Source organism: Cheilinus undulatus, linkage group 9, assembly GCF_018320785.1.
Source record: "Cheilinus undulatus linkage group 9, ASM1832078v1, whole genome shotgun sequence".
In the NCBI taxonomy this organism is placed as follows: domain Eukaryota; kingdom Metazoa; phylum Chordata; class Actinopteri; order Labriformes; family Labridae; genus Cheilinus; species Cheilinus undulatus.
In genome coordinates this window covers 12,142,710-12,286,888 of record NC_054873.1, presented here as the reverse complement: position 1 = coordinate 12,286,888, position 144,179 = coordinate 12,142,710, and the positions used below count along the sequence as shown (strand labels likewise).

Sequence of the window (144,179 nt, the reverse complement as noted above, 5' to 3'; positions counted from 1 at the left end):
CTCTCCTGAGCTTGTGTTCACCACAGACCTTATTTCAGGCAATTATCCGAAAATGCATTCAAAATTCCCATAGACTTTCAGACGAGGGAACCGGAAGTGCTAAAATGCTAACTTACTTCTGAGTTTTAGTTAATACCTGCACCACTCTATAAATCACAGTGCAGTTCATCTCAGTAGTCTGTTGTTAGCTGATGTCACAGCCTTTTTTAAAAGTGAAAAGTCCGTTAAAGGCTGTTTTTTTGTTCATTGAGGTAAATTTGCCAAATCTATCAGCCATAGTGGTCTATAGATCATCAAAGTGTAAGTGAACCCTCCGCTCAGAGCTAACTCCGCCCACCTCCATAATTCAAAAAAATGCACAGAGAGTCAGCAGTTTGGTACTAAGTGGAAGGAGGGGAAAAGGACGGGGGTTAGGTAAATAAATAGGTAAATAATAAATATAAAAAATTAAAGGGGGTTAGTACGTTTGGTTTAATTTCAAACCTTATGCTAATTAAATTACGACATAATTATGATTTATGGAAATAAGTAACGAATTTACTGCTGCCATACATTGATCTTCCTTTTCAGTCATGCTGAATTTTAAAAATTAACTCTCTCACCTGTAAATGTAAAAAAAAATCTTTTGTTCTGTCTGTTTTTCGCGCCAAAGCTCACTTTGTTGTCTCGTACCTGAATTGTTTTAAAGAAAACAGCTACATCATTTTCAAATACTTATCTGACATAACTCGATTTCATTTAAACTAAACAGCGTTCTTTGATCAGAAAAAATGCCAAACCCATCCATCCAAATCTTCCGCTTATCCGACATAGTCTCTCCAGCGTGTCCTGGGTCTTCCCCTGGGCATCCTCCCAGTGAGACTTGCCCGGAACACCTCACCAGGGAGGCGTTCAGGAGACATCCGGACCAGATGCCCGTGCCACCTCATCTGGCTCCTCTCAAATGCCAAACCAACTCAACCTATTCGTTTTCATCCTGACAGTTATTCAGATCATGTTAATAAGATGAATTAGACTGGCCAGGGAAAGACAAAAGAGGCTAAGACGGGTCATTATTGCTTAGCAAGCAAGTTGTTCTCAAACTGTAAGTGAATAATGATAAAGCTAGGCTTTTTGTGTCCATGTATGTCACATAAATATATTAGCCATAGACAGCACTTCTAAATGGTCAGTGTTAATTAACCTAGTATTGTCAGCCTAAACCCCCCTTTGGGTAAACTCTTACATGGCATAGTTTCCTTACATCATATAACCAATGAATGAATAATGAGACAATTCCATATTGCTAATTAGGTCACATTTTATTTGAGAACAACACTATCTTTTTACATCTTTATTTGCAGTTGAACCCAGCTTACTACTGCCAACTTAACTGGCATGTGCCAGTTTTGGCCATGTATTTTGATGGCCACAGTGACCTTCGCCTTGACTATCGTCTCTCCCGACCAACCATCCTCCAGCTTCTGCAGTCTCCAGCTGACCACGTATGGGGGCTTCATCTGGAGGTCTTGGTTTTTTGTTTTGGTTGGCTGGGGCAGTCTCCCACAGGGTGGGATTAAGACCCTTCGGAATCCCTCGTTCAACAGTGGCTGACATTGTCCACAGGATGGCTGGAAAAATCCTTGGCCTGAAGAACAGGGTTATTGTCAGAATTCAGGGAAAATCCAAAAACAAAAGGTGAAAGACCCAAAATGCAGATGAAACTCAAAAAAAGATTTAATGAAACAAACAAACAAAAGAAGTTACTAAAACTAATCCACAAAACTCAAAGTCCATCAACCAGGAAAATCACGGGAGGCAGGAGGTAACAATCACGAGCAGCATGGGGAGAAACAAGGAGGAATGACATTCAACGAACCGACAAAGGACAGGGAGAAACACAGAACTTAAATACACAGGGAGTGATTGAACAATGGGAGACAGGTGTGGATAATGAGACTCAGGTGAAACTAGTGAGGGTAATCACAGAGGAGGGAAACTAGGGCAGGAAGCAAAACTGGATGACACACACAAAGGAAGGCAACTACAAAATAAAACAGGAAGCTTCACAAGAACAAGAACACTGGGCAAGGAGGAAAATCAAACATGACACACAGGAAATAACTAAACAAGAAACACAGGGAATAAACTAAACATGGAACACAAGAAGTAAAACTAAACATGAGACAGGAAAATAACTAACATGAAACACAGGGATAAACTAAACACTGGAAACATGAAAATATACCAAATAAACACAGGAAACACACTAGAAAACAAAAAAAAAAACATAAATCAGAACCCTGGATCATGCAAAAAATTTGTGATGACAAATGCCAATTTTTAGATGAATATATTGGTCGCCCTGGCTCTGTTCATAACCCCTGAGTTTTAAAAAACAGCCCCTTCTGTGTAAATGCCCTGTACCCACCTGAAGGCTTTGTCATTTTGGGTGAAGGTCCATGTGTGTCACATTCCATCGCCCTCCTTACACCTTACAGGAAGCCAGTGGTGTCCTGTGGCAGCCCGATTTAACCGGCACCATGTAAAACCCATTCTGTCATTGAGAGGGCCACTGGGATCATGAAGACCAGACCGCGCTCTGTATTTTTCAAGGCCCTGGAGGTGAAGGCTGTCTTTGCGACCAAGGTGGTCACTTGCTGTGCCATCCTCCACAATTTTTGTCTGCGGAATGACAACATCTTGGAGCCTTTGGAGGTTATTCCAGGGCCAGATAATGGAGATGGGGATGGTCCACCCCAGCCTGACTTCCAGTGTGGGGAGCAGCTTCGGGGTCACGTTGCTGCTGCAGTCTCGGCACCCAGTGACACTACTGATGCTCTGAATGATCATGACTATTACTAAATTAAAAAAAAAAAGAAATGCCATCAACACAATAATTCATTATATCAATTTCAGTCACTATCAGTGTAAATAGTTCCCTATTATTATTGCAAGGACTTTAAATAGTTAAGAATCTGTAGTTTTTGATGTTTATTATTGTTATTTAATATGGAGTTAGTTATGTTAGGGTGTTTAAAATTGCTCTTCAGATATTGTGGTAATTAGTCAGCACAGTGATTTTTCACAAACATTTTTTTACACAAAATATTTAATTTTACATTTTTTCAACAATCTTTTCTAATAAACTCAGTAGTGTCTTCTCTCTGGCCTTCTCTCCTCTGCCCTCTCCAGTAGCTCCAGGATAGCCTCCCTGCTCCGCCTCTGCCTCTTTGGAGCTGGCCCCGTCTCCCTTGACGCCGCTGGTTCTGTTGCCTCACCATCCGATGGCACTGAATCAGGGGATGCTGGCTGGGACATGGAAGTGGCCTCCCCCCAGGCTGAGGTAATAAGGCAGGGTGGCCTTATACAGTAGATGGCCTGCCACCTATTGCCTCATCCATGAGGTTAAACCACTTCCATGTACCAGCAGTGGCCTCCCCTGTTTCAGTGCCACTGCCTGACCAGGGGTTTCTTAAGCTCCTGCACACAACCCAATTCATAGGAAATCTTAGGTGTGTAATTTATTTTTCTATTTGCAGCATAGTATTAAAACTGAAATACATTTCAAACTGGGAGTATTACATATTTATTACTTAAATATGGCTACAAAATACAAACCTTGTAAGTCTTTTTCAGGTTCTCCCATTTTTTTTGGCCACACGAGCAGGAGTCACCTTTCTCTCCAGTCCCATTTCCTTTAATAGTGTTCTAGAAAATGAAATTATTTTGCAGAAAAAATTCATTCAAGAATCAAAGCATGGTCCATGGCTAGGTGCACCAAAGACCCCCACTGCTGGCTTACCTTTACACAGTTGAGAAATAAATGCACTGCTGCTGTCAGAAAAGCAACGTCAGATTATTATCTTAGATCCTTCACCAGCTCCTCATATAATCCCTGTAAATTCTGGAAAATAGTAAAATCCACCTCAAAGAAAAGCAACAGCTGCCCACCTACTGTTGTCCTAAGTGGTGAACATCGGACCACAGATATCTAGGAGATCTGCTCTGCTTTAATCATCATTTTGTGTCAGCTGGTCATTTGTTTAATAGCCTTAGCTCAGATGCTCCTACTCATCCAGATAAACGAAGGTCATGTTCCACTGAGACAAGTGCTGAAATACACAAGTCTTTTAGTTTAACTACAGTATCCACAAGGACAGTGAATGAGGCCTTATGCAATATTGCCATAAGAAATGCCACTGGTATAGACAAACTGGAAACTTTTGCCCTTAAACTCTCAACACACTGTTAGTTTCCTCCCAAAGAAGACACACATTTTATAACAAAGATCACTAATGGGGAAACTAACAAAAACTGCATGGACAAAACAAAATGGGCCTTGGGTTTCTAAAAGGTGGCAGGGGATTATTTCTCCACACTGCCACCCACTAAGTCTATCAAAATGATAGAAGAACTAAAAAGCTGACACAAAATAAAGATAGGTGGGAGTCATTTCAATTAAGGGGTAAGTGAAATAAAAATATTTTTGATTTTCCCCCTCACACACAAACAGAAGGCCCTGAAACCAAATTTTCTCTTTCTTTAAATTCACACACACAGAGAGTCAAGTGATGGTGTTGCAGCCTGCTCCCTATATAGCCTCCCAGCCCTGCTGATTACCAACAGCTCTCAGCTGGGAGCAGACACCTCAGGTGCACCAAGTTTCCCTAAACGAGCAGGGTAAATGTTCACTGTTTATGCGGGGAAAAAAGTCATCCAGTTTTTTAAAAATCTAAGAATTCATAACAACACTGAGTCCTTCAGGCATTTTTTGAGAACTCCAAGCAGGGTTTTATGTGTTTTCAGTGAAGAGAGACTTCCGTATTGCCACTCTGCCATAACGCTTAGATCAGTGGAGGGCTGCTGTGATGGCTGTCCTTGTAAAACTTTGTCCCATCTTCACACAGGATCTCTGGAGCTCAGTCAGAGTGACAATCCGGTTCACAGGTGGACTCCAACCAAAGTGCAGGAACATCTCAGAACATCAGAGAAACAGAAGGATCCTGAGCTGAATTTCAAGAGATTCTGTAAAGGGTCTGAATACTTTTTGTTAATGTGATATTTCAGTTTTCATTATGCATTAGGAGGAACTGAGTGTAGTTTTATGATCAAGGTGGTAATGTTGCAAGTTTAGCATGATGAAACAAAATAAGGCAAAGTTCATGAAATGTGTTTTTCTTGCCTCAGAAAGGGACAGAAACATCAGTGTGTCATGCAGTGTTACATAAACTACTAATGCACGATTATGTTTTTTTGATGGGTTTAAAGGTCTCTTAAAGCCTCTCTTCACTGCCTTCTTGTAAGTCTATCCTTTCTATACACTACTCTTGAGCAGTTTTCTAGTTCCTGCAGAAAAGTTTCATCCAGTATTGAACCTGTATGTGCATGAATGGCAATAAAAGTTGCCTGGAGTTGACAAACCAACTATACTTTTATAATGCAACAGCTCCCTCTTGTGGAAGATACAGAGGCATTTCATTTACTGACATGCCAAAAGTATCTGGATGGAAACTTACTCTGATCAGGTATTTTGGGGCATATTTCAAAACCATATACATGGTTAATCAGGAAGGTTAACAACAGTTTTAGGACCCTGACTGCTGGGATTTCTCTCATTCAACCTCATCAGCAGTAGTTAAGAGTCAATCTGGATGTCAGGTGATAAAAGCCTGGCTCATCACAAAGCTGAAGAGGTGTCTCCTTGGATTACTGTCTTTCCAGTTTGAACGTTTTTTAAAAGTACATTTAGTTTAACCAAGTTCTGCAATCTCTCTTTCTGTTTTTATGAGAACCAGGAAATGTCCCTAATATATTCACCACATCCTGTTTACTTATTATAATCGTGATTGAACAAACATAACCTTTACAAAGACTTCAGATCAAACAAAATGCCGCCCAGTTATCCTATGTAATTCTCTACAATTAACTGAACTATTATCAGGTGCAGTTTCAGAATCATAATTGCTTTAATTTTGCCTTGTTCTGTCATGCAATACCAGTTTTGCAAGTGTGAAACAAGAAACACCAGCGGCAGTGTTTATCCAACCCACTCTATTTATATAGCTTTTTTTTTTTTTTTTTGAAAGAGTCATGCCTGAAAGTCCTGCACAGTAAAAACATAGCAATAGAGCATAAACATAGCAGGATTAAAACCAGTAAGAGGATGAAACACCATAAAATAAATACCAGGAATAAAAAACACAATAAAAACAAATATATAAGTCATAAAAACAAAGGATCAAGAAAACAAAACATATAAGGACAGAAATCACAAAACTATCACAGTGAATTAAAAGCCAATATAGAAAAAAAATAGTTTTAAGATAAGATTTAAAGTCAATAGTTCATGGGATGTTTTGATTTCAAGAGGTAGTTAGTGCCACAATTTAGGAGCCACTGTAGAAAAGGCTCAGTCAGCTCTCACCTTTTTGGGACAATGAGGTAAGGAGAGAATAAGCAAAAAAAAAAAAAAACAGAGCAGAGCAGGCATCAATGGCAACAACATGACACTGATTAGGTCAGGTTGAATAAAGGAGGAGCTGGGGTGGAGGAGGGTTGCAAAAAGTATCTTGCAGAGAGCAGCAAAGCGTAGCCAAGCTAGAACAGTTTAGATATGGTAGAATGACTGCGATTAGCCAATAGCGTGCTCAGAGTGAATCAGCTGACCATCAGGGGATGATCAGCTGATCTTAAGTAGTGCTTGACTCTGTTGCCTGCCTGAACCAATGTTATACGCTTGATTTGTGTCACAAACACAAGAACAACAAAATCATTAATGGAAGGAGAATCATACACGTTTGGATTTTAAAAGCATCTGAGCTACTGCTTGGGCTTTTTCACATCCCTATATAGAAAGCATCAGGCAGGAACAGTACACGCTCCTGCCTTCATGTGCCTACAAGGAAAGCCTGATGCAGCAAGAGAAGCAGCAAAAAAACCAGAGCAGAGCAGGCATCTGACGACAGAATGATGTTGTTAAAGTCAGAAGCAGAATGAGGGAGGAGCTGGGGTGGAGGAGGGTTGCAAAAGGTGGCTTGCAGAGAGAGAGACGCAAAGCGTAGCCAAGCTAGAACAGTTTAGCAGCATGACTGATTAGCCAATAGTGTGCTTAGAGTGAATCAGCTTTCTATCTTGTCTCTGCAGTTTCTTTCTCTGTCAGTTAACATTACATTTTCACAGTAATGAATGTCCGTATGGATATGAGTTTGGAACTGGAGTGTCCCAGTATGGATCAAATATCACTTCATGAGCAGGGCTAAAGTGCCCTTTTGTGGGGCATCATACCCTTAAAAGCCTGGGTTTTGTTTTGTTTTTGTCTAAAGCCTGTCTACAGGGTCGTCTGTGTATTTTGGCTTGTGTTTTTGCAGCACATTTAAAAAACAGACAAGTAAAACATATAATTTTCCATTCAGAAAAAATATTATGAAATAAATGAGGATAAGAAAAATCGTGAAAGAAAATAATGAAAAGAGATGAAAAATAACAAAAAAATGACAAAAAGTAAAGAAAAAGTGACGAAAAGAAGACAAAATTTTGAAAAAAAACCCGACTAAATAAATGAGGGGAACAGATGAAAAAAACAAGAAAAAAAAAGACAAAAGAAAAAAATTACTAAAAAAGGCAAATGAAATTGTGAAAAAAAAATTACAAATAAATGAGGGAAAAAGATGAAAAAAAAATTGTAAAAAAAAAAAAAGACGAAAAAATAAAAAATTACAAAAAGTAAAGAGAAAATGACTAAAATAGGCAAATAATATTATGAAAAAAATGACAAAATAAATGAGGGAAAAAGATGAAAATATGATGAAAAAGGATTTTTTTCTGGCTACTTCTGGGTACTTCTTCACAATCTAAATAAAAGTGATGTGCCTTGATGCTCAGCCTCCTTGCAGGTGATGAATTAACCTTTGATCATTATATTTCCATTTGTTCTTAGCTTTTACAGTGATGACTAAAATTACTCAGAGTCATGGCCTTTCCAGACTTGTGCTAGTTAAAGTGTTAGCATAAATCAACACTGGTGTTTTTCACAGTACAGTAATAGTGTTGACTGTTTTACCTGCCCTCTCTGATGATTTATTACTGGTTAATTTGCCTGTAACAGCAGATCAAATTTTAATTCCTTGGCAGTCATCCTGCAGTTAATTGCATGAGACAGCAGCCCCATAACAAAAGTATCAAACGAAAACGAGACATGATGTTCGGTCTACTCTCTCTGTGACTCAGTGTGTTTGTCAGTGGAAAGTCAGAGACCAGGTGACATAAACACGGAGGCTTTTAACCACCCGGAGGGCGGCAGGATCAGCAGCTGTCTCCTCTCACAGACACCTCAGCGATTACAGAAAGTTCTCAGTGATTCTGTTTGATTTGTTGCTGTCAAAATGCATCAAAGAGAGACACTCAGCTTCTCTGAGGACGATGGTTAAAAGGAGATATTCACAGCTACATCACCTCAGCTCTGTAAACTTTGTTTAGCTGAAATCTTTTAAGGCCTGACCTTTGAGCTCACTGATCTACAGCAGGGCCTCTACTTTTTAAGAGCTTACTGAATCAGAATCAGGGATCACTGACAAATAAGTTTACTGTCCCATGTTTGACCTTCAGAGGAGTACTGCAGAACGGCACCTTAGAGGGCACATATTGCCCACTAGAAAGGGACTCCTTTCTAGGGGCACCTTTTTAGATTTTTACCACTAGATAGGCAACCTGGAAGGGCACTTCATTTCTCATTAACGAGGGAAAATTCACTGTGTTTATGAGATTATAGAAAGAAAGATTTGTTATGTTTCTTGTGATAATCTTACTGGCTGCTCCAGCAGCGCTAACCCAATAGTCTGTGATTTCTAAGACCAATGTGTGATACAACCCCTGCACTTTAAAGAGATCTCCTTTAATCAAGGATCGTGAAGCAGGAATATCATCACATCCAGGTGTGCCAAACATGTTTTCCCGTGGGCCTGTTTCAACAAAGTCCAGGGGTCTTATTTGTAAATGTTGCATTCGTACAAAACAAGCCTTAAGTTGGCATGCACTACTTCCAGTGCAAAGTATGCAATATAGCCTATAGTGCCGTGAAAAATATTTAGTCCCTTTCTGATTCCTGAGTTTTTTTGTTTTGTTTTTTTTTTTGCATATTTATCACCCTTAAATGTTTTGGATCATCAAACCAACTTTTATATTTCACAAAGACAATCCAAGTAATTAGAAAATGCAGTTTCTGAATGATTTTAAATTTTTTAAGGGGAAAAAAATCCCAACCTATCTGGCCCTGTGTGAAAAAGTAATTACCCCCCTACACCTCTTAACTGGTTGTGCCATCCTTGGCAGCAATAACTAAAATCAAGCGTTTGTGATAACTGGTGATGAGTCTTTCGCTTTTAAAAAAATTTAAATGATCATTCAGACACTGCATTTTCTATTTACTTGGGTTGTCTTTGTGAAATATAACAATTGGTTTGATTGTCATAAACATTTAAGTGAGATAAATATGCAAAACAATCAGGAATCAGAAAGGGGGGAAATACTTTTTCACACCACTGTATAAAAATCAGACCTAGTGCTAAACTGTGCACACCTGTAAGCAAACGCTGACCCATACGTATAAATGTTTTGGAGGTAGAGGGAAATTGATGACATACAGTGAAGTGGTGAATTGAAGCCAGATTGAATATGAATGCACATAACAATATATTGCGCTATATACAAAACTTTATTCCAGATTTATTTTAACATGCAACAGTATTGGATTTTATTGAAAACATATTTAGCATTTTGTAATGGCACCATTTCAAACAGGTACACCCAGGAAGTCTTCTGAGAGGGATCAAGGACAGTTGGAGCATTGGTGTGTCGTGCAAATCGAGACAGACAGACGCCACCAGTCATAGTAGTAAGATATATTATGATTGTGTGAGAGCTGTCAAGGCTTCATTTACAAACTTAGCTCAATTATATGATGAAATAACAATAATAATGCGATATAGATGTGCTCAGTGACAAGAGCAAAGATGATCTGTTTCATCTGTGTGCCTTGCAGCAAAGTGATATTTTTTTAACTAAAAAATATAGATATATAGATATTGCTCATTTGTATCAATCCATGTAGATGCTATGGTCTGCGGTAAGACATGAACACATTTTTATATGAGAAGTAAAATATAGCTCATTAGGAATGCATAACTGTCTGCTTAGGCTGTGGATAGACAAATTCAGTGTTGTATTTAGTAAAAAAAAATACATGCATTAATAAAAAACAGCATTAGTTTTTTTACTCAGCATGTGTGTCCCCATTTTTTTCCTGCAAATAATAAGCAAAGAATAAATTTATCAACTTATCAGAAAGCAAGCCCAGGTCTCCTCATTCATAGCCAACTATTCTACCAGTGAACTACTGGATAAGCTGATAACAAATAAGACAGCTGGTACAGCACAGACAGTTAAGCAATCTTACATCAACTGCATAGATGCAAATTCATACTTCCCTCCAAAGTAGAGCACAATGATCAGGTAGTATTGGCAAAAATAAAAATGTGCCAGATAGTGTTCCTATCTGGTACCTACATGTTTGCATGTCATCTCGCACGTTCACAGACGAGCATTTTTGCACGTGTCCAACGAGTACTGGAGTTGTTTGTCCTGGCTCTGATTCCCCTGATGTGTTAACAGACATCTGCACCTGAAACACATTTTTTAGCCTTTTTTTCCCAAAGCTAATTTCTGGGGTCAGATCATTACACACTGCCCTCTCTGTTCTGCAGTGTGTTCGTTTTATTTGGTTTCAACAAACAAACCCTCTGGGAGGCTGCTGCTGTCCTGGTTTGCCCTGACCCAACACACAACAATCACAAGCCTCTCTGCCTGTTTGCCTGCAGGGCGTCAGCTGTAAACACACACAGAAAACCAGCCTTATTTATCATTGTCTCATCTTGCAAATTTAACTGTGGACTGGAATTGTTTCTTTTGGATATATTTTTAATATACTACATGCAAATTCTCTTACATTTCTCAATAGAAGCTTTCAAGATACGACTTTTCAAAAACGGCACTAATAATACTTTCTTGAAGAATTGTGAGGCGTCCTAGTGAATGGAGAGCACAGCTGTCCCTCATTTGAGATGCACTTGTAACACTGAGTGCATTATTTTACTCTCACTTAATCCCTATTTGGCAGTGGAGATTTTTCAGAAGCTCCTTTGTAACCACACTTGTAATACAAACAAGATGTATAGAAAAAGAAACTCTGTCTTCTTCAGTGGAACAATCTGAATCATTTTTGGCCACCTGCTCTGTCAGCTGTTGAGAAGTGATTACAGACAATGATGAACCACGAGATGACATCAAGCAAGAAAAAGGCTGGCACAGATCCACACCCGCTGTATGACGGCTGCCCACAAGCCTTTATACAGATGTTCTTCCTTCTCTCCTGGGCACACCTGGACCTCTGATCTTTGGAAGTGTACGTCATGTTCACCACATTGCTTTGAGACAATGTAACACTTCTCATCTCACAGGGGAAACTGTGACATCTTCCTTTTATTGAACTTGTCTCATGTGTTGTTGCTTTTTTCTGCACTTTTTCCCAAAAATCCCCAGACACTTAACCTTTGTGACGACATCTTTTCCTTGAAGTTTGACTTTCTGCACGTGCTATTAACAGAGTAGAGAACTGAATCGTCTGTACTGTCCAACAAATCAAAAAGCAGAATCTTCTCAAAGTCATGACATCAGGTTGGTATCTACATTCTCGCAGCAGATTTCTTACAACATGTGGAAATGCATGCAGAGCATGAAGCCTGGATGCCATGCTGTAATTTTTTTTCTGGTACTTGAGTTGGTTTATTTTAGTCAAAACTTCCAAAGATAAACAATTAGGGCGGGAGAGTTTAAGAGCTCTTGAAGTGTTCACAAAAACACTTTGAGACAGAAATGACGCAGCAGTGGGAGAGGACAATACAGCCATCTTGGTAAGATATGTTTATGTAGTGCATTCAATAATTGACCTTGCAAAGCAGATGGATTTGCCTAGACACCATGTCTGTCATCAGGCAAATCCATTTTGAAAAGCTAGGATCCACATTTGTGCTGAACAGAAAACTGTTTGGACCAATAAGCCGTAAAAGCCGTTTGCAAGGGCTGCCTACAGTGCAGAGATTTGCTTGGATATAGCTCATGTATAGCGACAGTTTTACCAGAACTTGACCATGTTTCTGTGTAAGATAAAGAGTAAAAGTAACACTGAAAGCTTTCATGGTGGAAAGACATTTTCTCAGTCGGCTCAGTTGTTGTGTGAGGCGTTGAATACCTAGGCTGCTAGTGGAGTGATGAGCTCTGACTTAGCTACAGTGGTGCTTTTGTCCATCATTACGGGTGGGGTGGTTTGCCAGTGAAGCTGCTGCTGCAGTAGCTCTTAGCTCTGATGTAGCTGTAGGAAAGTGGCAGTTTAATCGGAACCAGGCCAAATTTCTTTTTCAAAAAAGAGCAAAGAGCCACATCAGAAGCTTGTGTCGGCAGAGAGGATGTTTTTGCACGTCTCCCCCTGCCTTTACAATCTATGGCAGCAGTAACCTGTCAGCTCAAGAGAAGCGCATGCTTACAAAGGGATTTTGTCTTGTCTCTCTGATTGGCCTGTCATGTATATGACGGACAGAATGTTCCTCCAACCACACAGAATTTTTTTAAAAAATCCTTCTCTTCCCAAACACTTTCAATGGGAGCTTTCCCAGATGAATAAAATATATTCATGGATGTTTGAAACTCTCATTCTGACATTTCAAGTTATTTGTTAATTGTAGTACAATGAAACACAACAACAATAGGACATAAAGCAAATGCAGTATCCGGGTAAGCAATCAAAATGCTTTTGACTGGTAGCATAGATCCTATCAGACTGATTGTGTGCAAGAGGAAACAATAGGAACCATAAATATACACAAGAAAAATGGTCAAACGATGTGCACATGATAAAGGCAACACTGATGCAAGGTATCCTGAGAGGCTTCTCTAAACCTCACATAAACACAGAAAGTGTTTCCTTTGGATCAAGCTATGTGGTAGACCACACAGTCCGTTCAGTGTGATGAAGATTAACAAGGTTGTCTACATTTGTTCTAAGGTAAGGCGGCAAAGTGTTGCAACAAAGTTTGCTGTGAAGTATAAGCTCAGAGATTGTGTTGGTTACATCATGTAGCATATCCCCTTGCAGAAAAATCTTCTACATGTTAGCTCAAGTTAGCTAATCAGCTTTGTAATGTTGGCTCATCATACCATCTTGTCAAATTAGATTTTTGTTTTTGACAGTCTGACATTAGTGTTAACTGTAGCATAAGGGGTAGTTCATTCAGGAACACTCTAGTCAGACATTTAACAATTTATCGCAAATGGAGATTCGGTTTTACCTGGTGGAGAAGAGCTCCCTAGGTTAGTCAAACAGCATGCACCGACTTTCCAGGGAACGCATGGCAAGAAACCCCCATATGGATAGACACATTCATGACAATCTGTATTGACTACTATAAAATTAGTTCAAAAGCAATTAATCCATTGTAGCATGGATCTGAATGAGGATGCAACAAGCTTTATGCTATAAAGGAGGATGCTGGGGTGGAGGAGGTTAAGCTTTGTTAGCCTGAGGCACGAGGCAAATTATGGAGAAGCCATACTTAAAACTTAACTTAAATTTTTAATGCACTTTTACCAAATTCATCCATATCGGCCTCTTTTGTTTGCGGTTCTCATTGCACAAAGTGGCAGTACATGACTGTTGATGCCAACTTCATTTTCCTTCCTAAAATGGTCCATTATCAGCCTCTAAGCCTTAAACACAGGCTACATAAAGTCAATTTAAATTTGTTTCTGTAGAACACTTTATAAGACAAGGATTCAATGTGCTTTAAGAAAATCTTAAAAATCTTTGTAGCCTCAGTGATGTCCCCTTTTGATTTCCATAGAGGCATTTTGAACCCCAATCATGGCAATAATTGTATTGGAAATGCTGATTTAAGACCTGTTTCCCAGATTACTTTTATCTGGGGATTTCTGATAATTTTTTAATCATCATGGAGGATGTGTGTAATCAATACCATGTGGATCAATCATTTGTAATTTGTCAAGTAAAACTACAGAGGAAATTACCAACTGTGTTTCATCACGGAGAGATCCAGAAAATCATTACAACAGTCTGAATCCATTAGACAGAGTATCATATGCCTATGTTGTCCATTTAATAGCACTGCTGGAGCATCATAATCTGAATTCCATATATAGATTCATGTAGCTACTATGAGGATTTATTTCAGCTAATTAAACTAATTTACCCATGTAAATATTTACCATGTCTAAACAGCTGATTCACCTCATCAAATCCTGTGAACTGTGTATCTTCTGAAGCATCTCTGGGATATGTGTGCCATGTGTGTCCTTTCCAGAGATGATACAGATTCTTCTTTATTACAACCACAGCTCCACTGATGGCCTCTGAGGCGTTGATATACGCTGTGCTGTTTTGTTACGATCAGACTGATAGAAACTGGTGACTGACAGCTCTCTGTCCTGTCTGCTGCAGAAACCATTTCCTGTAAGGTATGAGGTATTTTTGTTTTGATTTCCTCTTTCATTATGAGTGTTTTTATCTAACAGACAGGTAATATAAAGATGGGTGAACTGATCAGAAGGCAGACATGAAAATACGACGTCTATCTGACCCTTCCTGCAGGGTCGTCTGATGACTGACAAGCTGTGACCAGAAGGTGGTGAAAGGTTCAGTCTTGTAGGAAACAGAGTGGCTATCTGTGTGCTGAACATGCATAGAAAAATACTTTGTTGAAAAGTACAAAATCTTAGTAGACACTGAGAAGAGCCCAGAAAGTCAAACAAAGTGAGATAAATGAAACAAATTTCACTCCCTGGTGAATGTTATCAGCTCAGTTTTAACATTTATTGTTAATCATAAAGGAGACACCTGGCTGAAAGTTATTAACTCTTCACTAGACAAGAGTTAATGTGTTTCTTTTTTAAAGAATACATTCAAACTTTAAGAAGCTCCTTGAAAAACAGTGTCATTTCTGTCATCAGGACCCTGTTCTTCCATGCGTCATGATGACTTTATAGCAAGTTTGCTAAATCAGCAAATACAGATGCAGACTTTATTCCTCCCAAATGCCAAATTCACTTTTCAGTGGGTGTAAAGGCCTTAAACAGGCTGGGTGATTGCAAAAAAAGATTTGAGGAAGAGTTTATTATATTTTGCATTACCAACACAATGTTATGAAATGTTGCCATGAAGTACATAAAACTCTGAGTGTTTGTATTAGTTCATTTATTAATTTATTTTCGTTGCATTTTGGTATTCACCTATGTATTCTTTTCCCTCTATTCTATGGTTGGTTGGTGCATTTGTTTGTCTGTATGTATGTTTGATAATTTGTTCTTTGGTTGGTTGGTTTATTCTGTTGGTTCAATTGTTTTCCCATTAATTGCCTCAGTTGGATGGTTGGCTCATTGGTTTGTTTGTTCACTGGTTCCCTCATTGGTTGGTTGGTTGGTCGGTTGGTTGGTTGGTTTTTTGGTTGGTTTTTTTTTTTTTTTTTTGGTTGTTTTTTGGGTTTTGGTTGTTGGTCTGTCAGTTGGTTATTTATTGGTTCATTAATAAATAACCAACGACCTCACTGGTTGGTTGGTTGGTTGGTTGGTTGGTTACTTTGTTCATTCATCTGTGTGTTTCATTGGTTGGTGTGTTTGTTCGTTGATTAGTTGATTCCTTTTGTTGGTTTGATCATTGGTTCCCTTGTTAGTTTGTTCATTGGTTCCATTGTTGCTTTGTTTATCGGTTCCCTGGTCATTTAGTTTTGTTGTTTTTTTCATTGGTTTGTTTATTGGTTCTGTCAATGGTTGGTTGGTTAGCTGGTTGGTTCGTTCATTTATTGGTTTGGTCGGTTGGTGTTTTTGTTGGTTGGTGGATTCGTTTGTTGGTTTGTTTGTTGGTTGGTAGGTTTGTTGATTTGTGTTACTTTTTCAATTATTTGTTCATTTGTTGGTTTGTTCTTTCATTGGTCGTTGGTTCATTTGTTGGCTGGTTGTTCAGTGGTTTGTTCGTTTGTTCCTATGTTGACTGGTTGGTTGATTTGATGGGTGGTTTGTTTGTTCATTTGTGTTACCTTTTCAGTTATTGAATAATTTGTTGTTTGGTCATTCATTGGTTTGTTCCTTTATTGGTTGGTTGATACATTTATTTGTTCATTTAGGTTGTCTGTCATTCATTTTACATATTCATGTTCATTAAATTATTCATTAATTATTGACATTTTTGTTTCTTTAATCATTCATCCATAAGTTCTTTCTCCCCATATCCACATATTTTATTCATTCAGTCATTCAGTCAGTCAGTTGGTCAGACATTCTGGCATTTATCCATTCATGTTATATATCCTTTCAATTAAACACTTGGGTGTTTACTCTTGATTCATTATATCTATTTACAGAGCTGTCAGACTTCTGGCTTTATTTTGATTAATTAATCACAAAGGGAAAATATTGGAAATTTATGCAGATTGATCACAGTATGCAATTACACAAACATTCAAGTTTCTTTGTTAATTAGATGGAAAAACATATGCTAAAAATCCCTTGTGTTCCAACAGCATTTGAGATCTGTTAGTAATGGACAATCTGAACTTGGTCTCTCCTTCTTTTGTACATGTCTGCCTCAGAGACAAACACAGACAGACAAAGATGCTGATGGTCATCCAGATTACATCTGTACATTTGATATAAAACCTTTTACATCTACAAATTTATGTCTATTGTTCTGATTTATGTAGTTTTTTCCCACACATCCACATACTTTAATTTATTCATTCATTCTTTTGTATATATTTATTCATCACTCTCATATTCAGAGTATGAGAGCACAGATAACAGCATCCACAAAAAGCCTCTGCTGACCTCCTGTTTACCCATCACCTCTAATGAACCGTCGTTATCTGTCACGTAACTTAAAGCTCCTGCTGAAGAAAAAGAAGATGGTCTCTGCAGCTGAGTGATGAAGACATCACACACTTTATCACCGCTTAAAGAAGCTGCAGCTGAGAGGTATATAAAGAGTCCATCCACTGTATGAAGCAGGCATCTGGGGGGCTCTGATAGGTCAGGAGCATCAATCAGAGTTTACTGTCCTGGTCAGCAGTTAACCAAGGTTTGCATTGACCCTGCAGGTGATAAATAACCTCCACTGGACCCAGTTTAGGAGCACAGGATAGACCAACAGAGATTGTAAAATCAAGACAGAGTGCAGCCTGCTCCTCTCTGATAATTACTCTCTTTTGTCTCTTTGATTAGTGTCTTCACTTTCTGTTTCAGTGGAGAGGAAATCAGCCTGACCTTAAGCTCCCTTTATGTGTATGAGGAGCACAAATGTTCAGTGAAAGCACCAGTAGATGGCGCCAAAGAAGTCAGAAGCAATGGGTGCAGGATCTGGAGGGTCAGGTAAATGACCACAAAGCAAGAATAAGTGATCACTCAGGCACACTTAACATGGCTAAAATAATGTGAGGACTGTCTATAGTTAGTTATGCATTGCTTCCTCCCCTTGTATTCCTCTAACAGGTGATCAGACCTGGCTTCTATTTAGTTATTTTACAATTTAACAGAAAATAATCAAATTAAAAGTGCCTATTTCTAATACCATTGATTTTTGACCTCTTCATTACTTCCAATTTTATCTTATTGTATTACATACACCCTTTTACTGAAATGAGAAATGGATGTTTTTATGCTGTAAATGATAAATGATGAGTTTAATAAGAGGACATAAGTAAAAAATGGCCGTATTCTTGGGAAAGTACAAATGTTTTCATCAAACTGACCTCAAACTTATTACAATACGTATCTTAATCTGTCAGTATGTATACATTTTTATCATTTCTGCCTCTGTAATAGTTGGTTATTGAGGAGTCTCTCAGTTTGAAAGAGCGTCAGATAGTTGCAAACAAAAAAATCAAGGTGTTTTATAAAGTAAAGCAAAAGTACAATTTCAAGTTAAATGAATATGAAATGGAAAGAGCTTTCTTTGTCTAGCTACTTCCTGTCCAAAGAGGATGTTGAAATAGAGAACTCCTAGTTAAAAGGCACCCAGTAACCACTGCACTCATCACTTGATTTCACATTAACATGTTTATCTTTGTGTCAAATCTATTGCAAGGTGTATCCTTCAGCCTAAAAAGTCACTCAGATAAGACACAAAAGTACACTCTCTGGCCACTTTATTGGGTACACCTTGCTAGTTCTGGGTTGGACCCCTTTTGACTTCAGAATTGCCTTAGGTTTTCATGGCATAGTTTCAATGCCTAATGCGTGGCCACTTTATTAGGTACACCTGTTCAGTTGCTTGTTAACACCAATAGCTAATCAGCCAATCAAATGGCAGCAGCTCAATGCATGTAGGCTTGTAGACATGGTCAAGACGACTTGCTGAAATTCAAACTGAGCAACAGACTGAATAAGAAAGGGGTTATAAGTTACTCTGAACTTGATGTGATTGTTGGTGCCAGAACTTCAGAAACTGCAGATCTACTGGGATTTTCACACACAACCATCTCTCAGGTTTATAGAGAATGGTTCGAAAAAGGGTAAATATTCAGTATGCGGCAGTTGTGTGGACAAAATGCCTTGTTGATGTCAGAGGAGAATGGGCAGACTGGTTCAAGATGATAGAGAGGCAACAGAAACTCAAATAACCACTTGTTACAATCAAGATAAGCAGTATACCATCTTTGAATGCACACCAGGTCAAACCTTGAAGCAGATGGGCTACAGCAGCAGAAGACCACAGCAGGTGCCGCTCCTGTCAGCTAAGAACAGAAAAATGAGGATACAGTTCACATGTGCTGATCAAAACTGGATAATAGAAGATCAGAAAAATGTTGCCTGGTCCTGAGTCTTAATTCAGATGGTAGGATCAGAATTTGGCATAAACAACATGAAAGTATGATTCCATCTTGCCTTGTATCAATGGTTCAGGCTGCTGGTGGTGTAATGGAGTCAGGGATATTTTCTTGGCACACTTTGGGCCCCTTAGTACCGACTGAGCATCATTTGAATGCCACAGTCTACCTGAGTATCGCTGCTGACCATGTCTATTCCTTTATGACCACACTGTACCTGTCGTCAGATGGCTACTTCTACTACAGCAGGATAATGAACTATGTCACAAAGCTCAGATCATCTCAAACTGGTTTCTTGAACATGCCAATGAGTTCACTCACCAATGGCCTCCACAGTCACCAGATCTCAGTCCAGTGGAGCGCCTTTGGGATGTGGTGAAACGGGAGATTTGCATTATGGATTAGCAGCCAACGAATCTGCAGCAACTGAACCAAAATCTCTGAGGAATGTTTCCAAGACCTTGACCTTTAAACTATGCCATGAAGAATTAAGGCAGTTCTGAAGGCAAAAGGGGGTCAACAAGAACACCTAGTTTCTTTATTTCACCATGTATAAGAGCATTAAAAGACCGGGCATGGAGTACAAATAAAATATGAATATATAGAATTGACTTTAGGATGATCTGACCAGATTTTGGAGGTCAAAAGTCAAGGGTCATCAGTCCTCATGTGCGTCCCTGACTTGTAAACAAGAAATCTCAAGGACTCTTTAATGGATTTCCTCGAACTTTGCATGAATATCTACTCTAATTCACAGATGAATGGGGTGGATTTTGGAGATATGTCACTAAACCTCATGTCCATCCCTTGCTTGTGAATGCAAATCTCAAAAATTCTTCAAGGTACTTCCTTCAAACTTTGCACAAATATCCACTCTGACCCAAGAATGAGCAAGTCAAACTTTGGAGGTCAAAAGGTCAAGGTCTTTCAGCCTTACATCCACAAATCACAGAAATAACCCTACTTTTAGTGTATGACTTCATTTTATAGTTTAAACGTTTGAAGTTTTAATTGTTGGTTTATTTTTATGCAATTTTGCTCTTGTAAGTAATTGGCTCTCCTGGTTATCTGTTCATTGCCAACTGTATGTCTTCACTTACAAACTGCTATAAACAGGCTGCATCTAGAGGGAAAAGATTGCTTTGTTGTCATATATTTGTTTTACGATGATTTTATGGCTTATCGACTTTGTTTATTTCCCTTACATTATACATTGCTTTCCTCCCTGTTTCTGCTCCTACAGCACTTGGTTTTAGTGTTGTTTTTGTCAGATAGCATGTGGACATTGTTATTTCTTTTTGTCTTTTTCATATTTTTCCTCAGCTCCTGCCAAGCCTGGACAAAAACACGAGGAAAAGTTAAAAAGCTTGAATCTCGATGTAGTGTTGCAGGTGTTGTGGCTGAAGGATTCAGATCATTCCTGCTCTGAGTGTCATACTTCAGTATTTCCACATTCTGCTGCGCGCCAGCAGTGTGAGGTTCACCACCCAACCAACCTTCTTCCTCCCCTTCTTTTTCTTCTTCTGCGTCCCACCAGACTCAAAGTGGCCCGAGCCATAATGGAGTTAACTACCACAGGAGCCACACAGACACACCCCTGGGGCCATACAATCACACACACAAACACACACACTCCCTGCTGTGTCTGACACACCCCTTGGCACAAATGCCTGGAGGTGAGGTAAAACAGAGTTCCTCTGACAAACACAGATTACAAAGACTGACGGAGTGCGTTAGGAAACCTCTGAATCATCAGCAGAAGTCAGAAGAAGATTCAGCCTCAGACCATAAGCTTCAATATGAAAAACATGTTTAACATACTTAATTTATGTTGGGTTTTCTTTAGTTTGTGGTGTGTTATATTTTATTTAATTTCTGTGTACCTTTTAAAAACCTGGCTGCAGCATTCTGCACATACTGCAGCCTTTCACCACTGAGTTAACGTGTTTGTAAAATTTAAAAGCAGTTATAATTGTATGAGCCTTTATTATAATCTTATCATTAAAGACAGTTGAACTTTGTCCAGCAATGAAGTAAGGTCAGCATAAAAGAAAAGGTGCAGGTTTGGGGTATTTGACTCAACTAATAATTCTATTAAACTCCACAAGCTGATTAAAGATAGGCCAAAAAAGCAGATGTCAGCCAGGGGGAGGCAATAGTGCTACTGATCCAGTGTACATGGGTTTCTATTACTAAATTACCTCTAGAGAGGGTTAACAAAAGGCATTTCAGGGGCACTGCAATTTCCGTGGATGGGTCTGCTCAAGGTCAGTTCAAACCACTTTGTCAAATGTCGCCAACTTATTTGTGCAATTTAAACAACGCTCTCTCTCTTTCTCAGTCAAAAATGTGACATAAGAACATTGATTTTCTTGACTTTTAATACCAATGATCAGTCTTAATTGGGATTTGTAACCGATTATTTCTGGGCTTTTTTGCCCCCATCCAGACATGACAGCTGAAGAGAGGCAGGAAATATGGGGTGGGGTGCAAATTGATCCCACAACCAATGAATGGGAAAAAAAGGGGAGAGAAAGAGAGAGTAAAATAGAATTGTCCTTTTTAAAGTAATGATAACAATATTGATGGACATTTTAAACTACACCAATTGGAAAGTAATGCCAGACATCAGGGTGCCATAAAATAAAGTAGAAGTCATAGACAGAGTGGTTCAAAGTGGTTAAAAAAAAAAAGTGTCAAAAACTTGGTTTAAAGTGGCAGAAATGGGTAACCAGTTACAAAAACAAAATAGCGAGATTGTGTTAAAAGTGGCTGAAAAGATGAAAGCAGCAACAAGTGATAAAAACGGATTAAAGTGGAAAACAAAAGGTTTCAAAAGTGGTGGCAATGTATAGCATAAAGTGTCAAAAATGGTTTAAAAGTGGCAGTAAGCATCAATAGTGGGTTAAATAATGGTTAAACATGGCAAAAAAGGTTATAAAAGCAGCAGGAAAAAGTAGTGTAAATGGGTTGAAAGTTGCAAAAGTGGCAGAATTAGATTAGTGGTGGCAGAAAGTGGCGAAAAGCTGTTAAGTGTCAAGTAGTGTCAAATTTTTTCAATAGCACGGCGAAGAAGTTTCAAAAAGAGATATAAAGTGGCAAAAATGGAAAAATAGTAGTAAAATGGTTTTAAAGTGGCAAAAAATGAATTAAAAGTTGCAAAACATGATCAAAATGGCAAAATGAGAGGAAAAAAGGATTGAAAAGGTGTTAAAAAGTAGCAACAATTTTGACATCAAACCAATAACGTTTTTAACAAAGGAGACCACAGTTAGCAAGACACTAGCACAGATCCTAGTGGTGCAACACACATGCACTTATATTATAAATACATCACAACTGGGGGGCCCATTCACTGGATTTTCAGGGGTCCAGCTCATTGTGTAGGCTGGCCTGCCCATAACCAGTGCACCAAGGACTTCAGCTTCTGAGTATGGGTACCTGCTCTACCCACTTAGCTAAACCGGCACACTTAATGGAAATTTTTTATCATTTTATAGCACATGGTATTCATGAATACAAAAAATGTTGAAACCTCAATATATAGACATGTTGCCAATGCTTTTTTACAGTTTATAAACAATTATTTACAATTAAAAATAAAAAAATACCCCATGTTGGGTCCAGAGGACTTCCATTTTTATTATCAATTATCAAAGGTACCAGTATGGTGTTCTTTTTTACCATAATCATATCAAATTATATAATTCTGGTACTGTAACAACTAACCAGAGATTTCAGATATATGTCATCTATCACCATTCAGCTAAAAATGTTAAGATGTCAATTTTGGATAATAATAATTTATTACCCAGCCCTACATGCTGGGTGTAATTTGCTTTGTATTTCTAATGAAACTTATTGGTATGGCAACATAACAACACAAGATTCAACAAAACCGAAGTAAAAGTTGAGACAGAAGAGAAGCCTTTCTTCTCCAGCTTCCACCTGACTCTCCTCCTGCACCCCTGTGAGTCACACTACTTCTTGTCATGTTAAAACGGCTCAGTCAGCCATGAATAATGAGCCAAGTTATAAAGGCTAAACCAACTGTGTGTGTATGTGTGTGGGTCCCAGCTATGAATCACAGTAGCCAGCATAAAAAAAAGCCTTTGTCCCACATCCTGAATGGAGGGCAGTAGGAATGAAGACTGGAAGCCCTGATAACATGGTGTGGATGGAGAGTTAATAGGTAGAGAGCGGCACAGCGGCTGTTTGCGCTCACTTTCTGACCAACGCGCTGACGTGTGAGGCTTTCACCAGACAGACGGGAGGCGGGAGTTCAAGTGTGGTGGAATCTGTGACATCCTCATAAAACTAGGCATAGGTAGTATTTTAGAAGTCTGTGCAGAGTAAAGGTTTCTTCCTTTCTCCTCTTTTTTTACAGTCACAACAGAAAGGCTATATTCTGTCCAGAGACCTGAGACCTATTCAAAGTCATCAGCCTTTCTACTCTTAACACCTTGATTTCCCAGAGGACACCACTGTTACCTCTGACATCACTCCAGAGAGCCCTTAAACTGTCAATATACATTATAAACCTTTATTTAATCTCAAAGTGTTACCACTGGGGAGGGATCTTCCTTCACACTGGATGGGTTTGCAAAAACATACAATCATAATGTAAGGTAAAGGTACAAAAGCCAGGTCTCACCCTTCAGATTTACAGGTATACCATGCTGGTTTAGAGTCATATTACATCTAATTACTCCTATCCTGTTATCCATGAACTATTCAGATCAAAATCACTTTTTCAACCAGGCTGTAAACATGTCTATTTCTATTGTAAATATTCTAACATGGTGTGCACATGTGACATACTCTGCTTCTGCAGGGAACTGCAGGGTTTTTTTGGCATTTCTGCATGGCTTCATTTTTCAACACCAAAGATTGCAGCTTGATAAAAAATGTGTACAGAATACAACAGTTTGATTCCAAAAAGAAACACCAGCAAAAACGTTAATTTCTGAGCTCAAATAAATACCTGAAACAGCCAGTGGGTAAAACTGACCTGTTATGAGAGTGCATTGATTTTTCATTTACATCACTGATAAAGACCTATTATATAACACAGACAATGAACAGCTCATTAACTAAAAGAGGACTAGATCGCTGATGATGATCTATCACATCCAAATTCTTCTTCACTCAAAGCACTCAGCATAGCTATTGAAATTTTACACTCATGAATCTCTATTTTTGCCTGTGAGATCCACGTTGATGTTGATATATGATTTGTGATTAAGCAGAGCAGCTAAATAGATGGCAGTTCTTGGTATGAGTGGCCAATTCACGAAATTTGGAGTCTTGCAGACAATCTTTTATGACATCCAGTGTTACAAAATAAACTTTTAGGAAAAATCAGGACTGACAGGACTGTAAAATTGCATAAATATGAAGTTAAACACAACTGAATAACAGCCTGGTGTAAATTTGACCAAATGGGTGCTGTAGTGTTAGATTTGACTTTATGAAGTCAGTGTGTAAATATCAGTTCTCTAGTGATTAACAAGGCATAAGTTTTCACTTTTGACACCAGCGCACCATTAATCCTGATAATAAAAGAAGCATATTAGGTCTTTACAGCCACTCTTGATGTAATTTGCTCCAGAAATGCACAGGGAATAACGCGAAACATGGCGACTACAGACATGTAAGTACTCGACTTTTGTCGTTTTTGAAAAGAAAACAACTCACTGCTGTTCTTTGTTCTTCTTTTAATGAAGAAATGCCGTTAAGTTCTGATAAAACTGGCGCTTTAGCAGCATCCACACTAAGCTCTTCCGCCATAATTGCACGGACTCTTGCTGCTGCTGGTTTACGTCACGAATCTGCCGTACCTGAAAGTACTGCCCCTCGTCACTTATTGGTCCTGTCATTTTTTAACCGGGCCCAAATGGTTCAGATGGGAGCTTTGCAAGATGGATTCACCAGTAAAAAACAAGGAAATGGCCATATCCATCTGCTTTGCAAAGTTAACATTTTTGGTAGTGTTTCTTTTTTTTACTAAGCTCAAAAAATGTGGAGCTATAATTTTAGCATAACAGCAAAAAAAGCATAAATTACTTAATACGTGACTTGTATCTCAATTACATACCTGCATGATGTGGATAAGTAATTATTTTACCAAGAAAAACAACCACGTATTAAGATGGTTTATCTAATTTTATGACAAATCAGCTTACCAAGGGGGCAGATAGTGCAGAGTGATAATGATACAAGGGCTCAAAATGCATTCCTATGTGAGTAGAAACACATGGAAGACATAGTAAGCAGTAATTACGCTAAAAAAAATAGTAACATGAAGGTTAATAGTGGCAAGTGATGCATGTGGAACCTGTAACGTTGCTGCACTTATTCCAGTAAGTTCTCTAGCCTCCATGGGCCCTCATATAAATGGGGCTTCAGGAAGCTTTCCCCTTTGCCCCCTTTTATGGGTGGCCTTGGTTAAGAAAAGGGAAACCCTCGCTACCTCCCATTTCCGCTTACTACCGTAACAATGTTGTTTAATTTTTACCATTAATAAAAATGTTACTCAATAAGATCAAAAATAATAAAAAAGTGATAACTCCCCAATTTAATCATTAAGTATAATAATGTTAGTCATTGTAAATATAAACAATATTTTACTGAGCATTATCTTTTCTATCCTTTGAATCATTTTCAACAGAAACTATATAGCCATAAATGACCCTGAAATTCATTTTAAAATATACCAATATAAGTCAATATAGTTCGATATATTACCCATTAGCATACACCAGTTTCGTTTAAGGTGATTTCAAGCTAATTAAGAGATATCACCCAAGTTATTCAAGTTAACTAGGCCATTAAGTACGATATAAAAACATTAAAACAATAAAACTAAAGCATTTTGACTGTGATTCATCCTCTGTGTCTGCATGTCACGTGATAAAAATAGGGACTATGACTTACTGCTTATTGTTTGCTCAGCTTACTCCTCTGCTTTACTAGGCTACCTGTATGTGTGTTACTCTAACTGTTTTTAATTACTCATCTCAAGTCCACAGCAGCACCTGGATACGTCACGGAGTGTTTTTTGGGGAGAAAGGGGCGGGGCTTTGACGCGCCACGAGAGGAGCTGGGATGTGAGAGCGGCAGTGGCAGCGTGTGTCTGCTGGATGCACTCAGTCAGTGAAGTGTTGTGCCTCACAAAGACCTACGGACTTGTGTGAAACTCCTGGGAAACAGGAAAGTCCGATTCAGAACAATAAGATCTGACGTTTTCCTTGTGGAAGTTTTTTTTTTTTTTGTCTCAGCGGAGGAGTGCAGAAAGATTCTCCAGCGATCAGTTTGGACTTAAAGTCAAGAAGTCCCGCTCAAGGATAGAGAAGCGGAATATGATTTGAATCAAGAGGACGTCTGACTCTGTTGCTTGCTAACAGGTGAGTCAGTAATCTTAGACTGTGCTTCCACTTTCTTGCTTTTACTCTTTATTTCGTTGTCAAAGCGAGTTTTCGTGCGTAAAAGCGCAGAGAAAAGTGGCCATCCCTGGCTTGAACTTCTCATTCTCTCTTCTCTCTCAACATCACAGCCAGTTTTTTTCTAACACCACTTTACCACCTTCCTATGTGTGTTTTCTTTAACTTTAAACTCTGAGTCATTTTCCTCCTAAATGAAAACATTTTCACTGTTTTCCATCGCCTTTTGTGCTTAAGAAAACACAGTGACGACGCTCCAAGTTACGTGTATTGTGTTCGGTGCAGGTGCGCAGTAATGTGCTCACTATTACTCATAATTTAGGGCAAAAACAACACAGTATTCATGCAAGTATTTCCCTAATGAAACCTAACTGTCTATATGATGGGCTTTTAACTTGTTTTGGTTACATCAACTCACCTTTTAACCTTTATACCCTTTTACAAAAGTTGCATTAGACCAATTCTAATTTTTGGCACTTTCACTAGACTTTGTGTCTGCCATTCTTTCTGAATTGTAGTGGAAAGGTTGGCTTTGCTATTTCGTCTCTTTTCTGATATTTCATGCAGCATTTAGTCTTTCTAAATAGATGTGGTGAATATTTTGTAGGTTTAAATGAGGACATGAGTGCATTTATGCCCATATGCATGAAATCATGTTTTTTTTTTCTTTTTTTTTTTTGCTTATAGTCTATATTTGTCTAAGGCTAAAATGAACAAGACTAGTTTTCAACTTTTTATGTGTAGCACACAAACTAAGAGACAAAGGTCCATTACAACTTAAACTGTAGCTGTCTGCAACATTTATCCAAATAAAACCAAAATATATCTCACATTTTTCAACCCCTAAGTTTGCAACAACATTACTTAGGGTTGCTGATAGCAAGCTTTCTCTTCATCTGACTGGATACTTTTACAGTATCTAACCTTTATTTAACCAGGAGTATTCCCACGGAGAAACAAAAACCTCCTTTATAAGCCAAGACAGCAGCACGAGAAGTTCCACATAGATTGCACACGACAGATCAGAACAAACAAAGGTTGCATCAACTGACAAATCTGCAGCATTCAGCATTCAAATGTGTGCATACTTTGATAAAAAAAAATCCTTTATTCTGGCTTTAAGATCCACAAAACTATTACAATATGCAAGTTATAGGTGACTCTGTAACATGGTTGCACCTAAAGCTCTTTTCCAAAGCTGGAGCAAGTTTGAGTAGTTCATACATGATTGGAATGAAAGTTTTGGAGTCAGTAGAGGGCATAGATGAATGCTCATGTAACATGGCTTTGGCAAAGAAAGATATACCAATGTTTAAGTGGATTCAGAGTGTACAATGAGCACATGTCAAGTAAAAAAAGGCTTTTAATTTTTGTTATAAATTCATTTGTTTGTGATATGTTCATTGTGAAAGCTCATATTGTAATAACAGTAAAATTATGCAGCCCTTCCTTTAACAACAAAATACAGAAATCCATTTTCTCCCTGATATCCCATTTAAAATGAGATATGTACATATAAGTCAAACTGTGCACATACACAGTTTATGCATCACTGTGGTTAGTTTAAAAAAAAACCCTGCATTACTGGATGTTATTGCCTTGTTTTGGTTTACATGTGTAATCGTGTTAAAACCACATCCAGATAGGGAGCATGCAAATGTTCATTTTGCAAATTCTCTGGTGTCGCTCCCCTTCCCTCCCTCCTTCCCTCTGCTAAAAGCATCTCCCTGTGGATTACCATTTAGCCGCTTGGGTTATTTATCATTTTGCAGCATGGTCCCCCTTGCCTTCTCCCTCCAGCCTCTTTTGTTTTAATTGAGTTTGTCTCCCCTCCCTTGGGGCGCTTGCTGTCTAAACTTAACCCGTGGTTGAGTCGCCCAGCAGAGCGTGGCTTCTCTCTAGGTGATTCACTGTTGTGCCTCTCGCTGTGGTCACTGGTGAGCACCACACAAGTGCTCACCCAGGTTCCGCTGTACTGGTCTGTCAAGGGTCAGTGGAGTTAGAAGATGAAACTGTGATGATTAAGAGGCTGATATTGAAGCTTTGTGTCATCATAAAGCCTCCTTTCACTTCAGTGTGAATGGTTTCACTGCTTGTGGTGAAGTGAGTAAACCCACTTTTTGCTCTGACATAGTTCTACTTATGAGTCTAAAAAGGGAATTTGATGTCCTCTCCTCAGTGGCCCTTTTTCAGCACAGCAAATCACCCTTTCCACATGATTTAAACCATCAATTCAAAGACATCTATGACAAATATTTTTAGGTCTTGATTTTCCTGCGAGATGTTTTACTAACTCTTTTTCATGTCTCTTCTTTCTGGCGCAGGATGAATCTCTGCTTGCTCCATGCTGTCCTGCTGCTGTGGGTCTTGTGCCCCAGTTCGCAGAGCCAGTGTGATAAATCATCTGAAACCAGCAAACTCAACCTCTCCGTCAGCTACGAGCTCCCAATATTCACCGCTGACTTCCCCATAGAGAACATGGTGATGCTTGACGGGATCATCTACGTCGGTGCTGTGAACAGAATCTACGCTTTGGCTCCAAACCTCACCAAGCTATCAGAGTACCACACGGGGCCTGCGCTTGCAAACGAGACCTGTGGACGGAAACTGATGCAAACAGATGGTGAAAGAGTGGACAACCACAACATTGCTTTGGTGGTGGAGAACATCTACGATAAGGGATTGTACAGCTGTGGCTCGGCGGATAATGGTGTATGCCGTCGTCATGTCCTGGACGATGATGAAACCCCGAAAACTGTAGACGAAGAGGTCTACTGCTTCGCTGACAAGGTCAAGCTTGGCAAGGGTCAACCTAGTGACTCAGATGTTGTGGTCAGTCCTTCTGGATCGCAGGTTCTCAACGTGGAGAGCAATGTCATCAAGTTCTTTGTCGGGAACTCTGAGATCATAACAGGAAACATATCCAATAGTGGAACACATCCTCACACTATCTCTTTACGGAAGATGAAGACGAGCCAAAATGGCTTCACCTTCTTCTCCAACCACTCCTACATGGACTTGATTCCTTCTCTACGTGGAAACTACTACCTGAAATACGTTTACTCCTTCCACAGTGGACCGTTCACTTACTTCCTCACAGTGCAGAAGGTGAGCAAAGACTCCCAGGCCTACCACACCCGCATAGTCCGCATGTGCTCCTCGGATCTCATCATACGCCGCTACGTGGAGATGCCCCTTGAATGCATCAGCACTGACAAGAGGCGCCGACGCTTCACGGAAGACGTAAAGGTGTTCAACATCCTCCAGGCAGCACATGTCACCAAGGTGGGCAATGACGTCGAGCTGCAGAGGCAGCTGAATGTGGAGGAAGATGATGATGTCCTGTTTGCTGCCTTCGCCAGAGGGCAGCCGAACTCACCGGAGCCGACGCCAAACTCAGCCGTGTGCATCATGTCGCTGAAACACATCAACAACATGTTCAAGATGTACATGCAGCGGTGCAGCACGGTAGATCCGTATCACTTCACAGGATCAGACAAGAAGTCCTGCTACAATGTGGTGAGTCTTCAGAGGGGGAGGGGGTTCCATGTAAAGGCAGCTATTGTATTCCTCTGCTCTGCTTTGCATTTGTGTTTTCTGGAGGTGAATGCAAATATTACTCTTTCCTCAACGGTCAGAAAAACACCTTGGAAATTTACTGCCAGATCTTGTCTAAGAGTAATGAATGTCCTTTTCATAGAAAAATGTAAAGGATTTAGGTTGAAACTTCTCTTTGTACTTCTACAAAGTTCTAGCTTTTCTATGTATACTTTTTAAAAAGATCATTCAAAAAGGTGTATCTTTCAGGTCCAGTTTTGTCTGTTTGAGACTGAATTGATCCAGTTGAGTGTTTGCAGTTGGCAACCTCTACAGCAGGGCCATTCAATTACAGATTTAACTGGGCCAAATTTTAAAATCAAGAAATGTTGCTGGGCTCGACATGTTCTGCGCCCAGTAAGCAGCTGGTAATGTCAAATTTCGAAACCAATACAGACCAATTTGATGAAAAATATACACTTTTTTATCCATAGTTTCCCTTTTAAATATGGCAACATGACCAAAGCACATCAAAAAGTGTATAAAAACACAACATAACCGAGGTAGTAGAATTGTTTTTTTACTTGAATTAACATATAAGAAAATAATGTAAAAATAAATGAAATTCTGAAAATCATAATTTTGGTCACATTTTACCCAGGCATATCTTAAAGTGCATACATACTAAATTTGCACAGTTGTAGCTATGGCCAAAAAGGACATGTTTTATTCTATTATCTATTATCTTGAAGCTACTTCTGTCGGCATCGCTAGCCACGCTTCAAGACATCGCAATACATTGTAGGTAGACTGTTGCTAGGCTACGCAAAGTGTTGCATTCACAGTCTGAAATACAGTGGGAATTTATGTAAACTTGCGAAAATGTTTACCCTCTGCTTACCCTCTGTTTTGGGCCGCTAATTGAGTATCCCCTACAAGTATCTAAGAAAAGCTGAGCCCATCCATGACCCTCAGACTTAAAAGAAACATTGCCTCAAAATCAATCAGTATGAATTATTTCAGAAAAACTAGGACATATTCCTACAAATGCATTCCTTACCAAAATACTGTTGCATAACCCAGTGATCTCCAACCTTTTCTCTGTGGAACCCCTACCTATGTGGATCTAGGTTCCTAATGAAGAAGCAGTACTATGTTCCAAAATATTACTATTAATTTTAAGAAGGGATGCCCCACATTGTTAGCATGATATTGGTACAGGCAGATGTTCAAACCTAATGTTAGTCTTTAAAAACCCAAAGATAACCAACCAACCAACCACTTGGAAAGTGTTTCTTCATCATGCATTTGATCTGTCTGGGTGTCCTAGATAGAAATGTGATGTTTATTGTGCAAACTGACACTAACATCAGCAATAAATTGCTGAAGTATCTGCTCAACAGTCTATGTACCTGTTTATCTAGATAGATCTTGATTGCATCCAACTAAAGACAGATTTACACTCTTTGTAGACCAGCAATCAAGTTTAAGCATCATCCTGACGTTTTACAATGTCTCTGAGCCTCATAAAATCCGCCTCTATCTCTTGTCTGTTGCATGGCTCAGTTTTTATCTATTAAAGTTATAGGACTTGGCTGTTGCCTCACTGCCGGCAGGTGGGCTTGTTGGCTGGAAACACAGTCTCAGTGGGTGGGTGGTCTCAGGTTCAAGCAGCCTGTAAGTCTGCTGTCTCTGTGCCCTTGTTTCTTTGTGTTCAAGTGTCCTTGAGCCAGACATTGAAGCATGACCAGTTTGTGACTTGTGTCCTTGACCGCTGACCTGTCTGGTGAAGAGCATGCTGGAAAATGTGGAGGAAAAAGCAGAACTTAGCTGGCGTTTTTTTCAGTGTTTTGGCTCAGTACTGTAGCAAACAGGATTAGAGATGAAACAATGACGTGAGATTTAAGAGCTGCCTCTCTGTTTACTGTTGTATTTAACAAACTTATTAAGACACTTAACCAAATATCAGAACAGTACTCCTAAACATACAGACAAGATCAGCTGAAATAACTTGACAGGCTGAGCCGGTTACCTGACTTTAATCCGGCCAATCATAAAGTGTCTCTCCTGTTTAACCACTGAGTCGTCCAATATTGCTTTTAAGTGGATGGCAAACCTCCACAAAGGATTCCTGCAGAGATAGACCCTTTTGTTTTGTTGAAGCCAGCCGTTATATAGCTGTCAAAACAACCACACTCCATTCAAATAGGCGTCGTTTATGATGCACAACACTGCTCCATTGTTTCCTTTATGTGTTTTTTTCTTTTTAACATTTGTATTACTGATTGTTTGAAAGATATTTTGTTGTAGGGTTGTCACAATTAGAGCCCGACCGATTGATCAGCGGGCCAATTAATTGAGCTGATCATAGCGTATCATAGATTAATCAACATCGACCAATATGCAGCCATATTTGTTTGACATGCAAAGCTTTGTGGGAGTTGTAGTTGACCAGTTGCGTCTCTACTGCTTAGAGGAGTAGAGACGCAGGAGTAAAGAATAAACAATGATAAATGCAACTGTTAATTCCCATGTCCACCATTATCTAATAAAAAACTATTATACAGCATTTTAACATCGTCTAAGTTGCATCTTTGTGAAATAAACAAAGATAATGTAAATATAAGAATTTGTGTTCATGTATAGTGTTTGTAAAAATGATAAGTACTTAGTTAAATGGACTCATAAATCATGTGCCAGCTAATTTAATATACAAATTTAACCGTTTAACAGTGCACATTCCTAATACAGACATATCAGCTAGCATGCATGGTGCATTATTTTGGCATTTCTGCTTGTTTAAACAGGGACATTGTGTGTTATAGATGTTTGTACGGTCTGAGACCGGGGTTGTATCCTTTTAAAACATGCATTATTCAGATCAGTAAGTAGAAACTACCCATTTAGACAGCAAGAGTCAACTTACTGATCAAGGCCATGGTAGACCAAAAATTCCCATAACCTTTATATGAACTTACTAACTTTATTGTTAAGGTCTGGTGGCATTGAAAAGAAAGGTTCTAGTAGAATTTTGTGGTTTAAAACAGTGACTCTCAACTGGTCCAGCCATAGGACCCACCACAACCTCCATAAATTAAATTTGTTACACAAATTTCCAAAATTTTTCGACTACTAAAATGTATTTGATAAACAAGTTGCATTTGGACTTAAGATGGAATAAAGCATGGCTGAACAAAGAGAAAGCCATTTCACATTACTCTGTTGGCCATTAAAACATAAATGTCAGTTGTTTTCCGAGGGTCTCAAGAAATTGGTATGTTGCGAGCCTGATAAACTGTGTAGTGTGGCTAAAATTAGCAGCCAGCATTATCATAGAAAAAAAAACTTTCTTCAAAATTCTTCTTTCCATGATAACAAGATAAATAAGTTGAGAAAATGACCAGAATTTATTCCTTTCGTGCAAAACAGGGAATGATTAAAATGGATGGATCCACGCCTGCCAAAGGCTTCACTACATCCTAGATATTTTGTCATAATGTTTGAGTCCAAGCACAAATTCATGACCAACTGAAATTACCCCTGCAACCCACTTGTAAGTCTGTCCACAGACAAGATAATGACTTTTAGTGGGCAGACTTTGATAGGCCCTATTTGCCCCAAGTTGTTAAATTAACAAACTAAACAGCTGTAGTAGTCGTTTTCCTGCTGCTCTAGGGATTCATAAAGTTTTGTAGATGTTGTCTTTATCAATTCCAGGATTACCGCTTAAAGATAGCATGACCATTGCTTCATTTCATCTTGCACTGAACTGAAGTGATGCCACCCCATTCTGCTGCAAGACAGCTGTTACCTTTCCTGCACCAATCCATCAGCATGGACTCAATCATCAATCAGGTGAATCACCTGATCAATAATGACACGAAGTTAACTGCCGACCTCCATGCAAGAGGTCTGTCAATAAGTGTAATAGCTCTGCCCGCTCTGTGACTTCGTCTTTATTTACCCTCAGCATCTATCATGACTGTATATCAGCAGACAGGCGGTAGATTAACCATGCCTCCTAGACGTAGTTTAAAGTCAATAATTTGTCAAAGAGAAGTAGAGCCAGAGGGAAACTTGTCAAAACATCATCTGTGAGTGTTTTACTATGAAGGCTTAATATAGCTTTATGAACTAGTTTGAACACTTCTGTACATTTTAGAAATACTTCTGAAGTGTTGTTGATTGAAAGCAAACCACCACCACTTTAAAAAAGAATATGAGTAAAAATGTTCCAGTTTTATTGTGTCAAAAAATGTCCTATTTAATGATAACTTTGGTTAACACGTAGGTAATCATTGGGTGCATCTGGCCATTCTTCTGTCTGTCCATCCATGCTATTATTGTGAACACAACATCTCTAGAATTTTAGAAGTATTTTCTACTTTGCACAGATGTCCACTCTGACCCAAAGACAGTCAGATTTGTGGGTCATAGGTCAAAGTTCAAGGTGGTTGGCGACATGTTCATCCCTTGCTTCTCAACGCACTATCTCAAGAATGCTTTGAGGGATTTTCTTCAAATATTGCACAAATGTCCTCTCTAACTTAAGGATGAACTGCTTGGATTTTGGAAGTCATAGTTAAACATAATTTGCCCCCATGTTCACCCCTTGCTTGCAAATGCAATATTTCAAGAAGTTCTCATGGATTTTCTTTAAACTTGTTTGGTTTGGGAGATTTATGTTCACTCTGACATCAAATCATTTGTACACAATATTTTAAGAATGCATGAAGGGAGTTTTGTCAAATTAAGCACAACCCTAGGCTTGGACTTGAAGGTTAACAGATTAGATTTTGATGGTCAGAGGTCATATAATTTATCTACCAATTTGACTGTGATACATTAACTAGCTCTAATTTAAAGTCTGTTAGAAAGCATACACCTAAATGTGCATCTCATAAAGTAAAAGTATAAAATCCACTGTCTCAATATATTAGAATATCTTGGTAAAGTCCAATTTGCAAGGTTTCCTGGGCCTTCATTCTCTCACTCAGGCTCTGGTCAGTATACATAACCACAATCATGGGGAAGACTGCTGACTTAGTTATCCAGAGGACAATCATTGCCATCCTCTGCAATGAGGGTAAGCCACAGAAAGTCACTGCTGGAAGGGCAGGCTGTTCTCAGAGGCTGTATCAAAGCATATTCTTGGAAAGTGGACTGGAATGGAAAAGTATGGTAAGAAAATGTGCACAGACAACAGGGATGAGCCCAGCCTTCAGAGGACTGTCAAACAAAGTAGATTTAAGAACTTTGGGGAGATTCACAAGGAGTGATTTGAGGCTGGAGTCAGTGGATCAAGAGTCACCACACACAGACAGGTCCAGGAAATGGACTATGAGTGTTTTTTGTCTAGTGTTGAGCCACCCCTGAACCACATACATCATCATCAGCTTCTCACCTCGGCTAAAGAGAAAAAACTGGACCGCTGCTCAGTGGTCCAAAGTCTTGTTTTCAAATGAAAGTAAAGTTTGAATTTCAGTTGGAAATTATGGTCCGGGAGTCAGGAGGAAGATCAGCATAGGATCTAAGTCCAGTGCTTTCAGTTTCCACAGTGATAGTTTGGGGTGCCATGTCATCTGTTGCTGTTGGTCCACTGTGCTATAATAAGTCCACAGTCAACGCTGTCAGCCATCAACCAGGACATTTTAGAGCACTTCATGCTTTATGGAGATACTGATTTCCCTTTTCAGCAGGACTTGGCACCTGCCCACAGAGAAGCCAAAGCTCACAGAAACAGGTTTGCTGACTGTGGTATTACTGTGCTTGATTGGTCAGCCATCTGGTCTGCCCTGAACTCTGAAATCAGATTTATATTACTGTAAATATACATTTAAACTAAACTGTAATGTAACAATGATGTTTAAACAATTACATCAATGAAAAATTGAAGCTCAAAATAATGGATGACACAACTTCAACAATCTGAATTTACACTGTACTGAACATAATGGAAACCTGTGGCTGCAGGCAAAGATAGTAATCTGCAGTGAAGAGCTCAAACACACATGCGGTTAAGTTCAGATTCAAAGCAGCTTTGCAAATACATGCAAATACACGGTGGGTGGGTGGGTGTTGTGGGCACATCAGTGCGGTCCTGACAGCTATCCACAGGGGAAAGTGAGGAATGCTGGGAGCAAGGGGGGTTTCAGGGGCAGCACATATCTGACTCTCAGCGAGCCGTGATGAATGGCTCGGGGATAACAGGGCATCAGCAGCTGGGCGGAAGATGATCCCTCGACCCACTGTGGCAGCCAGCCACGCTGCTGGCGAGGCCTCTTCCCGCTCGGCTCGACCCCCACCTGTTCGCAGCACCTGTGGGAAAGTGGAAGTCCCATCAGTTACACCAAAGAGGCATTTTATTTGCCATAATCTTTAAGTATTATCTTTTATCAACATTCTGAGGATCACATCTTGAATTTATAAATATTCTGTTGCCCATGGAGAAAACCTGAAACATTCAAGGCCCTCCAGATCAACCTCTTTGCTTCTTCTGTGGACAGATGTGAAAAGTTTTGAAGCATGGAGCAAATATTGTACAAAAGTCATGCAATCATCTGATAACTCACAGAGCCTGTTCAGCCACTGTGCACAGCATCAAAGCAAAAAATCATCCTGTTACAAATCAAACAGCTTGCACCTCGTGCTTCTTCAGCTTCTGACTGTTAAACAACAATTGCACTGTGCTGAGTGATGAACGCTGAGAAAGTCTTTATTTCCTGCATTTCCAAACAGTACTTGTCTGTTTCTACCTCTTCACTGAGACTGAAAGTATGAAAACTATTGTTTTGATCACTTAGAGTGAGAGTGCCATTACTACACATTCTTTCCTCTTGACTCAGTTGATTATTGGGTCGAATAGCAGCATGACATCAGTTTAGCAGGAGGTACAGGAGCATCTTCATGCTGTATAATTATCTCCTTCCGCTCCTAAGTCTGCAAACTACTGGGTTTATCTCTGAAGTCTCTGCAAACAGAAAATGAAACTGTGTCAACTTCATTTCAGGTAGTAGTGTCCTCACCTAATGAGCCCTATTTAGTATCCTCAACCTGTCATGATGCCAGATTCTAAATTTAGATATGCCAATTACAAGTATCAACATCTTTTTTTGATATAATAGCATCAAAAATATAAGTCCTAACTTTCAAATATTTGGAAATTTCTCGGTTTTTATCACAAGAATTTACTCCAACAGGTTGGCAACCAGAACTTGTTTGCAGTTTAAAGTGTTCATAATGAAGAAACTACCCAATATTTGATAAGAAGGATTTCTGTTGCCCAATATTGGGTCATCTCAGTCTGAGCTAGGTTAGCAACGAGGGGTTTGTGTGCAGTTTTGGTCATTTGGATCAAGAAATTGCCCAATATTTTGTATCAAGAACCACTTGTACTCAGTATTGTGTAATTTCTGTGTAAGTCACAGAAAAATGTTGGCAACCAGAAGTTAGATTGCTAGTTTTGGTATTTTAAATCAAGAAGTTTGACACTTAGTAATATCTAGGGCTTCTTGAACTAAATATTGGGTAATTTCCGTCAAAGTTGCACAAACATGTTTGGTGTTTTAATGAAGAACTTGCTGATATTTGGCACAGAGTAGTTGTCATACCCAATACTTGGTCGTTCTGTCAAAGATACACAGATATGTTGGCAAACTGGAGTTTGCTTGCATTTATGTAGTGCTTAAAATTAAGCAATTGCCAAATATTTGGTTCCCAGGACTTCTTCTATTCAGTGTCTGAATAATTCAGCTTACATTTCACAAGTATATCGGCAACCAGAAGTTTGCAAGCTGTATTTGGCGTTTAGATTAAGAAATTACACAAAAAAATGTTTATTTTTTGAACTTCTGATGCAGAATAGTCCTGTCTTGATTGCTCATATACACTGGCAACATTTCAGTAGCAGCAACTTTGGTCAAAAAATGAATAAAGGGGTCACTAAAGGCCTAGTGGCTGATACTTTTACCAACATTATCACTGAAATAACATTTATTTTCTTCTTTGCATGACTCAGCAGAGACAAATGGCACAAACACATCCTTTTAAAAGTTTAGTCTGAGTTTGAACTTCCTCACATGCAAACACAGCAGATCAAATGCTGACTCACTGTAGCCAAAAGAGCTTTTACCTCTCTGCAATTGGAAGGTCATTTTTCAATTGCTCTTTTATTGCTGACAGTCCTGATTCCTCCTGTTCTCGGCTGCCAGGTTAGGAAAGTCGTAACAACAACAACTGCCTCTGATGCTCGTGCTGCTGGAGAGCTAATCATAGCTCTGTTTAATAGATTTATAACTTTTATTCAGTGGCATATGGTGGATAGACACTGCTATCGTGAGGTTTTGGGAGAGATAAGTGGCCATAAATCCATAAAAGTTGTAAACACTCAGAGAAGGCATACGTACACACACAGGGGTTATTTTTGCTGCCTTGGATGTGTATTTCTGGTTGAAACCTCCCAAAAGGGATCTGGATGAGGCTGAAAGCTCAATGTAAGAGCATGTTTGAAGTTCTTAAGTGCTGGTTGTCAGCTCTGAGGTTCTTCTTAACTTCAGTTTAGGCTGCAGGATGTGATAAATGTAATGATGAGTGGCTCTCTTTACAGCTGTCTGTTTGATGGATCAGATCTGTTATTGTTTCTGTCTTGAGGCGGTTCTTTATAAGAAGGTGGAACCAAAGAAACAATGACTGGTCTTTACACTGTAATACTACCATGGAAAATGGTTCTTTTATGCATTCTTGAATCAGCCTTTTTATAGTGTTATTATGCATAAACCAACTAACTTTTTAAATAATGATTCAAAAAATTGATAGATTAAATCGCGGTACTCCACTATGCTGCACCCTTTGGAGCAAATTTCTGGTTTTTTATATTTCCAGAGCATGCATTTTTCCACCCTCACTTGGGTAATCCAACCAAAGCTGATCAGACCACGGCTTGTGTCCTGGTAGCCTCTCCTGATCCATATCCACCACAAAGCTTTCTCTCTGGCTTTCTGGTGGCTCTTCTCTTCTCTCTGGCTTGTACTATGCTATGCTTCCAACTTTGTGGCAGCAGTTTGGGGACGGTCCTTGTCACAAAGTAAGGACTATAAAGACATGGTTTAATGAGTTCAGTGTGGAAGATCTTGAGTGGTATGCAGAGATTGTGAGCTCGGCCTTCTCATCCAACATCTCTACAGAATGAATGGCCTCAAATTCCCACTGAAACACTCCAAAATGTTGTGGAAAGTCTTTTAAGAAGAGTTATAGCTGTAAAAGTACATGTTTTAGAAAATAATGTCATTGCATTCTAGGGCTGTGCAATTAATTGCCAATTAGATTAAATTGCAATATGGCCTGATGCTATTTTAAATTGCATATGTTGCAATATTTCTTTCATTTGAAATGTATCAAAATACCAGTTTAATATATAATTTTTTGCAGCGGCAGAGATTTTATGCACATTATGCAAACATTTAAGTGAATTTTTTTTTACAGTGGTTTACAAAAATCCTCCTTTTTGTGTTTTATGTATGTTTTTCTTCATCAAAAGAGTGGCATAAAAATGATAATGCCCTTAAACAAATTAAATGACATCACATTTGTAATACAAGCAAAAATAGTAATCTCATTCCATCTAAAACTGATGAAGTCTAGCGTTACTTTACATAATTCATGCCCCAGCTGCAATCAGCTGGTAGCCAGCCTCACCTCCCTCACCCCAGCCGCCTCCTTTAGAGCTTAAAGCTTGTTGCAACCCCATATTCAGATTCTTGCTACTATGGAGTAATTGTTTTGGAAATAATATCATTGTTTTCAATACACATGGTCTTATTAATGGAATTATTTATTGCTTGAATTTGTCGAAAAATGCATGATTAACCCAAGAATAATTGCATATTAAATCAAAATTGTAATATTTGGGGGGAAAAAATCGCAATTAGACGATTTTTTCCACGTTCAGTCCTGCTATAGTCCCTATTGGAGGAATGGTTAGATGGCCAAAAGAAAAAGTTGGCACAGTGGGAGTCTTACACCAAAAGAAATGATGGTATCAGTATTGGTATTGCTAATTTGCATGTGTAGTTTTAGGCCAAAAGGGTCAGATGTTTTCTACATACAGTTCTGATACAAAGTATTTGGAAGAAATATGTTGCCTTGTTTCCAGAAGCAGAGGAGCTCTGCTGTATATTAGAGGCTAATAACAACTACATACATGGTTGCAAAGGTCAGAGTACCTGTTGGAACCGACTGCTAATTCACTATCAGATTTTTATGCTGAATTTGATTATATATCCCTTTTATAAAAGCCTACATTTAATCAACTTTGTATTAGAGCCAAAACAAACTTCTATAAAACCATTAAACTGATAATGAGTCTATTCTGTTATTCACACTCTCTAAACTACAGGAGTTAATGAGCTTTTTGGATACTTTTATTCAACTTTTCCAAGAATTTATGTCAGAATTTACCTGCTTAAATACGGATTAAATGAGATTATCTGGCTCTGTCTGATGCAGAGTTGTTCAGCTGCACTCCACCTTTCATATTAAAAGCACTCTTTCAGCTTAAATTGACCTCATGAATGTGCTGCTGTCTGAACGTATTGGTCTACAAAAAGACATGTAAGGCCATTTTGCAGGCTAATGTGTGCAGAGCCATGGCAGGGATTTGTAGCATCCCCAACATGCCTGGTACTTATTCCCACAAGTCTATAGAAGGAGCTCAAACATTTGAGACTAAAAATAAGGAAGAGACGAGGGTCAAAATTATCATCAGATTACTATTGATTGGAGAAAACCCACCGAACGCTGATTGTTTTTAAATTGAATCTTCAGCCTGATTGATTATAGCGTGTAATATAATTCCGGCATGGAGACGCTTTTGACCGACAGTCGTTTTAATTAGCCCGCCTGTTTTAATGAACACGCTTTAAACGCTGCAAGATAAAATACCACATGCAGCCACAGAGGCTCATTGATCTTTGTTATTCTTTTCAGGAATTCTCATTAATTCATGAAAATGAAATGCAAAGATACTCTTTTATGACTTCCAAGATACACCACAGAGCACAAAGTCAGACGTGAAGGGAAGAGCACATAGGGGGATGTAGTCTAGTTTAGTCTAGTTTTTTACATAAGAAGTCCTCACATTTTGGTCTTGACTTTTAATCCAAGTATTTCTTCTTTTTCGTAAATCTGGTACCAAGTCATAATAATGTGTTCTATACACCTTGCCTAACCTGGAGACCCTGCTTTCTACGGCTGGCAGGCAGAAGAGATACAGCTACACTGTATTTAAACAGATTTACCCACAGTGGAGAAAAATCATGGATGTTTAATGTCAGACGAATACGAAATTACATTTTGGTCTTCTTTTAGTCATCTTGGTGAAATTTAAATGTACTTTTAGTGAGTTTAATTCATCAAAGATCTATTTTTGACTAGTCTTAGTCTAGTCTTCCTCATGAAAAAAAGGCCATCGCCAAACATTTTTAGTCAAAATTTTAGTCGACAAAATTAACACTGCAACACAGGACTTCCTACACAAGATTTAAAAAAACTTCTCTGAATCAACATTTGGATATACTTATTTGCCAGCATCAAACTGATATGGTACAACTATACTTGGGATTCTACGATCTTTTTTTTTTTTTTTTTTTTTTTTTTTTAAGCCCATGCTGATCACCACTCGCCTGTAAGCGAGATTTGCTGCTATCAATACAGTCATATTTTATGTTTTGATATGGCAGCTGGTTAGTCTACTCAGCTTTGAAAGGTTCTTAATCACCATCATGCAGACAGCGCTGCATAATGAGCGCACTTTTGTAATAAATGCCTCAAGAGTATGTGTCCATTTCCACCAGCAGCACTACTACCAGAATGTGAAGATGTTTTAAATGTGATAAAAGAACTAGTTAATGATGTTGGGCTAAGTTGGTGAATGACAGAGGTACATACACTGTATATCTCAGTGCATAAATCCTTGCACGGCATGACTGGCACAGGGCTAGCACTGTGGTCTTCTCTGATCAAACTGTTAAACATACACCAGTGGCTGTAATGTGATTCAAGACAATGTTAGTTTAAAATCATTTATTTCCTCTTTCTTAGTTTGGATCAGCGATGAGAAATGATGAAGTTTGTTACTAATTCTGTGTGGTGCACCCTGCAGCAGCAACGCCAGCCACAGTTTCACCTTTGAAGGTTTTGTTAAACATTTAAAATTAACTTTATCCCTTTTATGTGAAATGTAGATATATTTTTGGCGCTGCTTTCGTCTAACTTTTTTTTAAACACTTCCTGTGAAGTGAAACCACAGCTGGATGGAGCTTGCCATTGAAGCACAACGTGGAAACAAATAACATAAGACCTATCTTTATATGTTCAAAAGCAGACGGAGCATTACTTTGTATTCCCAGATTCTTTATCATAATAGCTGATTATAAATTCTCACATTAAGTCAGGGAGTAGGAGAGTAAGAGAGAGGAAAAGAGCGCATGTATGAGCCATAGCCGCAGAGGAAAAATAGAGGAATATGTTTGCTCCTCTGTCCAGATGTAGTTAAGTTTATTTATTAAGTGTAAGAACAGTTCTACTACTATAAATCACTTCTAGCACTCCTGGAAATCTTGCCTTATAAAAACTGTTATATAATGAAATGTCGGTGGAGGCATGCGCTCTGCTCACCGTGCTTGTGCACGCACGCTGACAAACTTATTCATAGATATGCCTAGTAGTTACAGCTCATATATTTGTTGTAAATATAGGCAGAAATGGTCTTTTCTGCTGATACTGACCACTACCTTTATAAACTAATATCTGCTATATCTTCAGCAGTTTTGATTACGCATTTTTAATAAGTATCAGTCGACCTTTACAATAGTCCATCTTTGTCTATCCCTGAAGATACACATTAACTATTGGCAGTGGTTCTGGCACATTGTTTGCTGACAAGCCTATGCCAAAGCATCCGTGCATTTCTGATTGAGGATGTTGCGAAGTATGGAATGTAAACAGGCTGATCACAACAATGAGGTCCTAAGAACCAAGATCGGACCAGGTGAAAAACCCTAAAAGACAAGAGAAGGAGAGAACTTTTGCATGGTCACACAGGATTCAGTGAAACGACCATGTCGCAGCTAAAAACCTTAAAATGCTGTGTCCTTAAAAAGGCTTGTTCTCAGTTGCATGTAAAGCTTCTTCTGCACGCTGACTTTATTAGAGGCCTTGAATCCCAGCGTGAACCTGCTCCAAAAGCCTAAAAAGCATGCCCTGAAATAGACGCATTTGTGTCTATGTTCAGATTCACAGTGACACATAAATGAGTATTTTTGTGCAGAACTTTACCACACAACAGTGCAAATAACTTTACAGGAAGCAGAGAAAGAGATAATAAAAAATCTTGATCATGCAAACATTATGTCGAAAGCTTAGTGCATAGAAAATATAAAGTGGCCATTAAGCATAAAGCAAGCCCCAGCCAGCTGTCTCCAGTGTATATTTCATGAGCTTTAACATAAAAGTGTTGTGTGTATTGAATTATTTAATCACATACACACATTATGCATCAGTCTCCTTACATTTATACACCTTTAAACTGCAAGTGTCAAAGCTTTTACATCCACCTCTCCTCCTTTAATAGAAGCCGTGCCGTTAAAACAGCAATAATCAGTCAATCACTCCGTACTATTAAGAGTTTGATATTTCACTCACACATGCATTATAGTTTTCCTGTGTCAGATGATATGCCCTGCAGCAGCCCGACAGTAGAAGGACTAGATACTGTAAATCTGTCAGTAACGCTGCTGCTGATTCACCGGGTTCTGCTGTTGATGTCGCTGTGTGCAGCCCACACATGCCCCAGCCTGCTCATGCCATCACAGAGCTGGTATTTGTTCGCCTGAACGCTCCCTCTGCATGAAGCAGATGCACATTACTGGGACTGGTACACATGATCACATGGAAAACATTGCAGGAAAGATGCTTGAGATGACAAATGACCTCATATCAGAGTCTACTTAGGCCCCCACTTCGGCCAGGGCCGGCCCTGTATCTATCCATTTTCTTCCACTTGTATGAAGTCAAGCAGCAGGCTAAGCAAGTCAACCTGGACATCTGTCTCCTCAGCAACAATTTCAGCCTTTTCTCCTCATCCCTCTAGTGAGTTCTTGGTGTGTCATGGGGTCTACTCTCAATTGGATGTGCTTGGAAGAACTCTATAGGAAACTTCTAGGAGGCATCCTTTCAGATGTCCGAACCTCCTCAACCGGCGGCTTTTAATGTGAAGGAGCAGCGGCTCTCTCACCCTCTGGGTGTCTGGGCTCCTCATCCTATGACAACAGCAGAACTCAGGCTTTAGAAAATTAACTTGGTTTGTATTTAGCTTTATACTTTGACCCATGTCCCATCTGGAAGAGGCAGGGCTTGATACCTAAACTGCTGCCAGTCAGCAGGGAAAGCTCTAAGTATTTGGGCTTCACTGCAAGACAGCTGGCGCTCTGTCCATCTCAATATATGAGGCAGACAAACATGCAACAGTATGAAGAAATATAACAAAAAGAATATATAGCAATACCAAGGAAACAAAGTTAGGTTTTCTGATAAGGAAAAAACAATATTACATAAGTAAATTAAAAAATGAGCTCCCATTTAAGAAAAAAAAACACCTACTGTAAATAATACAAAATGAATTATTTTGTAATAAAGGAGAAGGAATCATTCCTTATTTGCGATGTACCTGGAAAGCTTTACATCAGATAAGATGATAAGTGGAAACGATCTGTCAGATATTATCTCAATGTCTCACCACACAAGAAGACAATCCTTGCTAATGTGGGATTAACAGAACATAAAATTATGAACATTTAGCCTGGGGGCGACCCCTGCCTTTTTCAAACGTTTTATTATTATAATATGTCAAAGATTGTGTCCTGCATGCCCCAGCCTGTACGCGCCATCATCGAGCCGGGCGCAGGACCCAGTGGGTGCTTCTTCAGTCAAATACTGGAATCAACAAAAGAATGAAAATACAAAAGTGCCTGTCCCATCCTGTCCTCCTCATTTTTTCCGTCTAATCCTCTGTTTTGATAAAGAAGACTGTGTGCTTTGCAGAGGCTGAGATTAAATCTGGTGTGTTTCTGCATCCTGCATCTGTCTAACATCACACATCCACATGGGTGCACGGGGAAAACAGGGAAGATTCTGACAAGGAGTTGATGGATCATGTTAGTTTCTGGCCGTCAAATCAAAGGTTGAGCTAAAATGATAAAAAATGGTGACTATTCAAAGAAGAAAGACAAAATTCTATTAGTTCAACCTTCTTTCATGAGAAAATATTATTATTTTTGGGATTTGTAATAATATTTAACCATATATCTTTGTTACCTTACATTTTAATGTCTGGAAATTCTAATCAAGAAACTTCAGTATTAATTTTACCCAAAAGAACATGGAAAAGTGTGAAAATATCTGTGTGTTAACAGCAGGGTTTCAGAATCCAGCTGTCACAAAGCAGAACTAAAGACATTTAAATAAAATTGGAAAAAATCCAAAGTACTTTAGCTTTAGTGCAACAGTCAGGCAAATCCCCAAGTCCACACAGTGCTGGGATGTTTGCAGGTTAGTTTTCATCAGCGATGCCCAGACTATTTCACTGAGGGACACATACAGAAAAAAATAAGGATGATGGTTCCACTTTGATACACCTCCTTTTATTAGCCATACAGTTACTAAAGTATAATTTACATAAAGATATGATAAGTAATTAGACATGCTGTAAAAACAGCCCTCATCCCAGCTTTCCATTTATGGCCGGTGAAGCAAACCACCAATCATGATTTAGGAATTTGGAGTGACCAATCAGATATCAGGGGTGCAGTCAGCACTGTTTATCACTGGATCCCTGGTCAGGATGAGAGCGATGCCTTGTGCAGTAAATCAGAACGTGAGAGAGTGACGAGTGCAGAGCAAATGAGCAAGATCCATGCTGCTATTTTCTGCTGCAGTCCTCATGTCTTTATTCATCAGGGTATTATGGACTTGGATATCATTAATATTTTTGATGTCAAATCTGCCCTCTACCTTTGCAAGCCATCCAGGACTAGCTGCCAAGAAGCATCCCCACAGCATAATGCTGCCACCACCATGCTTCACAATGGAGATAGTGTGTTTGTGGTGATGTGCAGTGTCTGGTGTCTCCCAAACACAGTGTCTTCTCTTCAAAATCTTGGTCTCTTCAGACCGAAAAACTTTCTTCCACATGACCATGGAGTCTCCAGCATGCCTTTTAGCAATCCAGTGGAGATTTAATGAGTTTTGTTCAACTTTGCCGTTCTTCCATAAAGCTTTGACTTGTGAAGAATCCAGGCAACAGTTGTATGCAGAGTCTCTCCCATCTCAGCTGCTGAAGCTTGTTACTCCTTCAAAATCAAAAGAGTCTAGGCAGCCTCTATAACTAGTCTCCTTCTAGGCAGATTTATACATGTGCCATATTCCTTCCGTTTCTTGATGATGGATTTAACTGAGCTCTAGGGGATGTTCAGTGCTTTGGAAATTTTTTGTATCCATCCCCTGACTTATACTTTTAAATAACCTTTTCTCTAAATTGCTTGGAGTGTTCTTTTATCTTTATGGTGTAATGGTAGCCATGAATACTGGTTAACCAGTGACTGGACCTTCCAGACACAGGTGTCATGAAAAGGGAAAACATCCAAGGGGGTGAGTACTTTTCATATGGCAGTGATGTTGAAAAACAGTCCCTGGCATTGCGTGCTCCTAACTGACCATATGGAGATGTGTTTTCAGTGAAACTTGGCAGCTGGGTACCCTCCGCCCCTCCACCCTTAGGTGGGCTGTTGCATCATGCAGCAGCCGTGTCCAGGCAGGTCCCTCTGCGTGAGGAGAAGGTTGGTCAGCACCCACATACAGCTGCACGCCACATTGGGGAAACTACACAAAAACATGTTTTTATCCTTGTTGTAATGGTTGCAACAACAACCTGTAGATGAGCTTCATTCAGAGCAGCAGCACCCACATCTTCATTTTGTCTTAATAACAGTCACCTCAAGGATGATTCCCATTTGTCTTGGATTTTACAAGTATAAGCTGCAGCAACTTCTTCTACCCTCTTGATTTGCATTGTGCCTGTTCATGTCCGTAGGCATTTCCTGCACTTTTTTCTACATGATTTCACATCCACTTACTGTCAGTGTTTAGTTTTGTCCACACAGAGTTAATGATTAGTCCAGGAGTTTGGTTTCTGGTTTTCTGGAAAGCTGGATGTGTGTGTAAATCCTTTTGCATGGGCTTTTGTGTGCACGTCTTATCTTTGTCCTCTAGATAAAGAGTAGAGTAGTAAATATGCAAACCGTTGCAGTGTCTGCATGCAAGCTGTCTTTCAGTAAGGTGGGTGGGAAATTACCACCAGCCACCATCGGACAGATACTGTTAAATTTAGGCCACGGCTGATAAGATTTTTAGTGCTAACCACCACTCCGCAAGACAAACAAACATCATGTGTTTTTATTTCGGTCCTCTTTCCAATTTTCATATTTTCAGCTACTTTTATGTGAGATTTAACTGCTTATTTTCTGTGTGGTTAGGCATGCACAAGGAGAAAAACACATCTTTTTACTACTTGTTTCTCTATGTTTTGGTACACTTTATGGCTTATTTGAGTGAAAAACTTTTCACTTAAGTTGTAGTACTCAGAAATTTCCTTCGGTTTGTTTGGTTGTTTGATAAATTACTTTGTTTACATCCTATTACACACAGAGGCTTTACGATCATTGCAGCAAAGTCTCCACATCTTTCTCTCTTGACACCATCTTGCAAATGAGATACTTTCTCAAACGCTCCTGCTGACAGATTTGCCTCTGATTGGATTTCTAAAATGCTTTCTTAGCAGCATGCAGCCGTCTGCCAGCAGTGCCAGAAGCCATCTTCGATGCACTTGTTTAGTGTCAGATATGGACGAGCTTTGCTCCGCCGAGCTCGCGAGTCAAAGCCCTCCAGCTATTTCTTAATCAGCGGCATGCTATTTCGCCACATGGTGATATCCTGCTCTCCGCTGAAATGAGCTGTGTGGATGCTTATCTGTCAGCCCTGCGCTCTAAATGAAGGAGCCAAAGCAATCTCCTTTTCTCCTGCTTCTGTCCCGAGCCGTGGCCTAACCTCGACCCCGGATCACTCTCATTTCCTTCAAGCTTTGTCACAAGGTCTAAGTCTGTCTGGACCTCTGAAACGCTCAGACAAAAGTCAGAGTTCACCAGAGTAGCTAACGGTTCCAGCAGGCCTGCAGGTTCAGACATTTAGTAGTACATCTGTCTGTTTACTGTTTGACTGATCATCTGATAGTTTTAGTTTGGGGCTAACAGGAAAAGTTTGGGTACAGCCTGGGTGAGAAATTCACCTGTTGGGATTCCTTAGTTTTTAGTTTTTAGGAGATAAATGAGCATGGCTCATGTATCTGCACTTCTAATTCCATTCTTAATCACTGGATCTGCCTGTTATGTAGAGGAAACGATCTCTACAGAAAATCCTGCATTGCTGTTCACTGATGCAGCAAAAGAACTGAGTGCAGAGATTTGACTACCAAAGTGGGAGCTGACTCATATCTTCTGGAACAATGGTTCACATCAACAACTGCTGCAGACGCCTCTTGAAAAACCTTAACAGCAGACTGTAATTTCCTTCAACAATGTTATCTAATTAGCGCCTTCACCCACAGAAATGTATGCACAATAAACGTGAAGAGTTAACATGAAAATCTGAAAACCTTTTTTCTTGTAACTGTGAGCTTCACCAGCCTGCAGAAGTTCAAACGTAGCCTAGACCAAGACTAAGACTAGACTAACTGAGTTAACGCCATGCTAACGTTTAAGGTGTTGCAACAGCTAAGATAGTTTTGACACCTTAAATCCTACACCTTCCTCCTAGTAGGAGCAGCACTTAAATTTAGTTGTCAAGGTGGTGGCTTTGAAAGTAGGATAACTCAGAGGATGACTCAGAGCGGATGGTTTTACTGGCTGTTTGTAGATCCCTCAGAAATGTATGATGACTGTATTTGGAATCACACATCCGTTTTTGCATGAGTGAGCCAAGATAAATCCTGCTGTCCAATGATAAAGTACGGTTGTTATCTCATGTTATGGATGATTTCAACCTTTGCTTTCTCTTTTGTTTTACTCTGGCTCTAAGTCTAGACTTCAGTTATCCCCAAATCACAAAGCTTTGATGTATTTTGCATACAGTTTCACCACTGTTTGAGGTTAAACATCAGTTAACTGAAGTTATTTTCATTGGTTAGTCTGTTTAAAGACAACCAGGCAGCACTCTAACCAACACTGCATTAGAATAACTTGGTATATGTGACAGTATTTTGGTTGGTTGCACTCTATTGTTAACATGAACCTTTTGTCTCCATGATGCAACCAAACTGACAAAACTCAACTAGTTTCAACATGGATCAGTGTGGACTTAATGCCACAACATAAGACGTTACTTGTGCAACAGACTTCTGGACACCACAGAACAAATTCCACCAGATTAAACAGTTTCAGGGTAAATATTTCAAAAACATTCATGTCCATGCAGCCCTTTAAACAAACAGTTTTGAAATTCCGCCATCAGGGTGTTTTCAGTGAAAAAAGTAACAAAAAACTTGAGTAAAGATGCACTGCTCGGGTCCGCCCACCCCTGCTTTTTACTTCTTGTTTTGAATTGAGGGTTCTCTTCAATATAAACAGTGCTCCCAAAGTTGGGATGCATAATGTTATTGGTATGATATCAGTATATTACAAGCCATATTTTGGCTATAAAAATCTGCATATATCAGCTGGAAATATTGGCCATACAGACAACTAAGTTAGTGAAGTTTTGAGCTAAACCAACAGACCTACGTTAGCTGAAGTCTTTTCCTTTACTCATCATCATTACTTAAACTTTAAAGTGTGTTTTAAAGACTGAAATGTGTTTATTTGTTCATCCTCAGACTTAGTTTTAAGGACTGAATTTTTAGGTCTGAAAATTATAAACTATAAACTAAAATTATTTTGTAAATATCAGTAAAAGTCCAGTATTGTGCATCCCTATCTATAAGCTGCACTTTCTTAACAATAGGCCGCCTTTTTTGTTTCATGGATGAAATTTTAGATAATGAGGGAGAAAAGCTGTTAAAAGTCACCTCCCTGATTTGCACTGCAGGCTACCTGCAATGCATTTTGCGATTGCTTACAGTGAAAACTAGGAAGGCCAATTTTAACAGCTTTTCCTCCTTGTTATTTGAATTTATTGACGAAATGAAAACAGTGGTTTACTGTTAAGCAAATACATATTATGTTGTGCATTTTCCATTTCAAACAAGAAGTTATCAATGAGGATGAAGAGAGCTGAGCAGTGTATATTGACTCAACTCGGAACCATTCAGAGCAGGGATAATCAACTAGCGGCCTGTGGGCCACATCAGGCCCCCCACATCTCCCGATCTGGCCCCCAGAATATTATCAAATTCAAAACATGCAGAGAGAAAAAAAAAAGATTTTTAAAAATACTCCCTACAGCTATTAAAACAGCTCCAAAACAAATAAGATTGAAACAGTTTAATCAGGAATGGCTTTGTTTCTTTCTATTTTAGAAATCCACCCATCAGCCATTATCAGCAAATAAATATACCAGTCCCATCTTTCTTGATAAAAACTGCAGTTTTCTGTGGAAACAGGTATTTTGAGAGTGCAGTTTTTCATGCTTGGGTTTTTTTAGCTACCACTACACAGCATATTATCATCAGACCCTGTGACAGGCACAGAAATATTCAACTAAAATATCTCAATCACCCCTTGTGGCTGGCTGTGATATAGGGACTGATCTCAGTGTTAGAGCCTAAAAAGTACATGCATTTGAAATAAAATAAAAATATGGTAAACCATTTTGGAAATTTATATGGTTTTTGTGAGAGTTCGCCCCCCAAAGTGCTTGATTAGGAAAAAGCTGTAAAAAAGCTCTTGAGGGACTACACAGTTACAGGAGCCGGGGTAGGAGAATGGAGTTGCACGTTAAGGAGGGAGCTTGGGCAGTAGAACCAGTAGCACATGGCGTGGTCTATCACAAGTAAGCAGCACTAAACAGAAATAAATTCAAGCAACAGAATGGCAGCTTCAAGAGCAGTTACTCTCCTATAATGTTGCATGATAAACATGGTGGTAAACATACTGACTTTAAGGCCCTTTATGTCATCCGTTTGCTTAATGAGCATGGACCTGTGGCTCTACTATCAACCATATCACACATTTCTGACTAACTTCCTGAAGTTCAAGATAACCAACCATGAAACCAACTTTTTTGAACCCAGCGGAAGCAGACAGCATGTCATTCCAGAGGAAGGTGTCACCTCAGATGACGACTAATCTCCCTCATTCCCCTCGGCCAATAATCCCCCCACAGTGAGAGCAGAGGATTGTTCCTGGATGTGTGCTCAAGTAATGGAGGCAAATAAAGAAGAAAGCCTCCTCTTCCTCACCTCTGCGTCCGCACTTGTATGGATTTTATCACCCTGCTCAGATCCCAAACAATGCACCACAAACAGAGGAGACAATCCCTCGGACAGCGAGGATATTGTCTCTGCAGGCTTTGATCTTATCGTCTGCTCTGTGATGCTGGTTTGAATCATATTTAGGAGGAGGGCAAGCTCACACCTGAACTCAAGACTCACTTTATGGTTGAAAGTCTGAGTTTCTCTGCAGCCAGGATAGTTGAAGAAAGCCTCACAAACAGCTTTTCCAAACAACTATGTGCTATTTTCAGCTTTTGCAGGAATGCAGTCGTCTTTGTTAGTTTTTAAAACCTGACTAAATTGCCGTTTTTATTGTTTTGTGTGTAAAAACAGATTACCAGTGTGCTTTCAGGTCAAGAAACCATTGTTATGGTGAAGTTGCATCACATACCTTCCCTACTTCTTGTCATTATTCAAAGTCAAACATGGAACCGAGCTCACATCGTGAAGTCAGAGATCCACCAGCCATGAGCATGAAAAATCCTGGCTCCAGGCCTGGTGGCTCACTTAGTGAGCACAAGCAGATGCTGCAGAATTATTCTGAGCCTGATCCCTAAAGATCTGTGATATATTTGTGTACAAGTGCGCGGGAAGGAGGTTGAGCAACACTGCAGAGCCAGGTGCCAACTTCCAGGAGTTTTATGAGTGTGAAAAAGTAGGACAATGATGCATTGTTTGTGCTGGCGGTCAGCTCTCTGAGGAGTCTTTGCTGCGTCAGGGAGTGTAGAGGCTGTATTAAGCACACATTGCTGCCACCTGCAGCTGTCATGATATGCAGTGAAGTATTTTATGGTGTCTTCATACAGATATGCTTCCATAAAAACAAAGTCTGCAGGCTTTTGGATGAGGTTTTGGCTCTTTGAGCTTCTTTGGGATTATATTTAGCGCCGTAGGTTTCCATGTGAGGCTGCTGAAATATTTCATTTGCATTTCTGTGTCACATCTTCCATGGTGACAGTTGATAAAACGGCATTTTCTTTTGATGCCCCGAGCTGATTGAACACCCTCCAAAAAACTCTAAAGATTGAAGTTCCCTCTCTCTTGCAGAGTTTTGGACTTTGATTTTGAGCCTCATCATTTCCATTTGTTACTGCTTTGATTTATTTCTACAGATTTTTGGGATTGATTATATGTAATTTTGTTTTGCATGTTCTGATGTGCCTGTAATCTGCAGTGATTGGCAGCTTGGTGTCCTCCTGATAATAATAAAAGTTAGAAATTTATTCAATAAAAAAATGGGACAAATATGAAGGTTGACATTAGAAATTTTCCTCAACGGAGCTTCACTTCAGTTTTTGCACTTTGGCTGGTACTTTGCACTCATATTAGTTTGGTTTCCTCTTTGGAAGTGATCCTAGATCCACTAAAAGTGCAGAACAAGTCTGTCACAATACCAGGGTTTGAAAGTTTGTTTAAGCTCTTGTACATATCAAATGATATCCACACCATAATAACAGAAAAAGAAGTCCTAGACACCTAATATTGGTAACGACCATACAACCTGAATTACACCATGTATTAATTGTGCAAGCAAGCATCAGGGACATATTCAGCTTGATTGCACTGATTCTTAATGTTGTATCCTGACTCTCTTAAGTGGAAAAGCACGATGGGTTGCTTCCCTTTCCTCTCTGTTGCTCACATTCACATGGACGAGGAACAAGACAAGGATGACAAGGCATCAGGAGTGTAAGACAGAAATGTTTCCTTTATTTTCTTTCACTTTCATCTCTTAACATAGCTTGTTTGCTTGTATTTCAAAGTGGAGACAGGGCTATAAACCAAATTTAATTTAAATCCAATGTAAAATTTCAAATGTAAAAGAAAAGAAAGAATCTTATATTAGTAATGCATCAGTGCAGTGATGGAACATCGGCCAATGATGGCCTTGAAAGCTCATCTGCCCATCTGAAAAAAAAAAGTGCGCATGACAGTGCCAATGTTTGTCAAACATGGAAATCAGACAGATCTGAGGTGAGTGCTGTTGTGGGAGTCTACGCTTAAACATGACAAAAGCGGTGACAGACAGTGGTCCGTTAAATTTTTGCTCCCTAGCTCGCTTTGCTCCAGCTGACTGCGAGAGTTTGCATTGCTTGGCATTCTTAGATGTGGTCGAAATTAGCCGAAAAATAGTGGGACACTTGAATCAGTCTCCCCTTGCCTACTTGTGCAGGCTGTGCAGGTTCAGTCTGGAGTGAAGCCAAAAAAACTTCAGCAGGACCTCTCAAACCTTGAAATGATGGGCTACATTTGACATGATGCAAAACCAATTCAAACAAAATAACAGTCGTGCCACAACTTCAACTGCACAATAGTTGGTTTAAAAACTATCACTTTTGTCTCTGTTTGACAGCTGCTGACATGATCCCCTTGGTAAGAGCCCTGGATGACTTTTACAGCTGCTGATTGTGACGTTAAAAAAGACAGATACTACTCTATTTGTGACTGTTAAAAGATTCCGTCAAATAGATTTTTTTGGCCCCTAAGACATTGGGAGAACTAGTTTGTGCAAAAAACGTCCCATCCAGTTTGAGCAATAAAGTATCCAGTTACAGTACATGATCAATGGAGATGAATATAGCTTCTGGTGGGGTGTAGTGTTTGGTTGTTGTATCTGCACTTGTAGCAATGTTGGCACATGCCTCAGCATTTTATACCAGTATATTGGTCACATGACACAACTAGGTAATAGAAGTACTTTTTACACCCCAAATTTTGCAGTACTTATCTTTAACAAAAACTGCATACATTTCAAAATGATGTTGGCAAACATATTTGTGTAACCTAGTTGTTTCATTCATGGAAGCTTTTGCTTTTCAAAGGAGCATTTTAATACTTTCGATCTCTAAAATAACAGATACAGCATTGTTTAAAATGCATGGCATTGAAAAGCATCCCCTCTGCTAGCAGTAACCCTTCCAGTGATCTCATATCTTCCAGGACAGTGCTCAGACAAGAAGGCGCACTTGCTCAGACCTTATATTGACCCTCTGTTGATAAACTGTCTCGCTTTGGAGACACGAGCCAGTGCTGTTTACGACCTGAGGTTATCTTGCTTCACCTCAACGGCTGCTGTTGGACCTCAGCTCTCCAGCTGCCATTTCCCTGTCTCACCTCATGCACAGCTCAGGCTGTCTGAAGATAGAAAACGGCCTCTAAGATGTGAAAAAAGGGGAAGCGGAGAGAGACACTTGTATGCTTTAAAAGGTATCGAGACGGCCCCAGCAGCTTTTTTTGGCTGCTCGGAGTGAAATCTTCACTGTGAAGATTCAGCCAAGTGTCTGCCCCGGTGGATGGATTTGATTATTCCAGACTGCTACGAAGCAGGAATCCTGGAAAATAAGACACTTGGCTGAATAAGTTTGAAAAATGTCAGTTTGAATCTTCTTATGACTTGTGTGCATATGTTTGCTTCGAATCAAATCGTCCTCCTCCTCGCCACAGAGGAGCGATTCATTTGACATTTCCAGTAGAGCTGCTGCACGGTGAGCATCAGCTGGACTTTTGAATCTCTTCTGGCAGGAATCTAAAGAAGAGGTTGATGCTAACACTAATACAGACATGCGAGTGGTTGATTGGTGCCTCAGAGCTAAATCAACTCCCTCCCCTTCGTTACTGTCCATGTGTTTCTGTAATTAAGAGCACATGTGGGGATGGCAGCTGCTTTGGTAAATACGACTGATCGCTCCACTTAGCTGTCAGATGGGAGATTGATCTGACCCCAGGAAGACATTAATGCTCTAAAATAACGTCCCAAGTGAGTAATACACAAGCTGAAAAAGCAAAGCATGATGCAGCGCTCATTTGCACCGGGACAATTAACCAGTGTCACGTCTCTTGTATTTACAGTACAGGCTGCAGAGATTAAGACGGAGTGTTTCAGGCTGTCAGGTCCAGATTCATCCATGTTGAATTTGTTGCTCTGTTTACCCTCGGGGTCCATTTAAGAAGAACTGCTGTACCTACAGCAGTCATCTGATGGGAATATAGACTCTCACAGAGAAATGATTTGGATTTATTTCCCTGAAAGCTACTTTTTCATGCACATTAGTTAGTTTAGCTATTCAGATAGTTTTGGTTTTATTTGTCTAGGGTCTAAGATTCCTGCTTCAATTCAAAGCAATGAAAAAGCTGCAACATTTTTTGACTTTTTGCTTTTATTTGATAGCACAGTGGAGAGTTTAGGGAATCAAAAGGAAAGAGAGAGCAATGGGGGGGGGTGAACCGGGGCAGCCCACTTGCAGCCTCAGTAAATGGGGCATGACCCAACAGTAAGACCATCTGAGCCCCAGTTGTAGTATTTTTTGACACAGATAACTCAAAACCTGATCAAGTTAAAATCGGCATGAGCAGGTATAACAATCAAGAGCAAAAAAGTTGTAGTTTCTGATCTTAGTGGTTTCTAGCCTTTTCCTTGTAGACCCACCAGCTTGTTACTAAGAAAATCTGAGTCCCCCAAATTAATTTTTACTCTTATTAATCAGCACTCAGTACCCCGTCATGACAAAGAGGGACCCGGTACCGGCATAGTACTGGTGCCAGACCGAATTACAACACAGATATGGAAACTTCATTTCAATACCCCGCCACCCCAAAGTAGACTCCTTTACAATAACCAGACAAGTTTTTGTGTCCTGCTGACTTTCGAAAGTATTGATTCAGGCACCGGTGCAAACATGGTACCGTTGCCAACGTTGCCACAAAAATTATTGGTTTAGCACCGATATCAGAAAGAACAACACCCATCCCAAATGACAAAGTGGAAACAGAATTTGTGATTTGTGATTAGGTTTGGCATGATTTGAAAAAGCATACACCTCTCTATAGAAGGCCTCACAGCTACCAATGCATATCAGAGCAAAAACCAAGCCATGAGGTCAAAGGAACTGCCTGCAGAGCTCAGAGACAGGATTGCTGCAAGGCACAGATCTGGAGAAGGCTGCAAAAACATTTCTGCTGCACTGAAGGTTTCCCAAGAGAACAGTGGCCTCAGTAATTCTCAAATAGAAGTTCGGCACAACCAGGACTCCTCCAAGAGCTGGTCGCCTGACCAAACTGGGGAGAATGGCGTTAGTAAGGCCTTGTCCACACGGAGATGAAAATGATATATTTCTGTTTTGTTTTGAAAAAGTTTTCCATAAATACAGGATCGTTTCAGGAAATGTCTGCATAAGCACGGAACCACTGAATACTACCGAAAATGTTGTAGTATATGCCAAGTATATGTAAGTGGCGCTGTAATGCTTCCACGGAATTGCACAGAAAGAGAGAAGAAGATTACAGAAACTACCACAAGAGCATCATTTTGTTGTAAAAGCCATAATAAGCTCAATAGCTTAAGACAAAAAAAGGTTGCATTTACTCCTGAATTCGTTTCCGTGTGGACGGGGTCTAAGAGATGTGAACAAGAGGAGCTCCAGAGATCCTGTGTGGAAATGTTACAAAGAGGTCAGGAAATCATGGTCAATTGTACGGTTAATCTTTGATTACCATAGTTTAGATGTAATCAGAGTAATAACCATTCTTGCCAAAGAAGCAATAATTGTATTTATTTATGCTGTAGTAACATATAGCTTTTTTCAAAAAGAGAGAAACAGAATAACCTTTGTATATGTTGGTTGAAAAGTTATGTCAGACTGCATCATTCAGCCATGAACACAAATGTCAGGATTCCAGAGAATACACTTAAAGGAACTTAAATAACTTTAAGAGAAAAATTATCAAATAATTGCAAAAAGAGGCAAAAGCAATGAAAATTGGTAAGAATGGGTTAAAAGTGGCAAAAAGTGGTGAAATGTGGTTTAACAGTGTCAAAAATGGGCATTAAGTGGCAGAAGGTTTAAGGAAGGGACTAAAGGCTCAAAAATGGGTGGGAAAATGGTGAAAGGAAGTTAAAAGGCAAAAATTGGTTAAAAGTGCTTTCAAAAATAGGTGTCTAAAGAAGTGAAAAGGTGTTAAAAAGTCAAGGTTTACAAAGTAGAGCAAACATGTAATCAGAACATCAGAATCCTGTAATAAATGGTTGCTGGGGTTGGCCTATTCCCTGGGTTTTTCAGAGATCCAGTCAATTCTGTGGGCAGACCTGACTGTAGGTACTGCATTACTAGCTGGTGCATGTAAAAATAGTTCACCAAAATATTTGTGTAAGAACCTTAGGGCCAAGGTTCAATTCAACCAGACAACCTTTTACCTTATAGGGCCAACTGTCGTGTAAGCTTTGTTTGCACAAATGAGGCCCCATGAGGTTTGCAAAATTGTTTAATTAAAAAGAATTGATCAAAATATTAAATACTGAATGAATGATGTAATCATAGAGAGAGAAGTCTTTCCTCCATGCTGCAAAAAGAATGACAGCTTCAGCTACTTTATTTTTAACTTTTTGATATATTCTGACAGTATTATGTTTAAAATGATCTCTAGTTGTCAGTGCAGGGTCTTATTTCAAAGGGTTAACTAAGCACATAAGGACAGCTCTGTCAGTGAATCAGTCTGGAGCCAAAACAAAATGTAATTTACGACAATGAAAATATAAATTAAATCAACTGGAGCTCTTTGGACACTTTAACCGAGGTGCACCAGTAGAATAAACATCCAATCGTGTCTCACTTACATTACAAGCAGTGAGTTATCAGCACCAGGAGAGTTCCTGCCACAGCATCCTTGCTGCATATGTCACAAATATGGATGTGACGTCGGTATTTAAACAAATAAAAGTCAGGGAGGAAAGTGTGAGTCCAGTGGGAACGTTTCTATGTTTCATGCAGAAAGTGCAAACCAAGCATGACACACCGGGGTTTATATGGTGTAATGTGTCTCATATGTCTGGACCTTTTATGAAACACCTCAGAGAAGAACTGCACGGATGTAACCTAATATCAATCATGGATGGAAAAACATCCCATCTGTTCTCTAAATAATACTAAACTAATTTCTGAGGCTTTCCCTGATATATTCTGAGCTAATCTCTCATATCTGTCTGAGTGTAAGAATGTCTTAAGGGGTTGACCTTTCTAATTCCCTTTGATCTGCAGACTGAAACTTTAGCTACTGTGTCAGTCTGACCGCACCGTGTGAGCAAAGTAACTCTGCAGAGCTCGTCTGAAGAATGTGCTTCAACAGAGAAAAGGACCAGCATCAAAGAAGTTCTCCAACTGAGCAGAAATAGTGCCTTTGGATCCCGCTCACCAGACTCAGCAGTTCATCACCTTTTCCCTTGTTTTTTGAAATTGCATGAAGTCCATGAATCTCCAGAGAGAAGTGGAGAAAAATGCAGGACAAAAGTTTCAGTGTGAAGCAGCGATGACAGATGATATTTTGGACTCTTATTGGAAGCAGAGGAGACAGAGGATCATCAGTCAGCTGGCCAGGTTTCATGTAGTCTGAGTGATTTAAAGACTCTGAGGGGCTGGGGCTTTGTTTCTCTGCAGCAGCAGAATCCTGGAGAGCTGACAGTCCCTTTGTGTGTCCGTTTGTCTGTGTGCGACTGTCTGTGTCAGGGGAGGAAGATAGGAAGTTGGAGAATTGAAGGGGAGTCAAAGGGAGTAAGTGGGCAAAGGTTAACTCAGGACCAAAAGGAAGACAGTGGGGCTGAGTCTGTGAGTAGCATTTTCGCTGAAGACCTGCTGAATAACATTTACTAATTCAGAAAGATTTTTCAGTACCTGTGTTGATCAGGAGCTCTCAAACTCAAACTTTTTTCCAATGTAGTCTCGCCACACTTGCACTAAAGGTGTACTTGCAGATGCTCAAATACTCTACACCAGTGTTACCCAACCCTGCTCAACCAAAGAGCCAAACTGCTGAAAAATACCTTTGCAAAGGCACAATCTATAATAATAAAATGAGTAAAAGATGGCAAAACAGTCAAGAAGTTGCAAAATATGGGTAAAAAAGGGGGTGAAAAAGTGGCAAAAACAGGTGAGAAGTTGCAAAAAATGAGTTACAAGTGGCAAAAATTGGCAAAAGCATGGCAAAAAAATTGTAAAAAAAAGTGACTAAAATGGGCAAAAAGCAGCAAAGAGTGGTAAAAATGCAAAAAAAAAAAAAAAAAGCAAAAACCAGGATAAAAGAGGCAAAAACTGGTTAAAAAAGGGCATAAATGGGGGATAACATGGCAAAAATTGGCTGGATATGTCAGAAACAAGTGTCAAAAATGGCCTAAAAGCAGCAAAAATTGATTTAAAGTGGCATTAAATGGGGTAAACAATTGCAAATGAGGGCAATGGAAATATACAGACAAAGAATAAAGGCTGACTATTAAGTTTGACAATTAAAGTCTATTGTATGTGTGTGGGAAACAAACTGATTAATGGACTTGCAGTGGATAATTTCTGGGGTCAATGTTTCCCTTTATCAAGGTTTTTTTGGGGAATAATACTTAAAATTAAGACGTAAAAGAGCCACAAATCATCACAAAAACTCTACACCGTGCTTAAGTGTGATTGTCCTTTGTTTTCAGTCTTACTGCACGGCTTCAGGCCCAACTTAGCATGGTTACCTCTTTTACACTGTACAATTTCAAGGCAGGCAACCTGAGAGTCAACACAGAGAATGAAACTGCAGCTACGCCAGCTTTGAGGCGTATTTTAAGTCATTGTGGTCAGATAGGGCCCTCTTAAACTTCTGAATTTCTCTGTCAGGAGAGGAAACTCTTTAACTTTTTTATATTCACAGTCCTGTGCATAGCCTTACTTGAGGCTGAAGTAAAGTGTGTAATGGCGAATTAGCTGCCTAAGGGCACTATCAGGTGGGAGGGAAGATTGACACAACCCTGGTTGTGCTCTGGATGTCTTTGCATGGGAAGATAATCTACTGTAAAAAGTAATAAAGTACACACCTTTAGGGTGGAGTCATAGGTGGATGTGGCAATAAGCACAGCCTAGGGTAACACTACTACTCACCTGGATGGTACTCACGTGTTGCTCGGCAGCCAAAGCCAAGTCTGATGGCATCTCTTTTGTCCAGGCCTTGTCTCACTCCTGGTAATACCCCTGGTGACCACTGGCAGTTTTCCAACCCTTGGGACATCCAATAGCACACCTGGGGGTAACACTGCTACTCACCTGGACGGTACCCTAGGCTGGTCATGCTATGGATGTCCAAAAGGCCCAAAACTGCTGGCAGCCTCCAGGTCTATTACCAGGTGTGACAAGGCCTGGACAAAAGAGATGCTTGACCTTGGCTGCCAAGCAACACATCATCAAGCTTGTCTCCTGCTGCTAACCCCACTTCTCCAGCCATGGATTGTGGTACATCGAGACCCATGATGAGTCCCTGGTGCCCTACATGCCTAAAACTTATGACTGTATGTATTTTGGGGACTTTTTATGCCTTTATTTTAGAAAACAGGACAGTAGATGGAGTCAGAAACAGGGACGAGAGAGTGGGGAAGAGACATACAGGAAAGGAGCCGCAGGCCGGACTTGAACCCAGGTCAACTGCGTACATGGGGCACACCCCAACCACAAGGCCATTGAAGTTTTTTAATCCTGCCTGCATAATACTCCATCTGCCACTTACACCAGAGCCATATTTAACCTATAGATAGTACCAAATGTCAGGAAATTCTAGTAGGATCTGAAATCTGGTACAAGAAAGTTTCTGATTTCAGGATTCCACACAACTTGGCACTGTTTTGTACATGTCCTCTCCCACTTTTGGTTCCCATATTTCCTTTATCTTTTTAGCTGTTCTATGAATTAAAGGCAAAAAGCCCCTAAAATAATCTTTACAGAAATGTTTCACAACAATAAAGTGAAGGAGACCTCTGCAGAAGAATTTGGCTCTCTGTAAACAGATAAGTTAAAGTCCGTTATAATCTTTGTGTATCATTGTTAGAAAAACATGAAACCTGATGGGAGAAACAAAGGGCTTCCCTTCCCACATTTTCCCTGAGAAAGACGTTCACAGCACAAACTCAAAAATGTTCCATGTTGTGAGTATGAATAATGTAACAACTGCATTCCTTCACAGAAAAAGATGCAACATCTCATCATAGAGGCCATAATTTTTCTGTGTGTGTGAAAGTGAAGGTCTGGTGGCTTGGGTAACTTTATTCAAACCAGGACTCGTGTATTTAAGAGTTTGCTCTTCTGTGAAGTCTGGGGACTCTAGAGAGGAGAACTCCTCAGTCAAAATCAGTAACATAGAGGCTGAGTTCTTCTCTGCTTTAGTCCCTTGAGTGATAAATAATTCAGAAAGCTGGACATCTGCACATCACATCACTGAGTGGTACATTTTCATGGTACATTCAGGATGCTGAGCAAGTCAGGGAGAAATCTGTCTGTAGTATTTTGATCATTATTGAATTTAAGGGAGTTTATAAAAACATTGGAGCGAGTATCACCCTTTTTACATTACTGTGCATGAACGATAGCCCTGTTTATCCTCAGACCTCCCTGTAGTTGCAGCCTTGGATGCTGCCAAACGACAGTTGTGGTTCTTAACATGAAGTATGACTTTGAGAAAACCAGTCATTTTACAAAGCTCCGGTTTGTTGCTTCACTGCACCGAGACAGCCACACAAGTGACTCCATGAGAGCAGTCATTTAAAGATCAGTGTCTATTTTAGATAAAACACAAATGAAATCTAAAATTTAATTATCTATAATAACAGGATGTTTGAGGCAACACAGGAAAACAGTCCTAACCTATCAACCTGGAAAAAAGACACAAACTATATATTTTAGTGCCTTTGATTTTGAACTAAAGCTGGAAACTCTGGAGTTAGTGTCTAGATGTGGTTTGAAATCTTCTTTCATAACTACAAAGCACACAATACAAAAATCAAAGTCTTGAAAGCCTTTCTTCATTGCATAATGTTGGCACCAGTCCTGTGCCCAGCAGCCTTCAGTACTTTCTGCTGTTAAGTGCTGCCTCTTTGGTGAAAAGGATAGCTTTTTGTGTTATACCAATAGTCACCACTGGCCTTTAAATGCCAATATTTTAAAGCCACAATGACTGCAAGCTGACTGGGTTCCAGCTGTGTTACCTTTAATCTTTAGCTTTTAGATTGGGCAGTTAGCGAGTGTGTTCACGTGTACAAAAATAACTGCAAATGTCCCTATATTTTGGGGTCGAATGTGCACGGATTTTTCACCCCAGCTTTACCTGTATTTTTTCTTGCCAGTCCCCAGTTAACATTTGATGCAGTCTGAGATCAGCCAATCAAGAAATGCTGCAGGAAATATTCTGGAAAATTAACTGTGATCAAAAGGGGAAGTGATGAACTGGTTAGTCATCTGTAAAGTCTTTGCAAAGTAAGAAACTTTTTATGTTGTTATGTAACAAGGTCATATATGCACCTGTATCTTTAAGACACTGGTCAAGGTGCATGCACCGCGTGCCAACAAGTGCATGCATAGTTGGATTTTTGAACACCTGACATTAAAACCATACCCTGATAAAAGACAGGGAGGTTATGATGGTATTGAAAAATGAATAATGCCTAATCCTACCTGGATGTGCTTTGTTTTGTGTTATTTTTTATTCCATGTTGATATAATGCTTCCTTATAATCCTCTTCCCTGTGAAACAGGATCAGGACGAAAAGCTCAACAAGGCTCTTTGTCTCATACCTTCTATGCAAGAAGATAAAACATGGTCACTGAAATAATCCCAGTGTTGTAGTATCTTTAAGCATTATCACAACACAACACAGATGTCCACTCACCTGCATGCACTGGGAGGTGTACTCCTCATTACATGGAGCATGGATTAGTATAGGCAAACACTGTCAACACAGCCTTGTCCCCCATTCCTGTGCTGTCTTTTTGATTCATGTCTTGCTTCCTTTGACCCCTACTACTTCATGCTCACAGTGGAAGTCTTCTGCCTTGAGGTGCATATGTGAACAGGCAAGTCAGGAAGAATTCACTGATGCCCTGTCTTTATATTTTTTGTAAATTTTGAGGAGTGCATGTGTGAAACAGGCTATAAAGGTACAGTTTTCACAAAATTCCCCTCAGTCCCTTTTCTGAGGTTCATAGTTCTTGCACATATCTGAAAGAGGGGGCCTAATTTAAGTACAATTTCCACCTTACTCCCCCTGTCGCCTGTTCGACTTGTTTATGTGAGAGCCCATGCTCCGCACCACCTCAGGGCCCCATCGTAAACAAAGCAGAGGTCCTCTCCTGGCGTCTTGGGGGGACCACTGGAGGGCGAGGCCAGCTGCACCGTAAGCGCCAGAATCTGTCCTCGCTTTATTGTCAGCTTCCTTCACACTCCCTTAACTGTCCCTAACACCCTGACAGTCCCCTACAGCAACACGCACATGCAAACACACATTAACACATGCAGCCATCTGTGTGCTTAAACACACAAACGTCAAGGCTGTTAGAGCTACCGGGGGTCAGGTTGCAGAGTAACGTGCACCCTGGGTCCAGGTGGAGGACTGTAATGTGTCCCAACATTACCACAACAATAGCGCCAACACATGCACCCGCAGACCACATTCCTCTGCATTTCACTTTCTCCGTAAAATGCATTTCCACACACCCCAATGACAACCAAACCACTCTGCTGTCTGGAGCGCACAATTGCACATGCAGCCCTGAGGTCAAGGGTCGGTTATTCCAGTGAGAGAGGCAGCTGAAGGGCCAACGACGAGACAAACTCCACGGGTTGGTGCATGCATGTGTGCAGGTCAGCTAGCTCGCACTAAGCCTCCACAACACAATGTGTATTTTGGTACATTAGCAAGAGCAGCTTCACCCTATTTTTGCACGACACTGACAGTGTTTGTCTCCAAATCCTCTCCTGCTGGTAACCCAGCCCACAGTTTATAATTCAGGCATTAGTGTGTCTACTCACACAGCACCCAGGGGCCTCAGTGAGAGTAAGAAAACGACATTAGACCGCGCAGATCACCTTTCACCCCCTCCTCTTGACTCTCTAGGGCAGTGCCACAGGGTTTAGGGGCTCCGCGACACCGAAACTCTATCGCTCTGCTGTTGTTTTGGGGACAATGGCTGCTGGTTAAGTATGGGGCAGAAAGGTACAATATTTCATGTATCTGCTTCATGGGGCCTGTTTCATGGCTGAAAGACACGTTCACAAAATGGGCTGAGAAATGTTGGACATTAGGGGCACTTGCTAACTCAGTAAATCTTCCAGGCGATTGAATATTCTTCTCAAACCCTACAGAATCTCTTTTTAAGGTTTTGTAGGTTAGGGGATGTTTTAATATGCTATCCATTTGTTGAATTTGGACTGCATTAAATAACTGGATGCCTTCAAAGCTGCTCTGACTGCAGTATGTATGTGTCACCTGCAAAAACTCTTCCCATCAGTGTAAAATAATTCCTCTTGTGGCTCTTGGTTTCAGCTTGTATTAGAGATGGTTCTATTTTAACCTCTGTCATGTCTTCAGGGTCTCTGCTGATATTTCTGCAGAACTTTCTTGAGAAATCTGTGTGCTCACACGGCTGTGTCAATGTGACGTCCTCTACAACTCTCTGTCTCCGTGCCAAGAAACAGCGAAGGATAACAGCAGCAGAGCTTCAAACAAGCTTGTCAAAACAGCCTTTCCACTGTCCAATTTCGCTGCCTTGATCCTCAGGAATACCTAAGCAGAGGCAGAGGAATGCCTCCGAGACCTTTCCAGTCCTGCCTCCCATGGCCCTGCTCCCCTTCAACAAACACCCCAAAGTCCTGTTTGTTTGCTCTGAAAATAATCAGCCCAGGGCCTGTTTTGTGAGCCGCGTGGCATAATCTCAAAAGCGATGATGACGATTCTATCTGCTCTAGTTTTCAGAAGTGGATCGACTTTTGGCAGCCTTCTCCTGTGGGCTCGAACCAGCCGGTTTGTTCTGAAAGTGCAAACAGAGGTTATGAAGAAGAAAAAACGTAACCTCTAAGGAAAGGTCATTCTCAGAATTAGTCAAAGCTTCTTCATCTTCTACATGTCCGTTTTTTAACCAAATTCAGATCAATTCTAGGCATGAACTGTCTTTTCGGTTTAAACTATTCTTTCCTATTAAACAGAGAGAAACTGAGCTCAGATCAGCTGGCTGCACCACCACACAGCTGTGCTTTTGGCATAAAAACATCAAACTTTCGTTCCAGCTTTAGATTTCCTCCACATTTTCCACGGGTTTCACTGTCAATCTTCAGTCACTGACCTTCAAGATATTTGATTTAATCAATGCCCATTGCCTCTGGTCAGTTAGCATTGTACAAACACTTCTTTACTGTAGTTTAATAGTTTCCAGATCTTACAGGCAGCCTCATTACATTATCTAAGATGCTTAAAGATTAGATTAAGTGTAATTTCATTGGCATTTTAGCCTCCTTTGCCACCTCGAGATCAACTGATTGGGCTGTAACCCTGAAAAGATGATTCTTTGGCTTTTCCCTCACTGCTTTTCACACTTGACAAAGATATCAAAGAGGCATCAAGATGAAATGGATAAGATAGGAACACTTGACAGCGAAGCAGAGGCGTTGAGTGATCCAGATGTCCACAACTGCTAGAGAGAACTTTTAGACATATGGATGAAAGCAGCCCAGCAAGTTTGAATACTTTAAGTTTCAAAGTCTTAAAAATGTAGCATGAGGTTCAGTCAGCAGCTCAGAGATGTCTTTATAAGGGCTGCTTTTTACTTTCATGCTATTGCTAAAGTTTTGACTAAAGAAACCAAGAGTTACTTTACTTTGCAAACAACCATCATCTTAGTATAGCAGCACGCCAGACCATTTTAATGTCCTAACCATTGAAGCCAGATACTGACCTGACTGTTTCACAGATCCATTACGTAAGTATTTCACATCTGTCCGGGCAATACCCCATAGTGTTTGAAAAGGACAGAATCTTTCAAAAGAATCTCAGAGGGTAACTGGCTAAACATCTTGTCACATTCATTGCAGGCCAATTAAAGCAACAGAACATATGCAATGTAGGCTGACACCGCCACAGAGGAGTCAACTACATAACGTGATCTTGTCACAAGACTGTCTGGCTGCAGACTACAATTCTCAGACGCCCCCTCTTGCAGACCACTGTGAGACGCTGCCTCTGTCAGGACGGAAATACACACTAAAACTTTCAAAATAAAATTGGATTAAACGTCCGGTTAGATCCAGATTAGTTAAAAGTCAAAAACCCAATCTGCAACATCTAATTACAAAAAGTTTATTGAAGCTGACTAAACAGTCTGCTTAGAGGTGAAAAGATTGTTCTCTATGAAAACACTACAACAACAAGGCTAAAACTAAAGCTAATGAATGAACATTAGCTACAATAGCTATGTAGGTAACAAAGCTGAGGACTTTACACCTTTAACAGTTTTGCAAATCTCATAACCGCAAATATTATTCAAGTAAAACAGCTGTGTAGCAAAGGTAGGTAAAGCTAACGTGTGAGCTACTAAAGTTGTGTATGTAGCGTAGCTGAAGACTGAACACCATAAACAGTTATGCAAATCTCATAACCCCATAATTTATTCAGGTAAAAAAGCTGTGAAGCTAATGTTGCTAAAGCTAACAAAGCTATGTTGGCTACATAAGTTATGTAACAAAGTCTAATAAACCCATATTTTATTCCTTTAAAATACCTGTGTAGCTAATGGTAAAGCTAACAAAGCTACATAAGCTACTTCAGCTTATGATCCATTTGCTAAAACTAGCTTAAGTCAAGTCAAGTTAGCTTTAGCTATGTCGCTAGCATAGCTACATTAGTTTAAGCTAGGGTTAACAATGCTAAAGTGAGCCACTGTTTGCTTAACTTGCCTACCCCCCCCCCCCCCCCCATTCCTTTCCTCTATGATCCATGGCGTGAAATGTCAATGCAACTTCCTGTCCTTTCTGTCTAAATGGGACTTGTACAGTAGTACCAAGGCGCTAATCCTGATTAGAGCAATTCTGAGATTAAAATTGTAAAAGGTCATCTCTTGCAACTCAAACAGGATAATATTATTATTCCTTCACTTTACACTGGTAAGGACAAAATTAATCGATCACCTCAGATAATGTACACAAGCATATTCAGATCACTTTATGAGCTCTGTGACTGCATTTGCTTAGCAGAGGAAGCCTATCATGATCGATGAAGCTGTAATCTGAACAATGCCCCCCTGAGCTGAACGAAGCTGCATGGTAGCTTATGTAGATGGGTAGCTTTATTCAATAGAGCAGCCTTTGCTATTTAGCCAGGGGTCACTGCTTTCCTCAGCCTTCTTCTTCATGCAGGTGGTCCTCTCATCTCAGCTTTGTTACGTCACTGAGATAGAAACCTCTCTGATTTATTACTCCACCATTGTTCTCCTCATCTTCAAAGCTCTCCTTTGAGATCCTTGCTGCCCGAATGATGCAGCTTGTTTCACACAAACCACAAATTACGGCCTTATTACCAAGGCAGGGCTTCATGTTGAAACAAAAAGGCTGCACGAGTCTCTAAGTGAGTAAACCCAACTTTGTTTGATGCAAGAAGAGCTTTTTTCACCCTTTTAGTTGAAGTGAAAGGTCAAACTAGAGTTGTTATTATTTCTATTGGTAAAGTAAGACGTTTTGGGCTGTGTGCATAAGTGGCACTCTGATGAACTTTGAAATTGGGCAACCACTTGCATTGCTCCCTGTACTCCCTCCCCCATCGTGTGACTTCAGCAAAGAGGTCATCATCCACTGAAGCTGAGAAAACAACAGACAGCTCAGCGCGGGTCAGTCAGCCAGGTCAAGGACCTTGAAAACCCAAAGAGGACTGCCACCCTCTGGGTCATTAATAATTAATGAAACCTGAGGCTGGGACAGAAAGCCATGACTAAACACAAAAAGAGCCGAAGCAGAGAGAGAGAAAAGGGCTGGGCTGTAAAAGGGGAGAGGCGGGGGACTGATGTAGAAAAAGTTGGCCCTGAATCCAGCTCTGGCTACAGTCCGTGCTTTCACTGTATGCTCCAAAGGCTCCAGACACAACAAACTGCACAACCCAGCGACGTTTTTTAAAAACCAAAATGGGAGCTGGTGCGACAGACTCTGGGTCTGTGAGTGGATTGATGCAGAGAGAAAATGGAGATGCCCTGTTGGGAAAAAAGCAGTTTGTGGAACGAAAAAAACAGCATGTTTCTCTGCTTCCCATGAAATCTTGCTGTACTCAGACTTGGGTTCAACAAAGCGTGTCCTTGCCCTAGAGGTGCGATAGCACCGGGACCTCTATTACGAGCACGGCCTGATGAAAGAGAAGCTGAGGGGGTGCTTAAGAGGTTAGGCCTCTAACCCTCCCCCCATGCAGGCTTCATATGAAAGGAGATAGTTGAACATGATCATATCATGGACTGTTTGTAAGGAGAGCAAACTGTTTGGATAAAGTGATCCAGCCTTCCTAACAATTCACCATAATATTTAAAGCATAGCATTGTAATTTTTAAAACAGAAATATGCTGTTAATTCTGCTTTCTTATGTTTTTAATTCTCATGGAACTTACTATTTTGAAGTGTTTGATCCCAAGTACAGTGGTGGTTTATTATGTTGGAGGGCCCAGGTAAAGGTAAAACTATACACTGATAAGCAGAAGTGGATAACAGCAGTACAAGTGTGCAATAAAGTGCTCTGCTCAGGCTCCATCACAGCATCCCATACGGTGTTAACATAAGCAAATCTGGGGTTCTTCACTATAGTACACGAGTCATGACCACCTCCTTGACTGGAGTTCACCGATCAATTAGGCATGATTTGGAAAGGCGCTCACCTCTCAATAGAGGGCCTCACAGCTGACAATGCATACAGAAGTGAAAAACCAAGCCATGAGGTCAAAGGAACGAACTCAGAGACAGGATTGTTGCAAGGTAGAGGTTTAAGGAAGGTTACGAAAACATTTTTGTTGCACTGAAGGTTCCCAAGACCACAGTGGCCTCAATAATTCTCATATGGAAGACGCTTGGCACAACCAGGACTCCTCCAAGAGCCATCCAAACTGAGCAATCAGGGAAAACGGCATAAGAGGGGTGACCAAGAACTTAATGGTCACTCCGACAGCCATCACTGCAGACCTCTACCTATCTGGGCTATATGGCAGTGTGGCTAGATGGAAGCCTCTCCTCATTGCAAAATACATGAAAGCCCACTTCAAGTTTGCACCTGAAGGACTCTTGGACTGTGAGAAACAAGATTCTCTGCTCTAATGTAACAAAAATCGAATGGTTTGGCTTTAATTCTAAAGCTTTTTCCTGTTTGTTTGGAAACCAGGCATTGCTCATGCCCAATATCATCCCAACATTGAAGCATGATGGTGGCAGCATCATGTTGTGGGGGTGTTTTTCAGCAGCAGAGACTGGGAGACTGGCCAGAGTTGAGGAAAAGCTGAATGGAGCAAAATACAGATATATCCTCAACAAAAGCCTGTTCTTAGCACTCAGGACCTTGCACTCTTAAGTCCAGAAATGCATTTTGCTTTGTTGCAGATATATTGAACCTATACCAAATTGTCAGTTAAAAACCTGGCTACAGACAGAACCGGGACCTCTGTAAACAATTACTCCCCAATACAGAGATATCTTTTATCTTGGAATTTGAAGCTTTTATTGTATGGATGGCAAGGTATTTTATCAATAACCACAGGGTGACTATTTAAAGTAATCTACTTCCAGATTACAGAGATTCTTCTCCAAATTAAAGGACAAGTAATTCAAACCTAATCTGCTTTTTGAGGCTTTCTACATGTTTAAAGTTATGTTATATGCATTACACTTTTCCACCAAAAGCCTTTAAACATAACCATGCCTGTTGTCATTCAAGTATCATGCCTGCAACCTCATAAAAAGCACTTATTGGAGTTTTTAGAGAGCTGTTTCTCACTGATGCTATTTGTTTCTCTTCAGAGTTTATCAGATGACTGCGACCCACATGAGGGAATCCACGAAGGAAAAGAGGGCAAGTACCGCCTGCAGGTGACCCAGTTCGTCCAACGGTTGGAGTACTGGCACAAAGATTTGACAGACACCTTGGTTACCTCCATCACGGTGGTTCCCGTGCATGGCCGTGCAGTGGCATACCTGGGAACAGCAGACGGACGCCACATACAGGTAACGCATTCGCATACAGCAGGCCTCTGTCCTCTCTGAGAGGCAGTCAGGGGGTTAATTTGCATGGAAAATACAAGCAGTTAGGCATAAACAGAGCGCCTGAGGCTTCAGTGGCCGGCGCGGTTTCCCTCTCTCATTGTTCATGTAAATGCGGCAGGATGTTGGTACGTGAGGAGTGAAAGCGTTTTGGCTGGAGACACAACACACAGTCAGCTGCAGGTGCTTTTGCTTCAGAGGAAGGCTTGGGGAAACTTTAGAACCGAGCAGCATGAACCTTTCTGTTTGCACAATTTGCTTAACTTTGACCTGCACTCAGTGAGCCTCCAAAAAGCTCAAGCCCGCCATCTGAGCAAACACAGTATATTTTTGTCTATCATTGTACAAAGAAACAGAGGATTCCATCCTCCTTTTTTTGGTGCTTTCAATGCCCTAAATGACTTTTCAATACTGCTCTAAGGGAGCATGAGTCATGAGAGAACATGAATTAAGGTGGGACAATGAATCCATATTTTCATACTCCTTAAGACTCATGCTTGGCCTTTTTGTGAAGGAAGCTTGAAGGCACTAGTGTTGACTACTGAAGTGCTTACTCAGTTGTCTAAGTATGAATGATATGGAGTCATAGGTCTATATAACCCTATACCAGGGGTGTCCAAACTTTTCCACTGAGGGCCACGTACAGAAATTAATAATGATTGTTAGGCCACTTTCATATACCTCACCTTTAGATTATTTGTAGTTGGTAAAACCAGTCCAATGCAGGTTAGAAAGTTAATTCAGTATTCTTAAATGGCTATTTAAAGACTAACAAGGCAGTCATTGTACAGACATTTGCTGCTGTGGTCCATTAAGGGTTGAAAAATTAAGATGTCATTATTTTTGATTTGCCAATACTTTTACCCTTCACATTGTTGGTCACAAAAAGAGCTCATAAATAAATTCTACCAGTCAAAATGTTTGTCTACAGAATTAGCATAGTAGCACAGCCTAGTGCTGTAACTAAGAAGTATAATTCAGTCGAGGAAAAACTGCATATTCTAATGTGGGCCATGTTTCCTATTAGGCCAAACAATTATGGCCTGCAGGCCACATTTAGTCCCCAGGCCCTACTTTGGGCATCCCTGCCCTATACCCTATGCAGAGTCTCATGCACATAGCCAACAAGCACCTCCACTTCAAAATGATGCAGCCACAGCCCTGTGATTGGTCCACTGGGTAGCACCAGGTGACTTCCAGTCTCTGAGTACCCACTGGTATGTGTGTACTCAAGAGTGAGGCTGCAGACAGCAGTGTGAAAAGCCAGATCTATTTACTGATATCTGGAAATATCAGATGTGCATTTCCTAAACCATGCAAAAGCAAAAATTCCCCCATCCTCTGCACCAGATGATTCAGCATCTGTACTTTCCATCTCCTCCAAGAAAAGAGAGGAGACCTTTCTTTTCTTCTCTGCAATAACTGCAATACAATCAACTGCTGATCAGTAGTTATCACATCTAGCTCCAACATAATGTGCTCTGACAGAATGACAGAATATAAATCTAAAAAATACTGTTACATATGGCATAAAGACAAGACAGGCCCTTCTTTTGGAGTTCAACTTAGACCTATGAAAAGTTTTGCACCACAGTTAATAAATGGCTCGTGTAGTTGTGCGCCAAGTCATGAGTGTTTCCCACAGTGGAAGAAGGCAGAAAGTAGAAAGATGGTCAAGTCTACTTGAAAGGCACTGAATGGGTAGAACACCTCTTGACTTTCTCAAGTGTTGGAGCACTGTGTCAATTAAAAGATACTTTATTTAACTCAGATGGAACTGGGTTTCCTGTCCAGGTAAACCTTTGTTTCTTCACCAGACCCAAAGAGGCAGTTTCACATAGACCGCCTTTTCTAAATTAGTAAAACCAACAGAATTCATAGGAAATACATGCATGAAAACTTGCATGTTCTGTCATAGTATGCAATTCAGGCTAATGGGTTACACACTAAACATTCCCAAACTCTCTATAACCTGCACAAGTTAAGGCAAACACTCAAAGTGTGAATGTCGGATGATATGCCCCCCTACTCCCTCTCACCATCGCCATTGGGTACTGGTTTGACTCAGTCGGTTAAGCAGGCGCACATGTGCTGGGGCTGTAGTCCTTACCCTTAGAGGTCCTCTAGCTATTTTGCCATTTTGTTAATTTGTAATTTGTAGGGCCTCCAAAAACACAAAACCCCCATAAAAATGGATTTTTAAAAATTGTTATTTAAAACAATATATTGTCATTTTTAAAAAGAAATTACAATATGCTTAAATTTTGAAAAAATACCAGTACCAGTCCTGTACAGCATGGTCCACTGTCCCCTATGAGTAACATAAATTTTTATATCAAATTAGAATGATCATATTTCCTGTTTTACTTGGCCTATTGACATCAAATAAAAACTGAAAGAAAGCTTAAAGATCATGCTTTCCATGAGAAGTGATTGCAATGCAAAATGTGACTTTGTTTTCATGCTGTCATGTGACAAATGCAGCGCATGATGAAATCAAGTTGGCGTGATCGTGGACCCCTAAGTGCTACCATGCTGGGATCGATCCCTGGTGTCTGCGCTGTTTGGTGCATGTCTCCTCCATACTCTCTCCCCATGGTTCCTGTCTCTCTTTAGCTGTAGAGTCATAATAAAGGCAAAAGCCCGAAAAATTATCTTTCAAAAGAAGAAATTGTTGTAACAGGCAATGAGGTGGAGCAGAGTTAGGCCTAAAGCTTAGAGAAAAATCAGTTACAATGCGCCCACCCGTCAGTCACTCTCAAAAACCATAACTTTGTCCTTTAGAAAATCAAAGGCGATGACTGAAGTGAGGATTCAGCCACCCTGCAATGCATGCCAGAGACGCACATATGCCATTTAGGCTACATTTTATATTTTTTAACCAGGCTGTGAACGTGCTTTTATTTGCTGTAATAATCGGCTTTTGAAAGGGCATGTATGGGACTTTGGGGGGTTTACGGCCTGCAGCCTCAAGTGGACACTCAAGGAACTGCACTTTTAGTTTCACACGTCAACAAGCTTACTGCTTGTTACAGTTTTTCACAATTGCTAAAACACATTTCTTGAAACCACCACCCATTTTCTCAAAACCTTAAAGACAAATCCAAAAATTCAAACTACATTCACAAAACCCCAGACTTTTCTATCACAATCAAACTATCAGCCCAAAATCAGTTATCCTGTGTTCAGAACCCAACAATGTGTTCAGATCATACACACAGCAAGTAAAAATATATTCACCACAGAGCATTCGTTAGACACTACATAAAATAATGTAGGACACAACATCCAGGGCATGTAGTTAACAGAAAATGTTTATTTTAAATGGATTGGGCAAAAAATTGTCGTAGTCAAAGTCTCCATTCAGCAAAACATGAAAAGCACATTATTGCATAGTCAAAGTCACTGAGAATCAGTCTCCAACATCTCGTCTTTGTGCGGGGTCCGGCCAGAGGACTTCATCCACATCACAAGCAATATTTTTCCTAGCCAGACAACGGGGGAGGAACCCTATGTGTGCAGCACCCAGCCTTGACAAGACTTCACAGTTATATCATCACAGGCCTGTTCCACTGCCTCCAATAAATTTTCCCTGGTGTAGGGCTGTCAGTCATAGACCTTCCTTTGCCATGCAGAGAAAAACTCCTCTATTGGATTCAGGAAGGGGCTGTAGGGTGGACGGAAAACCTTGATGAAGCGCTGGTTGTTGGTGAACCACTCACGTATCAGGACAGCATGGTGAAAGCTCACATTGTCGCAAACTATGACAGGTACAGGATGCACTGCTTGCTGATCCAGCTGCTCACATGCAGTCATAACATCTTGTAGACCACCCAGAAATGTCAGGAGATGTTCAGTGTTATATGGCCCCAGGTGTGCATGACAGTGGAGAACCACCCAGTTACTTATGGCTGCACAAAGGGTGACATTGCCACCACGCTGGCCAGGGACTTGCACAATGGCAGGTTGACCAATTATGTTCCTGCCTGTCCGCCTCCTTTTTGCCAGATTGAACCCTGCTTCATGTATGAAAATTTATGCATGGGGCCTTTCCATGGAATCCAGTTCAAACACTCCCTATAGGGACCGCAGATAGTCAAGTGGTTTAAGGCGCTACCCATGTACGCGGGCGGCCCGGGTTTCAATCCAGCCTGTGGCCCTTTACCGCATGTCTCTCCCCACTCTCTTCCCTGTTTCCTAGTCTATCCACTGTCCTTACTCTATCAAATAAAGGCATGAAAAGGCCCAAAAATAAATCTTAAAAAAAAACACTCTCTACATTTTGCTGCCAGTGTTTACAGTTTTGCAACACAAGTGTATCACAGTGTGAAATGTGTTTAGTGACTGAGAATGTGTTTAAGGTTTTGCAAAAAAGAGCAAATGAGTTTTGCAAATTGAGTCGAAGTACCTGAACAGTGTTTAAGTTCTGGCCAAAAGAATATTTGATTCGAAAAATGAGTTTAGGCCACTGAGAATTTCATTCAGAGAATGGGGTTTAGTGTTGTAGCAATTGTGAAAAACTGTAAAAAAAAAAAAAAAAAAAAAAAACAAGTGCTAAGGTGTCTGGGGTTTAAAGCTGACAAAAGTTGGTTGGAATAAGAGTTGCTTTAAAACAGCTGTCTCTCAGATAAACTCATTTTTATGAATGCTTTTATGTATCAGGAAGTATCAGACACATTATTACACACTGACACGCAAATCATATAGTCACTGTTTAATGAGAACATCTTTTTATGACTTTTCCTGACTAGAACCTGGCACATAAAATAATTAGCATGTTTTAGTGCCAGGCACCTGCAGCTTCATGTGGATTTTGGCCTGTTGGAGGTTGAAGAGTCTTGTTCTGAAAGTGCTGATCAGAGAGGCGAATATAGACTTTTGGCATTCAGCGTAATGAAATTATGATGACTTAGCCGGCGTAGCTGCATTTCTGACCGTGACTCACTGCTCACTTTCCGTCCTTTTTTTTCATGTGGTGTTTAAAGAATTTTGTCTGTTTACTTTCAAAGCACCACTGTATGAGGGTAATGGTCCCAGCTGTGGGGTAAAGTGCAGCGAATGGCGTCGTATGGGTGCATCAGTCCGATCGTGGGCAGAACTATGACGAATCGAGCTGAACTTAAAGTAAATGCTGATGACCTCACGTATTTTTGAAACACAAGAAAGAAAAGACAAGCATGAAAAAAAAAGAGGCAAGATGTGGAAAAGGGTCAACAGCTGCACAGAAAAGGAGGGAGGGATGGATGGGGGGGGTGTATATGTTGGTGGTGGGGGGGCTTACAAGCCGAACGGCTCGTCAATGGTGAATGGCGGGCTTCGCTGACATGTTCACTCGCACAGTATTTTCTGCTCTCTGATAGTCCCTTTGCAGCTGTTGCTGTGTGTTTCTCTACCATCAACCCCCCGGCCCTTCCTCCTTCAGTTTTTGTTTTGATTTGTGTGTTTTTGTGGCTGAATTGGCTGAAGTTCTTTGTTTTAGCGGCAGAGTTGGAGACGTCCAAGGACAAAACAGCTGTCTTTCACTGATAAAGCTCTTCATTTTAATAAAGTATTTCATGCAAATCATTTAGACTTAGGAAGGACGGATGGAATATTGTAAAAGTGTATAATTCATTACTAAATAGCCTTCTACCTGTATCACACCTATCCTTAGATAGGAGAGATTACTTTACCAGTCTCAAGGAAACTCACATTTGGTTTAATCTCAAACTGAGAGGCTTACTTACAAAATATCTGGTTTTAAATGTCTTAATCTGACTAAAACCACCTAGCTCTGCTAAATTCCATATATTCAAGCCATCAAATCATTTCAGTCTCATGGGCAACAGGAAGAAGCAGATGAAATGACAACACTAGAAGCTATTTTAGGTCATTTTACAACAATAAAATGTTTTTTAGTTATTTGAATCATCTGCTTTTACTTCTTAGACCTGTATGTAGCTCCTATTAGCAAGCAAAAATCATCACCCATAATCCATTAGTCTTTTTCTTACTCCCAAGGTTAGAAAACAGGGGTCTTGATTAGTGACCATGCACTCCAGAGTGTGATTTGCCGTAGGTGAGAATGCTGTCAGAACCAAAGAATAGGAAGTAAATCAAAAAGCAATGCATTGTGGGTTGAATTTAACTGGATATTTCGGAAGAGCATGGCTAAACATGGTGCCATAAAGTCTGTAAACAATGCCAGTGTTACAGAGTGTGGTTAACATGAGCATTGCTAACACCAGCAATCATCGACTCTCTTTGCAGGTTGATGCCCATGTGCCTGTGCTAAAAGTGGTTACACAGTGCTATAGTTAATATAGTCTGTATAAAATTTCATCCCAATTTTATAGATCAAAATTAGGGCTGAACATAGCATCACTTCACAACTTCAATGGCGATGCATGCATGTGCAATAGTCACATTACCTGAACACATCATGCTGCTTTTCAGCTCCCATCTGGCACAGCTTTGGACTAAATGTCTTTGCTGTGTGGAGAAACTGCCAGTTTTTATGTTTTTATGACTCATCTTCATCAAAATCCAATCTGATATCACCATCAGCAGTCAGAGAGCTGAGCACTGTGCAGGCCCAGTCTGGTTGTATCTTGTATGTATGTTCAAGCTACAGGTGAGACTGCCGCTGTCACAGATACACCGGCATGATGCTCCAGGCAGACGTGCAATTAATCGAGGCCAGTGAGTTGGTGGATCATTGCAGGACCTTGTCCTGGTTTGCATTAAATATATGTTTTGTTAATGGCATTGATGCGACTAGTGCAATCTGTGTAAGGTGAACATGTCAACAAAACACTGGTATGAGCGTCATTCATTTTGGTTAGGTTACTGTAACACAACAATGACCAACAAGATTATTTAGAAAAGTTTATGAAGAGTCTGGAGATGTGTAATATTAGCAGCATGATATCTATATTGAAGATAAATCTGCCTATATCAGCTGAAAATGTTGGCCATACGAACAAAAAAGTTAGTGGAGTTTCAGGCTGGACCAACAGACCTACAGTACTGTGCAGAACTTTTAGGCATGTTTAATCTGAAAGTTAAAGCTGAAGTAAGGGTAATGGGGAGTTAGCCCACCTGAGCGCACCATCAGGCATAAAGGAGGATTGTCAAAAACCAGGTTGTGCTCTGGATGTCTTTGCATATTACCAGGGACATGGGAAAAAGTAACAAAGTCCACACCGTTAGGGTGAAGGTGGATGTGGTGAGTAAGCACAGCCTAGAGTATCATTCTTGGTGGGTAGTAGGGTGGCCTCTGGTCATGCTGTGGATATCCCAAGGGTACAGAAGGTCTGTGGGCTTATTACCCAGACATAAGACATGCCGTTAAGCTTGACCTTTGCAGTCGAGTGACACACATGTGTATTGACACGTGTCATGCCTAACTCTGGGCCCCCGGTTCAGCCCAAGGTTGTGGCACATCAGGCCCTGTGATGAATCTTTAATGACCTACTTACACTTAAACGCATGACAGTTCTTCAGTTAATGTTTTTTCTTTTTTCATCATTATTCCTTACACTTTAAAGTGTGTATAAAGGGCTGAAATTTGTTTATTTTTCATCTAGATGAACATACAGTTTCACTTTAGTGCCTTAGTTTGACCTGATGACCCTCCAGCCACCTGCTCCCTACTCTAGCTCTGCTACAATACAGAGGGAGGTGGTCTCCTTTGCTTTGACCACTCATTTCATTGTTAGTACTCTATAAAGAACCTGTCAACTTTTCGTGTATTTCATTCTCCTGCTCTGCTCCCAGCGGACGAAACAAGAAGGAGCACGAAGCTGACAAAACTGAAAGAAAAAGAGCGTTGTTCCCTCCAATGAACTCTATTCTGGCTCAGGAAGTGTTTCCCTCGCCTTCAGTGGGACCTCTGTGGGAATAACACAGTGGCCGTGTTTATAGACCTAACTTCCCCCCGTCCTGCTTAATACAATAAGCTGTAATTTACACCGCTATTACCTCCAGAGAGATGTCTGTTGTATGGCTTGGTACCCAGCGGAAAGCCACCCATTATGCACGCTGGTACAAAGCTAACATTGATCATGATGCTGGGTGAGCGGTAAACCAGCAAAATCACATTATAACATTTACAGTGCAGAGTCCTGTACACTTTTACTGCAGGCTTGAGTGCACTGTTTACATTAAATCACACTAACATACCCTAACAGTGTTTTTACAGACAGCCTGGTGTGTATTCTGCAGCATGTTTGTGTGTGTGTATGAGATTTTCTAACATAACAAAAGCAGTGTTTTGTTTTTGGAGGAGAAATCACCTTGCTGTTTCATCCTGACAGGGCAGAGAGAGTGTGTATCTGTTTTCATGTCACTGTGCATGATGGGTAACGGTATAATTTAGAGGGTTTGGTGTAACTGGAGAAACCACACCCCCATTAGAGACCCTGTTCTGTTCTGTTTGCTCCCAGGCCTGTAATTGCAGCGTAACCGCAAATGATAAATGCTCGTCCAGGTGTGTTGACGGCATGTGTGTGTGGAGGGGTGTGTGTGAGAACAAGCAGGAGGAGTGCAAACAGTGTGTGAGTATCTGTTTTTATGTTTGAGTCCATATATAATGTGACTTTATGACGTGTATAGGTGATTGAGCTGTATATGTGATGGAAAGATGGAGAGATAAGCGTGTATTATATGTGTGCAGATGTGAGTGTTTGGGTCTTAAATGTCTCACAACAAGTCAGAGTACACAGTGTTTCTGCCTGCAGCTGCGTCCTCTTTTCAGAGTCCCAAAACCAGTTTTTAACTTTTCTATAAACCCACTAATAATGTTGGGCATCAACAATAATTCAGATGTCTCTGAGTGGAGACATCCAATTATAAGGAGTTGATCTCGGTCTAAACAAGGTAGGTCTAGACCGTCATCTGTGCTTTTTTATTTATGAAGACCCAACATGAATCTACCATTAGCTCAGCATTCAGAAACATTTAGCAAAAACAGTGGCAAGGAAAGACTTACTGTTAATAGGGAGAAACCTGGAGCAGAACAAGACTTATGTTGATCTGCTGAACCTGTGTTAGGGTTATAAAGTAATAGACGAGATGCAGGAAGAGAGGAGGATGATGCAGGTAGAGACAAGTGGGAGATACAGAAAGACAGTTAAAGAGAGAAGAGGGACATACAGAAAGCGCAGAGGGAGAGAAGGCAGACTAGAGGGAGATGCAGAAATAGAGAGGAGGGATCTGCAGGTAGAGACAAGTGGGTAATGCAGAAGGAGAGAAGAGGGAGGCGGTAAAAAGAGGGAAATGAGGAAAAATAGATGGGAGACCCAGAAAAAAAAGAACTGGAAGATGCAGAAAGATAGAAAAAGGAGCTGCAGAAAGAGAGGAAAAGATGCCGGAATAGAGAAAAAGATGCAAGAAGAGAAGGAGAAGCAGAAAGAGTGAAGGGGAAAATGAAAAAAGAATTGGGAGATGTGGCAAGAGAGCAAAAGGAGAAGAAAGAGAAAAGGACATACAAGAATAGTGAGAAGACAGCTGCAGAAATAGAAGGAAGATGCAGAAAGAGTGTAGAGTATGACGAGTAAAGAGAGAATAGGGAGAAGTGGAAAGTCTGACCCTATGGGTTATCACAGGAAGAATATAAGCCCCTGTGAGCAATAGATAATGAAATTGACCAAGGCTTCTTTTTACCTGCTTCTGTTTAAAATCTTATGATCTACTCCTAGAGAGGCAGACCTGGAACCCTTCAGCCATCAACGTCCATCACAGTGTGATAGATAATATTTGTCTCTTGGAATGTCAGAGGATGTAGAGGATGGCAGAAAGACAGCTGTAAGTTAACAAACATATAAAACATGCGTAGTTGTATGGAAACATTGTTTTCAAGGATGCATATGCGAAATAATGCAAAAAATAACATGCAGAATTTGTTACACAGTTGTGGCTTTCCCTCAAAGAAGCACAACAAAAATGCAGATGTTGTTAAACCAGAGAGCAATTGTGTTTATTCACCTTAAACTTAATATATAAATATTTGGAGTATTAATATTTTCCAGAATCGGACAGCCTTACTGTGTAAGATTGCACATTTCCACATCCGATCTGTTTAAATTGTTTGGTTTTTGCACGCCTTTGTTTCCTGAAGACAAAGAAGGGTAGTTAATGTTGCTCAGTCCGGCTTTGGATGGCTTCCATTAATGGAATAAGCTAAAATGCAAATGTCAAAGTGTTTTTTTAGCGTTGCCAATCATATAAATGACTGTTAAAGAGAATTAGATGTATCGTGATGTCTTCTTTATGGTTTATTTTACCATAAAGAAGAACCAATAATAAAAAGAACAGTTGTTGATTAGTTAAGAGTTAAAAAGTTGTTTCACATCTAAATGTATTAAAGTTTAGTCTTCCAAAATGCTGTGATGTCTGACTGAAGCCTGAAGTGAAATGACACAAAAAGAGACTTCTGAACCAACCATATCACCATCCTTAGACTCAGCTTTAAGCTAAACTCCAGTGAAGGTTGCGGCCTGAGAAAGATGACACACTCTGTATCATTTATCCTCACCATCTCTAGATCAAGGTGTGCTGGCTTAGCGCCCAAAAATCTCTTGATGTATTCCTGTTTTTCAGCCTCACAGCTCTTTTGATGAATCTGTGAATCTTTTGTTCTGTAATTCATACCCTTTCTAATATTTCTCTCCTGTTTAATTCATAGGTGTATTAGTGAGCAACAAAGGGAGTGTTCCGTATAAACAAAGCAACAGAGACAAAACAGGAACAAGTGGAGGGGGGCCACACCTTTCAACAGGTGTCCTCAGCTGAACCTGTGCACTGATTTTTTTCATTTGGTTTTTTGAAGGGGGGAAAATCAAATGGGGGGGGGCAAATATTTTCCAGATCATGCATCTCTCATCTTACAGTAAATCTGTTTGATATAACTTGATGAAACTGAATCTGTAGAAACAGAAGAAGTCATTGTAATGTCCCTGGTTTTCATTTCATGCCTATTTCCAACGATTGTATCCATAAGCACAACAATCTGGGAGAAAGGAGTATTTGGCTGCCTCATGACACACTTTGAAGAACAGAAAATCAAGGCTGATTTCTTTGGTTGTATACGCATAATGCACAACAGATCACTTCAATACAATAAAGGTTAGTTTTGTTCTGAATGTTAGTTTTGTCCTGAATGTGGAGTCCTCAGATAAAATGACTATGATTTTAGCCTCCATCAGAAATCCTGGGTTGTGTATCTAGTCTAAAAAACTTAATGCTTGAGTTGCCCAGTTTACTGAAAGGTGATTTTACTGTCTAAACTACAGCCTGACTTTGGCAGGAGACACCAATGTCAATAAGGTTTCATTTCTATCAGCTCTTTTTGAACTGTGATTTGGTTCCTGCACTGAGTTTCAGGAACTTTTATATCCAAAAGGGTCTGGATTTAACCTAATGTCTAACACAGGGTTGTCTGTGTTAAAAAGTAACTAAACTGCAGTTTAGTTTCTTTCAAGCAGAGTTTCTGCTGAGGTGCATCACCCTGGAATCCAGGAATGCCTTTGGACTGTTATAGACAAGGCTGGGAGCGTGGAGGAAAAACTGCATGAACAAAGGACAAGAGGGGGGGAGATGACAAGGAACCAGGAGTACTGAACATGGACATTTCTGGGATTTTATTTCACTTTTCTCACCTAGAACAGCTTCCTGGCTTGTTTTATAAAGTGGAGCTAATTGTGTGTTATAGGTTCTTTGCAGTCTCGTGACTTTGATAAATGTCCATTGTGGACAGCGAGGGACAGTTTAGGAATGAATTGTAACAAAGGAAAGTTGTACTGCGATTATCATCAGAAATTAAATACATTGAGCATGATCTTCACACTTTACAAAAAAGTGATTTTTTTCCCACATTTTGTCAGATTTACCTGGCATGGAGTCGGTCAATATCACAATTTTCTCAGTCCTGCAGAAGTCCTAGCCTCATCAAGCCAGATGAAGGGAGACAATAGTCTTTAAGAGCCTTGTACTGTGCTAAGAGGCTAGCTGAGCCCCTTGAACATACTGTATTAAAAAATGCTAATTTTGTCATACACATGCTTTTATTTTAGACGGGGTGTACTATCAACTGAATAAAAATTGTGGGGTAAGGAGCCAAGTAGTGATGTCCCGTTCACAAACGAGCCTGTGCTATGAAGCGGCTCTTTGATGTGACCTACGGTAGCTAGCTCTCTTTTGAATGCCATTTTCCTTTCCTCCATCCTTTGCCGTTATTTAGTCCACATAAAAAGTGAAAATGAAGAGCTGTGTGGGAACCAAACAACCAGCACACTGAGTGAGGCTGGATGGACATCAGCTTGGGAAACACGGCATTGCTAACCTGTCCTGGATCTGCTTTGTGGAAATGGGCCGTATGTGACACCACTCATCCAGGCTTTAGATGGACGTTCCTGTTGCTGTTTCTCCATGAGTTTTTTAAACTTTTTTTTTATTCCCTGAATGTGTCACTACTTTTAGGACACAAAATCAGCTCAAGAGTATTATTATTTTTCTCACTAAAAACTCTTTGTATGGTCGTCAACAGCACAAAACATGACCTTTAAGTAGCATTTCTCTATGCAGAAATCATTTTTTGCCCCCCATCCAAAGTACTCTGCTGCTGTTTGACATCATCTGCAAATAAACCTATAATATCCATATTTTTAATTCACATGTGGTGCTCCAACTGGCATCAACACAGAGGCCTACCTATGCAACAAGCAGTTGTCAAAGGCTTGTCAGTACAAAGCACCACACCTTACTTTCTCTGTGTTTTGGATTGTAACGCTAGATGCTAGAACTTTATGCTAATGTGTGTCATTTCTAGTTTTCTAGCCTTTTCTTCTATAAGGCAGCTTTGTAAAAACAAGCTGTGTCCTTGTGTAGACAATGATGCTGCCATTTTATAAATAAATGCACCTTGAGCATGATCATGCTTATGTGTTGTCTTCTTGTAGGTTCTGTTCTCAAGATCTGCATCTCCTCATGTCAACATCCGCCTTGACTCCAGACCCGTCTCCGCCAGTGTTGCGCTGTTGGATGCCGACCAATCAGAAGGAGCTCTGCTAATGGCCACAGGAAACAGGGTAGGTTGGGGAAAAAAGTGTGATGTTTTCAGGAAAATAGCTACCCTTTCTAAATCTTAATACTGCTTAAAACAATACAGAACTCTCTTCACTGACGGCGTATTGAAGGATCTGCAACCACATACAACAAATTTTTTCATTTTGTAGCTGCAAAGTTAAGTCATGGTGTGCCGTTCATCTTTGAATTCTTTCCTAGATCACGAAGGTCCCTCTGATTGGCCCCGGCTGCAGCCAGCTTACCACTTGTACTTCCTGTTTGCTGTCGTCACGGGTGACGGAGTGTGGCTGGTGTGATGGACGCTGCACTAGAGCTGGAGAGTGTCCATCCCCCTCCATCTGGACCCAGGACTCCTGCACACCTGTCATCTATAAGGTAATTTTAGATTAGCGTTTATTTCTTTAACTCAAAACCGGCTAAAAACTTTTCTTGAGTGTTTAAGCTTGTCAGTTCTCTGTCATTAATACTTCAGTGGTTTCATCACTGTGTAAATAACCTGACCCTAAAAGTTAGCTTATGTAACCGCACAGCTTCCTGCTGACTCAGTTTGCTGGGACGCCTATCATGTGATCAAACCATCCGAGGTTCAAACTGTTTAAACTGTCCCTCTCTCCTCTCCTGGCAAAAGCAGCTCATATAACCTGACTGTATCCTGTGATTTGTACTGTATTTGTCTTTACAATGTGCTGTCTGTGAAGGTCATGTTCTACCTGAAATGTCAGAGCTTTTACAGCAGCGCTGTTCAGTTTAACTCCGCTCTGACTCTGTGGGTGGTGTTCCTTTTTCCTGACTTTAATGCCGCACCACATACTGCTAGACTGACTGCACGTATATTAAAGAACATTCTGTCTTTTTGCTCTAAATAAAACAAAATAGGACAAGAAGTTTTAGAAAAGCAACTTTTCCTCTGAGGCTGTTTTAGCAAGAAGATATTTTGAAAAGAGCTGTAGGTCCTTGCTTATGGGCCTGTGTTCAGAAATGGCACTTTTAGCACTGGCAGAGCCACAGCCTCAGTTTCAGAAACTTCACACCAACTTTGATTGCTGCTAAGTTAAGAAAGTTGACCTCTGTAGAGCCCTTAAAATTGTTTTTAATTAGCTCTGTGTGTTTGATATTTTCCTATATTCAAGGAAATATAATCAAGAAGCAGTGACACTCATTTCCAACTTAAACCCCTACCTCTAAATTTCAAGTGCCCCCTTGAAGCAGAGTTACACAGGTTAGTAGAAAACTCTGGTAGAAGATTCTTGTAGAAATTTTCAAATCATGCATATTAGGGCTGGGCAATTAATCGGAAAAGTAGATTAAATCACAATATGGCCTGCTGCAATTTTCAAATCGCAAAAGGTGCAATATTTTTTAACCTGAAATTTGTGTCACAATACCAGTTTTTTGCAGCAGAGATATTATGCATTACATATCATACTTCATTTTTGTACGTTTTTCTTATATATGACAATGACAAAAAATGGTTACTCCCTTCAATGCAACAATTCATATCCAATTTGCAATAAGAGTCAAAATCATCACAATTAAATATTTTCATGTGGCAGAAGCAAGAGGTCATCAGGAGGTCAGTGAGTCACAAAGCTACTATGGTGCTGTTGATCAAGAGAAATTAACTTTTAAACGTTGTACATGTCACCACACATCCTTTGTAGAAAACATAAACCTTTTAACTACCTAATGTACTCACTGATGGTGGAGGTACAAATCATGGAATCATGATGAAATGAATGACAAATCAACCCAAAAGAGGTAAAGTAATCCACTGTTGGCATACCGTTCCCACAACTCCTAGTTCTCCCCATGATCTTTTGCCCTTTTGTCTCAAGCTGCTTAGGGCTGCACGGCATTAAGCAGCACCCTAGAAATGGTTCCATTATGAGAGGTCACTCACCTTACTTCGGAGTAAACATTAATAAAGACATTTCAGTGCAAAAATTCTACCTAGTGTTGTTTAAACCTCTTCCCACTGTCTTCTATCCTTAAACATAACAACCATGGACAATTTCAATTACTAAAAATGATGATGGCATAGGGATATATTCATCTTCTTCTCTTTTGTGGTGAATTCAAACCAGGCAGACCGTTTTCACTGGTGTATGTTCACAATTTTCACTCCGTTGGATATCTTTAAGCTTGTTATGACACCTCACTTTGATTTTGCTTTCTTAAAGCTACTTTAAAAAAGCGTGCAAGCCTGCAAGTTAAAGTTACTTGCATGTGTCCTCTATTCCATGTAATTTAATAAGAGTCGTTCCAGACTGGACAACCCTTGGCTGTTCTAAGTATGCATTAATTGGGTACTCCTAATTTGCTGCATTTTTTCATAATTGTTAGCACTCAAAACACAGGTGAAAGAAACCAAATATAGTGTGAGATTTATTAAAGGGAATAAATGCAGTCTCTGCACTTCTATGCACATTTCGCTTTTATTGTGAATAATTTGATTGATTTTGCCCATTTAGGTTGCTTTGCAGCTTAAATGGAAGATAACATGTCGCACAAAATTGACATAAGGACTGTAATTTCATTTCAATATGATTGAAAGAGCCTTGAAATGTAGAGAGTGGAAAAGTTGAAGTGCTATGGGAAAGAGAGGTAGAAATCCTACCAGGCAGTATTCTCATGAAAAAGGAACAAAATATATATAGTTTTAAAATATTTCCTGTGCTTTCATTAGGTTTTTCCAGCATCTGGACCCATACGAGGCTCTACAGTGTTGACAATATGTGGGAAAAACTTTGGATTTGACAAAATGGAGAGCTTCAAGGCGTCGGTGGTATCGGTGGAAGTGGCAGGGGCTCCCTGCAAATTGCCTAGACAAGAAAATGTCAACAGGTAAGTGCATGCATCTATTTTTACTGCTTAATACAACCCAGTGTTGTGTTTCTGCTGTAAAAGCCGAGGTTTGGTTGGTGCATTTTGAAATGAGCAGAGTTCCTGAACAGTATTTAGGAGCAGTAGGGAGACAGATTGTGTTAACTGGTGGGTGTTTACAACATAAAGGGAGCAGTGCATTGGCGCCCTGTAGGTTTAATAGGGGTTATTGTGTTGAAGAAAGAATGCTGAGAAGCCCCCCTCTCTCCTGCATTCAACACATGACTCCACTAACTGAAAAATTGCAGGAAAAAATCTCCACATCCAGACTTTCCACTCTACCAAATCCACTGGGGCCACATCCCATTCAAAAGCCCCTTTTTCTATAAACAAACCTCATGACAAATTGGAGGCAGAAAAAACAACCACCCGCTCGATTCCACAAGAAGATCGCCTCTTTGTGCAAGCGCAGTAAAAGATCATTGAATTAGGATAAATGCTGGGATGGCTGCGGTTTGGTATAATGGCTGGTTTGTGTGTTGTTATTGGGGGGGTTGTGTTTAGGTGGACTGAGATCCAGTGTTCCCCGGTATTCAGTGGGAACTTCACCCCGTCAGGACACACAGTGAAGGTCACCAGTGGACACAAGGTAGCCAAGCTGGAGGGCTTCACCTTTGTGGTAAGAATGCCATTTTTTTTATTCCTTCTTTTTGGGAAATTTTTCTGAAAAATATATTTAAAGGGTAAACACTGATGCATGCACTCTTGATTTGAACTGACTGAGATGATGGAGTGGTTTCTTCAATTTGCAACCAATTTGAAAACAAATATTTCACTTAGGGAACTCCTATCTAAACATTAGAAAGGTTTACCGAAGGGATCTTGTGGTTTCTGCTTCCAGGACCCTGTCATACACGAAATCTTCCCGACATTTGGGCCAAAGTCAGGAAACACCATGCTGACCATCAGAGGAGCCTTCCTTGATACCGGAAACAGACGAGATGTCACGATAGGGAAGGCAGCGTGCAAGATCCAGAGGTCAGTTCACAGACCTTCCATTTTTTCTTACTTTATTTAGTTGTTTTCTTCATCCAGAGATAAACTCGCCCTTTGGGGAATTGAAATCTCTCTGTAGCTATCCTGTCAAAAAATGGCGAAAGAGCCCATAAAACAATCTTTTAGCATTATTGACTTTGCATAGAAACAAATCAACCTGCCAAAACGACAGTGGTGCACTTCTACACCTCCGTCATCGAGCATCATCCATCACAGTCTGGTACACCTCAACCATGTACCCCTCTCATCCTGGACATGCGCTTTCTGAGACCCTCCTCCTGCTGGAGGCTGAGGCCCATCAGGACCAAAATCCCGCGCCACATGAACAACTTCTTCCCCCTTTCTGTCAGTCTCATGAACAGTACTCTGGCCCTCTCCCCACCCCCACGGACTCTCTCTGCACCCCAGAACCATAAATAAAACATGTTTTAATAGACAAACACACACCAGATTTCTCTTCTGTTTACAACTGCACACTGTGTGTCCAGTTCCAGTCTCTATGCTGTTTGGTGCATGTCCTCACCCCACACTCTCTCCCAGTATTTCCTGTCTTTCCTCAGCTGTCCTATTTTTAAAAAAGGGCAAAAAAAGCCAGAAAATGAATCTTTGAAAACACACAAAATAATGCATTATTATCACTGAATAGAAACAAATCTAACCTACCAAACACAATGATGGTGCACTTCTACTCTTCCATCATCAAGCCAATCCTCACTTCATCCATCACAGTCTGGTACGCCACAGCCATGTACCCCTCTAACCCCCAAGGTGGACTTTTTGAGGTCCTCCCCTCTGGCAGGAGGCTGAGGTCCTTCAGGACCAAAATCCCATACCGCAAGAACAGTTACTTTACCGCTTCTGTCAGCCTCATGAACAGTACTCTGTCCCTCTCCCCTACCCCACAGACTCTCACTGAACCCCAGAATCACAAGACAAAAACAGCATGTTTTGACAGACAAAGACAATAATGGTGCACTTCTGCATTGCCTTCATCGAGTCCATCTACACTTCATCCATCACAGTCTGGTACACTGCAGCCATGGTGAGGGGCAAGAACAGGCTGCAGAATAGCAGGCGCTCAGCAGAGTGGGTGATGAGCTGCTACTTACCATCTCTCCACAACCTGTATGACTGCAGGACTCGCTGAGGTGTGCAGGTCAATTGCAGCTCACTGCAGACACGGACTTTTTGAAACCAAAACCTCATGCCACAAGAACAGTTTCTTCTCCTCTTCTGTCAGTCCCAAAAACAGTACTCTGGCCCTCCCCACTCCCCCCACAGACACTTACCGAACCCCAGAACCATCAGACAAAAATAAAGCAATTTTTAACAGACTTTAACAGACAAACACACACCAGACTTCTCCTTTGTTTAATCACAAACTGTGTGTCCAGTTGCAGTCTTGATGCTGTTTGGGGCCAGGACCCGAAAGTAGGTCAAGGATGTGCCTGAAAGAAAGAGTGTTTTTTATTTTATTTCTCCATGTCTATGTTCTGTCACATCTTTAGTCCCATCTCAAATCCAAACTGCCCAGTTTCTCATTAATAACATTTAGTTTTGATTGAAAAATGGGAGAAATTTGGGCACAACTTGTTGTTAAGCAGGTGATTGTGAATCCTGTCACTAGACCAGTGTAGAACCACTGCTTTAGATATATCCACCAGTGACACACGTTGAATATTAGCAACATTTATAACATGTGTTTGAAATGGTGCTCATGCAGCAGGACTCATACAAGAGTGCAAGGTCAAACAACAAGTGTAAATCTGATCAAACACTGCTTCTGTTTTGCAGATGACTATCTCATTTTAAAATCACTGCGTAGAGCTATGTAGGAGAGGTTTTTCCTACTATTTTAAACCAGGTTTTCTCAATAAGATCAAAGCAAACACATACTTTAAAAATTGCTAAAGAATTTGGACCAACTTAACCTGAAAAGATCATACAGCAATTTGCGCACAGACAGCCAAGCTTCATTTACTCATGTAAAACCCTTCAGGATCAAACAAGTTTAAAGTTTCTGAAAGATCTGTAGGTTGTTTCATAGAGGGCATGCAGAAGAGCATGAAAGGTTTCCTTCCAAATTCAGCTCAGACCTTGGGAACAAGTTACACACTGTCCAGAGGGGGAAAGTTATGCTTTAACTCATTTAAGATTAAGAACAAAGATAAGAAAGTCGAATTTTTCCCACAATGTTCTGGTACTGAAAAAGATTCCAAATGTCTTAGCTGGCTTGTACTTTAAACAGGCCATTTTACTGTTGAAAATAAAACATGAAATGGTGGGTAAGAAACCACTGGTTGTAAAGTATCCAAGTGCGCTGTGACACCAGCTGTTCAGTAAGTAGAGACGATAAACACTGGTAGTCATGTATTCTCTTAAAATGGGAATTCCAGTAGCTTCTGTTTCATCTTAAACGCATGCAAAACTTTCATCTCTGAAATTCTAGTTTAGTAACTGACTAAATATGCTCCCTCAGTAACAAGCAGTCAAGATAATAGGCATTATGTTGTATCTATGAATAAGTTTGTCTCTGACAGTGTGGGAACTTTTTCTGCAGCCTCACTGCTCTTATGGTTGAAAATTGACTCAATTGACCTTATCTGTAATATTCAGCTAGTACACATATGCTTAAAAAGCATGCCTTTATTTGTGTGCATCCAGTTTGAAGTGATGGGCATTGCAGCTCCTCTAAGAGGTCCAGATTATTTAGCTCAGCTTAGCAATAAGAGCCCATCTTTCAGCTTCCAAATGGTTCTTCATCTGGTACCATTTTCTCATTTGAAAGTCTTGTAAACTCTTAGCTCTTAGAACTTACTGGTACACGAAATACACATCACAACTCCCTCAGTAACCTGAGGAGTTTAGGGTAGGGAGGAGCACTTCATTAGATTTTGCCTACTTGAAGGGCTTCCTAGAGAACATTTTATCATACTTTCAGCCACTGGAAGAGCATTCTGGAGGACACTTGACCACATTTGTTTTCTGGAAGGCCATCCTTGAAGACCCTTTAACACATTTGATCCGCAAGAAGGACATCCTTGAGGGCCTAGTACAGTTTGTCTGCCATAAAGGCATCCTAGAAGATACTTTACTAAGTTTGTCCACTAAAAGGGTATCCTAGAGGACAATTTATCAACGTTTGTCTTGCTAAAGGGCTTCCTAGAGGACACTTGAGCAGGTTTGTCCACTGGAGGAGCATCCTAGAGGACACTTGACCAAGATTCTCCACTAGAAGTGCTTCCTAAAGGACACTTAACCAAGTTTGTCCACTAGAAGGGCATCCGAGGGGACACTTAACCAAATTTGTCCACTAGAGGGGTATCCTAGAGGACAGTTTACCACATTTTGCCAACTGCAAGCGCATCCTACAGGGCACTTTATCAACGTTTGTCTTCTGGAAGTGCATCCTAGAGAACATTTGACCAGATTTTGTCTGGCTAAAGGGCTTCCTAGAGGACACTTGAGCAGGTTTGTCCACTACAAGGGCATCCTAGAGGGCACTTTACCAAAATTCTCCAGTAGAAGTACTTCTTAGAGGACACTTGACCACCTTTTTACCACAACAAATGCATCACAGTGGACCATTAACCACATTTTGTCTACTGCAGTGGCATCCTAGAAGACACTTTGCCAAATTTGTTCATCAGTGGGGCATCCTGGAGGACACTTTCCCTCATGTTTTTCCACTAGAATGGCTTCTTAAAGGGCACTTGATCCTTTTTGTAGACTGAAGGGGCACCTTAGAGGGCATTTGGCCATGTTTAAAGCTGTATTGGACATCTAAATTTTTACAGCACCTTTTTGAGCATAAGGGCACCAGATTGAAGTTTGAAAGCTTTTAATGTTGCAAATGTTGGAAAACATAATTGCAAGTGCCTGTATATGCATCTATGCTCATATGAGCCTGATATCATCTGTCAAATATATCAGTGAAGCTCAAATTTACAGCTAGTTTCAGTCTCCTCAAGGGCCAAGGGTTTTTTTACTACCTTTTTGCACCCAATGACTGTAAGTTATTTGTTTTTCTGTTATGCCTCCTCAAATGTTCTTTTGCCTTCTTATAATTCAGTGATTTAAAGCTTCATCAGGGACTTGGACGTCTGGTCAATGTCTTTCTTTCCTTTATTCATTCCAAGTTTCCTCTAATTTTGTTTGCTCTTTTTGTCATTCTTACTCGTTTCCCGCTCAGGCAGGCATCATGAGTAATTATCTGCTGCATGAATAGAGGTTGGGACAATAGCCTCCACTGTGCATACTAACACAACAATGTCTTCTGTGTTTACTCTTTCCCTTCTCTCCCCACCCAAACCTCCGCCATCAGCTTATCTTCTACCATGCTGACCTGTAAGACCCCTCCTCACGCTGTTCCAGCCAAACAACCTGTGAAGCTGACGGTGGATTCGGTTGAGCGCCACGCTCCTGTGCTGTTCACCTACAACCAAGACCCCATCATCAACAGCATCCAGCCCTCGCGTTCCTTCGTCAGGTGACAAATGGCGTTGATATCACTTTTATGTCATCATCAACCCTCTTCAAACTTGAGCTCTTGTACCTTCCCTCACCTTAAAGCAGAAGGGAGAGAAATCTTGATGGAGACTCAGTTTGAATGAGCCTAGACAGATTAATGCTTTAGTTTTACAGCAGAAGGAAATGAGTAGGAGGTGAAGAGTGGCTAAACTGCTAACGCTAACAGCAGGTCCTTCCCAGTGGGGATCTACTGTGTCTGGGTCTGGTGCTGACGCTAACATCCGTTTCTCATCCCCCCCACCCTCTCCTTACTGCAGTGGAGGCTGCACGGTGTCAGCTCATGGCTTCTTCCTACAATCCGGCCTCCAGCCCCAGATGGTTCTCACCACCGGTCAGGATGCTGAGGTGTTTCATGTGGTGAGTACGAGAATGGTTTTATATCTTTAAATGAAGAAAGAGGTCATAAAGTTTGCATTATGTGTCAAGTTTAATTATTGGTACAGCAAAAACAAGACATGCCCACTCTGTTGATCATCCGTGAGAAATTTAAGGCTCCTGGCAATTAAAAACAAAGTTAATTCCACTGTCGCAGGAATAGCTTTAGGTGCTTTCCACTCCACTTAAAACATTTGCAGGTTTTATTCCTGGCACCCAAAACATCCACAATCCTGAGGAAAACATGCCACCTGTACCAGAATCAGCTAAAGGGATTGTAGTTTATTGTAATATTGGAGCTGTAGAGATGTGCTAGAGCTAGAAATTTGATTGAAGTCAGATTGAATGCGGTTATTGTTTGGATTAAAATACTAATTGATTTGAGCATAGGTGTCATCAGGCTGTTTCCCCTTCATACTTCTGCACAATTCTACAAAACTCATTCAGTCTTGTTGATTCCTTTATGAATGCAATCATTGTTTCTATCTCCGGGGTCATACAGATACATTGGAAACTAGGGTGTCAAATTTTTACGCCAAATCAGATTTGGTAGATCTGTACAAAGTCTTAACTATTTGTTCCTTTTGACAGGTTCTTTATTCAGTCAATACGTGATTGATGATCTGCCTCTAAGACACATTTTTGCACAAGCTCTGATCAGGCAGTCGTAGGGCTTGGGCCCTGAACGTTGACTGTGTAGTCTGTGATAACACGTTACAAAGCAATCCGATAGATCACTCAGATTACTTTTTGTTGTAGAATAGCACTTCAGGTAATCCATAAGCAGCTACTTTTCTATTAAAAGAAATGTCACTGAAAAAAATCCTTTCTCTTTTATGGCCCTATTAAAGGACAGAAAAAAGAAGATCCTCAAATACCCTGCACTGTTGCCACCTCTTCTCCTTTTATTAGCAATCTTTTTTGTTAATCATCATCTTGACTTTCTTAGAATGGGGGTATTAACTGTTTAGAAAGAATGATCAGAATTGCTGCACCAAAAGAGTTTGTTTCCAGTCAGACTGACATGGACAGACCTTCCAGACCAAGCATGTTTTTTGGCTGTAAGACAGAGAGCATTTCTGTCGGGAGACGCAGAGAGAGAGAAGAAGATGCAGCAAGAGAAGGTAGTTTTAAGGTTGAATGGTTCTTAAAAAAATAGCACAGATTGATACTTCAATGTTTGCATTATGTGTAAAGCATAACATCTTTTGCCACAAAAATAGTGTAAGACTGGTGTATGTATTGCACCTAATGGGATATAAACTTGCAGTAAAAATATTGCAATTCAATCAGAATTTAGAATAATTGCCCAGCCCTAGCCCTCTCAGCTCTTAAATCAGCCCGGCCCACCAGGAAGTCTCCCAGGCTCCACATTTGCCACTCCAGGCCTGGTTGTAATGCAGTAATGTTATAAGTTACCTTTAAAAATAATGTTAAACACTGGTGGTTAATGACAATCACGGTAAAATCTGCTGGGCTTAACAACCTCCCAGCAGAATGGTGTCTCTGCTCTCTATGGTTTGTTCCACCATGTCAGTGATGTTGCCCAATGAGAGCACAGAGCACTCTGCTCGCACAAAAGTTAAAAGCACAAACAAACCAAATGGCAAAGAGAAATAAGGAAGAAAGATGACTCTGTTGCTTTGAGATGAAGGAAAAGTTTGTCAATCACTGTTAACAACATCCCTGCCTTTGTGATGTTTCATGGAGGGGCAACTACAAAGGCAAATAAAGGAGAATTTGGTGAGAAATAGACATACGGTACTTTAGCAACCTTCTGAGTAACTGCCCAGAATTAGAATCAACCCAATCCGTCACATTTGGACTGACAAACCAATACAGTCTAGAATTATTGATACTGTATGTTTGTTAATAGTTTTGTCAGCACCAGGCCCGTCAACAGAACTAGCTGGGCCCCTGAAAAACCCAGAGGATGGGCCCTCCCCAGTAGTGATGATGATATGATATCAACGCATGTGTGTTGGATATGGAGCACTGGTGCTAGCATCCTGGCTAACAGTTCCCTCATTTCAGAGCAGAAAAGTGCATCAGGCTATTAATAGGTTATGATGTTCGTATTATTAATTCATGCAACTTTTGAACCTCTTTCATCACTGTTTACGCCATTATGCCTCATTTGTTTCCACATTAAACCAATTTTTGACACTTTTTAACCACTTTTCACCACTTTGAATACATTTTTGTTACTTTTAACCAAGCTTTGCTACTTTTTAACAAGTTTTCACCATTTTTCTGTCCATTTTGCCCTTTTTTTCCCTTTCTGAACAAATATTTGTTGCTTTATCCCTTTTTTGCCCCCTTTAACCTATTTTTGACAATCTCTATCCACTTTTCATGATTTCTTTTGCCTATTTGCCACTTTTTTCCTTTGTCAACAAATATTTGCTGTTCATTTCCTTTTTTGCTTCTTTAAAATTTTTTCCACTTTGAACCAATTTTTGACACTCTTAAACCACTTTTCACCACTTTCAATATATTTTTGCTAATTTCACCCAAATTTTGAAAATTCTTAACCACTTTCATCATTTTTCTGCCCATTTTGACACTTTCCTTTTTAAATGACTGATTTTGCCACTTGAAGCTACTTTTGCCACCTTTAACAAATTTCAACCAATTTTTGCCTTTCTTTTGCAATTATCTAATTATTTTTGACCCTTAAAGCTGTCTCTATTTCTTCTACTTTATTCTCCGGTATCCCAGACATTTTTGCACATCATGGCTAGAAGTCTAACATTACTTTCCAATTGTTTGGATTAGCATGCCCATCCAAATTGTTAACATCACCAAAAAAACAAAATGGGTTTACATTTTGAAAAACTTTAGAATTGACCATGATTTTTCTGACCCCCTTGGGCCCCCTATTTGGCAGGAGCCCAGAAAGCTCACTCCTTTATCCCCCCTTATGGGCGGCCTTGGTTACCTCATGCAGTCTAGTCCATCCCCTCTTCCTTTCAACATCATCACGTCAGCCATCATTAAAGTTTGGTACCACCATGAAGCCATGTTTATAGCTCCATGACTGCCTAATACAACACAGTGATCATTGTGACAGACAGAGTGTGTAGACGTTTTATTTACTGTCAACAAGAGCTGGGCAACATGACATGAAATTACAACCCTGTATTTTTTATTTGCTGATATCACGTCATAGTGTTAAATAGTTAAAGAGGATTGCATGTATGGACACGTGTTTACCAACTTCTACCTCTCTTCTCTAAATCAAACAAGTTTATGATGTGTTTGGGGCCAGACAGGTATGGTTTTATGAGTCACTGTGTGCTCAGTTTTGTTGTAGCTTGTGGCTGAATGTGTGGTTTGAACTTTTATTCCTCGCTAGTGAAGCTGTGTTAAGCTGCCACTGAAAACACCATGTTAACTGCCATGGCTTTTTCAAAATAAAAGTATTTTATTAACGTAACAAGTGGGAACTTGAACTGCATCAGTGTGGCCTTGTCTGCACCAAACCCACTATATGTTATTAAGGCTGTAATGATGCAAATATCCATGTCACCACACAACGTCATGCCAACGTCATGGCTAGCAGCCCCCAGGCCACCTGCTTAAGACCATCTGAGGGATGCAGATTTTTGAATTAAGCCTAACCCTAATCACTAGATCTGTGCATTCTAGAAATGATTAGACATCCTCAGATATTTTTTTCTTCCTCATGAACGCTGAATACTGACATTTTGAGACACAAGATTATGGTTTAAAGCTCATGGTTGTGGGTCCCTGGTCTAGCTATCCCCACATGTCCAGCTTTCTAAAAGCCACCATATCTTATAAAGTCCAAAGAAATAGTTGACTCTGGGTCAGCTCAGCTGACGAGTTTATCAGTGACTCTTTAGAGAGGGATCTATATTGAAAATACAACCCTGAATGTGCCGAATGAACTTGAGATGATGTTGTTCCCTTGCTTCTTGCATCCCCTGTCCATTGGGTAACAAGACCCCCAGATTTTCATTCAGAACAGCAGGCAAAATAGACTTTTTGTTTGTTTCTTACAAAGACCAGATTGTCATATACATGGTTTTGCCATTATACATCCCAACGCCCACATCTTGATGTAAAAAAGACAATGGAAAAGAGCTCAAGTGTCAGACAAACAGGAGAAGAAAGGAAATGAAAAATCCAGTGTCTGATCTTTAGGATCCAGCTGTCACCTCTGACTCAAACACAGTAGCAGAGCGAGGTCTTTAGGATGCTTCGCTTCCCCAACCCTCTGTCAGACGTTATTCTACTCAGCGCAGGAAAATGATACGCACACAGGCATGCTTGAGGCTCGTCATCGCTGCAGTAGACCGTCTGGCCTTTACTGCTCAGTTCTGCAAAAGGGTGTTTAAATTATACGACCCTGACACTGACACGCTTTCTCCATGCTGTCTGCGGGCCGTTCAAACGCCTGAAAAAATGTGTGTATCTTGATTGAAATGGCTTTTAAAGGTGTTGATAATGTTTGCAATATCACCCAGACCATATGTCATAGGTCAGGAGTCCCCAGACTTAGTCATGCCAAGGACCCCAATTTAAATCTACATAGAGTGCTCATGATATCCTTGCTCAAATCTGCAGTAAGAGCGACACTGGACTACATGAAATACATGGAAATAATCAATCCAACCTCCATGCATAATGCAAACCTTCTTAGAAGTTACTTCGTCTTTTAAAGACAGACCTGACAAACCTCACTTTTTACTTTTACAAATCTGCATCATGATTTAACTTTGGCAAACTGCAAGTAAGTCCCAGGAGATTTAAACCTACTGCTGCACTGAGATACATGAGATAAGCAGATGCTCCTCTGGTATTCCTTGATTCAAGATATGATGGTGTTTACATTGCAGGTGTGTACGCCTCACTGAAAAGGAAATCTTGACTGGAAATAATTGATGCTAACTATAGGTCACGTTGGAGGCAAATATATTTACGGTACTTTGCAGAAATTGACTGGACCAAAAGTTAAGGTGTAGATGTGGTGAGTAAGCTGTCTGAGGATACCACTGGGTGGGAGGATGGACACAACCCCAGTCACACTCTAGATGTCTTTGTATATCACCAGGAGCATGGTAAAAACTAAAAAATTACAGTCTTTACCTTTGGGATGAAGTAAAGGATGGATGTGGCGATTAAGCATGGCCCCGGGCAGTGGTTACCAACCTTTTTTTTCCATGAAGCCCCCCCCCCAAATTAAATCTATGATAAACAGTCTCCTCAAGACCCATGCAAACTAAAAAGTGATAAACCGCTGTCAAAAATAACAGGAAAAATTGTAGTTATTTCATGGACAAAACCCTTTGAAAGGTCTGTTTATATTAACAAAGATGTTTTTATACCTATTTTTTGTAAAGTCATGTGCTAGTCTTACTTATTATATACCAGTATAGGACAGCGATCATTAACTGGCTTACTGGGGGTCACGTCAGGCCCCTACAGCTTCCCATCAAGCCCCCAGAGGATTATTACCTACAGAAAACTTGAGAAGGAAAAAATACGGCATGACATTTCTTAACCTTTTTATTCTTAAAGTCTAAATATAACCTTCAAACATATCAAACAAGAAGCACAGAAGTAAAGTATTTCTGTAATTTGGCAGTGTAAATGCATACTTACCATTCTTATCTTTATGAAACCTGTTTTTTTACATCAATTTTCCACACAAGACTCTTAAAGAGTGCAATTTCCCTTTCCGAGAATCTACACAGTTTCCTGCATGTGTTTTTGGTTGATAACGACATAGGATATTAGCATCAAACTCCAGAAATATGTGGCAAAAATATCTCAGTCAACTCCATGTGGCTGGCTGCAGTAGGTGATAGGGACTGATCTGACTGTTAAAGGTTAAAGTTCCATTATTTTTGGATGAAACAACATTGTTTTTACAAGAATATGTGAAGTAGAGCAAAATATTGATTTTATTTTTGTTTATTTCAATATCCAGCCCTACAGCATCTGCCAAGAAAAAGCTGGCTCTAGCTTGCAAATGGAGTTGATGAGCACTGCCGTGGACCCCAGGTTGGAAACCAATGGCCTAGGGTACTGTCCGTCCAGGCCAGTCCAATCTGTGGCACTGCTGGGTTTTTATAGACTCCCCAGTTGCTTTGATAGCAGCCTTCAGCTTGTCAATACATAGATATATTTCCTAATCTAAGCTAATCTTGTGGATATTCTTCAAACTTTCAAAAAAATATGCACTCCCCTTAGGATGAACAGTCTAGATTAGAATAAATGAGTCAAGGTCCCTGGACCCCATGCTCATTATTTGCTCATCAATGCAATAGCTCAAGAATGCTTTGAGGGATTTTCTTTTTTTTCTTTTTTTCTTTTTTTTTTATGATTTATTATTATTGCACTAAAATCGACCCATGGAGAAGGAAAAAATTTGGAGTTCGAGGGTCAAAGATCAAGTAACTTATCCTCATTTTCATCCCTTGTTTGTGAAGGCAGTATCTCAAGAACATCTTGAGAGATTTCTTGCAAACTTTGCACAAATATCCACTCTGACTTGAGGATGAGTTGATTAAACTTTGAAGATCAGAGACAGAAGATCAGTTATTTGTGCATAGTGTTGATTCCTTGCTTATTTTATTCAAACTTTGCAAAAATGTCCAATATTATTCAAGGATAAACTGTGTACATTAAGGAGGAGGAGAACTTCAAAGTAAAAAAAACAATACACTGTAAGGCAATTGTATACTTCACAACTGCCAGCAGTATGCCGTTAAAATGTATTTATGCATTGCCATTTTTTTCTAACGGTATAATATAACATATTTTATCAGTCCTCTACAAAATCCAACTACAAAGTGCTGTGCAAAATAATAACCAACAGTAAAAGCAGCAAAATGAAACAGTCAAGTCACAGAATCATAAGCTAAGGCAAGAATTAAGTTGAAAGACATGAAATTCTGGCTCAGCTGGCTCTATCCATGAGAAAAGAAGGTAAAATAATGAGACAGAACTTTGTTTTAGGTCATTTTTGGTCTGCCTCTGTTTTTCAGCTCATCTCACAACAGAACATTCAGCTTCATGGGAAGTCTAGACATCCACTTTAACACAGACTCAATATTCAGGGAAGAAAACAATCTATCTTCTGCTTGTGTTGTGCAAAAATACTTAAGTGTTCATGTTGCTGCCAGAAGAGTCTGCATTGTAAGGTATTAATACGTGACCATAGACACTATCCACCATGAATTCCCTCTATGTGAACCTACTGACCTGCTGATCCTCTCTTATAGTGCACATGGAGAACAGTCTCCCAGCTAGGGTTTCATTGCAGTTGCTGCTAAAATGAAACCACATCCTCGAAAAGAAAGGAAAGAGATGGAGCAGGTTTTTTATTACTGGACTGCATGAAAATCCCCATAAAAAGTCGGTTTATTTCCCAGAAAGCGTGCATAAACATATTTTTCCTTGTATCTTTAAAGGTGATGAGAAGCGGTTGTTAAAAGTTCATGCTCTCTTAGATAGAGGTGATTTATTTTCTGATGAGTCATAACAAACAGGCCCTTTTTTCACAGCAAAGGTGTGTTTTCCTCTGTGGGTGATGTTTGCTTATGGGAGGCGGTTTGAGGACAAGCAGTGCTTTGTAGTGATGTTATCCGTCATCTTGAGGCACACGCTGCTGCAGGTCCAGTCAGGAGATGATAATGCGCTCAGTAAACACACACTCACACTGAAACTGAACACGTACTCTCCTGGAATACGACTCCTATCTCAAATATTCCCTCTAAAATCTCTATCCCTTTATCTCTTATCTGTCTTTAGTCTCTCTCTCATGCAGTTCCCTTTTTTTACACACTTAGAGACTCACACTTTCTCTGCAGTGTCTCATCTTTCACTATCCCTTTCCCTGGTCATTGACCTGTGTTCAGGTCAGTTGGTGATTGGTCTCCAGGGGCTCTGGCTTTGTTACACACAAACAGCGTGAAAAGACACATCTTTGAAATCAGGCTCATGGTTCATGAGGCAGAGATTGCAGGTGGAATCATGTTTTCTCCCTGTACGTATATTAAACCTCTGCAGACTCATATCTAGTGCTGCCCACTCATTGCCAGTTACTATCAGAACATTTTAAGTCGACTTAAAGCTAAACAGTAAACTTTATTTGATTTAAATTAAACATTCAAAGTATGTCTGAGCTGATGAGATGTTTAGAAATTGGTGGTACCAGAAACAATATGCTACACCTGGATTCAGTGAGTAAAAACTTTGAACAAATCAAGAAGTTTGATGGCATTTTGAAGTATGTACCTTATAAAAATTTAAAAGGTCAAAAAGCATGCACACATGAGAATTTTAGACTTTAACAAGGACCAAACCACCTTAAAATTGAAAAGGTCACTTCTAGTTTACAACTGCAAAAATAACTAAATATTAAAGGTGAAGCACGGTTCCATAATGTAAACATGACAGCTAACCTCTAGTGGTCCCTTTTTATTCATTCCTTTTTTTTTATTCTTAGACCCATCTCAGACCAAAGACTTGCAAGAAAAGTCTAAACTCTGCATCATTCTGAAAGCCTGCAATTTCACACTGCTGCAACTTCTGAGATGATGGCCACTCTCCATACCAACTTATAATCACTCTAGTGATTTATTTCTTAAATAACTGTGAAATAAATCTGTCTCTACAAGAATGGCAGTACTGCACTTTACCTTTTTTTGAGTGTTTCTATCATCATGATAATACATAACATAAGGCTGCTTTCTTGCATCAGGGTGATTTATCGCTTCGTCCCCTTTGTCATCACCATCATAGCATGGCTGTGCAATTTTACGCAAGTGTGTCTTGCTAGCTCAGTCTTATTAAAACTAAAATATCTGCTGAAACATGTATTACACAGACACATTTGTTTTCCTTCATGCACAGTGGGAGAGGAAAAGAGTGTTTATTAGAAAAGAGAGTACTAATTATTTTCAAATTTTACAGCATAATTCCGTATTAAGTAGTACGATGCTTTGGATAAATATTTGTTTACATTTATTGCCTTTCAAAATCAGATTTACATTTCACATTTACCCACCTACAACGTTCTGAAACCTGCTTTAGCAACTTGACTAACTGCCTGAGCTGCAATGGCTCAGTTCCACAGATGCAACGAGTTCATAATCTTAGCAGATAGACTGTTTCATATATCAATTTCATGGATATATTTCATATAAGGGCTGGACATTTAATTTAAATTTAGATTAAATTGCTATATGGCATGTTGGGATTTTCAATTTGCAGAGGATGCAATATTTCTTTAACTTAAAATATGTGTCAAAATATCAGTTTTTGCAGCAGAGGTGTTATGCTCTACACATCAAGCAATCATGTAAGTTAATTATTTTAGAATAATTATCTTAGGACAGTTTCCAAATATCCTACTTTTTTCATTTTTGTTTTTATTTATTTATTTTATTTTATTGTTTGCACAAGAAAAAAGAATTACAACCGGTATACATAGCTTTCACAAGGAAAGGACATACATGGATTTGTGCAAGTGAGGTAAGGAAACGCAAGAAGTGCTCATAATTAAGCCTCACTATGGTAGGTGTTAGTCATTACCAACCAGTAGTGAAAAAAGACGATGTAAAAACAAAACAATGGAAAACAGAGACAAGTAAGATACTGTAGAAGGGAAGTAGTGCAGTGTCCAAGCCATTATTTTCTTTATGATATTTTGAAGTGAATATTTCACATTTCAAACAATACACACATCCTTGTACCCTTAAATACATATAACCATTATTTCTACTATAATTTGTTTAACCCAGCTTTAACCATCTTGTAATGAATCTGGATACTTGCATACATACATATAGACATAAACAGATAAATACATATCAGAGGTGGAAGAGGGAGTACCAGACTATTGCACACAAATATAAAGTACAACTACCTGAGTGGAAGAAAGGGTGCTGGTTCATAAATCCACTCCAGCAAAAGCAAATCAACTCATTTAGAAATCACTCAAAAAGCTGTCACTCTCTTAATCAAAGAGAATGTCATAAAAATGATCCCTCCCTTCAAACAACAATTTATGTTGAATTTGCAATACGAGTCCAAACTAGATGTTTTTCCAAACTTTTTCAGCCCTAGTTTAATCTATCTAAAATTGTGTTGATTATGATATAGAAGGATTTATTGCTTTAAAAATATCCACATAATAAATCTCAATGTCTTGGGAAAAAATTGCAATTTGATAATTTTCCCAAATCGTTCAGCCCCATTTCACATCCATCTGGGTAAACTTCCATACAAAGTGTCAAGGAAGAGCAGGACTTGTCAAAAATCCTCTGGAAGTGACTTGACAAATGTTCTGTCTGTTGCATTCATTACGGTCCAATCAGAGAGACAAGAGAAAATGAGATAGTAGGCATGTGCAGTAAGATTGGCAGGCAAGTGCTGCCATAGTTAGTGAATGGTGGAGCTTGTTGGTGGATAAAACCCATGCAGAGGCCGATTTGAGAGAAGTGCAAAACCGTCTTCTCCACCAAAGACACTTTCAGTGTGGCTCTTTACCTGTTTCAATAAAGAAATGCTGTCCAGATCTGATAAAACTGCCACTATAGCTACATCAAAGCTAATCACTCCACCAGCTGCCATTCTGGCTTACAGTACAACCAAACCCTGCCATATTTTCTGCATTTAGGAAAAGCCTTCAGTGCAGTTGTTTGCTTTTGTGTTCATTAAGAAAGACTGTACAGTTCTGATAAAGCTGCAGCTATACTTGAGCTACATCCGAGCTAATTCTCCTCAAATGACGCTGTCTGGCCAGTCCATCTGCTTTGCAAATGGACTGTCCCTTTTCCAGGCAATGGAGTGAACTGGGCTTTAGACTGAATAAGTGAAAAATCAGCCCCTTCCACTGGCCAACCTGGCTTGAGAGAGGGGTAGCGCTGAACAAATAGCACTGACTGTGCCATTGCGCATGGAGCAGGATGGAAAAAGAAACAAAAACTTGATTTAATCATCTGTTCTAAAGTTTTCCTGTGATAAACAACACTGCAGGCTGGAGTCCGTTAACAGACTGATGCTGTCTCAACAATTCCCAGTGTTCACACACATGGATCTGCTGGTCAGCTGACTAGATCATCACTGCTCTGTTAAATAAAAACTGTTAACTCATCAGAGCCTCATCTGGCTCAGCTGAGAGCTATAGTAGGTCCTGTGTCTGTAGTGTTACTCTATGGTTATGTACAGGTTAGAATACTTGGGACTCACTGACTTGGGATGCTTGCTAACAGGCCTATACTGTGTTAACCTTGGCCTGTGCCAGCCAGTCACAAAATGCTCTTTCTGATACAATTATAACATGATTTATCATATGGTTCTATTGTATATGGGTTTTAAAAATGCTTTCTATCATAAATTGCTTGTGAAACTTAGTTTACTTGCCGTAAGGTTACCTGTAATCTTAGAATAGGGTGTTAAAGTTGTCTGAATGTGTTACCTGATGCCGCAGCATGCTGAATTTACACAAAAGTAGTCAAGGTTTTACACACGCTCAAGTCCTAACACATGCTGAGACTCCCAAAAACCATGTAAACTTAGAGGTTTTACTTTGAAAAGCTTTTTCTAAAACCATCATCCTGTACAAAGATCTGAAGGATGACTGACAGTGGGATAACTTGTTGAACTGAACCTTTTGCCCTGTTAGTTTATTTTTCATTTTAAACTGGAATAACAGAACAGAGAGGAATTGGGAAGAGAAAGGACTTCCTAGAGAGTGGGAGACGGAGAGCATGAAGTGAGCGGTCTGTATTAAATAAGGCTAATGATTTAGGAAGGGATCATGCCCTGTAGGGCCCCAGCTGTCGCCTGTTAAATTCCTTCCAGTAAACGGGATGAGTTAAAGCTAAGCCTGGGAAGGGACAGTATAAGTGTCTTATTGTCTTAACCCCTCAAAATAGAGGCACAGATCTTTCACAAACGGACTTCCCAGAGGTTTCCATCACCAGCGGAACGGCTCTTGGGGTAATGTGAGCCAGCCTGTGATGCCTCCAGAGCTGCGTTCATAAACCGAAACGTCAGCCATGCATTGAGTTAAGGAAGCCACAGCAGCAGAGGGATGTTCAGTTTAGTTAAGTTGGTGAAATGTGTTCTCAATGATCAATGAGATCTTCACACTAAAGCAGATTAGTAAGAGGAAGAAAACGGGACTTTCATAAAGCCCACAGCAGAGGTACAAGGGTCTCAGCTGGAGCTGAAGCATGGAGAAGAAAAAAAAAACACCCTGTGTTGACTTGATATCTGCCTCTCAGATCTCAGAGTAAAGCCTGGTCTCAGCCAATCTCAGCTTTCCCACAAGATGAAAGAGATTTTTTTTTTTTACGATCTGAAGCTGGCATGGTCACAAAGCCAAAAAGGGGCTACTCATACACTAAAAAGAACTACAAAAAAAGTGATCTGTACGTCTTCACAAGTCACTCTTAAAACAGAGGAGCTACGGTCTTTCTTCTCATGGCTGCAGCATCACAGATCGTTTGGTCTAAATTGATGTGTCAGCATGGCCAGACACCTGTTGCCTACATTCACAAATGATATCGCTTCATGTAGGACTCCTCTTCCTCTCTTATCCTTGTTAGAAAAATCTCCCCAGCTGACACCTGTATGCCTCATGATGCCCCTTTTCTTTCTGACTCCCCCTCCAGCTGCTGTATCTAAAAGGGATGGAAGTGGATGAAGGTGAATGAGTAACATTTTCCTTCTGTCAGCAGTCCAGGTGCTTCAAAGAGTGTGCAGTGCTGTTAATAACGTGTCAGTTAAACAGCAGCCAATCACACGAGAGGCAGTGATGTCCTGAATATCAGCACTATTGTGATTTGGCCTTACAAATTACGAATGTAGTTTTGCCTAGTCCTAGCATAGCATTAAATTATAAATATGGATATTATTAATGCAAAACTGTCTCTACTTTGAATGAGAACCTACACAGTCAAAAAGTGTAATGTAAAATAAGTTACGGCGTTAATATTCACCCCCTTGAAAGTGACAATTAGCGAACTGGAGATGACCTGAGTGTAGTGAATGTGTCTCAAGTGATTGTAGTATAAAGACACCTGTGTCTGGAAGGTCCATTCACTGGTTAATCCGTATTCCTGGCTACCATTACACCATGAAGACAAAAGAACAATCCAAGCAACTCAGAGAAAAAAGGTAAATGAAAAGTGTAAGTCAGGGGATGGATACAAAAAACATTTCCAAGGCACTGAACATACCTGAGAGATCAGTTAAATCCATCACAAAGAAATGAAAAGAATATGGCACATGTGTGAATCTCCACTGGAGTTTGCCAAAGAGCATGTTTGAGTCTCCATGGTCAATTGGAAAAAAGTTTTTTGGTCTGATGAGACCACAATGGTGCTTTTTAGCCATCAGGTAAGACAATACGTTTGGCAGGCACCAAACACTGCACAGCACTACAAACACACCATCCCCACTGTCAGGCACAGTGGTGGCAGTATCATGCTGCAGGGATGCTTCTCGGCGGCCAGCCCTGGAAGGCTTGTAAAGGTAGAGGGAAAAAAGAATGTGGCATAATAGCAGAGTCTGCAAGAGAACTACAGCTTGAGAGAAGATTTATTTTCCAGCATGACAATGACCTGAAGCATACAGCGAAAGTTACACAGAAACACAACAAAGACTATGTTATGGAGTTAAATTGCAGTGTCCAGATGTGCAAGCCTGATTTAGACCTATCCACAAAGGTTCAGTGCTGTGATTGCAGACAAAGGTGCATCTACTAAGCACTGACTTGAAGGGGGTGAATATTTTTGCAGTGACTTATTTTACATTAAATCTTTTTATTTAACTGACATTATCAATGCATAACTATCTCCACTTTGTAAATCAAGCTATCAAGCTCTGTTGAGTCCCCTGATGCCTTGTTATGTACATTTTTTCTATTGTTTTCCTGACCTGCTCAATGTGAGCAGCAGAGAGGAAAAAAGGAACAGGGCAACACTGGAAAAAGTCGCTTCATCACCCTGCATCGCTCACATGCAGTCAGAATATAGAGTGTCATATGAAATAGAGATTGTTGGCACTGCTAGCTGAAAACACGTTGGCTGTGGATGCTTGTCCTTTATGCAAAAGAAGACACTGTAAAATCTAAAAACAGACAGTGCATAAAGATGAATTACAAAACTGTCCATGCACAAACAAAAATATCTGATGCAAAAAAAATGAAAAGTATAGAAAAGACCTGAAAGATAGATAGCATAGAAACAGATGTTAAATCCAAAGAAAATAATAACACAGCACAGCATGGTAGGAACAAGCAGAAAAACCTCAGTGGCATAAATCACTCTAGATGAGACAAGCACTTTTGTACGTGGGAGCTCCGTTATGACTTGGCTTTTTCGCAGGCCGTTACACTAATGATACTTCGGGGACGGCGGAGGTTTCAGGGATCGCTGGTTCTCTCATCACCCCACAGTAAACCTCTCAGCCCGCTCACTGTCAGACTCCACGACTGATTGTATTTACAGCTGTTTCTTAACTACAGGCCCTTCACCTCCTCTGCCCAAATAAGAGGAGACATCCAATGAACAATGAAACTGACTGAGATTTCCACTAATTCATAGGATATTTTTCCTTTAGTCACACTCCTGGGAGAAGTGCTGAAGGGGGTTTGCCCTGCAGCTCCTTTCTCCTGCTCCTTATTGGTGTGTGGGTGGACAGAGGTTAATTGGATTGCTTTGGTTTGGTGACCCAGAGTTACCCTCGCACCCTGGGACTCATTCTATAGTCGTGCTTGTGTGTGTTTTAAATGTGCTTTAATGGTTTTACTGTTTGTTGATGTCCGAAACTCAGAGTATGTGTTTGTGTGTCTCCATCTGGACTGTGACAGCTCACTGGGGAGTCAGACAGGGAAGTGTTGGAGGAAGTTTCAGCAACACTTTGACTGAGCTGCTACTGCTGCTGCAGAAATGACTCTCAAGGGAAGCAGATAGCATTCAACATGCTGAAAGTCACACTATAAACCTGCTTTTTTAGAGCATAACAAAGGTAAAGGGCATGATTCTTAATGGTCCACATTTCTTATTGTCTTTAAATCTACCTTGGTCTGTTTATCGTACCCAAGTACAAGGTCTGGATTGAGGTTTGGGCTTTGACTGGGTTATTCCAGAACACTTATCTTGTTATCTTTAAACCAGGGGTTCTCAACTTATTCAGCCTGCATCCCAAAAATGAAGATGCCAGAGACCAGGGATCCCTGCTGTTCCTGAAGGTGGTTGAACAGCCAGGAACATTCAAGAATAGTCGTGTGCAGACAAGGCTGTCCATAAGGAGGGATAAAGGGGGAGGTTTCTGGGACCCAGCCAAACTGGGGGCCCATGGAGGTCAGCAAAGCCATGGTCCATTGTGACATTAAGCTGTGAAAACCATATTTTACTTCTGACCTGATTATTAACCACTCTTATCAAAGAAACATATATCTTTAATTATTCATTTAACCTTTTTCAGATGAAAAAAAACTTGTAAAAAGCATAATTTAAAAATGGCTAAAATTGATTGATAATGGCTAAAGATGGTGAAAAGGTGGTGAAAATTGATCTTTAAAAAGCATAAATGGGTTAAAATTGGCAAAAATGAGATAAAAATGGCAAAAAATAACCAACAATGGGTTAAAGTGGCAAAAACGGGCCAAAAAGTGGTAAAAGGGGATTAAAAACTGGGGGAAATGGCCAAAAGTGCCAAAAAAAAAAAAGTGGAAATTAGGTGGGATGGGATGAAAAATTGATATAAATAGGCAAAAATGGGTTAACTGTGGATAAAATGGGCAAAAGGATGGAAAAAGTGGTTGATAGAGGCAGTAATGGGTCAACAGAGATTACAATAGGCAGAAAGTGGCAAGAATTGGTTTAGAAGTGGCAAAACCAGGCAGAAAGAAGTAATGGGAAAAAAATGGGTTTTAAGTGGCAAAATGTGCTAAAATTGGCAAAATTGATGTGAAGAAGTGATGAAAAAAAGTTAACATTTGGTAAAATTGGTGTAAAGTGGCAACAGTGATATTGTCACAATATTCTTAGTTTTTTTAAGGCAACTGGTGACCCCCTCTCAGTGTATTGCGACCCCCAAGGGGGTCCCAATCCCAAGGTTGAGAACCACTGTGTTACACCATTTCTATGTAGCTTTGGCTATATGCTACAGGTCATTGTCCTGCTGGATTTTCCTGTCTTTTGCCACATCATTTCCCCCTTTTGAAAACTTTTGACCGGGGAACAAGCTTGTAACTCCGTCAGAGTAGTCATAGGTGTCTTGGTGGCCTCTCTCACTAGTCTCCTTCTTGCACTGTCCCTCAGTTTGTAAGGATGGCCTCGTCTAGGCAGATTTACACATGTGCCTTTATCCTCCCATTTCCTGATGATGGATTTAACTGAACTTCAATAAATTTACAACACAAGCACATAAAATGAGCACTATTGCATCAACCAGCCAGCCACCAAATGGCTTGAGATATTGCAGCACCAATAGGATAGAGTTATAGAAGAAAACATACCCATCAATATGTGAAGGACCGTGTGAGTCAGTCATGCATCACTGTTGAGTCGATTAAACAACCACAAACTGCTACGTCAGCACCTCTGACTAAACAACAGTGTGAATTCGTTGTGTCCAAAGGTTAAAAGAGGCACATTGATCCTTTCCCTACCTCCTGTCCTTATGGGGTATCGACTCAAGGACACATGTACCTTTGTAGCCCAAAAGATAAACACACTCTACAGAGCAAATATCAACATTGATCTCTCAGCACGATGCCAAACAAGTCTGGTTTGTTCTGAGCGCACCTGTGTGGGGGAATATTATGCCACAACTTACACTCAGTAACGGCTTCATAATGGATATTTGCTTTACATAACAATTTAACCTGAATCCCTATAAAATGAAGCAGCTTCCTTTATTGTCCTCTCAGGTTACCACATTAATATGGCCAATTCTGGAGGCTGAAAAGGGGATGAATGACATCTTTATCACTATTTACCTCTTAACTGCTCCTATTACTGCATCAGCTCCTGTGTCAACAACAGCTGTCATACACTCCTGCTTTTCCTTCGCCGCTCTGTTGATTTCATGTTTATGGGAATGTTGCCCCAGATCCTAATCTCAGTATCATCCCTGCTTGGATCTAATTCCCCCACATGATGCCTCCCTCCAACTAATTTCCTCCCACACTTGGTTTGTAAAAGTCACACAGCTTATTAAGAGCTCTGTTTACCACATTGTGCAAGAGTGTGAGTTTTACCTCCATTTGTTTTTGTTGAATTTTGAGCCCCTATTCATTCCACATTTTGCAATCAGCAATCATCAAATAATGAAGCTTGTTTTACTAATAAAGAGGGCTTTATCTTTAGATAAATTATCATTTCAGTTCACCAGACATAGGGTTAAAATTAAGGTTAAACCTGGATTACATTATAGATTAGACATTAAAACTGAAATGTCTAAGAATTTGGTTTGGTGCACTTTGTCACCCACTAAAGTTCTCTGAGCGCAAAAGCAACTCACTTAAGCTGAAGACTCATTTCAACTAACAAGGTACAATATTTCAATCAGGAGAGAATTAATACGAGTTTAACAATATTGTATTGTACAAACTGAATGAAAGAGTTGTGCAAAGTCCTTGGCAATTAGACTCCATCATGATGATTTCATGTATTTGAAGGGTTAGTGAAGCAATCTGCAGAAATAGGATACCCCCCTATGTAGTCCAGACACTGGTGGTGGTGTTTCGATGCAGGAAGTAGACTTCTGAGAAACTGCCCAGGAATCAATGAGGTGGCATGGAGGAGAAGACTGAACTATGCAGGATGAGATGAGCAGGAGACCTGTGAGGATCTGGACTAGACGCTGATTAGCTGAATGGAGGTGGCTTGGGTGGAGGAGGGTTGCAGCGTCTGCACAGAACGACTGGCTGACTGAGAAAGAGAGAATGACAGATTTAAAATCCGACATGTGCATGATGATTGGTCAAATGGGATTGTGGCGGTATCTGATAAGCTGAGTTCTTAGGAGAGTGAACGCTTAAACAAGCTGGATAACTTTTGAACCACAAACGTAGCCACGTCCTCTTTAAGTCCTCTGATTTTTCTCCATTATCATGCCTTTTTAGTCTTTACAGAGGCTTTTCTAGCGAACCTGGAACTTGGGTGACTTTCTGGGGTCTTAAAGGATTAACTCTGATGTTGGAACATCTTTTTAATTCATTTTTGATCACTTCCGCCACAAGCTTGGCACTGTCCACTTTTGTCTTTAGCATTTTTAATAAGAAACATTTAAAAATAAGGAAAGTAGGATTATTTTGCATAATGCCAAAATTCTTTGTCTCAAAAATGTATTAAACTGTTATTTTGAAACACATTTCAGGTCAAGGAAATATCATCTGGGATTTGAAAATTGCCGTAAAACATATTTAGATTTAATCTAAGTTTTGATTAATTTCCCAGCCCGAGTAGAGTTCATGCCTGGTGCATAGTGCACCTAGCTGTGTGCCCTACTTCTTGTTTTGAAATGGAGGACTCAGTTCATTATTAAGACACTCCATTTTTTAAACCAGCATTTGGTTACACATAATGAGGGAGAAAAGCTGTTCAAAGTGTGATTCTTGCTTTGCAAGTAGCTCACAGCACAATCCAGGAAGGTTACATGTACAGCTTTTCTCCCTTATAATGAGAAATTCAAAAATAAAACCAACAAATCAGTTTCAACAGATTCTGTTGAACAGAGACTTCAAGAAATAAACAGCAGAGCTGAGCAGAGCTGAGCACTGGTGCCACCCAGTATCACTTTGATTTTAAACCCCATAATCTTGATTAACAGCAACTGTTTAATCCCACCTTTCCGTGAGTTTCATGCTCCAGTTGAGAGTTTTTAGTATTGTCTAAGCTCTTAAAACATCATAAGAAAACATCATGGTATCAGCTATAAAAATATCTGGTGAAGTGCAAACAGATTAAATCAAATGGAGCCACAGTCAACTATATCTGCCATTCAAACATTCCTCCATAAGAAAATATAAATAAAATCACTGAGCTGGCCGCTCAGTGTTAGGAAAACTAGCTGCTGTTTATTTAGAGCTACAGGAACAAATCCACTTAAACAGTGCATACTGCAACACCTGCACAACTTTGAAATGTATGAACAAACTATGAAGATGATTTTCTAGTGCAGCTTGTATAAGCCAATTCTAACCCTAATTTGATCTTTACCACTACAAACACAGACTTCAACCTCAGTATCTTCAGGCCTGTTTGATACACGTGTTCTTATAAAACTCTGACACACCTCAATAAAAAAGGACTTAGGGTATTTTCTAAGATTCCTGTCTCTCACCAGGAGGTCTGAGCACAAAGGCTCTGAGGTCTACGTGGGCCGAATCCAACACGGGGATACGACTCTGTTGTGCCTTCAGGATATGCGTGTAAACGCTGCAGCAGCTGAAAGCAGGCAGTGTCTCATATAATGTGTTGAGTAGAAAAGAAACTGCCAAATGGAGGATTACTGCAGGGTTGTAGTCTACACAGTATACTGTAACAGAGAAAGGATGTGATGAGAGATATTTGTGCTATAAATAGTAAAGCAATCTCTTTTATGCACATGACAGTGAGCCAGGAAATCATGTTGAATGGTGTGAACAGTGAAAGATATAAATGTGGTTGTTGCATCCTGCAGGGAGTGTTGATTTAAAGGGTGTTAGCTTTAATTTGGATTTAAGTTGTTATCTAGCATTAATGGTTCAGTTTAGGAGTAGGTGTCAGAAAAGCTAGAACAGCAAAGGTGATGTTTAAGGGCTCACAAACTGATCAAAATCCAAATTTTGTAGTCTGGATGCCCTCCTTATCTGGATGCGTTCCAACAAGTTGTACCCAGACCGGTCGATCTGTTCCTACTAAAATTTGGTACGGTTTGTGTGCAATGTAATGCACACCTCACATGAAGATCGTTTGTGTGTATATATGACGTTGTTTGTGGTATCCATGTTTAGTAAACAAGACAGTGGGAACAACTATGACGTTCAATGAAGAAGTAGCACTGACTAGATAAAGATGGTTTCTAGTTCTGTTTTGGTTGATCAAGTAAGGGGCTGCAGATGGTCGAGGACTTTTTAGTTTCTTATGCTCAACAAAATTGCTTTTCTGCATGCACCAAAAGATACAAGTGGCTTTACAGTTTTTCCAACCTGTTCCTTCTTGTACATCTTGTTCCCTTCTGCAGAGCTGTGTGTATGGTGAGAACCGCACGTCCATCCAGTGCACCACACCCTCGCTGGCCAAGCTCGCTCTGCAGCCGCCCGTGGTCACCAAAGTGGCATTCGTCCTGGACGGCTACTCCACAGAGCAGTGGGACCTGATTTATGTGGAGGACCCCCTCTTCCAGGACCCGAAACTCACCTCCAAGGACAACAAGAGCATTGTGGAGCTCAAAGTAAGTTTGATTTACTCGGTCTTCAGCTGGGCTGTATTTTTTTTATCCCACAACACTTCGGGAATGGGCTGGCTGTTGTGTCATTGCATCATAGCTTGTAAAACTGCACACATCTTGGAGGAGATGGCCTATGTAGCTCATAATGAAGAGGAAGAGAGACAGAGAGCCTGTGATGTGGCCCTCTGCGCCACTGCAGACGGGAACTGCTTTGAATAATGGCAAAAACAGAGCCGATTCAAGAGAAACACAAGGACTTTCTTAATATATGTGAATATTTTGAAGACTTTTTGAAAATGATAATTTTTCACTTTCTGGTCCCCAGGAGATGGGAGAATAAGTTTGTGCAAAAGAAGTCTTAGTCATTATTGTTTACCATGTGTCACACATTAAAATCTTCTAGTTTTACAACTGTTAGTTTTTCCTTTTGTCCTTATAGGCCCTTAACTTATTTAAAAACTCCAGTCATATTTCCCCAGCATACATACTCATATAGCCCAGGTTGTCATGAAAAAAAGGATGTTTAGATGTTGATGGTGCACCACAGGGTTGATGTTTACAAGTTTTCTAAGACAATAAGTCCAGGTGAGACCAAATGGTTATAAAAAGCTTTGGGCTCAGAGGGTTAGGACTCTATTGGTCTCTTCCACTAAAGCCACATTTGAGCAATGAGTGGTAAAAAGCAAGGAAAGTCTGGCCCTGTACTGTACCCTGAAAAAGAACTGAAAAATCCTGAAAATGTTTGTATACATGCAACACTAGTAGCCATATTTCTGTGACACTACGTTCAGGGATTGGAGCATAGATGCAAATTTAACAGTATACTGTGTAATCGATATTACAACATTAGGGTTGAGCATCCCTGTTTGACTGGGACCATCCCATTTTCAAGATCCATGTCTCAACAAGTACTAATAACACACTAATATGTTCCCTTTTAGAACAGACTCTGTCTCAGTTTTAACCAGATGAAATATCAAAACAACACTGATTTGTCTGTGTGTCAGATAATGATTTTGCCAAGGGTGTTGCTGTGGCTGACCACAATCAGAAACAGTAGCTAATGGGTTGTGAGAACATCATTGCTGCAGCTGTGGTGATAGTAAGACCACAGCTAATGTTTGTATTAAGTTATTAGTGACTTTTAACTAACATCACCTTTAGCACAGAATTGAGACCTTTTCTACTTTGTTGTGTAACACTTTCAGAAAAGTGTTGCTTTTTGCTAAGACGCTACTAAACAGCTAAGGTTAGAGGTTAGAAGTGTTTTGTGGATACAGAGAAACATCCTGTAAAACCTCAAAGTCGAAGAAATCCAGCACCTGGAAAACAGGTGCAGGAAGAAACTTCTGACATTTGCAGAGGCCCTAAATGTCCCGTTTGGGGTAATTAGGTAACAAACTTCCTTTTATGGGCTGTTTCTTATTTCAGTGCTGAAGAGGTCCTTTGAAGAGCAGTTACTGGAGAAACATAAAAACAAAAACCTACACGCATGAAACACTGACAGCACAGAGCCCGGGGTTCACCATGCCCCTATAAGTACAAATCATAGGCTGCTCTTACATTTGACCTCATTTTTCTCCAGTGACTCTCTGCACGTCACGGGTTTGTGACCCTTGATAACATCACATTATAACCATCCTCTGAATTGTACAGGAATTCACTACAAACAGTTAAAGGTCAAATTTTGTCCTTTTTTGGCTGTTGGGGCAGTATCACTGGTGTCACATCTGAAGGATCTCCACAAACAGATTTCACTGGATTGTGTCCAGATTTTGTGTGCTTATTCCAGACAAGATGAACATTTACAGTTGTGCAAACTATTCATTTTCAACATAGGGTGGGTCCATAATCAGGGCCCAAAGTTGGAAAAACCTTTTTTCTATCACAGCGCCCACTACCTACAACAGGAAGTGTAACAAATGGGTCATTTGTTTGTTCCTCTTACTCTTGTGGGCCTATCAAGCTCAGATATTGAATCATAGTCCTTCGATATTTTTCCACAACACAGATATGTTTCATTAAAGCATGCCTCAATGGCAATGGCGAGCGTTTTTTATATCTTGCCAATTTTACAGGAAGTTGGTGTAACTCTCAATTGAATCGTCTGATTTCATTCAAATTTCACATGAATGATTGAGGTTGTCCCCTCTTCAAATTCAAAGGTTAATTTTATGGTTTTGCTGTAGTGCCACCTACTGTGAGACACCAGTAGTAACTCTTATAAAATACATCCCATTTTTGTTTTTTGTTTTTTTACACAATATTGGTTCTGTCTTGATCACCTTAACATATCTGCATCGCCCTTTTCCAAAATGCTATGTGCTATTTTTTATTTAATGAGAGTTCTGGGAAGATCTGCATTGTCTCTCTGCCATGCTGCTTTGATACTCGCAGTTGCCACACACCCCTCATGGGCTGGGGTGTGAGGGCCCGTTCAGTGCTGCTTGCAGCCCTAGTTGGAGTTGGTGGACTGTGGGATTTCTCTGGTTGTTGTCTTCTTCTTTGGCTGTTGAGTTCATAAATTGTGGATAGCATGAAATGCTTGTTAGCTATGTAAACATCTTGAAACTCTAAGTGTAATTAAAATTAATTCTTTAATTTAAGATTAAGTGTACAGTATTTACTGAATGAGATAATTACTCACTTCATACCGTGTTAAAGTTCATTTTGCACTTTAACTCCCAGTCCACATTCACACGTATGTTTCCGCCCCTGGTCCAGGTCAAGTTGGGAAGGAAACAATACAGAAAGAAAAACAGGAAGTAGAGTCTGTTTCCCAACATTTACACCCCCCCATCCCTTCTCCATTGCTCTACCTCTCTATGTATTCTCTCTCTGTTGACTCGCATTGTTCTTGGTGCCGAGGTCAAAGCTCTTGACATATTAATGCTGCTTTTCAAACAAGCCACCACATCCCCCAGAGTCTGTTTTAGGAACACAATGAAATACATATTTCTCCTTGTTTCTTTCATACTTTTTTTTCTGACTTCAGTTCGACGGTTTGCAGCAGCTGTTAGAATCCTGGCTGTTTTTTTCCCCCCTTCTCTCTCTTTTTCCCAGACGTGACCTTGGCCCCAGCGCTAAATCTACTCCCAACCCAACCTTCACCCCCCTTTATCCCAGACAAACCCACAGCTTCCCCCTAAAGGGGGATGGTATCAGGCATTGCACCAAAACAGGCCTTTTTTAATGCCATTTGATAATGCTGCCCTATCATAACCTCTTATAAAGGGCACGTGCTTGGCCTATTTAGCAACATCTGATAATTCTAACCCCCAAATAACAGACAAATATAGACATATTTAGCTCTGACTGACAGCTCTGCACCAGTATGGTGGCTCACGGAGGAGCATGACTGTTGATTTTGGCTCACGGCCAGGCTCTTATCATTGCCGATCACTTCACAGGAGACTAAGAAGCATTTCACATCCAATTATTGTCATAAAAGTTTATTTGAAGAGATGGTTTATTGTTAATGTTAATATTTCTCCTCAGCTGTGTGCAGTTCAGTCACACCTCCAGTGCAAGAAGACATGGAGTTAGGATGAAACATGTATGTAGTTGAAGATCTTGTTGTCTTTATGTGTGTCCTAATTGCAGGAGAGTGAGTGAATAAGTGGTTTGTGTTGCTGTGTTTGTCGGCTGCCAAAATGTGAGAGGGAAGGATAGAGAGCAGGAACAGGTGCGAGCCTCCACTCTGTGTCAAATTGGAAAATCCTGAGCTGTCACGCAAGGAATGCGATCATTCTCTTTATTGCCTTCTGCTGCACTCAAACAAGAGTGTTTATGAATGAGACAAGAAAGCAGAGGAAGACAGAGAAAGGCAGCGAGTGGAAGACAAATTAGGTTGTGTTTTCTTTTTCACAACTTCCAGTTAAACAGAACACACTCACTAACTTCTGCTGCTTTTTGCTTTGTGTGCTTCCAGTTAGCTCTCAGAGGGGGTGTTTGCTGTCATGCCGCCTAGAGGTCATGCCACTAGAGTGAGCTGCTGTGTGTTACTCATATCAGCAGTTCATGCTCAGTCCTCTCAGTCAGAATGAGTCACACTGAACGCTGCCAACATGTGCCTAATGCCGCCAAAACCTGATGCACCTCATTTATTCCACTTCTTACACTCTTTTCCAACACTTTTTAAAGGCTTCTGTTTCAAAACACCAATAATTTTTTAAACAAGCTTCAGCCTTTATGTCAGTCATACATCCATGCTGGTTACTGGCCTTTTAAAAGTCCTATAAATAGTTTAAAAGCTGCTAAAAGTAAATATATATGTTTAAGACTCAAATATGGAGGTCTGTAAATTCCATACTGACATGGCCTGTGCTGATTTATACCAAACTACAGGACCACATAAAACCTATGGCCTTGGGTGACAGTTTACTAAGGGCCACCTCAAACACCACCCACCTCTGCCATCCTCTCCAAGATGGCAAATAATGTGGCACCAGTGTCCCTCATGTATCTGTTGTGTCCTATCACTTTAATGCAGGCATCTACAGCTAGCTCACCACTGAGGAATATTATAGCCCAATATGATACCTGAAAATCTCAACAGAGCCGACATACAACCTTTACATCAAGAGATCATAGATCAGTGTTACTAAAAGTGTGTGAGGAGTCACAAAATACAATTAACAAGCTGCCACCTTTTACAGTACAGTGCACGACTTTAAGGTATGTCTGGGCCATAAATTGAGGTGATAGTACGACGTAGATGTGGGGAGTGAGCTGCCTGGGGGCACCAGTGGGCAGGGGGATTTACACAACCCAGATCATGCTCTGGTTATCCTTGCATAATATCAGATGCATGGGAAAATAATCTGTTGAAAAAATCCACACTTTTTGGTTGGAGTAAGAGGTGGGTGTGAGAATGGCCTAGGGTACTGTTGGGGCAGGTATATGCTGTGGATGACCCAGGAGCCCCAAAACAGCCAGTGGTCTCTGGACATATAACCAGTGGGAAAAGGCCTGGACAAAATAGATGCTATCAAGCCTGACCTTGGCTGCTAAGCATCACATAAATGTGTGCCGACATATGTGAGCTTAACTACAGCACATGTGTAAATCTGCCTAGGTCAGGTTGGTCTTTGGCCTGATGAGACCAAAATGGTACTTTTTGGCCATCAGACAAGACGCTATGTTTGGTGGACGCCAAACACTGCACATCACCACAAACACACCATCCCCATTGGGAAGCAGGGTGGTGGCAGCATAATGCTGTGGGGATGCTTCTCAGCTGCCAGCACTGGAGGGCAATCTTGTTCCATCCTCAAGAGAGCTACCGCTTGGTTCTGGAGTGGCCAAATCAAAGCCTAGACCTCAATCCAATAGAGAATTTGTGGCTGGACTTGAAAAGAGCTGTTAACATACGATCGCTGTGCAACCTGACAGAGCTTGAGCAGTTTTGCAAAGAATGGAGTAAAATTGCAGTGTCCAAGTCTGATTGAGATCTATTCACACAGACTCAGTGCTGTGATTGGAGCCAAAGGTGCATCTACTAAATAATGACTTGAAGGAGTGAGTATTTATGCACGCACTTATTTTACATTACATAATTTTATTTAACCAAGAAGTAAATTCATAGAGACTTCAAAAATGTCTGTAATCCTATGCTCTGTGATATAAATTTTGACTTACACTACCATGCTTTCTTGTATTCCATGGGTTGACTTCCAATCTTTTACAACTTCTAGTCTTACATGGCTCTCTTTTATCCTTCCCTCCCATCTCTTAGCCCATCATCCTTCCTTTTCGCTGTCAATTTCCCTCTATTTTCTCTTTTCTCACCCTCATTTTCCTCTCCCTCCACCTCAGGGTGACCGGATGGACAGGGAGGCGATGAAGTGTCAGGTTCTGACTGTGTCCAACCACAGCTGTGAGAGTCTGATTCTGGTTGGAAACACCCTGGAGTGCACCGTACCCACCGAGCTGCAGGCCGCCACGGCGAAGGAGCTGCAGGTGGAGGTAAGGAACACCTACAGACACATGCAACCGTTTTTTATCTTTCTTGTTGCAGACACGTCAGCAGAAAGAAAAAAAAAACATGCTGTCCAGCCTGCAACAAATACACACCAGCAGCAAACTACACATAAACACACACATCCTCCTTACTCCACTCAATAGATGTCTTGTTCCAGCTCCCCCACCTGTTGACAACAGCGAGTGTTTGAAGTGGTGCTTAAATGGCATTATCAAGTGTTTGTGTGTGTTTTTACGTGTGTTTGAGTGTTAGGGTGTGTTTAACTGCCTAATGATTATACAGTTAATTTAATTAAGGTGTCATCAAGTCAGCTCATCATCCTTTAGAAGTAAAGAACATAAGGGTGTGTGAGCTTTTCAGATACTACGTATTATAAAGTCAGACGTGTATGGAAGAATGTCAATTGAAAAAACTTCTCAACTTTTGGCGTCAATTTATATAATCACCAACTCATTTTCTTTTCATAAAAATGTCAAATAAATTAAAGGTTTCAAAAATTTTATTGACCAAGTCAAATTTCAGCTTTGACTTTTATTTTCAGAATGAAATTAGATCTGCATTTGTCATCAAGTAAAAAGTAAGATCCATTCTAAGGTAGAGGCTGTAACACCTTAAAAACAGCACATTAAAGAGAACTAAGGCTCTGTACAAGAGCCCTTTTAGGGTAATCCTACTTTAAAGTAATTTGTTGGCGCTGCTTTGGCTCAGTGGGTGGAGTAGGCATGTGCAGGGGCTACAGTCCTCATCGCAGTGGATTTGATTCCCTGTCTCTGCATTGATTGGTGCATGTCTTACCAAGCCTGCCCATAATGGAGGATAAAAAGGAGAGCTTTCTGGGACCCAGCCAAATGGTGGACCCATGGAGGTCAACAAGATAATGATCTATTGTAAAGTTAATGTCAGACATCACAGCTAAGCCGTGATGGCTAAGGCCATGAAGATGGCCTTAATAGGTCTGAATGGAAAGAAACAGAAACAGAGAGCCTGTAATATGGCCCTCTGTGCCGCAGACAGGAACTGCTTTTAAATAGATAGAGCCAATACAAAGATGCATAAGGTCTTTTTTTTTTTTTTTTTTGCAAATATATCAAAAAGTCTTAGCTATTATTGTGTGTCACATATAAGCATCTGAGTTTTAATTTATGGTTTTTCTTTTATCCTTATAGTCCCATAATTTTTTTTTTAATTCAAGTGACGTCATTGCCGCACGCATATTCTTAAAGCCTTGCTTGTCCTGAAAAAAGGACTTCACTGTGCACCACAGGGTTGATTTTTTACAAGGTTTTTAAGACATCAAGTCCAGGTGAGACAAAATGATAAAAAAATAGCATAGGGCCCAGAGGGTTAAGAAGTTCTTGAAAGCATCAGTAGAAGCTGTAGTGTGTATTTGCAGAGGAAGACAACTCCAAACTGGTAACAATTTTACAATGAAGACTGCACACATGCAAAATAAAATGGAAACTTGCGTGATCAAGCATGACTTCAGAGGAAAAATATGCACTGAGGATGGTCAAAATCTTTGGCTGGCTGTCCTGGTGTGTGTCATAGTTGCAGCAAAAATCAAAAAGAAAGGACAGAATATGAAATCCTGGTTGAGATGAGGGTCAAGTTGCCTGATTTGGTCACTGTCATTATTTTTGTAGGTATTCTGTCGGAAGCAGACCGACCTAGAATCATAAATATCAAACATTTTTAATAGTCATAGTGGGTGGTCAGTGAGGATCTGGTGCAATAGAGAGCAATACACATGCCCCCGTTCAATGGGGGTCACATCTAGCTAAAAGAAACTGTGTTGTGTTTTTCCGCATCAGTAAGTCTCCAGTAATGCAATAAAGTCATAGACATGTTTCTGAGACCGGTTTGTGTGTATGAAATATTGCACAAATGTTCCTTTGAGCCAAGAATAATCATGTTTGAAAAGGAAGTTTCAATCTAAACAAAGATTTTGTTTCAAACGTGGATGGAGCAGTGATCCATAAAGCCTCTTCTAATGTAATTCTTTGAAAAAATACCCACTGTGTATGTTATCATGCACACAGTAGGAATTTACACAATAAAAAGTATCATACTGAGTAAGAGTACCTGCTCCTGAGGAAGAGGAGGAGGCAGAGGAGGAGTCTAATTGGCACATAGCAACAACATAACCCACAGTGATGATGGATGGATGGAGAATGTGCAAGACCTAGTTAGTCATAAATTCCTGTATTGTATTTCATTTCATTCAGCTTAGTTCAAATGTAAAATATCAGCTGATAGATCGCTTTCTTCTTGAACATTTTTCCATGTAATTAAGTTTTGTCTGTTGGACAGACGGACTGAGTTCGCTGTCTGATTTTTCTGGAGGCAGTAGCCGGGTAGTTCTGCCATCGGCCATATTGAGCTCTTCATTCTGCGCTGTGGGAAATACATGGAAAGCACCACATTCCTCTAGCGTTCCACATCATTTACAGGAAACTTCAATAACTCTCCTGTCCTAATGCAGTCTCTTATAAAAAGGAGCTCAGGGAGAATTTATTACACGGCATGATGAGTGAGAGGGTTCAGCATCCAGCTGTCTCCTCACTGGAGTTTGAGTAGGGTGTCCTTTAAGTCATGAGAAGGGGACATACTCGAAAGACTCACGCACACTGTTTTTATAGTTTAGGCTATGTCAAAGATCAGTATGTTAACACTGTGTGTTGTATTGTTTTAAAAAACATTTTAATTACCAGCACATGGAAGAAAACTGAAAAAAAAAAACAGCTGATTAGAAATGATTTACTCTACCAAATAAACTAGTTTCACATTGTAATAGTAGATGATAATAGTAGTAGTGATAGTCATAGTCTTTTTTTTCCCCTTTCAGCATATTTATTCAAACCTCAGACTAAAATATCACTCTTTTTTGTGTTTGGAACTGTTTCCAAACATCCCTGTAGGTTATATGTGTAATAAGAGAAAATGTGCAACTAACAACACTATCTAATATTAGATAGTGGGTTGCAGACAGCCTTGTGCTATTCTTAAAAATAATAACTGAATATCACTTTCTTATGAAGCAGCGGCACTCCAACCCGGACACCTTATCAGCCTCATCACTTCTGACTTGTGAGGTGGCCTTCAGAGTGCCAGCCTTTATCACTGGGGGGGGGGGGCAGGAAATATCCCTATCCCTAAAAAGCATACACGCACGTTAATACATCCCCTAGTCATGCACACACACATGCACAGTTTCCCATCTGCAAAAGAAAGCTCATTTCCACTAAAGCTAATAATGGCAGAAGCAATATCACAGATGTAATCTGCCCTTCTCTGTGACAACTGACAGTCACTGGGAGTGTGTTAGTGCATGCCATATGTCTGAATGCCAGTTTCATGCCTCATAGATGCATGAGTGTGCATGCATGAGATTTTCAAAGTGTCATGTGTAGTCATTGTTTATCAGGAAGATGCCTACATACAGTATAGTGTATCTTCAAGGAGTTTCAGCTGTGACATATTCTTACAGTATTAAGAAAACAGGAAGCACCTGGTCTGTTTGGTTTAAGTTTAGTGTTCACAGTTAATACTTAGCGTCAGAACCCTCACTAAGCTAAAAATCAAATATTAGCCTAAGCATTAGCTGATCCATAGAAAGGGTGTGATAACTCACTTCACTTCTTTCAGTGGCGTCAGGCGGACTCCATCAGACATCTGGGCAAAGTGACGCTGGCTCAGGAGCAGGACTACACGGGCCTCATCGTGGGCTGCGTGTGTGTCACCCTGCTGCTGCTGATGCTGGCCTCGCTGCTCATGTGGAGGAGGAACAAACACATCGATGGTAAGAGGGGCTGTCACTGGGTCAGTTTGTTTCTACAGTATCCTCAGCTTTCCTTAGCTTTGAACTTTAATTGTGTCTTAATAAAGTGACACTGTGTAACATTTTTACTTTAAATGGGAGTGTTAAGTTGATGTTATAGCTCAGTAAATTTCAAGAGGAAAGATGCAACCCATTTCCACAAAGGTTCTTGGTAGCCTGCTTTCAGCGCTGTGTAACTTTTGCAGCAGGCCTAGGTTTTTCACAAGAAGTATATACACTTTCATGGAACTGGTTCACACACCAGCACTTTTATGGCACTGGTTCAGAAACCAGTTAGCCCGTCTCACTATACATAATACCCACATACTCCACATGCAGACAGTTGTCAAATAACAGGCTGTAGATGCTAGCAGAGTTTGATTAAGAAATCTGATATTATCATTGCTCAGCATGGTCCTTGATTATCACGTCTTTGCCAAAGTATGATGCTCTGCTTGTCATTTTTTTCTATGAGGGGCTGGTATAAAGGCACTGTGTCTTATTTTAAGACAGTGTAGTTGCACACAGCAACTTTCATTGGATCTCAGTTAAACACAACCAAAATTCCAACATGTTTCTTTTTAGCTCTGAAATCCAAAGTTGAGCAGACTTAGTCAGATCAAGTTTATTTAAGGGTTTTAGCATCTAGGTTTGACAGAAATAAACAGATACAGAGTGATTTCAAAATATTTTGTTATATTGTATATATATATTTGTGGAGTGTTGATGCCAGCATTAAGGGCAGACTAAGAGGAGGATTACAATGATTATAAATTTATTGTTATAGCAGTTTTAGGTATAAATATTCACAAAGTGCTTTGAGGCAGGAAGAACAGCATAAACATCAGCTATCAGGCCAAATAGAGAAAGGTTTAGAAAATTCAGACTGAAAGGGAAGACTGAAATGTCACCACAACAGCTCAACAAGAAGAAATGCAAAGACAGTGAATGAAAATGATAAAGCTTGCAAGTACCAAAATGGTACAGTTAAAGAAGAAAAAGTTGTAAAAAATTTAACACAAATACTGGAACACGATAACATCGTATCAGGGTAAATAAAACTACAACATAAGTAACAGAATAATCAGAAAAGATATGTAAGCAAGTAAAACAAAGAAATAAAGGGTTTAAGAAAAATAAAAAGTTATGTCGGGGTGAATTCGAAGTGCTGAATCAATACATTAATATTCATTTTCTCAAAGCAACAAATAAATAATTCCTCTGATCATTTTCTTTATTTCTCATACAACTTTATATTTTGCATCTGCTTTACTCTTATAATTCAGTTAAAGATATGTAACTAGAGGTCTCAGACTTGAAAAATAGGAGAGTATCATCTGCAAACAGCTTAACTTTATGACAGATCGTCTCTGCTATTGTTTATTTTTTTCTGTCGACTTACCCTATTAATCATACAAATGAAAGAGTTTATCAGGATAAAAATGTTTTTTAAAGATTGTAGAGGTAGTCTTTATTAACATAAACACATTATTAATGAATGAAAAGGACGATATTGCACCACAAATATTCAAAGTTACTGGTGTATTAGTTATAGCTTTACAGAAAGGGACCGTTTTATAACAGTCATAAGTGTTTCATGGTTAATGCAAATAAAAGACTAAATGAACTGACCTTATTCTTGGTGTGTTTTTTTTTTTTTTTATTGTTTTAGTGTTGTAGTGTGTATAAGTGTGCATGTTAATATACATTCCCCTTGGGTTTTTTTAACCTTTGATTTTATCAATCAATCAGGGTCAATAAAAGGTACCTTTTTTTGACAAAAACATAAAAAACATTTAATGTGGGTATGGACAAACAAAGTTTCTTGTCTCATGGCCAAAAAGCTCCATTCCTTCGAAATAGTCATAGGTGACTTGGTGGCCTCTCTCACTGGTCTCCCTTTTTCAAAGTCACTCAGTTTGTGATGGCGGCCCTAATCTAGGCAGATTCACACATGTGCCACATTCCTTCAATTTCTTGATGATGGATTTAACTGAAGTCCGGGGGATGTTCAGTGCCTTGGAATTTTTCTTTATCCATGACTTAAACTTTTCATTAACCTTTTCCCTGAGATACTTGAAGTTTAATTTTCTCTTCGTGGTGTAATGGTAGCCAGGAATACTGATTGACCAGTGACTGGACCTTCCAGACACAGGTGTCTTTATAGTACTATCACTGCAGACATATTCTCTGCACTCAGGTGATCCCCATTTCCCTAATTTTGTGACTACTGGTGCCATTTGGTTGGTCCTGAATCAGGCCAGTCACTTTAAAGGAGTATTTATGCAGTCACTTATTTTAACTTCCATATTTGTATTCAATCAACATTACTTTGTAGACATGTTTTCACTTTGACATTAAAGACTTTTTGTCACAAAATTATATTGACCATGAGTGATTCATAAAATCAATAAAAGGGTGAAACATCCAAGGGGTTGAATACTTTATACAGGCACTGTAGTTGAACACCTGTTTTTATTTTTCTAACCCATATGCATGTGTTTATGCTGGGGATTTTTGTTGCCTGGTGGGTTTACACGAAGTTTGAGTGGGGCGCATTGGTGAACTGCTTTGCCTCTCAGTAATTCTCTCTCTCTCTCTCTCTCTTTCTCATCTTCTATTTCTCCCACTCATCTTTTGCCTCCATGTGCTTCATGTCCCCTTATTCCATCGTCACTCTCCCTGCCTCCCTCTACTTCTAGATCTGTCTGAGGTGTGGTATGATGGCCGGGGTCACATCCAGCATCTGGACAGGCTGGCTAACGCGAGGAGCGTCAGCCCCACTAATGAAATGGTCTCCCACGAGTCAGTCGACTATAGAACCAACCTGCTGGAGGGTACGTCAACCAGATACGCCCTTCCCCCATCCCTCACCTGTCATTTTCCTTCCCACAGCACACCTCCAGCCCTCCCTCCCACCTGCTTCCCTCCTTGTGGGGCTAAATGCTATGCTAGCAGTGCATGCCTTGTATTCTCTGAACTAACACCAATAGACTCTAGGAAGATCTAGATGGAACTAATTAAATACAATTACCACAAACCATGTTTTTCTTTTGGTCTTATGTTGGATGTATTCAGACCTCTATGTTTAAGTCTTAATGAGTAAAAGTACCTTGTGTCATGCAGCAGGTGCAGGAAATCTTAAACCCAGTTTCCCCTAAGTCCAACCTGAGTTTATTTTCTGCACCTACAGTGTGGTATCTGTCACTTAGCCTCCTGCAAAAAGGGAAAGAACATGCATCCCTAGTTGTGCAGCTGTCATGACATATTTTATGTAGTTTCAGGACAAAGCTGAAGATGCCTGTGAGACATGGTGCACATTAGCGTAAGTTGTCCAACAGGCCAATCTTCCAAAAATGCGATAATGCCTTCAGAGTCACCTGTGGTTTTGGTTTCCTACGTGTGAATCCTGAGGGTATGAGGGGCGCTCCATGTATTCTGATCCTTGTATAATGGGCACAGCAATTTTCCCGCTGCTAGAAAGTGACTTAAAAGGCAAAATCTGAGAAGGTAGACTGAACTAATTCTTATCCTCAGGGAAAGAAGGAGTGCGGGATGTGCGGCTGAAAAGTTATATTTGGTTTATAATTGCACTCACCACTTACACTACGTCTGTGAGTCGTCTCTGTCTTCTGTTGAGGATTTTTTGGACCAACTTTAGATTTTTTTTGGCCTGAAGTTTCTCTGAATATAATTTCCCACAGCTGAAAGTTTCAGAAGAGCAATCAGGATCTCTGTTTTCAGCTATTTTCCATTCCAGTGTCACATTTCTCTCTCCCTCTCTGATCATGTGACCATCTTGACCTTTGGAGATTCCTTTGATACATTTGCTGACCTTTGACCTTTATCTCCAGATCAGGGCACAGACAGGCCCGAGACGTGCCGTGCGACTGCCCCCATCTACGGAGGAAACGGGGAGCTGCTGTCTCCCAGGCTGGGTGCTCTGGGAGCAGGTTTGGGTTTGGGAATGGAAGGTGAGTTGGTGTCACCCCTGCTGATGGCTCCAGTCCACATCGACCCGTCCTGCCTCCACCCGGACCTGCTGACGGAGGTGCAGCATGTGGTGATCGCCAGGGAGCATCTGCTGCTCCACCTCAACCAGGTCATTGGCAGAGGTCAGTTACAAAAATACTCTCTTTACCACTGAAATAGATCATTTATGGGTTTATCTCAACCATCCTGTTTACAATTTCCACTAAAAACTGGTTTACTTCCTACCTACAACTGTTTGGTGCATGTCGTCCCAACTTTCTGTTATCCATTTTACCCACAGCTGTTCCATCTAATCAAGAAAGGTCCCAAAAGATCTTTTGTATAATTTTTATGTTGAAATACTAAAGGCTAATATGATGCAGCTGTAGTCTTGTTTCAGCGCTTTAGCTAGGCCGCTCTGCAAGCTGCAAAATGACCTGTCTGTCAAAGCATGTGCAGCAGATAGTACAAAAATATAGCAGACTTTCATTATTTGTTTTAGTGTTTAAAAAATTCACTATAGGTGTAAGGGTTCACAGAAGTCACAATTTGGTTCATACCTTGGTTTTGGGGTTACAGTTCACTCTTTGGTTGAACAGGAAAAAAAGCATGCCTCAGATGCATAATTCTAGGAAACTATATTACTTTGAGCTGGCAGTCTGTAGCCTGTAGTCTATTAACATAAAACAAAAATAGTGCAAGACAGAATAATGCAAAATAAGAAGTAGCGTCTCCTCGTTTGAAATTATAAAAAAAATACAATGTTAAAAAGAAAAATAAATATGTGCATTCTGGAGCAATATGTCATAATTATGAAGGCATCTGTACTCCTGTCCTAGGAGAGTGCACAGGCAAAATGCAAATACTTTTGATTGTACTATATCTAACAGTCAAAGGCACAAGAGAAAAGCAGTGTTTTCAGACCACTCTTTAAACAACTTAGAGAGTCTGCAGATCTCAGGTCAACAGGCAGCTTATTTCATAGAAATGGGGTGTGGATACAGTTTGGAAGCTGTTGTTTTTTCCTTTTTTCTCCATTCTGATGCATTCATCATGAAACTGCATACACCGAACCAAGACATCTAAATCATGAAGGCTCAGGACAAATACCTTATACCATAATTACCATAATTGTAGAAGTCAACCAATAATGGTAGCACATTTGATACCACTGCGGCAAAAAACATGAGTCCAAGGTGCCCAATATCAGGGGGGGGTTTTGTTTGTTTTTTAAAAAGCAAAAAGTGCAACAAAAGCTCCTGCACACTGTCTGCATTGCAACAAAACTACCCAAATGTTGCAATTTTTTTTTTTAGTTAGACAGTTTCCTCCCGTCTCATGTCTATTTATAAAACACACTGATGTAACTTTTGCATTTTGTCCTCAATAACAAAAGGACTTTCAAATTAGCAGTATTTTTTAACCTACAAATTTGTGTCACTGCTCACTTTGGTTCAAATGCAACTGCAGGTGTGTAGTTTTTTTCCAAAGTTTCTGCACCTTTTTCATTATCATAGATAATTAAGGTGATTGAGAATGTAAAACACAAACAGTTTAAATTATTTAAGATTTTAGGGCAAAAGCAGCATGAGAGGTAAGATGAGCTTGGATCTTCCTGTAACTTAGTGAGCAATGGCCAAATAAGCTTAAAATTGATCTCTTACCAGAGATGCATTGATCTTTAGCGTGATTTACCGAATTAAGAAAGACAGGCACTGTATTTCTATCCTCAGATGTCTGTGTTAAGTGTCATAGGACACTATGCAGACAGAAGCAAAATGATGAGCTCGATAAACTTTTAAATCTCCTAACAGCCACTAATATACTTGTCATTCCTGGTTCTAATGGTGACTGACCTGGATCAAAAACATTGATAGATGAAATCTGGCCATCTTCAAACAACCAGTGCCAATTCAACAGTGACATATGCATACTGACAATGTCAGCCAACATATAAAATGATTTGACTCTTTCTTCATTCAAGGAATAGCATTATTTTTGCATTAAGAAATGAATAAACCTAATTAATCAACAAAGTATTCTCTTCATTAACCTCTAAAACAAACATGTCTGAAACTTCTTACCTTAAGTGCTGCAAAAGAGAAAGAGTGAGACATTATTTCTCTCCAGCATTCATGGTGGGATTTTGGTTGATGGTGTGTGATACTATCATGCAGCAATCTTAGAATAAATTGGGGATTTATGTAGAGCTCCACAAAAACTAAAGTCACCCATAAAGGGCTTAACTGCCTTCTCTATCAAACTACAATCTTGACATGCAGACACAAAATCACCCCATCTTGTGCTGTTTAAGTAAGCGAGTCAGACCCACAGATCAAATTCAACATAAAAATGGAGAAAGACCCCAAACTCCTCTGCCCCCTCAGCTGAATTATCCCCTTAAAGAAAAGAGCCTGGATTTGGAGGTAGGATTTTTTAAAGTGGCATTGGATGATTTGTTCACAGCTAGTATTCCCAGGAACCATTGTTGGGAGACGTAATCCAACACCATCAGCCATCTGCAGGGACGTGATAGGAGAATGCCGCGCTCATTTTATTCCTGCACCCCTTTGCAGTCTGGGGCCAGCCCTCCTGTCTTAAGAGATATTATTCAATAAAATGCACATAAGTCAAGGGGGCTTGGTGCTGCCTATTAGCTTGTGGGTGTATTAATGAATACAGCTTCATACTGGGTTACTTGAGGGGGCAGATTTAGTGTGAGAATGGTGGTAATTTAAGATAATCTGTATTATCTGAGAAAGGTGGGAAAACAGGCCAAACAGACAGGCTAGAATCAGACGTAGTGGTTTAAAGAACAGACAGTTTGAAAAGTGCATAAAAACCTGGATGCACTTTAGAATTAACCGTAATTCTCCTGTTTTAAACAAAAAAATATTTTCATCAGATTCCTAGAGCTGCTGTGATCATGGAGCCAGCTGGCAGAGAGCATGATCTTAATCATATTGTCGAGAAGAAGGCCTAAACAAGCCAACATATGAATGAAGGATGCTCGCTGCACAAAATCCAAAAATGGGCTGCTGTATCTTCTGAAAACTTTTACTATTTAGAAAGTGCAACACAGCTGCTGCCTAGTATGGTCAAAATTTAGACAGTGTTGTTGTGCTTACTTGGTTGTAATCAGAATCAGATTGGGGTTTAACAGCCAATTGTAATCATTCTTTCCAGGAACTGATATCTGATTGTTAGCTCTCAGTGGGCTTCCTTGCTGTCAAATTAAAAGTACGTGCCCTGCTGATGTGAGATGATGAAGTTCAGATGTTGGTGCTGCAGTGTCATCAGTGATGCATCCAGTTTTATGTCTGGTCTCTTTTCTGTTTAAGCCTCAGGGCTTCTAGGAAGCCATTAAAGTATCATCACATGTCATCAAACATTTGGCTGTTCCTGCAGGCTCTCAAAAGTAATTCATTGCATTCTCTTTGACCCTACTTGTTTCAAAAAGTAGTCCAGTGCCAATGAAAAGTATTAACCCCCTAGGACAAGGGTGTCCAACTCAAGGCCGGGGGGCCAAATCCGGCCTGCGAGATTATCCGATCTTTCTATTATAACTGGCCCACCACTATGAGGTCTGCAGATTTCCTCCAGTATAAACGCGTCAATTTAACCTTGATGATTTAAAAAATCTTTGTTAAATGATACAAATCAGAAAAAGTAAAGAGTACAAGTAATTAGATAAAAGTAAGGAAGGTAGGAAAAGAAATTAATGTTGTCATTATATATTTTTAATTTTGCATCTCACAGCTCTGACTTAAACTTATGATTTTGACTTTTTTCATGTTTTGACCTATTTTGACCTTCAACATTTACAATTTAAAATGCTAGGTCATTTTTTTAACCTTTTAAACTTGTGATTTTGACTTTCTATAATATATTTGCATTTTAAAAACATTGTTTTGCCTTTAAATTTAATCTTTTGACCTTTTGAACTCATAAGTTGGACTTTTTATCTCAGACTTTGAGCCTACAAACTTATCATTTTGACTTTTTTCATCTTTTTTGTCAGTGTTAGGTATTAATTTATTTTTGCATATTTTACTAATGGTGAAAATGAGGGTGACAATTTATGTTTAAGTGTCGACCTTGTTAGGCTCTTAGATTAGGCCTAAATTCAGAATCCCCAATTGACTTTCACACTCCTGGCCTAAATAGTCCAACCCTTGGGGTATCTCACTGGAGCAAATCTGGCCCCAGACTCAATATGAGTTTGACAATCCTGTACTTCCTGTACTAGGATGTTTCACCCTTTTATTGATTTTACAAATCAATCTCAGTGGCTTTTTTAAACATACAAAAAAAACTCTTTAAGGTCAAAGCAGATTTCTACAAAGTAATGTCAATTAAAAGAAAACATGTTTATATATATATATATATATATATATATATATACACATATATGTATGTATATATATATATATATGTTATATATTGCCCATCTCTGGGATCAGCCAAGCTGCCAAATTCTGAACATGAGGGCATTAGTCCACACAAAGCAGTAGGTGACATCATGGTGGTAACTTGCCAGCTTCTAATGTTCAATCTCTGGATTCACTCATTGGTTTCTTGGGTGCTCAGGAGATGCAGTTCACACCCAAGAAAGTCGGTAGAAATGACCTAATGTGTCCCCAGCTTGGCTATGCTGTTCCAGACCTACTGTGGCTTATTAAGGTGATGGATATGCAGTGTGGGTTCATGTACTTTTTGCTCTGATAGCCAAGGACTCAACTGCATTGACTGTTGTTGGAGCAAGAATCTCCCTGCCAGATGAATCTGATTTTAAGCATGGTGGTCTGCCAACAAACATGTTACTTCTTAAAACATGTGAGCCGGAAAATTCAATATAACACACTTCATCATTGGTGAACACCCAGATGTATTAACAAATCTGACATGTGCTAAGCTGCCATTGTTTACCTGCTTCACATCAGACCTCGATTTCATGAGACTGAAAGAGCTGTGCTTCATGTGTCACTGTTTCCGATCTTTCTCTCTAACTAGAGGCTTACTTTGTGTGGGCAGGATGTATTTGGAGGGCATTTACAGGTTGAAACAGGAGCACTATAAGTCACTGATGCTAAATAATTCTGACTAATATGTCTTGTTGTAACCTGCAGGTCACTTTGGTTGTGTTTTCCATGGAACTCTGCTGGAACCAGATGGGCAGAAGCAACACTGTGCAGTCAAGTCCCTGAACCGTAAGTATGGACCCTTGAATATTTCAGAGAAATCCCTTAGACATGAAGGAAGCTGCAAAAAACAATGTGCTTCATGTACAAACTCTGTCATGTCCAAATGCTCCTCAGTGCCTTTGTTTCAAACACAATATCTCTAAATTCCCTGAGGGAAGCGCTTTCAAATTTGTCTCGAAGTTCAGGTTTTGTTGTCAAAGTTAAAAAGGCAAAGGACAACATGCTCACCACTGAAACCACTGTTTGCAGTCATTCTAGAAATTTCAGTGATGACTCTGACTTTTGCCATTATTCCACTGTCAAGCGTGTGAACTAGACTAGCAATGCCTTGTAGGTGTAAATAGAAATTTAATATCAATACATTTTTACTGCTCAGAAATCAAGATCGTGATCTTGCCAGGCAACCTGACTAGTTTAATGGTATTTATTCAATAGTTTTTGGCACATTTAGTCTTTCCAAAGGTTGGAAGATGAAAAACAAAAAATATTTGATTAACACAAGATGCATGTGCCCTAATGAAAGGATGAGTGGCCAGTGAAGAGGTTCTTAAACCCAGTTATGGCCTTTTATTAGCCCCCATAAATCCACCGTGGTAGACCAATTGGCTGCAAAAGCAGGCGCAGCATCAGGGTTGTCAAGAGGAAACCTCCCTACACTGATGTTTCATCCAAGTAGTCCCATAACCTCTTGTAAGGATTGACAATAAGCTCCAGCATCCCAGAGCCATCCTTTCTGCATGCTAGTTCTCTTCACCTACCTTATCCACACACTGGCCTCCTTTATCTTTCATACTCTACTGTAGGGCCATCACAGCCTTAACGGCAATGCCACCTTTAGTAGAGGCTCTGTACATGCAAGCTCCAGGTAGCAACAATACAACTATTCCTGAAGCCAACATTACCCATGGAAAATGGCAAAGAAATCATTACAGAAAAAAGAAAAAAAACAGAAACATCTGTAGAGAGACGTTGCACCAGAGAGAGACCTGTCTTGGCTTGAGTTCATCTGCGATGGATTAGTCTGTAGGCACGATCTCTCACTATGACCCTATTTTCATGTGGGAAGAGAAGGTGAGAGACAGACAGGGAAGGTTGAGCTAGGTTAAGGAGCCTGTTTGGGCAAGAGCTTTACCTCGGGTTTAGATTCGCTTTATTGTCCCACAAGGGGAAATTCGTTTTGCCAAAGGAGCCCACAGAAGACGGCGTACTCAAGGACAACAGTAAAATAAGACCCAATTAAAAATGGATGGAAGTCAGACACGATTAAAAAATACAGCGTGAAGAAGAATATACACAAAATCAACTACAGCACTTTTGTAGGAATACACCCTGCTCACTGCACTGAGTGAGTCAATCAGTGCAGTGCCAGGTGTGTGTGGGCTGATTGCCCTGATTAGAGCCAGCTGTGACAAGCTGATATAAACACCTGGACTGCAGCACTCAGCTGTGTCCAAAGTCACTCCCTATTCACCATATTAGTGGTTCTCAAATGTTGTGGTGAGGCACACTGGTGTGCCTTGAGGCAAGTCTAGGTGTGCCTGAGGAATTTGTACAACTTTGTGTGATTATTATCACTATACAGGTATAAAAAAAAATACATTGGGCAACTACTTGGAAAGCTGAAGTTCTCTGTAGTATTTTTAATGTTGTCTTATTGTGCTTTTGTTTAATATTTTTTGATAATTTTGTGTAAAAATGACTTATAATGGGTATGAGAAATTTTGGATTTGTTACAATAGATTGTTTAAATAAACAACATGTGATAAAGGCTGATTCAGCTGAAATGTACACTGCAAAAATGTTAGTATTAGTATGTACTTTTAGCAATACAGTTGTTCCTAAATGGAATTTGAACAGCCATGCATTCTTACTATGACTATACAGCACCTAAAATACTAAAAGAACATTTAAAGAGGCAATTATGCATGGATATGAAGATGATGTGCCTTGAGATTTTGGCTTGATCTTAGGTGCCTTGGGCCAAAAATGTTTAAAAATCACTGCACCATATAGTGCACTATATCCTCCTTGGTTTTGCCATGAACAGGCAAGATTTCTCCTAATCCAAATCCACTGATTGGTTTCAACTGGCTGTCTTTTACACTCCCAGTTCACCTAATAATAAAACAGCTGATCCTGCTCTGAACTCTTTCCCACTTCTACTGAACAAACCCTTTCATTCCATCATTACTGTTCATTAGATTTCGTCTAATGTTAGGGAAAACTGCAGTTAAATTGTGTTCTATTATTTTGCTTTGACTTTTACTACACAGAAACTTTCATTGCTGTGTCTGTAAAGCATTCAGGGTCATAAAAAAATTGTAGCAAGAAAAAATAGATGTGAGTTAATGTTAAAAAAAACATACCTGGCCTCCTGATGTCTGGTTTAAAGTGACAGTTTATCCTTTAATGATTTGGCTCAAAGGCTCTTGCTTTTTAGGCTGTCAGCCTTAAAATCCACTCAATCAACATGCTCTTTTTCTACAAAGGTGGTTTCATCCAACTGAAATTATTACATCCCTCCTCATTTTAAACTGCATATCATCGTATGATATCACGTTGCTTGAATTAAATTAAGGATCTCATCTCTTCAAAGTGATGAATCTTTTTCAGCTGAGCTGATGGTGATGAATGAGCATCTGATGGTGAGGATGACGTTAGGGTCTCCCCTAATCATGTAACCTGTCAGATGGGTGCAGGGAGATTGATGCTGGAGAAATATGGAGGGGAGCTCAATAGAGAGACCAAATACACTCAACCTGCTAGGGTTCTGTCCTCTGGGAAAAAGGCCTTTTATTAAGTTTAGTGAATTCAAAGGGCAACCAATCATTGTTTTAACATCCTTTTGTTATATTTGACACCATAAATTGAGGCATTTTACCCAATATTACCATTAAAAGGACACATGGTAGGTGTATGATACAAACATAAGGATCCTTAAACAGCAAAAGTGCAATCTGCTGCCTAATTTGCACAGTAAGATTCTGAGACAACTGTCATCATCTGTCTTCAGGATATAAAGAAAGGCCAATCATATGGTTTCTTCAGGCCTAAGGAGCTTCCATCTCTAACCAGATTACAGCTGAGTCAGTAGGGCTAAAGTGCAGGACATCAGAGGCAGGCATGCAATTGGCAAATGGGGGTTAGTATGGGTCAAGTCTGGGTGAGGATATTCAGAGAGGGTACTTTTATTTTTTACTTTATTACCATTATCTTTTTTCATTCCCAAAGGTATAAGAAAATGACCTTCCTCAGTACCTGTCTTCTTTTGAAATATTACGTCAACTCTTTCTTTCCTTACCTCATCTAGTCTGTTATGGTGTTTTATCTTCAAAATGTCTTAATGTGATTTTCTTTTTCTCTAAGGCATCACAGATCTGGAGGAGGTGTCCCAGTTCCTGAAGGAGGGGATCATCATGAAGGACTTCAGCCATCCAAACGTCCTCTCTCTGCTGGGAATCTGTCTGCCTCCAGAGGGCTCACCGCTGGTGGTTCTGCCTTATATGAAGCATGGAGACCTGAGAAACTTCATCAGAGATGAGGGACATGTATGTTTGCAATGTTTCATTCCAACATTGATTATACACTGTATGTGCCTTGAGGACATTGTAAGGATTCCTGTGCCCATTCTTCTCTTTTTGAGCAAAAATCTTCCTGTAGGCACCTGATTACACTGTATGGACAAAGTATTTGGCTACAGCTGTTAATTATTGAATTTAGGTGTTTCAATTAGACCATTGACCAATGACTGCTAAGGCGTGTGGTGCATAAAAGACACCAACGCTCTGCTGATTCCATACCTGAAGAGGTCTGAACTTCCACTGGCATTAATGTAAACATGCCAAGCACAGATGAAGCGGTGCAAAGCACACTGACACTGGACTGAGGAGCGATGAAACCGTGCTCCCTGGAGGGACAAGTCACACTTCTCTGTTTGCCAGTCAGATGGGCCAGATGGGATAGGAGAGAGATTCCTGCCTGACTGTACTGTGTCAGCTGTGATGTTTGGTGAAGGAGGGATAATGGTATGGGACTGTTTTTCAGGGTTTGGGCTAGACCCCTTATCTGCAGTAAAGTGCAATTTTAACACTTAAACATATCAAGACATTTTGGACAGTGCTATGCTTCCAACTATGTGGCAACAATTTGGGGAAAGCCCTTTTCTATTCTAACATGTCTGTGCCCCAGTGCACAAAACAAGGTCAATAATGACATTGTTTAAAGACTTTGATGTGGAAGAACTTGACTGGCCTTACAGAGACTTGACCTCAACCCCATCATGCCTCTTTGTGATGAACTGGAATGGAGATTGTGAGCCAAGCCTTCTCAACAAGCATTTTTACCCAGCCTCATAAATGCCCTACAGAATGAATGGGCACAAATTCCCACAGAAACACTTTAAATCTTGTGGAAAGCCTTCCAAGAAGAGTCAAAGCTGTCATAACTGCAAAACGGGGTGCAACCCCATATTGAAGTACATGCATTTGAATACAATCTGATTACAGTTCCTGATGGTGTTATGTGCAGGCGGCCAAATACTCTCGTCCATGTAGTGTTTCTTCTCTATTACATTGTTGATGATTAGCAAAAAAGTGGTAGCAGTTGAAACCAAAATTACACCCTCGACAGATCAGTAGTGAAAGCACAAATTTGAAAAGAAATGCAATCCTCTGATGTTTTTCTTTCCCTTTAGAACCCAACAGTGAAGGACCTGATGGGCTTTGGGCTGCAGGTGGCCAGAGGGATGGAGTATTTGGCCAGCAAGAAGTTTGTCCACAGAGACCTTGCTGCCAGAAACTGCATGTAAGTTTATGGATCAGTGTATCCAGTATTTATTTCAGGTCAGTTATAGGTAGAGTAAGCTTCAATGCATATTAAAACAGTTAAATGCAGCAGGGAAAGAAGGACAAGTGGAACGGTAGTGAATAAAAAGCATAATACAGCATATGCTCAGAAAGCATTCATGACAGTGGTTGAGAGTGGCTCTTCAGACTCTTATTTATTTAACAATATCTTACATAATATGCAACACACAGATTATGTGCAAAATTTAAGACAGATTTAGATAAATTACCAATTTAAAAATGTGCCTTTGAAAGAATATATGGATGTAAAAAGCTTAATAGACAAAATCTACTATAGAGGTCTGAGAGACCAACTGAAAGAAACTTTATTTTACTTTTGTTTATGGTAATTTAGTAGTAAATATGTGTGTTTTCTTTCTACATTACAGCTGTCCGACCAAAAAAATACAGGTCAAAATGTAACACAAGAAAATATTTAATGATATACAACAACGTAAGGTCAAAGATTTTCAGACAGCAGAAAAAGGGAAAATAGTTTGAGACATTTGCTGAATTAAATGAAAGTTAAAGAGAGTATAAAAGCTGATAAATTGTAATTATATGATTAAAATACAGCAATTAATTCCTAATAATTCCTCTTTTACCGTGACAGGCTGGATGAGAGCTACACAGTGAAGGTGGCAGACTTTGGCCTGGCCCGAGACATCTATGATAAAGAATATTACAGCGTCCACAACAAAAGTGGAGTCAAGCTGCCCGTTAAGTGGATGGCTCTGGAGAGTCTGCAGACACACAAGTTCACCACCAAGTCTGACGTGGTGAGGAATCAGATCCACAATCTTTTTTTAAAGTGTTAGTAAAAAGGGTAATCCTTTGATAAGTATTTGATGTCATTGTTTTTCCTTTAGTGGTCATTTGGCGTGTTGCTGTGGGAACTGATGACCCGTGGAGCCCCACCCTATTCTGATGTGAACTCTTTTGACATCACCGTGTTCCTCCTGCAGGGGAGGAGGCTGCTGCAGCCTGAGTTCTGCCCTGACGCACTGTGAGTACACAAATACACACAATTACAAATAATCACATGTACACTAGAATTCAGGTTAGGGTCTTATGGATGGGGACATAGTGGAAAAACATATGAGGAACTTAGCTGTAGCTTGACTATTAGTACATGGCTGATGTCCTTTTCCATGGCTTGTAATGTAGTGAGTAAGCCAAGAAACTGTCCCTGTAGCCCATGAAAGATTCTACTACCTACAAATTCTCACCTGTCATTTTCTTCTATTAAACTGTCAGGGTTCAGCAAGTGTGAGTGAAGCACTGTAGTTCTGAACTTAAATCCATCACAAAAAAGGGTTAGATCCTGGAGTCCAGAAGGAGCAGCAGGAGAAACAGTGAGCTGTGTAAACAATGGAAATCATAGATAAAACCCTGTAAAGTTTCAACCATCTATCGTTTACATCAGCATGAGTTTAAAACACGTTAAGTGTAAGTTAGCTTCATTAATATGAGCTTTGGCAAATGTAGCTAACACAGCTATATAGATAATGTAGCTTAAAGCATAGCTATGTAGCCTACATGGCTGCTTTGTAACATGAGCTTAAGCAAACATAGCTTAAGGTAACTTAGCTACAAGGATAGTGTATATACATAGCTGCTTTTTGGGCTTAGCTCCAGCTACATTAGCTACATTAGCTTCGTAGCTAATTTACGCAGCTAATGGAGCTACATTTGCTGCGTTTCGGGGGCTGTCCTAAGCGCTAATTCCGAAAATAATTGGAATTAGGTTTATTGCAAATTAGTTTTACACAAGGAACTTGTCTCAATGTTTGGCTGCAAAAAGAAATAGCAAGATTATAGAAAAAGGAAATAGCTATGAAACCACTGTCAAGCTAACCTTGCAAAGCAGATGGATACGCCCGTTTCCATGTTTCTCACTGGCGAATCCATCTTGCAAAGCTCCCATCTGAACCGTTAGGGCCCGGTTAGAGAGTGACTGGACCAGTCTGTGTCAAGGGGCAGAACTTTCAGGCGCAGCGGAGTTCGGATGTAAGCAAGCAGCAACTAGAGGACGGTGCAGATTTGACAGAAGACATTAGCGTGGATGCTGCTAAAGCACCAGTTTTATCCGAAATTTACAACATTTCTTCATTAAAATAAGAACAAAGAATAGCAGTGAGTTTTTTTCTTCTCAAAACAACAAAAGTTGTGTACTGACATGTCTTCAGTCGCCATGATTCGCCTTATGCAGTTTTCTGTGGAGTTTACACCTCGGTAGCGGCAACAACGTCACGTGTTTTGTTGCTCTGATTGGCCCGTAAAGATGTGACAGAACATTCATCCTATCCCCCTCTGAGTTTTTTTCAAAGGCTCTGCTCTTTCCCAAACACTGTCCATAAGAGGTTTGCCTGATGCATGTGTGAAACAAATCTATCTGCTCTGCCAAGTTACTGTCAAGGAACTTGAATTATGATTAAAAACACAATTAAGAAGCAATATGTATCAAAAGTATGAAGGGTTTTGGGAAGAAGTTTGAAAATGGAATAAGAGTCAGCATGGATGCCTGCTGGGAGGGTGTTCCAGATGTTGGGAGCGGAGCAGCTAGAGGCTCTAGATCCAGTAGTAGTCAAGTCAGCAGATTATACAGGAAGTTGGATGAAAGAGGACCTGAGAGTGCAGGAGGATGTACTAATGCACAGGAGGTCAGAAAGAAAAAAAAAGTGAATTTATGAATGACCTTAAAGATTAAGTATCATCACAGTCATGGGTCAAATGTTCTTTAAAAAGTTCTACTTAAGCTTCATATAACAAAGCAGAACATACAGATAAATTTGTTAAAATTCCCACTGAATAACGGCAATGCATTTCCTCCAGTAAATGCTCTTATCAATTAAACTCTGACCCAGGGGTCCTCAACGAAGGCCAAAAGTGATCTCACACCATGCAGATAACACTGTGAGGTGTTCCCTGCCTGTCTGCAGTGTCTGTGTGGAAATTAGAGGGGAGTGGGAGTCTTCAGGTGAGGGAGGAAGAGGCCCAAAGTTCCCAAGCTGTAAATTAAACAGAGATGTCAGGAGGTGATGCACGTCTGCAAACATTCCCGTAATTCCTCACTCCTGGCTGTTGGCTGGGTGTTTCAGTGATAGCAGACGCTGGCACACAGCTCAGGCTTGTTGTGATGGAGCCATTTTTCTTCATTTTTAAGGATGCCAAGTTAGAGGGAAAGAAGAATAATAGAAATATCTGTCAACTTCTGACAGACTGCAGAGTTTTGTTGCTAAATGATAAAAATGATTTATTGAAGGTGTGAAAGTCAAATTTATCTTTGAGGCACATCGGAATGATAAGCCTTTGTAAGAGAGTTTCATTTTTTTATGCACAGCAGCAGTGAGTGAGTAATAACCTACTGTTTAATGGAATTCACTTCCAGTGTTTAATGTAGCAATGAGAATGAAGTCATCCTGATAGAGGTGAAAACAAATTTGTTGCTCAGATATCAGGGTTAAAAGGTTCCTGACGGATGATTTATTTCTAAATAGGAAAGAAACTTTTTTAGAGAAGAAAAGGCATTTCATGCTGCTACAGGAGTCAGAAGAAATGGAGCATCACATCTGTAGAGGGGTGGAAATAAGACTCGCTACACAGTAGATGTGTTTATGTGGAATATTTGTCCGTTTTATGTCATACTAGAGGTATGATATGAAACATAGATGTCACATTGTTGTTCCAGTCTGTTTGACCAAAAGAAAAGAATCACTTCCCATCCTCACCTTCCCCTCCCATAAAAATATATAAGATAAAATAAGTGTTTGTACAAATATTCACCCCCTTTAAAGTGACTGACCTAATTTAACAGTCCAGCCTATTGGTGCTAGTAGTCACGCAATTGTTGAAATGGGGATCACTTGAGTGCAGAAAATGTGCCTCAAGTGAATGTAGTTTAAAGACACCTGTGTCTGGAAGGTCCAGTTTATCAATATTCCTTGCTACCATTGCACCATGATGACAAAAGAACACTCCAAGCTCCAAGCAAGAAAACTCATTCTATCTGGAGTAGAGTTCACCAAAAAGCATGTGGGAGACTCCGTGGTCAAGTGGGAGAAAGTTCTTTGGTCTGATGAGACCAAAATGGTGCTTTATGGCCAGCAGACAAGATTTTGTGTACGGGGGACACTAATCACTGCACATCACCACAAACACACCATCCCCACTGTGAAACAAGGTGGTGGCAGCATCATGCTGTGGGGATGCTTCTCAGCTGCCAACCCTGAAAGTAAAGGAAGGGAGTAAAATGAATGTGGGAATGATGATTGAGGACAATCTTGTTCAGTCTGCAAGAGGACTACAGCTTGAGAGAAGATTTATTCTAGCAAGACAACGACCTGAAGCATTCAACAAAAGTTTCACAGAAATGTTTTAAAGACAACGAGGTAGACTTGAATGATTCCTGTGCAACCTGACAGAGCTTGAGCAGTTCTGCAAAGAAGATTGGAGTAGCATTGCAGTTTCCAGATGTGCAGGCCTGATACACACCTATCCACACAGACTCAGTGCTGCAGCCAAAGGGGACTCTACTAAATACTGACTTAAAGGGGGTGAAATGTAGGCAGTCAATTATTTTATATCACATAGTTTTATTTAATTGACATTACTTTGTAGACATCTGTTTTCACCTTGACATTCAGGAGTTTTTTTGTCTAGTTTATATTAGCCATGATTGAGCAAAGTCATTAAAAGGGTAAAACATCCAAGGAGGTGAATTTTTTTCATAGATACCGTTTTCACATCTACAGACACACTGGTGGTGTTGGACATCCCTCATATTTGCTAATATTCTGTCTTAAACATCAAAGCAAGATGATATTTCTCTTTAGAGGTCTTGCATCAAAGGTAACACCAGTGTAAGACTTTTTTTGAATGCTTGGGTTGTTTGCTCAAATCATGTGTTTAATACAATGCCACAACCAAACACATGTCAGCATATGTTAATCAAGAATGTTATTAACTCCTGTTAACAGATATCTGCACATGAAGGCAGATAAGAATCTCATTGTAGAGGTCGTCTCTGCATTCAAGTTTGCAACAAACTGTATGCTCCAAGACCAGTTTAACCCAAGTTACACAGCTGAAAAAAGTGCTGTTGGCAAAGCTGTTGGCTTGTAGTCCCCTCCCTGAGTTTTAAAGCTTCTCCTCCTCTTCTCCCCCTCCAGCTACACGGTGATGATTGAGTGCTGGCACCCGAAGCCAGAGCGTCGGCCCTCCTTCTCCGAGCTAGTGTCCCGCATCTCCGCCATCTTCTCCAGCTTCAGCGGCGAACACTACGTCCTGCTCAACACCACCTACGTCAACATCGACAAGATGAGCCCTTACCCCTCCCTCCTCGCCTCCTCCTCCACAAATGACCCCTCCTCCTCTTCCCCGTTCTCCTCCTCGGACCCCATCACCTCAACGTCCCTGCCAACCCAGTCCTCCCTGTTTTGTCGTGTGGAGCGAGAGTGCTGCACCTGAAGGAGGAAAAAGACTCAGTTGAGAAAAGGAGCATGGGGAGGCAGTGAGGTGATGAAGAACTACTGTATGTACTTGCCAAACACTGGACGCTGTATGCTGAGGGGGATAAACTGTTTCTGCCGCTTTGACTGATCACTCAATGTACATATATTGACCTTAAACAGAAACAGTCCCCCTTGAGCTATGGGGGCGACTTTATTGACTTTGTTCGGACAACCTATCTGACCTTTCATCGACCCCGGGGAGCATGATGTCAGCCTTCCTGTTCCTTTACAAAACAATAAGAAGGCACAGGAGCTCTTCTTCGAAGCCTCCCAGCAGACAAAGCCACTGTCACAGAAGCCCAAAACTATAAATCCAAACCATCTTAGTGACTGCTGTAGCCGCACAGGGAGAGATTTCAGGCTCTCCTCTGGGTGGCATGTGCTTCGACACCCGGATGTGGCTGGGGTCTGCCTGTAATGTGAATGTTTGACAAATGGCCATGTAAAAAACGTCCCACCTCCACACGCCAAAAACAAGACTGTACACCTCCCTCGCATGCCCTGCGCCTGCACTCAGAGAGATAAATGAAGCCTTTTTCATAGACTGTAGCGCCTCGGGTGAGTAAAAAATGCTGGTGAGGGTGTAGGTGGAAGGTGGGAAAAAACCTGCTGCCGTGAGTGCAGTTCACTGGATGCTATTTGCAGAGAAATCTAAAGAAAATGAGCTCTTAATGTGCTTGGATAAAAAGAAGTCTAGCAGCCTTTTCGTGACTCACCTGTGTAAAATACCCAGACTGAAATGTACATGAAGCGTCTTTTATTTTCCACCAAACATCCCATCATTTCAGAATAGTCCCACTCTGACAACATGTACACTCTTGAAAGTGTTGAGGTTTTCTTGGAGAGAAGAAAGAGAACAAATGAGAGACATGTCCTGGAGGTTTTTCTGTCAGTTAATGAGTCGCTAAGCATGTCAGATCAGTCTCTGCTTTGTGTATCCTAAATTTATTTGACACAGAGCATATCGGTGCGTGTTAAAATTACTCAAACACAAAGGACATAAGTGGCAGGGCAGAAGGGTTTTGGCGCTCTTAACTCCAGAGCTAAAAGTTTATCTCCAACGTTTGATTGATCAAGTAACTTTTAGTCAAATTTACAATGAGGTTGTTCTCCCATAAAGGTTTTATCAAGAATTTTCCAGTCAAACTTTTACCTCAAAGGGTTTTTACCCAAGTGTGTCAATCTTTAAATCAAGGGTTTGTAATTGGTTGATCATCAGTGATATCTGTATTTCACTCTTTATGACAATTGTGCAACAAGTCAATACAAAAAAAATAATCTAGATTATTAACCTTACAACCAGGTTTCTGTTTATGGTTGGTCCCAACTGACATCTGCAAACAATCTGTATATCATGCATACCTAAACCTATATTCCCATGCCATTATCCATATTTGCCTATTTGGCAGTAACATGCACAAATGCATGCTCCTTACAAATGTGGCACCATTTAAAGGGAAATCAACAGGCTTTCCAACTGTATAAGATTTGTGCCATGACACATTGTTACAACAAAGAAATAATCTAACTCAAATTTTCTTACTTTTTGTGCTAAGTTTAGATCCATACATTTGCAATTTAGATGCACATTCAGGATGTAAATACAATATTTAACAAAAAATGCATAAATTAATCATCTTATTGACTATTAATGATTTAATTATTTGCAGTTACTTTGTCAAAAGTTTTTATGTAATAAATTTACTGGAAATCAGTTGAAACTGTACAGCAGACACGTATTTGTTCAATTCAGCTGAAAGAATAAGGCTTTATTTTATTCTGGGTGCATTTTAAATTCAACATTAACATGTAGGCTATAGAATAAGATGTACAGTGCCATGAAGAAGTGTTTGCCCCCTTTCTGATTCCTTTTTTTTTTTTTTTTTTTTTTTTTGCATATTTATCACACTTAAATGTTTCAGATCATCAAACTAATTTTATTTTTATTTATTAAGGGGGGAAAAAAAATCCCAAACTATCTGGCCCTTTGTGAAAAAATACCCCCCCCCCCCCCTTATTAAAGCATGAGTTAGCTGTGATTGAACACAGTTCTTGGAAAGCTGAGTTCAGTTTCACCAGCCACACCCAG

At 40.1% G+C, this 144,179-nt stretch overlaps 1 protein-coding gene across 1 annotated transcript; it reads left to right on the top strand.

Annotated features, from left to right (window-relative positions):
- The first annotated feature begins 26,068 nt into the window (after positions 1 to 26,068).
- Positions 26,069 to 143,965, top strand: met (MET proto-oncogene, receptor tyrosine kinase). The gene is made up of 21 exons (XM_041796027.1): positions 26,069 to 26,323; positions 28,684 to 29,878; positions 70,236 to 70,439; positions 83,414 to 83,542; positions 83,739 to 83,915; positions 86,227 to 86,384; positions 86,928 to 87,042; positions 87,265 to 87,401; positions 91,744 to 91,908; positions 92,207 to 92,306; positions 112,551 to 112,760; positions 118,575 to 118,724; positions 122,386 to 122,539; positions 125,260 to 125,394; positions 126,412 to 126,672; positions 131,659 to 131,739; positions 135,100 to 135,281; positions 136,427 to 136,536; positions 137,191 to 137,356; positions 137,447 to 137,583; positions 141,749 to 143,965. Exons 2-21 carry the CDS (start codon positions 28,685 to 28,687, stop codon positions 142,044 to 142,046), a joined length of 4,263 nt encoding a protein of 1,420 aa, XP_041651961.1. The 5' UTR covers positions 26,069 to 26,323; position 28,684; the 3' UTR covers positions 142,047 to 143,965.
- Positions 143,966 to 144,179: the final 214 nt, after the last annotated feature.

Coding starts and splice junctions, on each gene's coding strand:
- met (XM_041796027.1), top strand. CDS start 28,685: ATGAATCTCTGCTTGCTCCATGCTGTCCTGCTGCTGTGGGTCTTGTGC. Junction 87,402..91,743: donor GCAGCGTGCAAGATCCAGAG/GTCAGTTCACAG, acceptor CTCCGCCATCAG/CTTATCTTCTACCATGCTGA. Junction 126,673..131,658: donor CAACCAGGTCATTGGCAGAG/GTCAGTTACAAA, acceptor TGTAACCTGCAG/GTCACTTTGGTTGTGTTTTC.